This window comes from Budorcas taxicolor, chromosome 5, assembly GCF_023091745.1.
Source record: "Budorcas taxicolor isolate Tak-1 chromosome 5, Takin1.1, whole genome shotgun sequence".
Taxonomy (NCBI): Eukaryota; Metazoa; Chordata; class Mammalia; order Artiodactyla; family Bovidae; genus Budorcas; species Budorcas taxicolor.
In genome coordinates, this window is record NC_068914.1 from 71,699,820 (window position 1) to 71,839,137 (window position 139,318).

The 139,318-nt window shown below is 48.9% G+C and overlaps 7 protein-coding genes across 8 annotated transcripts; 3 read left to right on the top strand and 4 right to left on the bottom strand.

Moving 5' to 3' along the window:
* The first annotated feature begins 3,902 nt into the window (after nt 1-3,902).
* Nucleotides 3,903-13,445, top strand: CSAD (cysteine sulfinic acid decarboxylase). The gene is made up of 15 exons (XM_052640159.1): nt 3,903-3,921; nt 4,175-4,311; nt 4,598-4,724; nt 4,802-4,892; nt 5,220-5,326; nt 5,748-5,863; nt 6,532-6,611; nt 6,925-6,979; nt 10,216-10,332; nt 10,408-10,472; nt 10,760-10,841; nt 11,264-11,463; nt 11,595-11,646; nt 11,796-11,885; nt 12,956-13,445. Exons 2-15 carry the CDS (start codon nt 4,186-4,188, stop codon nt 13,127-13,129), a joined length of 1,482 nt encoding a protein of 493 aa, XP_052496119.1. The 5' UTR covers nt 3,903-3,921; nt 4,175-4,185; the 3' UTR covers nt 13,130-13,445.
* Nucleotides 13,446-32,033: 18,588 nt separating this feature from the next.
* SOAT2 (sterol O-acyltransferase 2) lies at nt 32,034-41,605 on the bottom strand. The gene is made up of 15 exons (XM_052640881.1): nt 41,485-41,605; nt 40,982-41,037; nt 40,328-40,464; nt 39,921-39,980; nt 39,464-39,571; nt 37,496-37,772; nt 37,012-37,081; nt 36,354-36,438; nt 35,820-35,865; nt 35,481-35,610; nt 34,786-34,883; nt 33,597-33,695; nt 32,947-33,082; nt 32,301-32,446; nt 32,034-32,084 (listed from the first exon to the last, which is right to left on the bottom strand). The coding sequence occupies exons 1-15, from the start codon at nt 41,603-41,605 to the stop codon at nt 32,034-32,036; spliced, it is 1,620 nt and encodes a 539-aa protein (XP_052496841.1).
* A 1,250-nt stretch (nt 41,606-42,855) lies between these two features.
* On the bottom strand, nt 42,856-46,656 carry IGFBP6 (insulin like growth factor binding protein 6). Its single transcript, XM_052640719.1, has 4 exons — nt 46,265-46,656; nt 44,172-44,311; nt 43,896-44,015; nt 42,856-43,166 (listed from the first exon to the last, which is right to left on the bottom strand). Exons 1-4 carry the CDS (start codon nt 46,587-46,589, stop codon nt 43,041-43,043), a joined length of 711 nt encoding a protein of 236 aa, XP_052496679.1. The 5' UTR covers nt 46,590-46,656; the 3' UTR covers nt 42,856-43,040.
* Nucleotides 46,657-52,981: 6,325 nt separating this feature from the next.
* Nucleotides 52,982-67,096, top strand: SPRYD3 (SPRY domain containing 3). The gene is made up of 11 exons (XM_052640259.1): nt 52,982-53,067; nt 54,513-54,659; nt 55,630-55,705; nt 56,151-56,275; nt 56,579-56,714; nt 57,568-57,753; nt 63,811-63,960; nt 64,396-64,453; nt 65,055-65,174; nt 65,269-65,441; nt 65,710-67,096. Exons 1-11 carry the CDS (start codon nt 53,045-53,047, stop codon nt 65,842-65,844), a joined length of 1,329 nt encoding a protein of 442 aa, XP_052496219.1. The 5' UTR covers nt 52,982-53,044; the 3' UTR covers nt 65,845-67,096.
* On the bottom strand, nt 67,028-81,387 carry TNS2 (tensin 2). The gene is given in 31 exon segments (XM_052640258.1): nt 67,028-67,870; nt 68,013-68,042; nt 68,149-68,217; nt 68,313-68,481; nt 68,890-68,967; nt 69,129-69,206; nt 69,332-69,424; nt 69,610-69,735; nt 70,029-70,118; nt 70,234-70,823; nt 70,951-71,101; nt 71,205-72,416; nt 72,628-72,741; nt 72,819-72,884; nt 72,990-73,119; nt 73,374-73,460; nt 73,463-73,502; nt 73,712-73,772; nt 73,866-73,978; nt 74,353-74,436; nt 75,476-75,540; nt 75,623-75,745; nt 76,010-76,060; nt 76,367-76,538; nt 76,768-76,817; nt 76,978-77,016; nt 77,338-77,376; nt 78,244-78,281; nt 78,744-78,852; nt 80,416-80,637; nt 81,367-81,387. Coding segments are annotated over 31 exon segments (4,434 nt in total). The 5' UTR covers nt 81,373-81,387; the 3' UTR covers nt 67,028-67,731.
* Nucleotides 81,388-87,193: 5,806 nt separating this feature from the next.
* On the bottom strand, nt 87,194-113,301 carry EIF4B (eukaryotic translation initiation factor 4B). Of its 2 annotated transcripts, none has more exons than XM_052639510.1 (15): nt 113,154-113,301; nt 105,616-105,753; nt 104,462-104,670; nt 103,031-103,147; nt 101,716-101,770; nt 100,924-101,058; nt 97,995-98,132; nt 97,741-97,914; nt 93,369-93,597; nt 92,270-92,367; nt 91,242-91,455; nt 90,655-90,710; nt 89,983-90,088; nt 89,654-89,726; nt 87,194-89,286 (listed from the first exon to the last, which is right to left on the bottom strand). In XM_052639510.1, exons 1-15 carry the CDS (start codon nt 113,164-113,166, stop codon nt 89,209-89,211), a joined length of 1,833 nt encoding a protein of 610 aa, XP_052495470.1. In that variant the 5' UTR covers nt 113,167-113,301; the 3' UTR covers nt 87,194-89,208. The 2 variants fall into 2 exon arrangements, with proteins under 2 accessions (XP_052495470.1, XP_052495469.1); XM_052639509.1 differs by having other exon boundaries at nt 92,255-92,367.
* Nucleotides 113,302-124,256: 10,955 nt separating this feature from the next.
* Nucleotides 124,257-124,695, top strand: LOC128048409 (40S ribosomal protein S15-like). The gene has a single exon (XM_052640790.1). The coding sequence runs from the start codon at nt 124,266-124,268 to the stop codon at nt 124,656-124,658; it is 393 nt and encodes a 130-aa protein (XP_052496750.1). The 5' UTR covers nt 124,257-124,265; the 3' UTR covers nt 124,659-124,695.
* The last annotated feature ends 14,623 nt before the right edge of the window (nt 124,696-139,318 follow it).

Consider the following 139,318-nt stretch of genomic DNA (forward strand, 5'->3'; position numbering starts at 1 on the left):
GATTCTGTATGGAGTGTGAGGGTACGGATGCCTCATCTCCCCATTACCCCTGGAGGAGACTGGGTGTTCAGAGCCCTCGCCTCAACCTTTCATTTCTTTTTTAAAACCTTTTTTTAATTTATTTTATTTTTGACTGTGCTGGGTCTTCATTGTGGTGCAGGCTTTTGTTTAGTTGCAGCCAGCGAGGGCTGGCCTCTAGTTGCAGCGCTCGGCTGCTTATTGCAGTGGCTTCTCTTGTTGCCACAGGCTCTAGCACATGGGGCTTCCTCAGTTGCAGTTCTGGGCTCTAAAGCGCAGGCTCAGTGGTTGCGGCACATGGGCTTAGTTGCTCCGAGGCACGTGGGATCTTCCTGGATCAGGGATCAAACCAGTGTCTCCTGCATTGGCAGGCAGATTCTTTACCACTGAATCACCAGGGAAGCGCCCACCTTTCATTTCTGAGCAGTGACTTTGGTCAGATGGATACAGAAGGGGCCGGGTGGACACAGCCACATCTTCCATGCAGACCTCTCTTCAGAGCTTTGGAAAGAGCCCCCGTCCAGGCTGGGGTCTCCCTTTCTTCACCAGTTGTTCCCTCCTGTTTTTTGCCCTACTGGCCTGCTTGTCGTATCCAATGACTCGAGCTGATCAACACCAGCAGATGTCTTGGCGGTTCTCTCTTTGAAGCCCTTATTTCATAGAAACAGGCCCTGAGGTGTCCTCACTCCTGGCCCAGAGGTGTTTGCACGACAGCAAGCTCTGGCCGAGGGAGCCCTGTGTGAGGCTGTGGAACGTGGTAAATTAGGATGGGGGCTTCAAAGTCCAGACCCAACTCAAGACACATGCTGGCTGTGTGACCTGGACAGGTTATATCCATACTGTCTCTGAAATCTGTTACCTCATTTTTTAATAAAAATTTTTTTATTGGAGTGTAGTTTGTTTATAATGTTGTGTTAATTTCAGGTGTTCAGTTCATTTGCTCAGTCGTGTCTGACTCTTTGCGACCCCGTGGACTACAGCACACCAGGCTTCTGTGTCCATCACCAGCTCCCAGAGCTTGCTCAAACTCATGTCCCTCGGTGATGCCATCCAATCATCTCATCCTCTGTCATCCCCTTCTCCTCCTGCCTTCAATCTTTCCCAGAATCAGGGTCTTTTTCAATAAGTCAGTTCTTCACATCAGGTGGCCAAAGTACTAGAGCTTCAGCTTCAGCATCAGTCCTTCCAATGAATATTCAGGACTGATTTCCTTTAGGATGGACTGGTTGGATCTCCTGGCTATCCAAGGGACTCTCAAGAGTCTTCTCCAACACCACAGTTCAAAAGCATCAATTTTTCAGCACTCAGCTTTCTGTATGGTCCAGTTCTCACATCCATACATGACTCTTGGAAAAATCTTAGCTTTAACTAGATGGACCTTTATTGATAAAGTAATGTCTTTGCTTTTTAATATGCTCTCTAGGTTTGTCATAGCTTTTCTTCCAGTTCTTCAAGCAAGAATACTGGAGTAGGTTGCCATTCCCTTCTCCAAGGTATATTCCCCACCCAGGGATTGAACCTGGGACTCCTGCGTTGCAGGCAGATTCTTCAGCATCTGAGCCACCGGGAAGCCCTAGCTTCAGGTGTACGGTGAAGTGAATCTTATACATATACATATATTCACTCTTTTTTTTTAAAAATTGGATTCTTTTTCCCATGTAGGCCGTTAGTGTATGAATAGAGTTCTCTGTGCTATAGAGAAGGTACTTGTTAGTTATCTATTTTGTATATAGTAGTGTGTATATGTCAGTCCCAACCTCACAATTAATCCCTCCCCTGCCTCATTTCCTCATCTTTAAATGTGGGTCATAAACTTACCCTCGATGATTGTGAAGATTAGACTAATGCATGTTATGTTCAGAGTGAGGCATGTGGTGAATACTTCTATGGTGCCGATTTTTACTAGCCTCTGCACCTAAAACGCCCCATCAGGGGAACCAGAGTGAGCGCTGATGAAGGATCGAGTGTCTCGTTCTCAAGGCTGGCCAGCTCCTCTGGTTTCCCCAAACCCAATCTACTGGGGAGAAGTCTAAGCGTAGGACCACTGGTTCCTTGGGGTCCAGTGGCTTCTGACAGTGGATTATGTCAGATCAGTCCACTTTGAGGTTGATTCCTTCTTTCCATGTTTTCTGGATCCTCTTGCCTCCTCATTTGGGGGTTCCCTAGGCCTTGGTTTTGCCCTTCTCTCCTTGGCCATGTCTCTGAGCATTCTCTCCCCAGGCGGAATGGAGCCCATCACCAGGCTTCGGTTATACCCCAGCTCCCAAGGGTGCTTTTCTCTCACATCTCATCAGAGCACTGAACCGGACTTCCTCCCAAATGAGTGTTTGTAGCCCCTGTCCCCTCCACTTGGATGAGTATTTCCAAGAAATAACAATTTTGCTTTCTATCTAGCTTCCGCTTTGTGCATCCCTGTTTTTTTTAGGGGCACTGTTCTTTTTCCTGGGGCTTGAAGCCCCAGGGTCATTTTTGACCCTTCCCTCCCCTCCAATGTAGATTCCATAAGTGTTGAATTGAGCGTAAACCGGCAAGTGGTTAAGCCTGCATGCTCCTCTACCTGTCTTTTCCTACGCACACCTCCCTTGTTCACACGTGGGTCACCTCTTTCCTGGCTTGCACCAATGGCCTTTTCATTCTTCCGCATCCGGCTGCTATACGCTGGTCTTCTGCGCGCATCATTTTCATCGTGAAATCTTTCAATGGCTTTCCATTTTCTGCAGATAAAATCTAGATTCCTGGCCTGGCTGGCACTCAAGGCTGTCCATAATGCGTACAGCCCTGCCCTCCTCGCCTTTCTCCCCATGATGTCCCTGCAAATCTTTCCAGTGGCCAGGTGCCTTCACGGACCCAAGAATCAGCACACTCACCCCCAGTGTCAGCTCGTGGCCTTCCTTCCCTGGCCCTGCATGCCTCCTGTCCTCCTTCAAGACACAGCCCCAGTTCCCCTGCAGATCTTCCCCTGTCTTCAGCCTTCATCCATCTCCTCTTCTCCTTTGTGGCGCTGGGGATCAGCATCTAGACGGTGCCCCCTCCCCCCGCACCCTGGTGTGAACACAGTTGGTGCTCACTTTAGACAGCCACTCCCTGTTTCTTGCGCGGCTCAGCCTGCAAGGTACAGGACTCTACTTGTTTATCGAACTGCTACCCTCAGTGTGACCTTCTTTCTTCCTTCTCTTCAAAGGAGCGGGCTTTAGAAATCAGGACAGTTCTGAGAAGACTCCAGGGGTTGGGATGCAAAGAGATTGGCCTCTGAAAGTGAAAATCGCTCAGTCGTGTCTGACTCTTGGTGACCCCATGGACTCTACAGTCCATGGAATTCTCCAGGCCAAAATACTGGAGTGGGTAGGCGTTCCCTTCTCCATGGGATCTTCCCAACCCAGGGATTAGAACCCAGGTCTTCAGCACTACAGGCGGATTCTTTACCGGTTGAGCCACCTCTGAGGCCTGCCTAAACCATTTTACCTCCCTAGTCTTGCTCCAGGTCGCTCCCCACCTCAGCCTCTAGGGTCAGCAGCTGCAGTTTCCTGCCTCTGCCCCACTCCCTGCTCTGATCTCTTAGCTGAGCAGCCCTCTCTCTTATCCCCTCTCTAGGCCCTTTGGTTCTCGGTGGGAAGTCCGACGTCCTGCTGGTTCTCCTCTCTGCTCCCCTCCAGCCTGAAGTGGAGGTGTTTCTGCCTTATATCTTCTCTCCTCCCTTCATCGTGTCAGCTAACGATTATTCAGGAAACATCTCAACCTGCTGGCCCTGTCCCAAATCTTTAGGGCAAGGGTCATGAGAGTGATGTCACGGTCATGTGACTGCTGCCTATACCTTGCCCCCTCTGCTGCCCTGGTCCTAACACTATAAAAAGCCAACTGTGTCCCCTGCCTCCAGTTTATCTGGACAGAGACCTGAGCAGAAAGGTAAGCTTCCCACCTTTGCCTTCGGTGAACAGGGGCCACTGGATTCTACCTGCTTAGCACTAACTTCCTTTTTCTTTCCCGCCCATCTCTGCTGACTTTCTCCCTGGACGCTCTCACTTGCCCTTATCTGTACAGTGAAGGCTGGGCCTTAGGCCCATTCTGGAGTTGAGGAATGGGTTAGGTTAGGTCTCACTGGTTAGGTCTGGGTGGGGTCCACAGGCTGAGTAGGGAATAACTCCTGCTCTGCTCACAGATTTTCTCCTGATGGCTGACTCTCAACCGCTCCTCTCCCTTGATGGGGACCCTGTGGCTGCAGAAGCCTTGCTCCAGGATGTGTTTGGGATTGTGGTGGATGAGGTTATTCGAAAAGGGACCAGTGCCTCCGAGAAGGTGGGTCTTTTCTCCCTCCTCATGCTGTCCATCAAACCTGACTCAGAACTTTCCTCCTCTGTCCAGGCTTCTCCCCAGAACCCATCACCGCCTCACTGTGTACCTCAGAGATTGCATACTGGATCAGATTCTGTTTATTTACCTTTGTTCATGTGCTGCTTGAAAAACATTCCAAACTGGTGTTGAGTGCCAGTTTGTGGTGTCTGTTGTCTGTTGAGATGTGGTTTAGGCAGCCAGTCAGTTGGGTGCCTCGGTGGCCCCGGAGTCTCCTGTGGTGCTCTCCTAGGTCTGTGAGTGGAAGGAGCCCGAGGAGCTGAAGCAGCTGCTGGACTTGGAGCTGCGGCACGAGGGCGAGTCACAGGAGCAGATCCTGGAGCACTGCCGGGCCGTGATCCGATACAGCGTGAAGACCTGTGCGTCTGGGGCTTGGGGGAGGCGTGTCTGGAATTTGTGCCCAGCTCCACTCTGAGCCTGCGTCCCCCTTCTCCAGGTCACCCTCGTTTCTTCAACCAGCTCTTCTCAGGGTTGGATCCCCATGCCCTGGCCGGGCGCATTGTCACAGAGAGCCTCAACACCAGCCAGTGAGCCATCCCAGGACCCCCGCCCTCTACCCCACAAAGGATTTGGGTTTGCGGGAGACCGACGCCGGGAACAGGATAGGAGAATGGTGTCTGCCCCCTCTTTTCGGGGAATCTCTGCTGGCAGAGTCTTTCCCCTCCTACGCTTCGGGTTTCCTTTCCCAAACTTTCTCTTGTATCCCGGCTCCAGTGTTTTCTCATTCTTTCTTTCCTGGTTCTTTGTCACCAAGCCAGTTGTCTCTTCAGCCCCTCCTTTCACTCACACTCCCCACCTCCTCTGAGGGTCCCTCCCAGTCTCTTTCCCATTCTCATCGTTCCCTCCCCGGGCAGGTACACATATGAAATCGCCCCTGTGTTTGTCCTCATGGAGGAGGAGGTGCTGAAGAAACTCCGGGCCCTGGTGGGCTGGAGCTCTGGGGACGGGATCTTCTGCCCTGGTATGTGAAGAGGAGGGGGCCTTTTCGAGAGTTCCTCCTCCCCCGCCATCCTCTTTCTCTGGGCTGGCCAGGAGGGGTGATTCTCCTTTGTTCTCCAACTGGGCTTGGGCCAAACTAGAGAGAAGCTGCCCAGTCTCCTGTATCCTTGTGTTTGCCAAACAGTCCACGGGATTGGTTCCTGCCATCCTGGCGGGGGGTGGAGGGAGGCTCCTGGATCGGCCCAGGGTGAGGAGCGGGGTGATCAGGAGATCTGCAGATGCTGCCATCCTGGGTCACTAGCATGCCATTTGTCAAATCCTCAGAACCCATGGCCAGGTAGCAAGTCACTTGTGCTTCTGGGTGGAGAGTTCAGGAGAGCCAAGCTCCAGTTTTGACCCACTGCCACTCCCTCTTGCCACCACCCCTTCCTTCCCTGTGACAGGTGGCTCCATCTCCAACATGTATGCTGTGAACCTGGCCCGCTATCAGCGATACCCAGACTGCAAACAGAGGGGCCTCCGGGCACTGCCGCCCCTGGCCCTCTTCACATCGAAAGAGGTGGGAAGAGGCACAGGCCTACCCTGGGCTCCCGGTTCTAATCTCCAGCCAGCTGAGTCCGGGACCCGCAACTCAGCCTGCCCAGACCCTTCTCCTCTGAGGCTGGCCTCCCCTGTAGGTGGATGTGCTTCCTTCCAACCAAAGGGGCTGTGTGAGGGCCCTGTTCACCTTGCCTGCTGTCTGGGGTAGTGGAGCGGCGTCCAGTGCCGTGCACACAGTCTGAGAGTGTGGTCCATGGACCAGTGGCATCACTGTCACTTCTGGTTGTTTAGTCACTAAGTCGTGTCTGACTCTTTGCAGCCCTGCGGACTGTAGCCCTCCAGGCTCCTCTGTCCGTGGGATTTTTCAGGCAAGAATACTGGACTGGGTTGCCATTTCCTTCTCCAGGGGAGCTTTCCCACGCAGGGGTCGAACCCGTGTCTCCTGCACTGCAGGCATATTCTTTGCCACTGAGCCACCAGGGAAATCAGTATCACTTGGGAGCTTGTTAGAAATGCCGAGCCTTTGGCCCCTGTGCAGACCTGCTGAATGTGAATCTGCCTCTTCACCAGACACACTGGTGATTTGCAGGCACGTGAGTGTTTGAGAAGCCCTGGTCTACAGGGTCCCCAGCCATTTAACCAGTCCCTTTCTTCCCCACCCTCCCTGCCCTCTTTCCTCCCCGACAGTGTCATTACTCCATCAAGAAAGGAGCTGCTTTTCTGGGACTTGGCACCGACAGTGTCCGAGTGGTCGAGGCAGATGAGAGGTGAAGGTCCTTCTGTCTGCGCGGCTCAGGCCCAGCCTGGCACAACATGTCTTCCCCTTGCCAGAGGCTGTGGCCTTGGGCCCACGCCTCGGCGGACTTCTCTCCCTGCTCTCTTCCCTCCGAGTTGCCTCTTCTGTCTGCCAGTGCCTGCTAGAGTCTCCGCCCTGTCCCCTGAGATCTGTTTACCCCTCTTAGGGAAAAATCAACATTGTGGCCTCCCCATTGCTAACCACATGTTACCCTGCTCTTGAAAGTTCTGCCGCCTAGCCTAGAGAATCTATTACTTCTCTACCCACTCAGTTTTCTCTTCCAGAGGGAAAATGATCCCTGAGGATCTGGAGAGGCAGATCAGCTTGGCCAAGGCCGAGGTGAGTGAGTGAGAGGCGCTGGGCCAGTGGAGCGGGGCCCCTCTGCTCCTTTCTCGGAGGGTCTTTGACTGGCCCTACTCAAGGCACCCCTCCCCCCTCCCCCTGCACTCTATGCCTGTCTTCCCGGGCGGGCTGAAGTGACCCCTCCCCTGCCGAGACCCACGAGCAGGATCAGACCCTGGGACAAGGGCAGAACTGAGTCCCTGAGTAGAGTCGCAGGGAGCACTGCAGGGGGGATGCTGGGGACCTGGAGGGTAGCACAGAAGGTTTCTGTGAGCTGGGAGGGTCTGTGCAGGGCGAGCAGCGTGGACTTGGAGTGATGGGAGATGTGGAGGCCCCTTCACCTGGGGGACACAGAGATACTGCAGCCATCTTAGAGGGCATTTCAGCACTGTCTGTACCATTTTTAAATGTATCTATCCACTGACTCAGAGGCCTACTACTAGGATTAGCCCATAAATTTTCATTACAAAGTGCTTAGAATTGTGTGCACTGGGGCGAAGTGTAAAACTTTAAGAAACATTTTCGTATTCATCAGTAGATAAATTATGGTGTATCTGTGTCAGTTTCTTCCTTTGCAAAATGAGCATGATATAGAACTGATCACGGAGTTGTTATAAGGCTGAAATTAATGGTATGTAAAGCACATGAAAGTGCCTCAACTATGTACTTAAGTATAAATTTTAAAAATATGTTTATATCACCACATGCAAATAGTTGCAGCACCATTTGTGTTGGGGTATAGCCAGTTAACAATGCTGTGACAGTTTCAGGTGAATAGCAAAGGGATTTAGCCTTACAGATACATGTATCCATTCTCCCCCAAACTCCTCCCGTGTCCATGCTGCCACTTAGCATTAAGCAGAGTTCAGTTGGTCCTTGTTGGTGATCCGTTTTAAATATAGCTGTGTGCACATGTCCATCCCAAACTCTCTCATCCTCCTCTCCCCATCCCCAGCAACCATAAGTGTGTTCTCCAAGTCTGTGAGTCTCTTTCTGTTCTGTAAGTTTATTTGTACCATCTCTTTTTAGACTCCTCATAGAAGGGATGTCATAGGGTATTTCTTCCTCTCTGTCTGACTGACTTCTTTCCGCATGACAATCTCTGGGTCCGTCCATGTTGTTGCCAGTGGCATTATTTCACTCTTTTTATGGCTGAGTAATATTCCGCTGTATGTGTGCACCACGTCTTCTTTGCCCACTCCCCTGTCGGTGGACGTTTAGGTTGCTTCCGTGTCTTGGCTGTTGTAAACAGTATGCGGCACCAGGCTTTGAAAATGTCTGTTTTTCCCCAGCGACTTGTCTCGGGACCCTTGTTAAAACCCAGAGAATGTTTAAGTGTGAGGATTTATTTCTAGACTCTCAGTCTGTTCCATTGATCTGCATGGCTATCCTATTGACCACACTGTCTTAATGTGGCTCTGTAGTAAATTTTGAAATCAGCGTTTGTGAGTCCTGCAACTTTGTTCTTTTCCAGGATGGTTTTGGCTTTCTAGGTCCCTTAAATTTCCACTTGAATTTTAGGCTCAGCTGTCAATTTCTGCAAAGAAACCAGTAGGGATTTTGATAGGGATGTGTTCAATTTGTGGATCCATGAACATGGAATGCCTCTGTTTATTTAGGTCTTCTTTGATTTCTTTTCAACAGTGCTTTGTGGTTTTCACAGTATCTGTTTTGCATTTCTTTTGTTGAATTTATTCCTAAGTATTTTATTATTTTCAGTGTTCTTATAAATGAAATTTTCTTGTTTCCAGTTTTGATTGTTCGTTTCTCATGTGTAAAAATACAACTGATTTTTGAATATTGATTTCGTACTCTGCAAATCTGTTAAACTCATTTATTAATTCTCAGTCTTTTTAATGGGTTCCTTAGGATTTTCTAGATATGTTATCTGTAAATACAGATAATTTGCTTTTTTCTTTTTTAATATGGATGCCTCTTATAAAAAAAAACTTAATTTTCTCTTTAATCACAAACTAGACAAGCTTGGCATTAACACTCATTTATTTTTTGGCTTTGTCAGGTCTTTGTTGCGGTTCGAGGGTTCCCCCTAGTTGTGGCACAGGAGCTGTAGAGCATGTGGGCTCAGTGGGTCAGAAGTTACAGTGCACTGACTTCGGTGCCTGTGGCATCTGGGATCTTAGTTCCTGGGCCAGGGATTGAACCCATGTCCCCTGCATTGGAAGGGGGATTCTTATCCACTGGAATACCAGGAAAGTCCCTGGATGCCTCTTATTTTAAAATTTTTTTAAACCTAATTGCCCTGCTAGAACCTCAGCACAGTGTTGAATAGAAATGAGGAGAGTGAACATCCTTATCTTGTTCCTGGTCTTAGGGGGAAGGCTTTCAGTCTTTCAACACTGAGTATGATGTTAGCTGTGGGTTTTTTGTAGTTGCCCTTTATCAGGTTAAGAACATTCCCTTCAGATCCTTTTTTATTTTTCTGAATGTTTTTATCGTGAGGATTTTGTCAAATGTGTTTGTATGTCTACTGAAATGATCACTATACCACATTGAGATATGGTTTTTTTTTCCTTTATTGTATTGATAGGATATATTATATTAATTGATTTTGGGATGTTAAACCAAACTTGCACTCTTGGGACAAATCCCACTTTGTCATGGTGCTTGATTCTTTTTCTGTGTTGCTGATTTGGGCTTGCTGGTGTTTTGTAGATTTTTATGTCTTTATTTAGAAGAGATATATTCTATATTTTTCTAGTGATATTTTGTTGGTTTTGGTATCAGGGTAAAACCCATTTCATAGGATGAATTCAGAAGTGTTCCCTCCTCTTCTGTTTTTTTGTAAGTTAATGAAGAGCTCGTATCAGTTCTTTCTTAAATGTTTTGTAGAACTCATCAGTGGAGCCATCCGGGCCTGCACTTTTCTTTGTAGCAGTTTTTTTAATACTAATTCAATTTCCACATAAATTTTATCCTATTAGAATATTTAAAATAGTATTTTGATCTTCCTGTAAGACATTCAACTTTTTTGAAAAAGTATAAGCTTTGGAGATAGACTATTAGACAGACCTCGGTTTGAATTCCATCTCTGGAGTTGCAGCTTGGGGGCGGGGGCAAGTTTCTTAACACCTCTGAACCCTAGCGTCCTCACTTGCAAATTAAAAGGGGGCAGTAACATATAGTAAGGTTGCCAGGGCCCAGTTCAGGCCTGTGAAGAGTTCCTAGAGCTTGGCGCCAGGCTCTGGGTGGCTCCCTCTTCATTTTTGCCACAGGGCGCCGTGCCATTCCTGGTCAGTGCCACCTCTGGTACCACAGTGCTGGGGGCCTTTGACCCCCTGGAGGCAATCGCGGATGTGTGCCAGCATCATGGGCTGTGGCTGCATGTGGATGTGAGTTGGGATGGGGCTGAGAATGGGGTGGGCTGAGCCAAGGCCAAGGCCCATATTGTTCCTTCCGCTCCACAGGCTGCCTGGGGTGGGAGCGTCCTGCTGTCACAGACACATAGACATCTCCTGGCTGGCATCCAGAGGTGCATATGGCCCCCTACACCCTGACTCTCACCCTTCAAATCCTTGGTCCAGTGAACACTCTTGGGCCGGGGAGCTCAGATGGGAATAGGGGAAGGAGGCTGGTGGGAGGGAAGTGGGAGAGATGATTGATTGGGGCTGGGATGTTAGACATCAGATTTGGGAATTCTCCTCTGGGCTGAGGTGAGACTAAAGTCCCTTTTACTGGAGATCTGGAAAGGGTGGGGAGGCTCTAGTTGGGCAGCTTAACTGGGAGCTGGCTGACCCCACTTTGCTCTGCCCACCCCAGGGCTGACTCCGTGGCCTGGAATCCCCACAAGCTCCTCTCCACAGGCCTGCAGTGCTCAGCTCTTCTTCTCCGGGACACCTCGGTGGGTCTGCCCCGCCCCTGCTCTGGCCCCGCCTCCCGCCCTGAACCTCTGTTTCCTCTTCTGTCTCACCTGAGGGGAGCTTCAGGCCTTCCATGTTCTCCTTACCATCCCATCTGAAGCTGATTATCTGTGACCACCCTCATCCCCGGTAGTGGGCTCTCTCACTCCCCCAGTCTTCAGGCAAAGGAAAAACTTCCCAACAGAAGTTTTAATCAGAGGGATTCCGGGTCATTTGGGAAGAACTCTTGAGTGTTGGAAGAAAACCGAGAGAAAGGGTTTCAGTAAGCCGGCAGCTGTCCCATCAGTGCTGCCTGGTTTCAGGGAAAGAAACACGTGGACTGAGCTAAGAAGTCACCCAGTGCAGCCCTGGAGGGAAGCTCGGTGGCGGGGGGAGTCTGACTGTCCCCCCCCACCCTCCACAGAACCTGCTCAAGCGCTGTCACGGGTCCCAGGCCAGCTACCTCTTCCAGCAGGACAAGTTCTACGACGTGGCTCTGGACACGGGAGACAAGGTGGTACAGTGTGGCCGGCGTGTGGACTGTCTGAAGCTGTGGCTCATGTGGAAGGCACAGGGCGGGCAGGGGCTGCAGCGCCGTGTGGACCAGGCCTTTGCCCTTGCCCGGTAGGAGTGGGCGCTACAGCCCTGCACCCCTTTGCTGGGCTGCACCCCTTTGGTTCACTCTCTGGGTCGCTTCTGTTTCTGTATCTCTGCCTCTCCTCCTCCCCCCATGATTTCTCACTCTCTGATCACAGGTACCTGGTAGAGGAGCTGCAGAAGCGGGAGGGATTTGAGTTGGTCATGGAGGTACGACCCACCTTGTGCTCTTCTGCATCCTCCGGCCCCCTGCCCCCAGCCGGTGTCTCACGCAAAACCCTGATGGGAGAAGAGGGGTGGTGAGAGGGGAACGGCCCCTCTTCCTCTGCTCACACCTTCCGCCTGTTTATTCCTCCCAGCCTGAATTTGTCAACGTGTGTTTCTGGTTTGTGCCCCCCAGCCTGCGGGGGAAGAAGGAGAGTCCAGATTACAGTGAAAGGCTGTCTAAGGTAGGCTTTCTCCCTGCTCCGGTTAACCAGTGCAGCTGGTGCGTTTCCGCCCCCTGCTGGCTGTGAGCGGCATGGCAGCTACCTTTGCTAGTCTCGCTCTGATGTGGGGACAGTGAACCAGAAGATGACACCCGCTTGTCCCCACTTCCGTGAGCCTGGGGGATGGAGGATAAGGTATGCTTCTATAAAGTAAGAAGAAGACAGAGAGGGACATTACAGAAGTCACCAGTGAGCAGTACATAGATTGGCTCTGTGGGGTGTTCTGGGAGCTGAGTGAGGCAGAAAGGTCTCAGAAGTTCTACTCACTGATGCTGGGTACAGAACAACCCTGTCAGGCCAGGAGATATGTCCTGGCCCCTAGGGTTAGACTGGTACTAGGGCTGGCAGATGGTCCAAAAGGACAAGAATATTCTCGCCCTTAAAGTGAAGTCGCTCAGTCGTGTCTGACTCTCTACCACCCTATGGACTGTAGCCCTGCAGGCTCCTCCATCCGTGGGATTTTCCAGGCAAGAATGCTGGAGTGGGTTGCCGTTCCAGGGGATCTTCCTGACACAGGGATTGAAGTCGGGCCTCCCGCATTGCGGGCAGACTCTTTACCATCTGAGCCACCAGGGAATCTCACCCTTAAGGAGTCATTTATTTAGAAAGCAAGCATTACCTATTTGAAACCGGTGTGTTCAAGGCAATCTTGGAAATTATATATTAGATCACAGGGTGCAGATAAAAAAATGTTACAGGAATTCAGAGAGGGGAGAAGAAGGTGTCAAGCATGACGGAGGCTTGAAGTTAGACTGAAAAAGCAGTTGTTGAGATTCAGCGAAAAGTCAGGATTTAGCAGAAAATGGCCTGTGTGACAACTTGGAGACTGGTGAGTTGGAGGAGAATGCAGGAGGTGGAGAAGGTGCAGTGGGCCAGGTGTGGTGGGAAAGGTAAACGGGCCACGGTCAGAATCCAAGCAGTGAGCTGCTCTCTCTGGAAGGCAGCTAGGTGGAGCGGGATGTGAGTCAGGGAACCCATCCCTTCCCCTGACCCCAGGCTGCAGCTAGAGGGTCCCTCCACTCCTCCCGCAGGTAGCCCCAATCCTCAAGGAGCGCATGGTGAGGAAGGGTTCCATGATGATTGGCTACCAGCCCCATGGTACCCGGAGCAACTTCTTCCGCATGGTCGTGGCCAACCCTGCGCTGACACGGGCTGATATGGACTTCCTGCTGAACGAGCTGGAACGGCTGGGCCAGGATCTCTGAGTCGCTCCATCTTGCTGCTGGCCTGGACCCCTCCCCCCACCCTTGCCATCTCCCTGTATCTCTTCCCTGCGTTCTCCAAGAAGAAACTCTAGGAAACAAAGCGTCTTCATTTTTCTGTGCTTACCCACTAGCTCGCCTGTAAATTCCGGGCTGGCCAAAAAGTTGGTTCTGGTTTTTCCTCGTAACATCTTACGGAAACACCCAAATGAACTTTTTGGCCAACCCAATATTTTATATCAAGAGGATGTTTAAATAAATGGTAGGAAATCTATATGGTAGAATATTGCTCTGCCATTTAAATTGTGTTTACAAAGAGGACTTTTATAGATAGGAGAAAAATAATTTTAATACAATGTTATGTTGAAAAAGCTGGATATGACTGTATATATGGTAATATCTGACCTGTATTCAAAAATACATAGGAAAAGACTGATGAGACGGAATATGCCAGAATATTAATAGTTTTACCTGGGATGGGATTGTAAGCAGTTTGAAAATGAACTTCTTTATGCTTTTTGTGCTCCCTGCTTTTATAATATAATGAATATCTATTGCATTTATTAAAAATTGGAAAATAATAAAAGTTAAAATTTCAGCCATATTATTTAGGTATATTGTAAAGTTTGTTACCTTTCAAGAAAATAGTGGGGAATGCAAATTCATTAAAAAGGTATAATAGAGGCTAAAAATAGGGGGAAAGTTTCCCAGAAATCTTGAGTGGGAGGAGAAAGACCAAAAGTGGCGTTGCTCTGAAGTTAATTGTACCTTAACGACACTGGAAACAAAATGGGCACTGATTGTATCTTGAGGCCAGAACCTTGTCCACTAATCACTCCTGAAAGAAATCTTCACATACACCAGAAAGGTAAGAATCTTCCTTTTCTAATTTAAACAACAGAAACCAGGCTGGAAAAAAAAAAAAAAAAGCCCAGCGACGAAACCAGCCACTGTTATGTCTTCTATCATTGCTATTTTCTTACATAAAAATGTCCATTTAACACGTAAAATCCTAGGCTGGTGTTGCTCCTCAGTCACTTTTTTGGAAAGCGGCATTTAGCTACACAAGTTATTCAGGACGAGTGGCAAGTCTTCCAGAACTTTCTGTTATTTCCAATTCCTAAAAATACTGTTTATGAAAACAATAACGTGGTCATGTAAAAGTCATCCAAAATTATTTGAAGAGGCAAATACAGACTGTACAAACCATTATAAAAGAACATCCAAATCTCAAACCCTTGACCATTTGGGGGAAAAAAGATTTTCTGTTCATAAATTACTAATAATTTCCCTATAAACTTGTTATTTTTATTATAAGTGATATCTAATTTCTTCCAAATGATAAATTTGTTTTAAGAGTGCTAGTAATCTGAGCTCCAAGCCCTAATCTTAAAGAGTTATTTATCTGAAAAATGTCTTAAAACACTGTAAAAGCAAACTAAAAAAAAATCCCTGTTTTTCAACTCAAAGCAAAACCAGAAAGCAAAAAAAAAAAAAAAAAAGAAATCTTAAAATTTCTTGAGTCACCTCCATCAGCAAAGTATCTTTTAAGGCTAGAAAAACAGGACATAAAATCAATCACATATTTTTCTCCAGCTTTATGAAACTGATTCTTATTTCCTCCATCCCCAAAATTCAACCTCAAAATCTCTGGATGCAATATGATAACCTCTTTCTTTCTTCTTCTCCCATCCACAGTTACTGAGCTCCTGCTGTGTTGTAGTTCCTTTCCCTGCCTTCCAAGAGCCTACCTAAGATTGAAGCAGTCATTCCCCAACTGAGGCCTGTCCCCGCTCCAGAGCCTTTCCGCTGCTATCCCCTTTGGCCTCAGTGTTCACCCGTCTACATGGTTCTCGCTCCCTCACTGCCTTTAGATTTTTGTTCAGATGTTCTATCCTTAGTGAAGCCTTCCTTGAATTCTTTATTTGAAATTACATTTTCACCCTCTATTCTTTTATCTGCCCTGTTTTTCTCTATAGCATGTATAAGCATCTGGCATACACTAACTAATTAATTAACTTATTTACTTACTTCCCCTGACCCGGCAACACCTCCGTCCCTGTGGGTCTCACCCAACTGCTCTGGGAGCAGAGATTTTGTATCACTGCCTCCCAAACTGGAGTCTGGTACTTCCTAGGTGGGAAATGTTGAGTGAGTGTTTAATGAACTCCAGGTACTAGTTGACTGGCTCTCAGTCACATAACTTTTTAAAAAAATTTATTTGACTGTGTGGGGTATTAGTTGTGGTGTGTGGGATCTAGTTTCCTGACCAGGGATTGAACCCAGGCCCCCTACATTGGGAGCTCGGACCTTACCTACTGGACCATGAGAGAAGTCCCCAGGCACGTCACTCTTAAGTGGTGGGTCAAAGCTGAATTCAGACCGTCTTCCTCTGGGTCTGAACCGTGCGTCTAGTCTGCTTCCGATGACAGGTTTATGTAATTCATAGGTGTGTGCATGTCAAGGCTGTTTTGTTAACCCTGTGCCATGGACCTACTGCTTCTGGGGAAGGATGAAGGCATGCGCAGGTTTGGTCCCTCACCTTGCCCTTGGCCTCAAGAAATCATGTTTCTATCAAACAGGAAATGAACTTTTTGGGAATACCTGGGTGAATTACAGTATTGCAATGGGTATTTTTTTGTTTTTGTTTAAAGGGGTCAAGTATTAAAGAGGCTAGCCTCCCCATGGCTCAAGAAGGAAGATGATGACTTTAGAGGGTGGCAGGCCAAGATCTGGGGAACTAAAAGCTGGGTGGGGCACATTGGATGTGGCAGCTCTTGAGACTGGGGTGAGAGTCTTTTTAGGAGAGTGGATGAAAGGGGGTAGACTACAGTAACTTAGTATTTGGATACTTGGAACTGTTCCAATGCATCCTAGGTCCTCAGTTGGCTATTTCTCTTCTGTTTATATACTTTAAAAAAACTTTTTATTTTGAAATAATTTGAAACTGCAAGTACTTCAGTATACTCTTTACCTGAATGTATAATTTTCACAAATTTTCTTTATCATTATATATGTACTAGAACCTATTTTTTTCAGAACCATTGGAGAGTCATAAACAATACAACTCTTTATCTCTTAATATTATAGTTCATATTTCCCAAGAACAGTGTCTTAACCATGATATAATGATCAAATTCAGGAAATTTAACATGACATTATACTTTCGTCTGAAGTCTATATTCTGAAGTTGTGGATTGTCCCAACAATGCATTTTTTCCCCTTCCAGTATGAGAGTCTAGTCCAAGATCATGTATTACAGTTTGTTGTCATGTCTTTTTGTCTCCTTTATTCTCAGATAACTCCAAGACTTCCCTGGTGGTCCAGTAGTTAAGACTCTGAGCTTCTAACGCAGGAGTTTGATTCCTGGCTGGAGAACTGAGATCCCACAGGCCGTGTGGCATGGTCGAAGACTAAATTAATTAATTAATTAAAATAGTTCCTCAGCCTTTCTTTGTCATTAGCTCTGACGTTTTAAAAAAATACAGGCCAGTTGCATTATAGAACGCTCATCGACTTGTTTTTTCCTGCTGCTTCCTCGCAGCTGGATTCAGGTTATGCGTTCTAAGCTGTAATATAATTTGCCATGTGTGTCCTTTTCAGAGAAGCACATCACAGGGTCTGTAATGTCCATCTGCTCCTTATTGGTGATGTAATTTTCAGCAAGGTCAAAAGTGGTCAAGGTGGTATCTGGTTTCTCCAGGGCATGGTTACTGTTATTCCCTTTGCATCTAATAATCTGAGGAGACATTCTGAGATTTTGCAAATAGCCTGGTCCTCTTCATATTTTCCCCACCTAGACTTAGCATCCTCTCATATATCTTGCCAAGCCACCTTTTAGTATAATGATTGCCAAATGGTACTTTTGTAACTCCAACACTCCCTCCACTTTTACAATTTGGGATTTGTATGGGACTATAAAGAAGAGCCCTCCCTTCTCCTTACTCATTTAGTCGTCTATATTTTTTCAACATGGACCCTTGTTTTATTCAGTAATTTCTAATCCATTTATATATTTACTTATTTTTTAATGCTCAAATTGTCCCAGTTTGACCACAGAGAGCTCCTTTTATCTGGCTCCCATGTCCTTTAGACATGTCTTAAAAACACACAGCTTTTGTTTCTGGCACAGCAAAAACCTTGTCCTTTCTCTGCCCAGTCTTGCAATCTGCAAGGAGCCCTGATTAGTGGAGCCTTTTAGTGGAGAGTGGCATTTAGAAACCACAACCTAGGCACAGGTGTGTCCATTGATACTGGATGTATTCATGTACCCTTAAAATGTATACTAACATCCTTGGGAGCTCCTAACCCATCTTAACTGTGCCAAGGGAAACAAAGGACCAGAGCTTTAAAGAAGGAAGTGATGTACCCCTGGGAGCTGGCACGGGAATAGCAGAGAGAATGGATTGATAACCTAGGATGGTAGTGGGGGAGGTGAGGTACAGAGTTGGGGTGCTTAGTTTATTCATCTCTTTTTTTCTTTTTGCATTAAAAAAAAATAAATTTATTTATTTATTTGGCTACGCCAGGTCTTATTTGCAGCATTCAGAATCTTTAGCTGTGGCATATGGGATCTAGTTCCCCAACCAGGGATTGAACCTAGGACCCCTGCATTGGGAGCATGGAGTCTTAGCCACCAGACCACCAGGGAAGACCCTTGCATTTTTTAAATCTTTAAAAAATTTTTTCAAAAATTAGAGTGTAATTGCTTTACAGTGTTTCTGTTAGTTTTTGCTGTACAACAACGTGAATCAGCTATATACATTTATCCCCTCTCTCTTGAGCCTCCCTCCCATTCCCCACATCTCACCATGATTCATCTCTTTTTTAGAGGTTTTCTTTTCTTTTTTTTTTTTAATGTTGAGTGAAGAACCTTGCTGATTGGGTTTTGTATAAGGTGGCAATTCTCTTACAGACCCTGGTTTAGCATTAGCATTCCAAGTGTCATAGAATTTTCCTTCTTAGAGTTGAGAGGCCAGCACAGGAACTTGTCTGGTACAACCTCGGTCTGTAGGTAGATTTTTAAAACCCTTATTTTACAAATAAGGCAGCTGAGACTGGGCAAAATTCAGATTCTTAACAAGGTCATGAAAGTGTCTCTTAAGCAGAGGATGTATTTAGTTCTAAAGAGAAATATAATTTGTTTGTATAAGCCACCATCTCTTTAATTTTATCCCCCCAATGCAATAGTTCTGAGCTTTCTTTTCTACACTGATAATCTTTTAGTTCTTGAGATCCAGTTTCCGCCTGTTAGAAGAATCTGGTAGTCTGATGGCCTAGTTTTGAAATTTTCCTGAAGTTCACCAGAGAATTTTTAGCAAATTCTCTGGTGCCAACATAATGAGCTTGCACATTCCTTAGTTTGTAGCCTGTTATTTTTAGCTCTTTCTTGTTACCATATACATTTTAAAGTTGGCTCAGAGGTTTAAGTGTTTTTACTGTCAACTCAGGTGTTGTGGTGCTGTTCCCTTTTGCTACATACTGTCATACATCAGTGCTGAGACAGGGCCATGTCCTGAACGGAACTTCAGTTACAATGGAAGCTTTGATGACTACAAAGCTCCAGTAATCAAGACAGTGCGGGCCACGGAATAGACATGCAGGTCAATGGAACAGACTGAGAATCTAGAAATAAACCCTCACATTTGCACTTAATTGGTTTTCAGCAACGATGCCAAGACAATTCATTAGCGGGAAGAATAGTCTTTTTCAATAAACGATGCTGGGACAACTGGATATCCACGTGCAGAGTTTAACCCCTTTGTCACATTATACACAAAAGTTAACTCAGATCATAGAACTAAATGTAAGAGCTGTGCTGTGCTTAGTCGTGTCCGACTTTTTGTGACCCCATAGACTGTAGCCCGCCAGGCTTCTCTGTCCCTGGGGACTCTCCAGGCAAGAATACGGGAGCCTTGCCCACCTCCAGGGGATCTTCCCAGTCCTGGGATCAAACCCACGTCTCCCACATTGCAGCCGGATTCTTTTACTCTCTGAGCCACCACAGAAGCCAAAGAATACTGGAGTGGGTAGCCTGTCCCTTCTCCAGGGGATCTTCCCAACCCTGGAAATCAAACCGAGGTTTCCTGCATGTAGGGCGGATTCCTTACCACCTGAGCTACGAAATGTAAGAGCTAAAACTGTGAAACTCTGGGAAGAAAGTAGAGGAGTAAATCTTCGTGAGCTTGGGGTAGGCAAAGACTTCTTATGTATGACACCAAAGCACAAGCAACCAAAGAAAAAACAGATAATTTTTCTTTTTCTTAGCAAAATTTTAAAACTTTATACTTCAAAGTTTGTGCATCAAGGAGGTGAAAAGACAGCCTAAAGAACAGAAGAAGACATTTACAGTCATATATCTGAGAGGGGCTTACGTCTAGAGTAGGCAAAAAATTCTTACAACTCAGTAATAAAAGACAAATAACTCACTTTAAAAATGGGCGAGAATTGGGACTTCCCTAGTGGTCCAGTGGCTAAGACTTCGCATTCCCAATGCAAAAGGCCTGGGTTAGATCCCTGGCCAGGGAACTAGATCCGACATGCTGCAACTAAAGATCCTGCGTGCCACAACCAAGAATGAAGATTCTGCTTGCTTCAACTAAGACATGGTGCAGCCAAAAAAAAGGACAAGGGATCTGAGCAAACATTTCTCCCAAGAAGATACATACATGGCTAGTAAGCCCATGACGAAATGCTCAACATCATCAGTTATCAGGGAGCAAGATAACACTTCATACGCACTAAGATGGCTATAATTAAAAAGAGAAATAGCAAGTGTTCCTGAGGATGTGGAGAAATTAGAGCCTCCTTCACTTCTGGTGGGATTATAACCTGGTGCAGCCACTTTAGAAAAAAATCTGCCCAAAAAGGGAATGGGTACAAGATTTTTTGAGACTGATGAAAATGTACTAAAATTAATGAATTCTGGTGATGAAAATCTGTGAATGTACTAAAACTATTAATTTCTACCCTTTTAAAGTAGATAAACTAAATGGTATGTGAATTATATTTGAATAAAACTGATGAAAAACTCATCTACGCATATCCTTCTCTCTAAATCAGGGGCAAGGCAAAGATGTCCACATTCACTCATTCTATTTAAAGTTGTGCTAGAGGTTCTACCCAGGCAATTAGGCGAGAAAAATAGAGGACATAGCAATTGGAAAGGAAAAAGAAAAATCGTCTTTATTTTCAGGTAATAGAATCATCTATGTAGAACATTCTGATGAAGCTGCAAAATGCTGCTGTTAATAGACCTAGTTTAGCAAGATTATGAGGCACAAGATACCAAATTCAGAAATTAATTTCATATATACTGCTGCTAGCAACAGACTATTGGAAGTTGGAGTGAAAAGACAGTATCATTTACAATATCACCCAAAATGAAATACTTAGGGACAACTCTGACAAAAGATGTGGGAATTCTATACACCAAAAACTACATTGCTAAGAGAAATGAAGCAAGATTAAATGGAGAGGTATACCATGTTTATGGATTGAAAGACACAGTATTGCTGAGGTATCAGTTCTCCTCAAACTGATCTAGAAAGTCAGTGTAATCTCAATCAAAATCCTAGCATAATTTTTGTAGAAATTAACAGTTGATTCAAAAATTCATGTGGGGGGACTTCCCTGGTGGCCCAGTGGTTAAGAATCTGCCTGACAATGCAGAGGACATGGGTTTGATCTAGGAAGATCCCACATGCTTCGGAGCAGCTAGGCCTGTGCAACGCAACTAGTGAGCCCATGCGCCACAACTACTGAAGCCTGCATGCCTGGAGCTCGTGTTCTGCAACAAGAGGAGCCACCGCAGCTAGAGAGTAACCCCTGCTGGCTGCAACTAGAGAAAGCCAGAAAGACAGTATGGTATTAGCATGATAATAGATCAATGGGACAGAAATCAGAGTCCAGAAATAGATCCATACGTATAGGATCAGTTGGTTTTTGACAAAGTTGCAAAGGCAATACAGTGGAGAAATTAGTCTTTTTCAACAAATGGAACAACTGGCTGTTTATATACAAAGTTAAGTTAAATATCTCCTGCTCTTAATATGTGAGAAAATCTCAGGCACTGATGGTAAACATGTAAATGACTCCAAGTCTAGCTATCCTGGAGAACTTCTGGCTGCTCTTAGTAAATTTAGTAAAATTAAATATGTCTTAAGAACTAGTTCCTAGGAAATCCCAAAGAGAACCCCAGGCTCCTCAGGCCCAAACTAAATGTCCCTGCAGGGACTTCCCTGGTGCTCCAGTGGCTGGCTTTGCCTTCCAGGGCAAGGGTTGTAGGTTTGATCCCTGCTCGGGGAGCTAAGATCCCACGTGCCTTGCAGCTGGAAAACCAAATCATAGAGCAGAAGCAATATTGTAACAAATTTAATAAAGGCTTTAAAATGGTCCACATTCCAAAATAAATGTCCAAGGAGGGCTTCTCTGGTGGCTCAGATGGTAAAGCGTCTTGTCTGCAGTGCGGGAGACCCGGGTTTGATCCTTGGATTGGGAAGATCCCCTGGAGAAGGAAATGGCAGCCCACTCCAGTACTCTTGTCTGGAAAATCCCATGGATGGAGGAGCCTGGTAGGCTACAGTCCATGGGGTCGTGAAGGGTAGGACACGACTGAGCGACTTCATTTCACTTCAAATGTCCAAGAGACATATAAAATGCAGTGCATAAATATGATGGAAGGAACTGTCAGCAGAAATTAACTAAATTTACTTGTAACCTTGGTGGAGGAGGTGGCCTGGATAGAGCCCAGCTGTGTACAAGTGTCAGTATTAAGAACAAATGGGAGAACCCAATATAAGATGAGGGGATGATACCTCCCTGGAACTGGATTACTTTCCGTGCCCCCCAAAACAGTATCATTTTGAAGAAGATGAAGGAGGAGGGCTTGGATTGGTATATTCTAACACAGTGGTTGTCACTTTGTGGTTCCTGGATCAGCAGTAATAGCGTTCTCTGGGAACTGGTTAGTAATGCAAATTCTTAAGCCCCACCCCAGACCACATGAATCAGAAATTCCTGGGATAAGATTCAACCATCCATATTTCAAGCCCTGGAGATGATTCTAATGCATGCTTGAATTTGAGAACCACCGTTCTAAGGGAATTTTTTACTCCCATCTCTGAACACTTTGCTCTCTTTAGCAATATTGCTGCTGGGGCTAGTGGGCAGGGTATGCAAGTGTAGGCTTGGACCTGGCATTAGTCTGAAGGCCTGGTGTGGAGACAGGTGGGGAGTTTCCCCATTCTCACCACGCAGGAGCCTGGAGAGCAGCTTTGGAGAGCCCTGGAGCAGAGGTCAGGTCGGTGGGCATACTGTAAGAGATGACTCAGAAGGCTTTGGCCCTGCAGGAATGAGATCATTACAGCCGGTCTTGCCCACCAGACAGCGCAGGAACCACTGAAGAGGTATGTGACAACTCAAGGAAATATTAGGAGCAGCTAAAAAGATTCAAGGAGTGTACTAAGAATGTACTTTCTGAAACTAAAACGATTATTTTCAACAACAACAACAAGAATCAGCATATTTATTGAAAGAAAGAAGTCTGTTCACCGCTGGGACTCAGATTAGTGGCTTGGCAGAACAAGTGGAAAAATATTTCAAAGCACAGAGCAAATAATACAAAGAAATGGAAATAATGAGGAAAATATGAGACTTGGAGAACAGACCCAGTAATCCTAACATTCAAGTATATTAGTTCCAAAGAAAAAAGGCATAAAAGAAGGAGAGGCAATAATTTAAAAATAGGATATTTTGCTGACCCGAAGAAAGTTGTGACTTACGGACTGAAAGGGCACCCAGGAAGATACAAAAAGAGAAGGGAGACATCTACGCTTGGAACTCCTGAATTCCAAGATTAAAGGAAGACATTTTCAAGTATCTAGACAGAAAGAACAAGTTACCTACAAAGCAAAAAGAATCAGATTGATACAGGACTTTTCATCTGCAGCACTGACATTTAACAGTGCATATATACTGAGAGAAAGGGATGGCTACCCTGGAATCTCATACCGCAGCTGAGGAAGCATCCAACTGTTAGTGCAAAAGAAAGATACATGGAGATGTAAAGGATTCAGAGGGCATATCAATTCCATTTCTCACCTGAGGAAAATAAGAAAATTTTGGTTAGAGAACAGAGAAGTCAAGATTGGGGAAGATGAAAAGGAGAAAGAATACAGAGTGAGCAACAATTCTGGTAAAATATTATACTGTTAAATGTTTATGGAGACTGATAGGCATCTAATTATATCTAGAACCATAAACATACTATTTCAGCAAAACCTAGGAATCAGAAGCAGAGTGAAAGAGGAAAGTAAAAGAATTCTAAAGGTCTCTTTTATTGAGGTGAAAGTGACAGGAAATAAAACGCATTAATGAAAGAAATAATTGGTATATTTTCAAATAATGGTAAAGAAATACATATTTGATTATCAGTGCTGGAAAGGAAGATTACTATCAAAGGAATGGAGAAGTATAGTATTAACAGAACTTTCAAAATAGCAAGGAAGGAGAGGAAATGGAATGAGTAACGACTTGCTCAAAACAGCAAAAACACAGAAAGATTGAAGAACAATAAAACATAATAAAATCTGGGACTTCCCTGGTGGTCCAGTGGCCAGAACTTCACGCTTGCACCGCAGGGGACGCAGGTTCGATTACTGGTGGGAGAATGAAGACCCTGAATGAGGCCTGCCTGCTGCTGCCGCTAAGTCGCTTCAGTCATGTCCGACTCTGTGGGACCCCACAGACGGCCGCCCACCAGGCTCCCTCGTCCCTGGGATTCTCCAGGCAAGAACACTGGTGTGGGTTGCCATTTCCTTCTCCAAAGCATGAAAGTGAAAAGTGAAAGTGAAAGTGAAGTCACTCGGTCGTGTCCGCCTCTTCGCGACCCCATGGACTGCAGCCCACCAGCCTCCTCCATCCATGGGATTTTCCAGGCAAGAGTACTGGAGTGGGGTGCCATCGCCTTCTCCAAAGAACAGATGGGACAGATAGAAAACAACAGAAAGATGGTAATCATATTAAGTGTAAATTGTTTAAGGACTTCCCTGATGGTACAGTGGGTAGGAATTAGACTGCCAATGAGGGAACATAGGTTCAGTGCCTAGTCTGGGAAGATTCCACCTGCCGTGAAGCAAGTAAAGCCCGTATGCCGCAACGACTAAGCTCATGCTCACTAAAGCCTGTGCTCCACAACAAGAGAAACCACGGCAGCGAGAGGCCTGTGCACTGCAACTGCAGAAAGCCCACAGGCAGCAGCGAAGACCCAGTGCAACCATAAATAAGTAGGTAATAATAAAATGAATGTAAATGGTTTAAGCATTGCAATTTAAAGGCAAATATTATTACATGTGATTAAAAAAGCAAGACTCAACTATATTCTACTTACAAGAAACCCGTTTTAAAGAAACAAATACATTAAAAATAGAATGATGAAAAAAATAGAACGATGGAAGAAGATATAGCATGCTAACACTAATTGGAAGAGAGGCAGTGTGATTAGAATAATATTAGATGAAATAGATTTCAAAGCCAAGTATTTTACAAGGGATAAAAAAGGCTATTTTATAATAATAAAGAGGTCAGTTCATTAAAAGGGCATAACCTAATGTTTATGCCCTTTCAAAAAGAGCTTCTCAGACTCACAGATACAACAGTTACCAGCAGTTACCAGTGAAGGTGGAGGGTCAGGGTAGGGGTGGGGGAATGGGAGGCACAGACTCTCGGGTGTAAGGTATGCTCAAGGGTGGATTGTACAACATGAGGAATACAGCCAATGTTTCGTAATAACTGTAAATGGAAAGTAACCTTTAAAAATTGTGTAACAATTTAAAAATTACTTTTTAAAGATCTTCAAAAATATGTGAAACTAAAGCCAAATATAAAAACCCACAATTGTTTTCTTGCCTGGAGAATCCCAGGGACAGGGGAGCCTGGTGGGCTGCCGTCTATGGGGTCGCACAGAGTCGGACACGACTGAAGAGACTTAGCAAGCACAATTGTTTTATCATCTCTCTTTTAGTAATTGATAGAACATTTAAAAAGTCAGTAAGGACATAGAAAACTGAACAATACCAATGAATAATTTGACCTCATTGATATTTATAGATACTCCACCCAACAACATATTGTTTCCAAGTGCCCACTAGACATTTACAAGGTAGACCACATTCTGGACAGTAGAACAAGTCTCAGTAAGTTTAAAACAATGCCAATCAAACAAAGCATGTTCTCTGATCAAAATGATTTAACTTAGAAATATAAAACAGAGGGACTCCCCTGGTGGTACAGTGGTTAAGAATCTGCCTTGCAATGTGGGGGAAATTGATTTGATCCCTGGTCTGGGAAGATCCCACATGCCACGGAATGACTAAGCCCGTACACCAGGGCTGCTGAGCCCATGAGCCACAACTACTGAGGCCTGCACACCCTGGAGCCTGTGCTCCGCAGCAAGAGAAGCCAGTGCAAAGAGAAGGCCCTGCGCCGCAGATAGACATAGCCTGCAAGCAGCAACAAAGACCCAGCACAGCCAGAATAAACAAACATTAAGATACACTAAAAAAAATAAAGCAGATATCTGGAAAGTCCCCTAAATATTAGGAAACGAAGGCACATACTTCAAAACCACCCACAGACCAAAGATGAAAAGGGAAAATATGAAGTATCAATAATTTTAAACTGAATGAAACATGTCCAGATTTGTGAGAGGCATTTAAAGCACTGCTTGGAGAGAAATTTACACACCAAACACCTTTATTATAAAGAAAAAAAGATTTCGAAGACCTCAGCTTTTGCCTTAAGATAATTGGAAAGAAGAAGAGAAAATTAACCCCAAAGTAAGAAACAAGGGAGTTAAAAAGATCATAGCAGAAATCAGTGAAGCTGGAAACAGAAAAACAATGGAGAAACTCAATGCACCCAGAAAGTGGTTTTTTTGTGTGAAGATGAATAAAATTGATAAACTGAAGTCATACATTATCAAGGAAAAAAAAAGAGAGGACACCCAATTACCAATATCAGAAATGAAAGAACTTCCCTGGTGGTCCACTGGTCAAGGCTCCATGCTCCTAATGCAGGGGGCATGGGTTTGATCCCTGGTGTGGAGATCCTGCATGCCTGCATGCCCCTTGGCTTGGCCAAAAAAAAAAAAAAAGATAATAAGTGCGAGAACGGACGTAACCACAAATGTTACAGACGTGGAAAAGGATGAAGGAATATTATGAATAAAATTTTGCTCATAAATTTAGTTGCAGCACTTGGGACCTTCCTTGTGGCCCACAGGCTCTCTAGTTGTAGTGTGTGGGCTTGGAGCACGCAGGCTCAGTAGTTTCGGCCTGCTGGCGTAGTTGCCCTGCAGCACCTGAGATCTTTGTTTCCTGACCGGGGATCGGACCGGTGTCCTCTGAATTGCATGGCAGATTCTTAACCACTGGACCACCAGGAAAGTCCTGAATCTTGCCCATAAATTTGACAATACAGATGAAATGGACAATTTCCTTGGAAGTCACAAACTACTAGAGCTCAGGTAAGAGGAAATAGGTAGCCTGAAAAACCCTAAATATATTTAAGAACTTGAATTTTGAAAACCTTTTTCCAAAGAATACTCTGGTCTCAGGTGGCTTTACTGCTGAATTCTACCATACATTTAATTTTTTTAAATGGCACTTCTACACAAACTCAGAAAATCAGTGAAGGGAGTATTTCCCAACTAATTCTGAGGCCAGAATTGCACTCATATCAAAATAAAGGAGTTACAAGAAAATTACAGATCAATAGCTACAAAAAAGCTAGTGGAGGTGATGGAATTTCAGTTGAACTATTTCAAATCCTGAAAGATGATGCTGTGAAAGTGCTGCACTCAATATGCCAGCAAATTTGGAAAACTCACCAGTGGCCACAGGACTGGAAAAGGTCAGTTTTCATTCCAATCCCAAAGAAAGGCAGTGCCAAAGAATGCTCAAAATACCGCACAATTGCATTCATCTCACAAAGTAATGCTTAAAATTCTCCAAGCCAGGCTTCAGCAATACATGAACCGTGAACTTCCAGATGTTTAAGCTGGTTTTAGAAAAGGCAGAGGAACCAGAGATCAAATTGCCAACATCTGCTGGATCATCGAAAAAGAAAGAGAGTTCCAGAAAAACGTCCATTTCTGCTTTATTGACTATGCCAAAGCCTTTGACTGTGTGGATCACAATAAACTGTGGAAAATTCTGAAAGAGATGGGAATACCAGACCAGCTGATCTGCCTCTTGAGAAACCTGTATGCAGGTCAGGAAGCAACAGTTAGAACTGGACATGGAACACCAGCCTGGTTCCAAATAGGAAAAGGAGTACGTCAAGGCTGTATATTGTCACCCTGCTTATTTAACTTCTATGCAGAGTACATCATGAGAAACACTGGGCTGGAAGAAGCACAAGCTGGAATCAAGATTGCCGGGAGAAATATCAGTAACCTCAGATATGCAGATGACACCACCCTTATGGCAGAAAGTGAAGAAGAACTAAAGAGCCTCTTGATGAAAATGAAAAAGGAGAGTGAAAAAGTTGGCTTAAAGCTCAAGGTTCAGAAAACGAAGATCATGGCATCCGGTCCCATCACTTCTTGGGAAATAGATGGGGAAACAGTGGAAACAATGGCTGACTTTTTTTTCTGGGCTCCAAAATCACTGCAGATGGTGATTCAGTTCAGTTCAGTTCAGTTCAGTCGCTCAGTCGTGTCTGACTCTGTGACCCCATGAATCACAGCATGCCAGGCCTCCCTGTCCATCACCAACTCCCAGAGTTCACCCAAACTCATGTCCATCGAGTTGGCGATGCCATCCAGCCATCTCATCCTCTGTCATCCCCTTCTCCTCCTGCCCCCAATCCCTCCCAGCATCAGGGTCTTTTCCAATGAGTCAACTCTTTGCATGAGGTGGCCAAAGTATTGGAGTTTCAGCTTTAGCATCAGTCCTTCCAACGAACACCCAGGGCTGATCTCCTTCAGAATGGACTGGTTGGATCTCCTTGCAGTCCAAGGGACTCTCAAGAGTCTTCTGAAACACCACAGTTCAAAAGCATCAATTCTTGCAGCCATGAAATTAAAAGACGCTTACTCCTTGGAAGGAAAGTTATGACCAACCTAGACAGCCTATTAAAAAGCAGAGACATTACTTTGCCAACAAAGGTCTGTCTAGTCAAGGCTATGGTTTTTCCAGTGGTCATGTATGGATATGAGAGTTGGACTGTGAAGAAAGCTGAGCACCAAAGAATTGATGCTCTTGAACTGTGGTGTTGGAGAAGACTCTTGAGAGTCCCTTGGACTGCAAGGAGATCCAACCAGTCCATCCTAAAGGAGATCAGTCCTGGGTGTTCATTGGAAGGACTGATATTGAAGCTGAAACTCCAATACTTTAGCCACCTGATGTGAAGAACTGACTCACTGGAAAAGACCCTGATGCTGGGAGGGATTGGAGGCAGGAGGAGAAGGGAATGACAGAGGATGAGATGGTTGGATGGTATCACCGACTCGATGGACATGGGTTTGGGTGGACTCCGGGAGTTGGTTATGGACAGGGAGGCCTGGCATGCTGTGATTCATGGGGTTGCAAAGAGTCGAACACGACTGAGTGACTGAACTGAACTGAACTGAGCCCCTGAGAACAGAGATGCAAAAATTATTTTTAAAATTTAGTAAATAGAAACAAATGACACATTTTAAAATGTAACATCACCAAGTAGGATTTATTCCAGAATGTTAACTCAATGTAATTTACATACTGAAAGTTTTAAAAAGGAAAAAATATAATCATCTCAGTAGATGCAGAAAAAGCATTTGACAAAATTAAACATCCATTTATTTTTATTTATATTTTGGCCATGACACATGGCTTGCAGAATCCTGGTTCCCTGACCAGGGATTGAACCCGAACTCACAGTAGTGAAAGCACTGACTCCTAACTACTGGACTGCCGAGGAATTTCCTAAACATCCATTTCTGGTAAGAAAAAAAGGAAAAAGAAAAACTCTTAGCAAACTAGAAACAGAAAGGAACTTTCTAAACTTCATAAAGGGCATCCATGAAAAACCTACAGCTAACATTAATGTGAAACTCTGAGTGCTTCTCCCTGAGATCAAGGCAAAGATGTCTACTATCATTACTTCTTTCCAACACTGGAGGGTGTAGGTAGTGCAATAAGGCAAGAAAGAGAAATAAAAGGCATTAACATTGGAAAGGAAGAAATAAAATTATCTTTATTTGCTGATGACATGACCATCTCTATTGAAAATCCTTTGGAGTCTTCAAAAGTAAGCAACTCCTAGAAATAATTAGTACATTTAACAAGGTTTAAAGATACAAGAACAATACACAAAAACCAGTTGATTGGGACTTCCCTGGTGGTCCACTGGTTAAGAATCCACCTGCCAAGACAGGGGACACAGATTTGACCTCTAGTTGGGGAGTTTAGATTCCCACACCTGGGGGGCAACTAAGCCCCTGTGCCACAGCTACTGAGCCTGCACACCCTAAAGCCTGTGCTCCACAAGAGAAGCCACCGCAACGAGAAGTGCGTGCACCACAATTGGAGAGTAGCCCCTGCTCACTGGAACTAGAGAAAGCCCATGCTCAACAGTGAAGACCCAGGGCAGCCAAAAAAGAGGGCTGACTTCACTATACTAGCAATTAACAATCAGAAATTGTAATTAAAAATATCATTAAAACATATGAAATACTTAGGGGAGATTCTGACAAAATGTGCAAATCCTGTGCACCAAAAGCTACAAAATGTTACTGCCATAAACTAGAGAAGACCTCAATAAATGGAGAGCTATAGTATATCAATGGATGGGAAGACTTAATTTTGTTACGATGTCAATTTTATCCAAACTGGTCTCAGCTATAATGTGTAATTCCAATCAAAATCCCAGCAGACTTTTCTTTCTTTTTTTAAAAGAAACTTATAAGCCAATTCTAAAGTTTATAATGATAATTCAAAGGACTTCAAATAGGCAAAATGACTGAAAAAGAAGAAGGTTGAATGACTTACACTACCTGTTTTCAAGACATTATAAAGCTACAGTAATCGTGAAAGTGTGGTGCTGGTGTAAAGAAAGACCAAATAAATAAATGGAACACAATAGAAAGTTAAGAAATTGAATTACAATTGCAAAGTCAAATGCAATGAAAATCACAGCAGTGAAAGCATCAAACCCTAACCATTAGACTACCAAGGAACTCCCTAAATGTCCATTTTATAGGTGTGGAAGCTGAAGCTCATGAACTTAAAAGATCTGGCTAAGGTCTGTATAGGAGGGTCTTCTCCTGGGTCCACTGAAGGAAAGGAGGCCCCCTATGTGCTCTCTGAAAACGTGCTGGAGATTGCCAGGATTAGCAGGATTAAAGGGTTGTGGAAATGTGATCTGAAGGAGTAGAGGTAGAAGGAGGAGTGACTTGAGTTTTGGGCAGATTGGGGTGGCATAGAAAAGATAAGGGAGGATGTCACTCAGCCCCTCGGCCCCTCCCATCACAAAAGTCCACACTCTTCAGTCATGCCTGTCAAAAGTGGGTCGTCAACATGCTGTTCCGTTGCTAAGTCGTGTGTGACTCTTTCTGACCCCACGGACTGCAGCGCTCCAGGCTTCCCTGTCCTTCACTATCTCCTGGAGTTTGCTCAGACTCATGTCCATTGAGTTGATGATGCCATCCAACCATCTCATCCTCTGTTACCTCTTTCTTCTGCCCTCAATTTTTCCCAGCATCAGGGTCTTTTCCAGTGAGTTGGCTCTTCACATCAGGTAACCAAAGTATTGGAGCTTCAGCTTTAGCATCAGTCCATCCAATGCATATTCAGGGTTGATTTCCTTTAGAATTGACTGGTTTGGTCACCATGTACACAATGCTATATTTAAGATGGATAACCAACAAGAACCTATTACAGAGAACTCTGCTCAATGCTATACAGCAACCTTAGATGGGAGGGGAGTTGGATACATGTACATGGATAGCTGAGTTGCTTTGTTGTCCAACTGAAACTATCACAATAGGCTATACTCCAGTATAAAAGAAAAGTTTTTTTTTAAAAAAATGGGTCTTCACATAGAGAACAGACTTGTGATTGCCAAGGAGGTGGGTGGGTTGGGGAGGGATGGACTGGGAGTTTGGGATTAGGGGATGTGAACTATGATATTTAGAATGAATAAGCAACAAGTCACTGCTATATAACACAGGGAACTATACTCAAAGTCCTGGGATAAACCCCAATGGAAAAGAATATAATTTGAGTTTGGGGCACACACACACACATATAAAAAGAAGTCACTTTGTTGTACAGCAAACACAATATTGTAAATCAACTTATACTTCAATTGTAGTTTTTAAAAGTGGGTCTTCAAGGGACTTCCTCGGTGGTCCAGTGGTTAAGACTCTGTGCTTCCAACGCAAGGAGGATGGGTTGGATCCCCGGTCGGGGAACTAAGAACCCACATGCTATGTGGCATGGCCAAACAAGTGGGTCTTCAACAAATGAATGAATGAATAAAAAGTGATACATACAGTTTATTATTGTATTGGAAAGAGCACAAAGAAACGAATCCTTCTCAGACCTACTTCAGCTTGCTTTAAGTCAAGCCACATTCACCAAATCTGTAAGGTCCTCTGTGTCTCTGCCAGTCTGAACAGCCATGGAGTGAGAGGGGGCCCTCTGCCCAGTCCACAGGGAGGGGGGCTCAAGAGTCATCACCATTCTGAGTCTATGCTCACAGGTCCACAGATCTCAGTCCCTGGAGTTCCTTGGTGGGGTCAGGCATGGCAGGCCCCCTTGACTCAGAGCTCGGTCTGAGAATGCAGAGAGGAGCCCTGGTCCCAGACTTTGCAGGCAGAGAAGAACTTGGTGGTGTCATCTGCGCAGTGATAGTATCCTGGCATTTAGGTATGGCAGGACCAAGATCGAGGTGTCACCAGCCCCCAGAAGGTTGTCTGTGCCAGAGAAAAGTGAGTTGTGAATAAGATCTCTCCCAGGGCTTACCCTGTGCATCTAAGACACAGGAACCCATCATCCCCAACCCAGGCCCTGGCCCCTGACCATGGCTCTTGAACGGGGCAGCAATAGGGGGCTGGCTATTGGGGAGAGGAGGCGTGTCCTCCTGGGTGAGGAGCTGAGCGGGCGGGGAGGGGGGTGTCATGGCCGCTTACCTGGGGCAGGGGGCAGTGGCGCCGTGCATACCACTCCTGGCAGTACAGGCTGACTTGGATGCCCTGGCCCAGGAAGAGCAAGGTCCACATGAGCACGTTCCACGCTGGGCCCGTGCGCCGGTCGTGCATCGTGAAGTTCAGTGGCCCTGATGCAGGAGGAGAGGTGGTCACCTCAGCTCCAGACACCTGTAATTTGTCTTCCTGGCTGCCTTCTTATCTCAGGGCACAGGGGAGAGTTGGAACAGGAAGACTGAGGAAGATCTTGAGCCCAACTCCAGGCACCCACGGAGGTCTCAGGCATTCCTCAGGGTTCCTCAGTTTGCACTTCACTATCCTGGCTCCCTTGCTGAGCCTGCCAGCCCACACCAGTTTTCTCCCCTTTGCCTCCCTCTATGTGTGCCCTGCCAGAAGTGTTTTCCCACTGTACCCCCCTCCAGTATACCCCTGTGCTGTCTCCCGATGATGCCCCCTTCCCAGCTTCCAAGTCCCCTGCCCCCCCAGTGCTCACAGACAGCACTATGCCTTCCCCCAGGAGGCACGCACACCCCCCTTCTGTCTTGGGTACGTGGCCTCTCCCATCAGTCTGGAATCTCCAGGACTCTTCCCTTGGGATGTCTCTACAGGAGCATACAGAGGCCAAGCTCACCTCCAAAGACAAGAAAGAGCAACAGCATGACGGGGTAGAAGAATCCCAGGACGAAGCAGAAGATGTACTCATGGACCACTGCTGAGACCAGGAACACGCCCAGCATGGCCGCGCCTCGGGCCCGGCCACCAAGGAGCTGGCAGGGTTCGGGGGAGGGGGGTAGAGTGAGTCTCCCTAAGCACCCCCTGCAAAGAACCCCCTCTTTAAGGAAGCCAGAGGGTATCTAGTACGGTGGAAAGAATATGGGCTTTGGGATCAGAAAGGCTGACATGTCTTGCTTAAAAGCATTATATTAGTCTATTGGGCCTTAGAGGCCACTTTCAAAAGGGGGATATGATAATACTTACTTCTCAGGCTTCCAGTGCAGATTATATAGTGTGGGAAAATTCTTGGTAACTGAAAATTGCTATATGCATGTTCCTTAGAAGGCTAAGGAGGGGAGACATGCCCTGTGGAGGATGTAGTTGAGGACAAGGAAGGAAGGAAGTCAGATCATAAGAAGGACTTTCTTTCTGCCCACTGGGTTAGGTAGAATGAGGAAGGTGAAAGTCAAAGGGGCCCTTAGGTCTAGAAAAAATGGAATGTGCAGAGAAAGGGAAAGAGAGGCTGTCCCAGAGAGGTTCTATTAATCGTGGGAGCTGAGCCCGTACCCAAAGCCCATCTTGATACACGTAGCTGTACAGCCAGTCATGGACCACCACGTTCCATGTGCGGTAGTAGTTGGAGAAGGATGTTGAGTTCCACCAGTCCTGGGGGCGGGGTGGGATGGGGTCAGGGCTGGGGAGGAGGTGAGCGTCAGGGCCCCGGCTCTGCCCAGTTCCCAGCTGCCCCTCCCTGCTCCCCACTCCCTGTCCTTCGTCCACGCTCTCTGCAAGGGCTGGCTCCCAGCAGGAGAGAGACAGCAAGCATCCGCCTAACTCCCTCCTCAGGCCCTGGGGCCCCTGCCCTCCCTCTCTACTCTCAGGAGAAGAAGATTCCAAAGTACCATCCCCACAAAAGCAATGAGCCCTGGCTGGTCAGGAGGTGGACGGGTGACATTATAAGCATACCCAGAGGAGCACATTTCTCACTGTGGGAGACTGCCAGCACAGCTGAGATGGAATCGTGCCCCTTGGGATTAACAGAAACTGGTGACTAACAGAAATTCTTGAGCTTGTCTTACAGAATAGCAGGTAAGGGAACAGTTTGTTAAAAATTCTTCTGCTGTAACCTGGCTTCACTGACAAAGCCTTTTTTTTTAATTTGACTCCTTAACCATCCCTGTACAGATAACACCTCTGATGTATGGGTCACTATGGCAACAGGAGGCATACATTTTCCAGGAGCTTGAAGTTGGCTCCTGTCTAGTTCAAGTGGGCTAAGACTGGCTAGGACTACCGATCCTAAAACGGGGCCTGTAAAGCTGTTGGATGAATGACTTTTTGACTGCACTCTCCGATCTTGCCAAGTGCCTCCATTCTTTAACATGCATCCCATGAAGAAGCATGTAACTCAGATACGCCTGTGCAGAACACTGATTACCTCACCTTTTCTCTACCTCCAATCACTTTTCCCAAGCCTAGGATCTCCTTGATTCTTTATCCTGTAAATATCTCAAGCCCTTGGCCTTTGGGGAAGCAAATCTGAGCTTGTTCTCACTTCTCCTTACTTGGCTGCCTTGTTGAAGAAACCGTTTCTCTGCTGTAAATCTCGGTATCTCAGTGGTTGACTTAGTGAGAATTGGGCAAATGCACCTGGTTTGGTAACAAGGTGAGAACCAACATAGCCACCATCCTCCCCTACATCCTTCCCTAGTTCTCCTTGCATCCAGCTCCCAGGTAGCCCAGGTCCAGGCCCCACCCGATAGAACATTCTGTCTCCAAATCGTAGCATCTCCGCAAAGGCGTTGAGCCAACAGTGAAGGAAGGCAAAGAAGATGAGCAGCAGCATAAAAATGCCTGGGAAGTGAAGACAAGGGGCTGCAAGTCAGACTGGTCTCCCTGGTCCCCCATGAACCTCTAGGGTCCTCCCAGGAAGCCCTCACCCAGCAACCTACCAATCACTTATTAACCATTCACTAATTTATGCATTCATTCATTCAATCCATTTGCTTATGAAGCCCATGCCTGATGTTGGAACATCAAGATGAATGTTAAACCCTCTGCCTGTTGGGAGAGGTTGGGGAGAGGACGGCAATTTGAAGTGCCACTGCTTTTAGTCGCTAAGTTGTGTTCAACTCTTTGCGACCACATGGACTGTAGCCCACCAGGCTCCTCTATCCATGGAATTCTCCAGGCAAGAATACTGGAGTAGGTTGCTATGTCCTTCTCCAGGGGATCTTTTCGACCCAGGGATCAAACCTGTGTCTGCTGCACTGGCAGGCAGCCACCGGGGAAGCCCGAATCTGCAGTGAGACTCTGACAATGAGCAACCATGGGAGCGGGCAGATATCAGAGGGAGAAGGTGTTGAAACTAAGAGTGAGGGGAGAGGGGAGCTCCCTGCTAAGCCTCCTCCAGGGTGCAGCCTTCCGCAGCTCTGCCTCCAGTGGGGATACCTGGCAAGGTGGCATGCATGATGGAGAGCACCAGGGCACGGGTGCTGAAAGGCTTCTGGCTCATGTTGGCAAAGACAGGAACACAGAGGCGGCCCAGGATGAAACAGGCGTAGAGCACACAGCCCAGGGCCTGGAGAGGGGCAGAGGACACATAACTTTGAGAGGAGTCACTGGCAACTGCCCTCTTCCTCTGGAATTGGACTCTGGCCCAGCATCTGCTTCCCTTCTCTTTGCACAACCCTTTGACCTCTTCCCGGGCCTCCCCTACTTTGTGCCCAGAAATGCCGCCTCAGCCACCATGAGTCACAGGTAGTCCACGCTTCGACTCTGTCTGCTGACCTGGGCAAAGTTCTTGGCCACATAACTCCACCTGACGTTGGGTGTCCTGTTGCAGCAATGGAATGGAGACGGTGTGTTTCCCATCGTTTTGTCTTGTTCCTCCCCTACAGGCATAGCATCCGGGGCCCACTATCCACAGCTCCCTCAATTGCTCAGGCCGGGGAGGATTACCTGGGGAGGTGGGGATCTAGAACACTTTGGATCTTCCTTAACAAAGATGACAAGTGGAATTTTATCTTAAGCGTCCACTAAGTTTGCTCCAGACAGAGGGGTTTCCCAGGACATAGGAATTTCAGTGCTAAAACTGGGGCAGTCCTGGGCAAACCAGGACAGTCAGTCACCCTGGCATCACCATGCGCTGGGGCAAGAAGAAGGGGTAGTGTATCTGTCCCTTATTCCCATCTTTATTGTGAGGTGCTTCCTGAGAAAGTGGCCAATGTCTGGATTGAGATTAAACACCTCAGGGAGAGGAGAGTAGAAGGGTTGGGTCCCCGGTGGGCCTGGGCATGTGGGGAAGGGGGTGCAGGCTCTTACCTGGGGTAAGTTTCCCTATAGATGAGTGTGGGGCAGAAGAGGAAATAGAGGTAGCTGGAGAAACTGGGGGCCCGGATCCCCTCACCTGAGGAGGAGTAAGAGGGGGCTGTCAGTGAAGAGGGAAGGGAGAGAGGACACAGGTGGGTGGGGTGCCAGGGAAGGGCAGCGGAACTGGTGAATAGTATAGAAGTGCGGGGTGGGTCAGCACCTGGATATGGGATCCGAAGGTGGGGGGAGAAGGTGAAGCTGGGCAGGAGTTAACCTGCTTTTTAACAGCCCCCTTTTGCTTCTGTTCCAGGTACCTCCCCCCTTTTCTGGCACAAGACCGACGGGGGCCAGAGCTTCGTTTGGCAACCACAGGTCCCACCATCCGATTCTCTCGCTTTCTGGTTTGACTTTCTCATATAAGGCTCTCATACCCTGGGTCTAAATAAGGATGAGCCAGAAGTCCTGGGCAGTAGAGCAGCCTTCTCAGAAGGGGGACCTAAGAGAACGCCGATTGGCTAAGGCCCAGAGAGCCCAGTTGGCGGCTGGAGGTGTGCCCTGTGGGCAAGATGGGCTTAGAAAGTTGGAGCTTTTATGAGGCTCTTGCACCTGCTGGCTTCATTCAACCAACCAAGAGGACTGAGTTCACAGCAGCGCCCGCTGAAGGCCTCACCTCCTCTGGCCCTAAGTGTCCCAGGTACTGTCTCTCTCAGGAAGGAGTAGCTTTTCATCAGGAGCCTGACCTGAGGTGGAATAGGAAAGAGGCTAAGATGCTGTGGGACTTTGCACAGATCACTTAACCTCTCTGTGCTCATGTTTACACAGGGAGAAGGGCAGGCAGACTGTGAACTTTGTATAGTCAAAGCCACACTTTTATCTTTTTGTTGGACACTCTTATAGCCTAACACAGACGGCTGCTGTGATGAATCTAGGGTAAAGGATTACCAGAAAGGGCAGAGCCTCTAGCCAGCCAACTCCCTGCGATTATATGATTATATTTGCATAGCAGTGTCCATTTGTTTACATTTCTTTGGAGACTGCTGGTTGGCTCACAAAGGACTCTGCCCCTGATAATTAGCTCCACCCCCACCAATACAGTATGCAAAGCCCTCTCTCCCAGGGGCTCCACCCCACCTTTGGTCCCACCCATCACCTACCTGCTCAAAGACTAGGACACAGCGGGAGGCTGGCGGGAGCTGATACTCCACTGCCACGTGGACCGGGAGGATGCTGAGCACCACGGTGTGGGCAGCCAGCAGCAAGCAGCCCAGGCCCACCCCCAGGGTCCAGGCCCCTCCAGACTGGGGCCTCTCCCACAGCCGCAGGGCCTGGTAGGGCACCAGCAGAGTGGACAGGAACATGGGGACCCACGTCACCAGAGCCAAGGGCAGCTGTCCGAAGCTGAAGGTCAGTAGATCAAACTCCATCATCAGCCTGGGAGTGGGGAAGGCGACAAAGTAGACAAGCGTGAGGCCCATCCCTGTTCCCTTCCTCTGCAGTCAGAGCTCTTGGAAGATAAACTCCTGAGCCCACCTGCCACAACTACTGAAGCTCTCGGGCCCCTGAGCCCATGCTCTGCAGCAAGAGAAGCCACCGCAATGAGAAGCCCTTGCACCACAACCAGAGTAGCCCCTGCCCTCCACAGCTAGAGGCAGCAAAGAAGACCCAGCACGGCCTAAAGTAAATAAATAAAATTATCAATATTATATATAGGTATAAAATTATATAACATATATATTATGTATATAGTTTGGGAAATCCCTGGAGATCCAGTGGTCAGAACTCTGCGCTTTCACTGCAGCGGCTCAGCTTCAATCCCTGGTTTGGGGAACTAAGGTCCAGTAAGCCACACAGTGTGGCCAAAAAAGAGCGCACGGCTTGTAATGGCAAATTAGAAGCGATTTATAGGTCCATTAGTAAAGAACTAAAAGATCAAAAGCTGGCACTTTCAGACTTTGCAGCCATTAAAATCAATGGAGCAACATGGAAAGATCTCTAAGGTGGGTCTTTAGGGAGTGTAAAGGAAACAAAAGGTACCGTAAGTATCTTAGTAATGTAAGCACCGCCCGCCCCCCCCCCCCGCCCCCGCTCCGCCACCCTGCAATACATCCCCTTGGTTCTTACATCTGGAAGTGGAGGCGTGGAAAATGCCCTGGAGAGAAACTCTTACAACTGTTAAATATGTTACCTCTGGGGAGCAGTCTGGGATAGAGGGGATGGTGGAGGAGTCGCTCTGCATATATTTGAAAATTTACTGAGATTTGATCCTTAATTTTAAGGACTGACAACAATTTTATCAAAAGGAAGTGCTGTTGCTGAACCTGCAAATCTTTGGTCCTTTTCCTTTTACTGCTTCCTAAGCTATCTAGCGAAGAGTCAGACACGACTGAGCGACTTCACTTTCACTTTTCCCTTTCATGCATTGGAGAAGGAAATGGCAACCCACCCCAGTGTTCTTGCCTGGAGAATCCCAGGGACGGCGGAGCCTGTTGGGCTGCCATCTCTGGGGTCGCACAGACTCGGAAGCCACTGAAACGACTTAGCAGCAGCAGCAAGCTATCTGGAGGGTGAGGCGGGATCATGCAAATCCAAACCCCCAAGGGTCCACAGTCCCCTGAGGCTCATCCCAGAGAGGGAAGGGGTTTTGTAGGGAAACCTGGGCTCTTGTGTGCGTACATCTGTCTTCCCCACAAGACTGGGAATGCCTCACAGACGGGCATGGCCTGTCCTCTGGGCCCTGGGGCTGGTACTTAGGGGACTCACTGGAGGTTGCTTGAGCTGAACAGCACTGTCTTGGAATGGAGTGCGTGAGAGCAGTGAGGTGGAAACCACACTTACGAGTGCATATACATGCATGTCTGCCTCAGCACAAGGGTTCCAGAAGGGGTGAGTGGGGGCCTAGTGTCCCCAGGGGACTGATCCTGGGTAAACAGGCCAAAGGCCATCCAAGGCTGTGCAGGGAAATCTAAGAGGGCTTTGGGGGTAGGAAGGTGGTTGGAAGCAATGTTGATGTGTGTCTAATAATAGAATGGACCTGCTGTATGGGGCCCCAGTGGCGGGTGGAGTTCTAGGAGCCCATGTGGTCTGATCTGGTCTGTGGGCCTGTGAGAGGGAGGGGTGCCTACCTGCCCTCATCAATGAGGTCGATGGCCAGGGTGCTGATGATGAAGACACACAGGCCGGCGACAAACATATGGTAGATGGTGCGGAAGTGTGGCACCTCCATCAGCTCGCTGGAAGGACAGGGCCCTGAATGTCAGTGGGAGAATCCTTGAGGTGGTGCAGACCAGCACAGGCACTGTACACAGTGGGGATGGGGCCTAGTGACTGGGAACTTGAAGTGACAGGCTGTGGTACAGCTGGCACTTCTGTCCAAAGCCCTTTCCAGCCCAGACAACTCTCATCCTGGTGGCCTTTCTTCCATGATTATGCCCAGGGCAAATAGAGAAACAGAACCTTAGAAACCATCTCCACGTCCTCTCCCAAACCACCTAGAGCCTGAGGATGACAAATGAGGTGTCCTGGACCCCCAGACAAAGCTCTTTCTTTTTTTCCCATCCCCTGTCCTCACCCCTGACTTACTCAAGCAGGGACTTGCGGATGATGAAAACTTTTCGTTTCCCCAGGGATGGCTCCCGGGTCCTGAATTGAGACAGTTGTTCTGGGTTAGGAACCAAAGGAAGAAGGCTATAAGCAGAGCGCAGGGCTTTGCAGGAGGTCACTACTTGGGAGCCAAGGGCAGTAGTAGGGGAAAGTCAGGGTTAGGGCCAGCAGGCAGGAAGAGGTGAAAATGTCATGGCCAATGGAGAGCAAAGCCCAGTAGTCAATGTCAGGAAGACAGAGGCGATAGGGGAAGAAGAGAGAAGACTGAAGTCAAAGTTACATCCATGCTGGAAGAGGGCATGGGAGATACCGTCTGTGGCTCATAGTCCTTATGATGGAGGAGGCTACACAGCCGCTCCCCAGCCCCCGGCTCCTGAGACTCTTACTTGTGCAAGCAGTCTGGAGGGACGGAGGGCACTGGTCTGTCTTGCAGTGGGTAAGCTTGAACGGCCTCCCACATGGCCTGATCCAGCAGCTCCATCAGCTGGCCCTGCGCTTGCTCCAGCAACTGTGTCTTGACAGCCTGCAGGACAAAGCAGGGCAGAGTGCACGGTCCCTCCATCCAGTCAGCCTTCCTCCCATTCACCAAACACTTCCCGAGCCTCCCTCCATGCCAGGCACACTGCTAAGGGCCCAGGATGGACAGAAGAACAAGCATGGCTCCTGCCCAGAGGTCCCCCCTACCCGCAATTTAACTCCCTTTGGTTTCCCAGGGCAGCCGTGAGGATCCGGGAAAGACGCTTTCAGTCTCTGGATCTGACCCCCAACCACCTCGTCCTCTCTGATCCTACTCTTTTCTCCCTGACCCCCAGCCTTTCCTCTCCTGACCTCCAGTCCCGCTAACAGAAGACTGTTTACTGACTGACTTTGGGCCCCTCCCCTGATGGCCTGTGCTTCAAACTCCTCCGTCTTAACCCTTAGCTCTACCCCGATCTGAGAGGTTTGAACCCAAGAACAAATTGTCTTTATCAGTAAACAAGTCGTCACCCTTTCCTCCCTCTACTCCCGGACCTGTCCATTCGACCTCCGACATCCCTCACCTGCATATGCTGGGTCCATTGCACCAAATCTGGGCCTCTGTGCATCTCCACGTTTCCTAGGAAAAGTAGTTAGGGTTCGGCTGTCTAGTGCAGACCCAGAGGCTTTCTCTGTCCAGCAAGTTTGCTTTCTGTGTGCTCAACAGCCTCCCCCACCACAACCAGTCAATATCTAGTATCATGGCCGGGGTAGGGAGGGTGAGAGGGGTGGGGGTAGTCAGAAGGAGGGCATTTTTGCAAGGGGTGAGCAGACCACTGGCAAGCAGGGAGCCTGATGACATTACTGGAAACAGGGTACCCAGGGAACAAGAAGCTACTCTAACCATCGACTGGGGTGAAAAAGAGTCAGAAAGACAAGGCAAGGCACTGAATAGCCCGTTTCTCCTTACTTCCCCAGCTGGGGAGTTAGGAGGCAGAGGCTGGGGTCTGCCTTTACTGGCCTCCCAGGACAGCAGGAAGGATTGAAGGCAGATAGCAGGAGCCCCCTCTCGCCAGTGCATCCCCACCTCCAATGCCACCTGGGCGTTCTGCACCCCCAGAACAGGGTTCTCCTTCTCTGGACGGCTGGTCCTTCTGCTGTCTTCCTGGCCTTTCTCTCCTCCGCACTTGGGCCGCCCTTGGCTCCATGATGTGAGTCTTGACCGGGCAGTGGCGGCTGATCAGTGTTTTCTCCCTTCCTGCAAGCTTGCCTGGCTGAGCGCTTATCTCGGTACCTCTGACAGCACCAAAGACTAAAGTCCTTTCAGGAGGAGGGGTTATAGGTTGTTCGATCCCCTATCCCCATCCAGAAGGCAGCACCATCTCAGCTACCGGCTCTGCTTTGCTGGCTGTCACAGGACATTTCCCTCCCACCCCACCCCCACCAACAAACACCCCCGGCCACCATCCAGATGCCCAGCTCTCTCCCACAGGAATGGGGGCTCTGCACCCATACACGTCATGGGGAGGGGGACTTTGCCCCTCTGAGGCTTATCACCTGGAATGGCTGCTTCACTTGCTCAGTAGGCTGAAGGCTGGGGAGGAGTCAGCAACATCTTCAGGTATCAGGGCACTCAGCTCCCTGAGACCATAAGGTGTGTGAAAGAACCTTGTCAACACAGCTTTGTGTGCACTACTATTCTGAGGTGGGTACCTATGACAACTGTGGGGCTGTGGCCCCTCGGGGGATCTTGGGGCTGGGGGCTGGACACCAGCTCTTCTTTACACCTGCCTGGGTGAGCAGGTAAGCAGAAAGGAGACAAAGCAAAAACTTATTCAGCACCTGGCGATGCCCAGCATTATCATGTATGGAAGAACCAGATTTTAATCCTCCCGCAATCATTTGCTGGCTGTGGAATTTCAGGCAAAGGACCCAAATAATTTAAGCTAAAGTGTCCTCCTCTGAAAAACAGGTTCAAAAGTCCCTATCTCACAAGGTAAGCACAAAATAAGGTAGTCCAGGTAAAAGCACATGGTCCAGGGCATGGTCCATGGAAGAGCACAATAAATACTAATTCCCTTCCCTTTTTAATATGAAGTAACAGAAGGGTAAGTGCCTTGAGTTTCTCTTCATTGAACTCCTGGTGGGGATTAACTATTAATCCTTCCTCTCGCTTTGTGTCAAAAGATCAATGGTAGAAACAAGGTCACAACTTCAGACCAAGGCCTGCCAAGGCCTCAATGTCTCCCCACCCCCATCTCCTGCTTCCCACTCCCTGGTGGGCAGTTGAGTGAGATTTGAGGCTGTGTGGCTGTCTTTGTCATTCCAAGTGTGGCAGGAAGGACTGAAGGCAGTCCACAAGAGAAGAGAGCTTCTATGCGGGGGCCGGACGGAGGTAGAAAGAAGGGCCAGTGACTCCATAAATGTGAGAAGTGAACACAGAGACATAAACCAGAGATCCCCCCCAACACAGCTTTATTAATACCCCAGGCCAACACCAACAATCTTTCCACATGTGAGGTCCCAGGGGTGAGGGGGACCGTGGGGCAGGGCCTGAACGTGTAGTTGCCCATCACTCAACAAATAACCCAAAAGGACGGCCCCATGCTCCTGCCAGTGGCCCTGCAGCCCCCCAGCCCAGGCCTAGCCGCTGCCGCCGGTGGGGCAGAGGGAACTTCCATCGCCGCCTTCTGAGGACCCGGGCAGGGGCTGGCCCATGCGATCCACACACCAGCAGGGACCTCGGCGCTGCCCCTGGGAGGAGCGGCACTAGGGAGAGAGGCGCATGGATCAGAGGTGCTGCGAGGCTCCAGCGGGAGAGATGGGAGGGGCCCCGGGGTGGGGAATGGGCTGCGGACTCTTGAGTCTGAGTCTGTGGAAACATCTGAGTGTTCTCAGGATAGTGAGGCCCACTGGCTTCCCTTCTCCACCCACCAGAGCGTGCCCGTTCTTCCAGGGTAGAGCTGTGGTTCTCAAAGTGTGGTTTCTGAACCAACAGCATCACTAGGGGCCACATTAGAATGCAAATTTTCAGGCTCCGCGGGTGGGGCTCTGCCACTGGTGTTTATGGCAGGGTGATTCTGATGCTTATGTGAACCTCCCTCAGAGTGAGATGTTTCTTAGATAATCTGAGAGCTTCCCTGGCGGCTCAGATGGTAAAGAATCCGCGTGCAGCGCAGAAGACCTGGGTTTGATCCCTGGGTTGGGAAGATCCCCTGGAGAAGGCTACCCACTCCAGTATTCTGGCATGGAGAATCCCATGGACAGAGGAGCCTGGCAGGCTACACAGTCCATGGGGGTCACAAAGGGTGGGACATGACTGAGTGACTTTCAGTTTCACTTAGATAATCTAACCCCTCCCCACAGCTGCGTGGCCCTAAAGCTGGGAGAGCCCTAAAGGAAGGGCAGCGTCTTATTTATACAACTCTGTAAATCCCCAACTCTGTAAAACCCAATCGTCTTGTACGATGGGCCAAGGGAGGGGAGGAATGGCCTCACCTGCCGCTTCCGATAGAAGCCCCTATGGTCACAATTAGGCACGTAGAGGGTGTGAGCCCCGCGGAAGACCTCGGTCTGGAGTTGCTGCAGCACGGAGTCCAGATGTTTGCGACAGGGACCCTGGGGGGAAGGATAGCTCCGCTGCAGAGCCTGCTGGGCCCACCAGCCAGGCTCCCAGGACTGGGATGGGAGACTTTGCCAAGCCCAAGGGAGTGGTCTTAGAGGAGATCTCCAGGGCTCCCCACCCCTTCTGCACCCTGCCAGCCCCAAACTCACCATCTCAGTGTCTTGTACGCCCCCAGAATTGGGCCGGACAGGAGTGGTAGAGGTCCCCGAGTTCCTCTGTTGGTCTCTGCGGTTCACGTCCTGCGAGCGAGCAGTCCCTGCTTGGGGCTTACTCTCCTTAGGATTCTCTCCTACAGCCGCAAGAGGAACGGGGGAAGAAGAGCCCGGAAATCAACCAGATGTCAAACAGAGTCAAGTGGAAAGGAGCAGGGTTTTCAGAGCAGTGATGGGGTTTAGAGTCTGGCTCCACTGTTACCTTCTCAAGGCCTCGGTTTCCTTCTCTGAACAATGGTGATATTACCTTTCATGATAATATCCCCAGGCTAGTTTTAAGGCTTATAAAAGACAAGTACTTTGGAAAGCGAAAATCGATACCGTACATGCGTTGATAGAGAGCCTTGGGGCTTTGGGTGAAAAGGCCTGGTTGTTCCACCGGAGGCCAGCAGGGGGCGCACCAAGCCAGGGAGATGGGGCAGCAGGGAAACGGCGATGCGAGGGGGTCAGCAGGGACCCAAGTGGAATGTGTGTCCCCGCTGTGAACCTAATGTGACTCAGCCTAGCCCTCCCAGGCCGGAGACACAGTTAATTTAGGGGCACTGCAATGGGGGCCTTTTGGTCCCCTGAGGCTCAGCCAAGCTCAACTCCCGCGGTCCCAGGAACCTGTGCGATTCAGCCCTTCACCAGGAGGTAGAAGGCAGGCAGGCTGTAAAGGTACAGAAATGAAAGGTTCCAACCTGCAGGCTGCTCCTTTGTCTGAAAAAAAGTTTCACGTACTGGGGGGTTTGGGGAGAGCTCAGGATGAGAAGGGAAAGTCAGAGTGTCGGGGCGAAAAAAAGACACGGAGGAGAGTTGGCGCTGCTTGGAAACTGCCCCAGCTAGAAATGAAATATTGAGCCCTGAAGTGATGTCTCTCCCTCTCCATGCACAAAGACAAGCTCTGCTCAGCTCCCAGACCTCAAGCCTAGACAGTTGCTCCCATCTCAAAACCCAAGAACCATTTCTTCTGCAATCCCAAGTCTGATCCTTCTTCCTCCACACTTCTCAGATCTTGCCTCTCATTCTCTCTATTCAGTGTCCTACCATGACCATGCTCCCAGCTGCCCCCTCCGACCCACCCAGACCACTACTTTCCAGGAGAACCCCAAGCAGCTTGGGCCCAGGCATTTGGGACTGAAAGAAACTGAAAGTTGATTTCCCATCCCTTCCCATGGAAGCGCTCAGATGCCCTTGGGGTGGGGGCCGTTTACATTTCCTGCTCTCCCTGCTGCCCCCCATCTTTCTGGTTCTGACTCACTTCTGTCCCACCCACTCAATGACTCAGCCTTCTATTCTCCTCTCTGGCTTAGGGTGCGGTGAGGTGGGTGGAGGGTTCTGAAAAGCTTTAAACCATAACCCTGATTTGGCAGATTCCTTCTTTTCCCACCTCTAACCCTCCCCCTGGGGGCGGGGGAGAGGGCCAGCGCCAACCCTCTGACCCTAGTCTAGTCTAAAACAGCTCTGGACTTGAGCCATCTTCTATTTTTCACTCTATGTTCAGGTGCTTTGGACACCCTGATATTAAAAGGAGATATTTCTCAGTGTGTTCAGGGTTTGGGAGTCTGGAGTTCTCTTCCCTCTTTTTCTAACTGGAAGCTGGGAACAATGTCTGGGTGCTTTCTCCAGCTTGGGCGTCTAGGGCTGAAGGAGCTGGGCTTCTGTGGCATACAGCAAGCCCCTAAACCCTTCCAACCCTCCCTTTCCCCTCAAGAGAAAATAGGCTGAGGGGGCAAAAAAGGTTGCCGGGTCAGACATCTCCCTGCTTCATCCCTAGGGCCGGCAGCCTCACTCCAGCCCTGTAGGAGCTCCCCGCACTTGCCCTTTCACCCCCCAAAATATACCCCCCCACCCCCGGAGCTCAGGATGGGAAGGGAAAGTCAGGGTGTCAGGGCAAAGAAAAGACAGGGAGGGGAGCAGGCACTGCTTGGAATCTGCCAGAGATGGGGAGAAGGAAGCGTCCATCTGCCCCGAGCTCATCCCTCGGGACCCAGTCTGCAGAATTGCGGGGCTCACGTGGGCGGGGCAGGGGCGGGGCGCGGCGGACTCACCCGAGGGCGTGCGCGCCCGGCCGCAGCGGCCCCGGCCCTGCAGTAGCGCCCGCAAAGGCAAATCCTCTTTCTCCGGCGGCTGGCACTGCAGTCCTGGGGCGCAGTTGGGAGTGTAGACCCCGCACTGCTGGCCCTCCCTCCTGAGACAGCCCCCAGCTTCCGCACAGCTTTCCGCCGCCGGCCCCCCATCCTCCTCCGCGCAGCCCCCTGGACAACCCGCCGACACCCCCTGCCCGCAGCCTGGGCACCTTGCCAAGGCGCCTCCTGGGCGGGCAGCGAGCAGCAAAGTTAGCAGCAGTGGCGGCAGCAGCCTGTGGGGGGTCATGGTCAGGAGTTTCGGCCCGTCCACTCCTCCCAGAGCAGTCGCAGCAAAGCTGCTGCCCGCCGCCGCCCCTCTGCCTTAAGTAGCCGCCGGCAGGGGCCGGGCCCTTTAAGAGCCAGGTGAAGGGGGGGCGTGTGGAGAAGGCAGGGGCATTCCCTAAACTGGGTGGGACTGGAGAGGCCCCCCCTCCACCTGGGTCCTCCCCACTCTTCTCTACCTCCTCCCTTCCCAGTGTCTGTTTTCTTCCCAAATTACTCTGATTTTTCTTGCTTTGTTCCCGGGAATCTCGCCCGGAATTTGGGAGCTGGACAGCTGGCTGGAGGCCCTGGAGGGTGGGAAGGGGTGGAAGCAGGAGAGGACCGGAGTTGGGATGAGGGGGAAACCTGAAAGCCAGTTCGGGTGTGTGTGTGGCGGGTGAAGGAGACCCAGGGACTCCGGTGGGGAGGGAGAAGATGGCGGACTTAAGTGGACGGAGAAGGGGTGGTGTGGAGGTCGGGAGGGGATGCGGGCGAAGAAGAGAGAAAAGGCGGGGACGACGGAGAAGTGGGGTCTTGGGAGAACCGACTGCTGATGGGAGAGAGTAAACCGAGGGCCAGGAGAGGAAGAGCAAAGCTGAGGGAGGAGCAGGAGAAAGTTTCCCTGAGACGCGACTGAGGGGAAGGCAGGTGATGGGGCCAGACTTGGGTAGGATGCTGGAATGCTGGAAAAGGGGGGGAGCACACCTGGAATGAACTGTCAGAAATCCTAGGACTATACTGGGGCCATAAGAGTCTGGAAGGATTGTGGGGCGTGGAGGGGGAGGCAGCGAGGCGGCAGTGTGGCAACAGGAGAGCTGGCTGAACACCTGGGAGGTAGGGATGGGTGACTGACCAGCTGAAATTATGGGGGGTTGGGGTGGGGAGGCAGAGGAACCCACACTCTGGCTGCTCTAAGGGACGGGTGGCCAAAGAGCAGACCTCAGCCAACCTCTGTCCTTCATCCAAGTCAGCCCACCCCTCCATTCCTCTCATTTCCCAGAATCTGGCCCCCACTCCATCCCCACCCAGTATCATCCACTGGGTTTTCTGGATTATTCAAGCTGTTCTATGCCAAGGGGGGTTGGGCGGTGATGGGGCTGAGTGTTTCGGGTCAGCCTGCTCTCTAGGGCTTTCACTCCATTGGTCTGTCCACCCCACCTCCCCCACCCGTGGCCTCCCTTCCCCAGGCAGTGCCCTGCCCATCCCCAGAACTAGCTGAGCCTTTCTTCCTAGAGGGAGGAAGAAGGACCATTTCCTTCTGCAACCCCCACCCACACAGCTCTGGGTTATGCAACACTGGCCATCTCATTCTTTCCTAAAACAAGGGCTCTGGGCAGTGACTAAGTTTCAATTCTGGGCCCCCAAGCAAGAATGTCAGCAAGAGCTTCCTGAACTTTTGGGTAAATGGAAAAAAAAAAAAAAAAAAAGCTACTCCCAGCCCCCTCCCCGCAGGGCTACCCCAGGACCCTAGGACATTTAGGAAGCAGTATCTTCCAATAGCCCAGAGACAGTGACGCAGATTGGGCAGGCAAGGAGGAGGGTGCTGGGGCAGTGGGGAGGGGCAGCTCTCCTCTACTCTAGCAGGCTCTGGGGCCTCCTGCTTCAAGCTCTGACCCCGGGGTAGTGTGCTCCATCCTGTCCCTTCGTCCTTATCACTATTTATTTTGCCCAGCACATGTCTCTGGCTAGGGCTTTTCTCCTGACTCCACCTTGTTGCTCTTGAATAAGATGGAAAGTTCTACGGAAAGTTGGGATGGGAAAGAGATGGCCACGCTCCCTGCAGGATCTCAGTGTGGCTTTTAAATAAAGTTTGGATAAAGTGATTTTGCAGGTTATATTGCACAGAAGCCCAATACTCTGCTAGCCTCTCACATCCACCGCTCCCTTCCCAAATTCCCCCATGCACCCTCCTACATCACCTCTACAGATTTCCCCTGGTTATATTCCACTGCCCAGCTTGGTGCTGCCACGTAGTCTCAGCACAGCCCTGAACAGCCCATTCCCACCTGCCTCCCCAGCACTGCTCTTCCCTCTTCCCCATGCCTTCAGCCTAGATGTGCAGAACTGTGTGCTTCCAGTGCTGAGATCTAACTAGGCTCTTTCTTGCAGACTGAGACTCTCAAACTCTGCTTTCCTCCCTTTGGGATGCCTTTCACCTCAGCACCCAGAGAAGAAGTCTGAAGGTCACAGTAAGTGCTCAGGATGGAACGTGGGTCAAAACAGACCCTTGGGACCCTGTCTGGCCTCTGTGGAGAGAAAGCTTCTGTCGGGGCTGTGAAAAGGCTAGACAGCTTGGGCTGTTACTTAGGTTTTTTATAAATAAACCTTGACAGGACTTCCTCCTCTTGCAGGTTACACTGTCCTCCTACTCCTCTCACCCAAACCCATCCCTCCAAACCCACAGCCCCATCAGGTGCTGACTTCCTTTTGAGAACCAGGGGTAAAGGAGGGTGTCTGCCTGGATCCTTTCGAGTGCTGTCTACAGATGGAAAGCCCCAGAGAGATGGCTAAATGATCACATCATGACGTGGCCTGAGTCTGGTATGGGTCTGATGGGAACTGTTGTGATAACCTCAGCTGGTCTCCAGCTTTGATTTCTGCCATCTGTCCCACATGCAGCCTCCCAATTGGTCTTGCTCCTGTGGCTCTCTCCTCCTCAAGCGCCTTTGGTGGTACTCTGTGCCCCTCTTCCCTGCCCAAGGACCTGTGCTCCCATATGGCAGTCATGGCCTGGTGGACAGTTGGCTCTGGAAGCACACTCTGGTTCAACGAGTTGGTGGGATCACCCTCCCCAGAACCCCTTGGCAGTTTCTCATCTCTGAGTCTGAACTGAGATTAGGGGAAGTGAAGGTGTGATGCTCAGAGGTAATCTGGACTACAAGTCTTCAGCTCATAAGGACGAAACTCCCCCCTGCGATTCCTCTTACTACAGACCAGATTCTGCCACCTCTTCCCCACCTGCTTGGCCAGCGGTCTGCCTTTCTCTGAATTCATCCATATTATTGTGTTGCTGTCTTGAATGTCTGCTTATCTTTTCTCGTGTCTTATTTTTCCAATTAGATTATGAGTGTTTTGAGAACAAGAGCCCCTTCCCTTCTTCACCCCTGGACCCCCAGCTCCTAGCTTATGTTTGGAATTGATACAAGTAGAGGTTGTTGTTTTGGGTGAGAACAAAGGCAGTCCTGGGGGAGGGCCTTGAGAGGTGAAGGGGGCGCACTGTAACTCCCTGGAGGCTCCACTGGTGCTTCTGTACTTCTGAGCTAGTCCAGGCCGCCCAGGGCTTTCTCAGTCCTCCAGCCCCTCTCGCTTTCCCTGTCCCTCCTGTTGTTCTCAGAGTAAAGGCCAAAGAGACTGAGAGGCCCAGTGTGGTCAGGGTTCAATAAGAGAGGGAAACCTGGCCCCAGGATAAATCAAAGTGGGTTTCCTGGAGAACAGGTCTTTAAAATAGAATTTAGGAGAAAGATAGGTTAAGATAGGTTGAAGAGAGGGAAGGGTAGAGGCTGTCTCAGGAACGCACATCTTTGTGTAACAGGTATGAGAGTATAGGGTCATGTAGCGGGTGTGTGTGCATGACTTGTTCTGCCTAGATTCCCAGTGTCCCAGTTATGCCAGAGAAAGGTAAGCCAGAAAGGGAGCAGAGAAGTTTCTAGACGGGGCTGGAGTTAGCCAGATGGTTAGGAGCTGGGAATCATTAGTGAAGAAGGAGTAATAACTGCAGATCTGAAGTTTGCTTTTTTTGATAATTACATGAATAAAAGTCAATAGATTGATAGAGCATTTATTTATGTGGATGTAACTATACAACATGGACATACTTAAGGAGGAATTGTATTCACAGGGAGCTTAGAATTAATATCTGTCCATCCAACACATGCTTAACACCTAAAAACATCAAACAGGATGGGCGGGTATTCCAGGATAGAATGCAGACTGTAACAGGTAAATCTAACTGTATTATACATGTACGACATAAGGTGACACACTAAGGTGGTGAGGGGAAAAAAGGTGCTGACCTAAGTAACTGTGAAAAACAGTGTTTTGACTGAACACTGTAAGGTTAATGATAAACGGAATGGCATGCTCTATATGCTACATAAAAACTGTACTCTAGTTGATAAATTTGTTTCTCATGGGCTTATGGATTAAAAATTTTGAAACTGCTTAATGTACACTGGGGTTGAGCAAATAAGAAATGGATATTGGGTTTCTCTTTGTCTGAGAGAGAAGTTATAGAGAAGTAGGGAGGAAGGCTAAAATGAGCTCTGTGGTACTGGATGAGAGTGGAAGACATCAGTACAATCCTTGTGGATTGGACTCCATATTGTTAAAATGTCAGTTCTCCCAAAGTTGACCAATAGATTCAGTGTAATGCCAATTAAATTCCCAGATTGCTTTTTTGGTAGAAATTGGCAAACTGATAGTCTCATATGGAAATGCAAAGGACCTGGAGTAACTCAAACCAACTTTTAAAAAGAACAAAATCAAAAGACTTATCCTACCTGATTTCAAGATTTAATATAAAATTATAGTAATCAAAACATAAAAAACAGATCAGTGGAACAGAGAGTCTAGAAATAGACCCACAAGAATATGGCTAATTGATTCCTTTTTTTAAAACACTTTAAAAAATTTTATTTATTTTTGGCCACACCCTGTAGCATATAGGATCTTAATTCCCCAACCAGGGATTGAATCCACACCCCCTCTATTGGAAGCATGGCGTCCCAAACACTAGACCACCAAGCAAGTCCCCTAAAGACTTTTTAATAACGGTTGTTCAATACATGTTTTACAAAGGTGCAAAGGAATTCAGTAGAGAAAGGACAATCTTTCCAACAAATTCTGCGGGAACAACTGGATCTCCATGTGTGAAAAAAGAAAAAAAAGAACTTTCATCTATACCTTCTAACATATACAAAAATTACTTATAGATCTGAATAAGTTGTTAATGTATAACCTCAATCTAATAATGAGTAAAATGATAGTCGGATAAAATGAAACCGAGGGACATTATACAAAATCACTGGCATCTACTTCTCAGGAAAGACTGAATAACTGTCCCAGATTAAGGAGCCTAAGGAAACATGACAAGTAAATGTTAGTCAGAGATCCGGGGTTCTAATTCAGATTCCCTAATTTCCAGTCTACCTCTATTTCTGACACCTATTTCCATTATGCCAAGTGGCCACTGTTTATGTTATAAGAGAGCATGGCTCCCATTTCATCCAACATCTGTAGAGCACCTCTTTATGATAAGAATAGGATAGCTCCCACGGGTCAGAAGGACCTCACACTCCAGCAGAGAGAGATCTACACACATAGATCACTTTAATAGTAAAAGTGAGACTGTAATAAAGTGCTCTAAATGAGGTGCAAAGAAAATGGTATAAGAATATAGAGGAGAGGGGATGTCCCCCGGTGGTCCAGTGGTCAAGACTTCACCTTCCAGTGCAGAACCTGTGGGTTCCATCCCGGGAAGAGGAGATAAGATCCCAAATGCCTCATGGCCAAACACGGAAACACAGAAGCAGTACTGTAACAGATTCAATAAAGACTTTAAAAAGAAAAAAAAAAAAAAAAAGAAATACAGAGGAGGGGAAAAACACCTTCCTACCCGGAGAAGAGAAATTGGTAATGGGAGGAAATGGGGAACGTCCTCCCCAGAAGGGCAATAATCACCCTCCAGTAGGTGTGCGATACAGGTCAGTACCATATCTTTCTTCCCTACTCATTATGGCCCCAGCGTAACTTTTCTTAAGTCACACCAATCCCTCTGCTTTTTACATTCGAAGTTCTCTCCTGGTAGGAATGCCTTGCCCAGAATGAAGGCAAGGTGACATGAAATGGAGCCCGGGAGAATATAAAGCACACGGGAATGGTATAACTCTGGAGAATACAAAACATATGGTTAACAGGTACACACGTTATGGAGACCAGTCTCAGGGGCTGCACACGCAGACAGGATTTAATGATAAGACTCATTTCATAAGGTTGTTGAGAGGATTAAAAGGAGATTCCTACAGAGCTCTTAGCATCACGTCTGACACGGAACTGGGGCTGAGGGAATAGTCACAGTATTTGTGGGTACGCAGCGACCTTACCCGCCCGCCCCACACGGGGTGGGAGCCGCCTCTTGACCGGCCAGTCAGCGCCCGGGGCGCCAGTGCGGCGTCCGGGCCGCCACGTCGCCGCCTACCACCCTCTCGACACCCGGGTTTACCAGCCCCTACCCGGCGCTAGGTACCCGGTTCACCGGACCGCGCCCGGTCCGGCCTGCGTCCTTCGATTGGCTCCTGCAGGTGCCTGTCGTCCTCGGCCGCTTCAGATTGGCCAGAGTGGGTGCAAAGGGGCGGGGCTCGGGGAGCGTAGGAAGGGCGGGGACCCGGATGTGTGTGGTGGCGGCGGCCGAAGAGCTAGTGTGCGGAGCTGAGAGGCCTATGGATGAGGAGGACGCGGCGGCCCCGGTAGGCGGGGATCGGGGGCGGGGTCCCGGAGGCCTCGGGTCGGTCTCCACCGAGCCTGAGGCGGGAGGCGGGAGGCGGGGGTCCTGGGCGGAGGCTTCGGAGTCAGGGGCGGGGCCTTGCGCTCTGGTCGCTGGGCTTCCTCTCTGGGGACCCTTCTCGGCCCAGTGCAGGGCCTGGGGAGTCTGGGCGTAGTCACACTGACGGGCCAGTGCTCCTTTCCCCCGGGTCTCCTCTGAGTGATCCGGGTGGAGGCGGGGCCCGGTGCGGCCTCCTCTCGCTGGTGCCAAGGCTATGGGATTCTAGGCAAGCAGATGCCCCTAGGTCTGGGGCGCCAGCATCAACCTGGGGTCGAGCCCTGGCCGAGTGCCGAGGAGGCCAGTCCGAGGAGGCCAGTCCGAGGAGGCCAGTCCTAGGGCTACCATGCAGATGCCTACCCTCCTGAGCCACGCAGTGGCTTGTAGCTACTGCAGAAGCTTGTAATATGCGCATGGGGAGTGAATTTAGCCTAGCCAGCTTCCTAACCCCCTACTGTGTGCAGGACTCTGTCAGGCCGTGATGGAACCCTTGTCCCAGGGTTTGGAATATGGGAAGAGAAAGTAACCCCTCTTTTTGTCACTGTGGGGAAAATTCATTCACCTATGCGTTAGCACTGTTGGTGGTTTAAATACCTGGGTCATCCTACTCCTCTCCATCTTCACTACTACCATCTTTGTGGATGCCATCTCTCATTAGAACAGCAGCTGCAGCCTCCTGATTAATTGTTTGCCACTCTGTTTTGCTCATCTTGTGATGAATTTAGTCTCCAGCCAACTGCCTGAATGATGTTTACAATCAGATAAGCCTTAGAAACATATCATTTCCAAGCTTAAAACCCTCCAGAGCTTTCCCATCATACTTGGAATAAAATTCAAACTCCTTAACATGGTCTGTAGAGCATTGATCTGGCCCCTACCTTCCTTCCATCCTTTTCTGGTACATTTTTTCTGCCTCACATTCCCTGCACACCAGCCACCTGTCCTTTCTATTTTCCTATCATGCCAGCTGCCTTGCACCTCAGGACCTGTGTTCCGGCTGTCCCCTCTGCCTGGGATGCTCTTTCTTGGGCTTGTCACATGCCAGTCACCTTTTCATCTCATAGAGTTCAACTTGTTATTCTTTCATCACGTCACTCTGCTTATTCCTGCGCTGTCTAGGTAGAATGGAAGCGCTATGAGAGTAGGCAGCCCATCCTTGTTCACAGCTGTATCCATAGCACCTTGGACAGCAGGAGCACAGAGTGGGAGCTCAGTAAATGTTTGCTGAATCAATGGACGAGGGTGGGGATTGTTAAGGTCAATCTAGGCAACTGGCTTCAAGTCTAGAGTCCTTTCCGCATTCTGGGTAGAACCGGCTAAGGTGCTCAGGGCCCTGCTTCCTCTTTCTCAAGTCCCTTCTTCCCCTGGCAGGTTTGTTCTCATGAACAAGATGGATGACCTCAACCTGCACTACCGGTTTCTGAATTGGCGCCGGCGGATCCGGGAGATTCGAGAGGTCCGGGCTTTCCGATATCAGGAGAGGTTCAAGCATATTCTTGTAGATGGAGACACTTTGAGGTGAGTTTCAGGGAGGGCTTTCACATTTTCCTTTCTATGTCAGGTCTCAGAGATGAAAAGGGGCTTTTGCAGAAGCAGAGACCTGTCTCCACTGCATGGGGATGCAGTGGACTCTGGAGGCCTTTCTGATGGAGCAGTGTGCTTCTTCACCTTGCACCCCTCTGTGCCTGTGTCTCTGGGTCTCTCTGTCCTGGACTGCATTGGAAGTAGTCATGTCAGAGATGGAGGCTGCTGGGGTGTCAGGAGTTGCCCAACTGTCTTGTTGAGAGGACTCCAGTGAGTCTGTGGGATGCCTGGGTCTCCTGCCTGCATCTCTTGAGTTGGGTTTGGTGAAAGAATGACCATTTCAAAGGCAGTGGACTTCCTGTTTTGGGAAGAATGGCCTGGTAGTGAGTCCTGCTCACTGCCTTCCAACCCTTTGGTTTGTGTGTTTGTTTTCTCTCTGTTTCTGGCTTGAAACTCTTCCCTGACTCCGTTGGAACCGAATTCTCTCACAGAGTTGTCACTGGAAGAGGGACAGAAGTAGTGCTATCTAGCCTGGAAACAAGAAAGTTGAGGAGTGGGGAGTGAATAACTCTTTCAATCTATGAAAGGCTTTGGTCCAGAGGATAGAGACTAACCATTCTCAAACCACTGAGGACAGAGCCAGAGGAAAAGGGCTGAAGCTGCAGCATGAAGGATTGAGGTTAGACAGGGTGTGAGACCGCCTAATAGGCAACTGCGGGAGGCTCTGCCTTCTTTTCCCCACTGGCAGTGCGTAAGCCAGGCTTACAGTGGTCTAGTATGGGTTGGACCCTTGCTGGAGGCAGCGGGTGACCTCAAGTATCTTGTTATGCTGTTTGTGCAGATGTGACCAGATGGATTCTTCTCTCTGCTGGCCCTCACAGGGTGGGGGTTGGGGACACTAAGGTGCTCCCCCAAACTCCTGGGCTAGGATGCTAATGGACCTCTCTCTTCATTTCTCCTTCAGTTACCATGGAAACTCTGGTGAAGTTGGCTGCTATGTGGCTTCTCGACCCCTGACAAAGGACAGCAATTATTTTGAGGTGATCAAGGCTATGGGTGGGTAGAGCAGGGGGTGAAATGGTTTAGCTCCAGGAAGCTCTTTTACTGGATTCTTGACGTAGTTCTTTAAACTTTCCATCAGGATTATCCTGTTGGCTGGGAAGAGGGCCCAGGATATCATGATGCCTAATCTGAGAGGCACCGTAGAGTCCTGTCACCCTGTCCCTTTGGCTCTCCTGCCCTTCACCTAGGTAGAATTTGACCCATGTCTTTTCTCATACCCTAACCCAAGCCCGGCATCTACTCCATCTCCTATCTTTTTCCATAGCTTGGAAATTACTAAGTAATTGTGGTAAAGTGGGTCCCCACTTTCCCCAGTTCGTCCTCTGGGCGTCCTTTCTCTTTGATCCCCCGCCTCCTGGCTCTTTGAGCCTTAGCCCTTTGCATGTCTGCTCCACTAACTGTGCCCTGCTCTCCTCCCTCCAGGTGTCGATTGTGGACAGTGGGGTCCGGGGCACCATTGCTGTGGGACTGGTCCCTCAGTACTATAGCCTGGATCACCAGCCTGGCTGGTTGCCTGACTCTGTGGCCTACCATGCTGATGATGGCAAGTGAGTTGCCTCCTGTGGCACCCAACCCCTTTTCTGTAGATTTGGGAATCTTAGATACAGTGGACTGCCTCAGGGTGGCTTTGGCCATTCCTTTGCTGGCCTTGGGGTATTTTCCTAGATTTTTCTGATCAGGTCAGGAAGGTGGCCTGTTGACTCTCTTTGGAGGCTTGCAGACTTAAAGGGGAGGGTGGAGCTCATACGAGGACGTAGGTAGATGGCATTGCAGAGTGATGGCAAGCAGGAGCACTGGGGAGAAGTTGGGAGGCCAGGCTCAGATCGTGTGTCGTTCCTCCCTGTCCACAGGCTTTACAATGGCCGAGCCAAGGGTCGCCAGTTTGGGTCAAAGTGCAACTCTGGGGACCGGATTGGTTGCGGCATTGAGCCAGTGTCCTTTGATGTGCAGACTGCCCAGATCTTCTTCACTAAAAATGGGAAGCGGGTAAGTGGGGCATCCTGAGTGGGATTTAAATGCTTGAAGCAGTCCAGGGACTTGTGTAAGTGCTGTGAAAGAGTTTGCTGGCTGGGACTGGCCCAGGGCCCCCTGGGCTCATTTCCCATCTTCTTCAGTTCAGTCTTAAATTCTCCTGGGCTCTCCTGCATGTAGAAGACCCTCCCCTCACGCAGGGGAAGCTGGGACTGTCCCCAGGTGATAGACACAGAGGGGCAAGTTTATGCAGTGGAGGAGGGGCAGCGTTTGGAGGCGGGCACAGAATGGGGTGATGTGGGGAAGGTTTTGAGCAGGAAGGAAGAGGGAGAGTTTATGGCCTGGCTCCGTAAGCTGGAGGTCGTCTTGGGACGTTTGACTTGAATGCTTTTGAGGATATGTCTTCTCCTTGTTTCACTTCTCCTTTCTTTCCCTCTTCAAAGGCTAGTGACGGTGGAGGGCTGGGATAAGAACACATAGGAGAGACCCAGGCTGTCTTCCTTCTCCTCCCCAGCCCCACCTCCTGCCCAGGGAAATCGCTTTCTCAGTTCTCCACTGAGGGGTTTTCCTCCCTGAGCATCTATCCTGAGCTCTCTTCCTGCTGCAGTCCACACTCAACATGTACCAAAAGTATTAGGCACGTCGAGAGACTTGGCGTTTGCCTTCCAGCTCTGTGGATTGCTTGCTCAGCCAGGAGTGCTCAGCAGCTTTCTTCACACTTCTCTGTGCCTCTGTGTTGCTCTCCTGTCAGCGTGTGTGGTGATGACTGGTTGCATCATTCTCAAAAGTCCCCTTGTGAGAATTAGATGAGCCTGGGGAAAGTGAGCCAGGCGGCAGCTCCCTCCTTCCTTCCCTCCCGACAACTCAGGTGGGCTCTACCATCATGCCCATGTCCCCGGATGGGCTGTTTCCGGCAGTGGGCATGCACTCGCTGGGTGAGGAGGTGCGGCTGCACCTCAACGCCGAGCTGGGCCGCGAGGATGACAGCGTCATGATGGTGGACAGTTACGAGGATGAGTGGGGCCGGCTGCACGACGTCCGAGTCTGTGGAACCGTAAGTAAGGGGCAGTGGGCGGAGGGCGCTGGGCAGAACTCCGGGGGCCCCAGCAGCTCTTAGGATTGCTTGGAATAGGCAGTGAAGACAGTGTCTTCTGTAGGGTTTTGGAAAGTGAGAGTTTGAGCAGCAGTGCCTGGCACCCTGACATGGTCCTTGCGTCCAGGTCTGTGTTCCCTTAGCCTTGGTCCTCCTTTCCCACCTTCCCTTTTGTTTGAGAGCTCAGGCTCATCGCTCAACCCTGGGGAAAGCAGTGGCTCTCCTTTGCCTCTTTGGTTCCTTCAGTCCCCAGGGTGGTGCGCACTGCTGCCCTGAACGTCTGTCTGCCTTTGAGAGGCAGGGCTGACTTTGGAGAGGCTGGATGCCTGGACCTCCCTTTTGGCTTGAACCCAGCCCAGCTGGCCCAGCTTTTCATTCTCTGCCATGTGGGACAGGTGTCATCATAAATCCTACTCGTGTTGGGAGAGGTTCTTTGAGAAGTGTTTTGAATAAGCATCCATGTCAGTCTCTTTGGCCTTCCCGCATTTTATAGAGGATGAGAAGAGAGGCAGATGATGATTCAGTGAGAGTCCTTGACCCTCCAGAGCTAGCCTTTTCATACATCTCATCATACCTGCGTTAGTCCCCTGACTAGATTTTAAACTTGGTTGGGAAGTCTATAGACCTCAAGGGAAGGAAACTCTTCATACCTACCCTCTGTGCCTCATGCTAGCTTGGAAGTGGATGGCTGCTGAGTCAGGGGTCTGGCCCTGATCTCTAGTGGGCTGCTCAGGCCTCCCACGTGGAATTGTCCCTCTGCTGCCCTCCCGCTCCAGGCTCAACCTTTTCCTCCACCCTCTGGCCTTCTCACCCCAAGCCAGGCTGTTTTTAACTCAGTCTCTGATAGCAAAACAGAAGCAGTGGGGGGTGGGGGTGGGTTAAGAGCAAGGCTCTCCAATTCTGGAGCTCAAGGCGCGTCCAACGCAGGGAAAATGGTAGGAAGCGTGCACCCCTGCAGCTTCTCACACTCTGCACCCCCTTCTGGCACTGGGGTCCAGGGACTGCAATGGCCACCAGCCCAGAGACCTCATATGCCCACTGCCTGATCTTCATCTCTCCTTTCTTTTCCCCTTCCACCATCATTCTGACAACATCTACAGAGTTGAAGTTGGGGCTGAGCCAGGGCGATGTTCCAGCTCTTATCCTTGACCTCTCCTCAAGAGTTTTCCTGGCACCCTTTCCCTGCCTGGACATGTCCGCACTCTGCTCCTTGCTCCTCCCAGGCAATCTTTGCTAATTGATGTGGAATCCTGTAGATGTTTATAAATAGCCTTCCTTCCTCTCTGCCCTTCCCCCAGTGCCCTCAGGCCACGCATTTAAGAATCTTTTTTCTTTCTTAGAGGTAAGCTATTGAGTTTAACTCTTCTCTTGAGCCCCAGCCCCAGCCGGGCACAGCTGGCAGGATAGACATGCCGTTCCCTGTCTACTTGCTCCTCTGGGGCTGCCTTGGACATGAGCCTCTTGAGGGGCGCCTCTCTTCTAGTCTTGCCAACCACCCCATCTTTCAAGTGAGGGTGACTTACCCAGTTTCTTCCAGCCCTTTGACCCACCATCCCCACTGTTGCCTCCTGGCCTCCTCCATGTCCCTTCTGACCATCCACTGTATTTCCGATCTGGTGATCTGAGTGGTGTCAGCCTGCAGGAGCCTGGGAGAGGTCACTGGGCTGTGCCTGTGCCTCCTGTTTCTAAAGATGTCTAGTGCAGCTGCTTCTCCCCTCTGCCCTTCCTGTTTTTACGTCCCGCTCTGTGTGGAGCCCTTCCCAGGGACCTCGACCTCTGCTGTGGTTGCAGCCTATTTCTCCTGCCCTGATGATGTTCCCAGGAGAGCACCCTGTGGAACCATAAAAGTCTGGGGCGAGCTTTGATGCCATCCCGCCCAGGTTTCTCAGTGTGGAGACTGTGGGCATCCTAAGTGAAACAGTTTCTTGATGGGCAGGACATTTAGCATCCCTGGCTCCAAGACCCAAGATGCTGGTAGCTCCTCAAACCATGCCCCTCGCCCCAGCTGTGTGACTGCCCACACGTTCCCACATATCTTCTTGTACTGCTGAGAAAACAGTCCCAGAGAAAATTAGAGACTTGATCAAATGTCACAGTGAATTAGTAGCAGAACTAAGCCTAGATATTCCTTGTGACCCCTCCCCCATCTTTCCCACTGTCTGATATATGCTGCCTTCTACCCAGGCCCACTCTACTGCAACTGGTCCCTCCTGCCCTCTTCTCACAGGATGAGTCCAGAGTTCTGGGCTTAAGCCCACTTTCCCAGAGATTTCCTTGTCTAGTGTCATTAGCCGGAGAAGGCAATGGCGCCCCACTCCAGTGCTCTTGCCTGGAAAATCCCATGGATGGAGGAGCCTGGTGGCCTGCAGTCCATGGGGTCGCTAAGAGTTGGACACGACTGAGCGACTTCACTTTTCCTTTTCACTTTCATGCATTGGAGAAGGAAATGGCAACCCACTCCAGTGTTCTTGCCTGGAGAATCCTGGGGACGGGGGAGCCTGGTGGGCTGCCATCTGTGGGGTCGCACAGAGTCGGACACGACGGAAGCGCCTTAGCAGCAGCAGCACAGCAGTGTCATTAGCCAGTTGAGTCTTCTTGGCCACTGTGGAAGTCTTTTACCCCTGTTTCTTTCAGTTTTGTAGTGTCAGTTATCCTCTCTACTCCTTTCTCACTGGTTCTCCCCAGACAGAAGAGAGACTTCAACTCCAGATGTTTTTTTTTAAGCCTAACAATTCATTCTGAGAAGTTTCCAACATACAGAAAAGCTGAAAAAGTAGCATAGTAAATGCCCCCTGGGTCTCCACTGCCTAGATTAACAATTGTTAATATTTAGTTGTGTTTGTTTGATCCGAGGATCTGTGTATGGACAGACCTGGCTCTTTCCAGAGGGCAGTCTGTCCCTGCTTCCTTCTGCCTTACTTTCTCCTCCTAGAGAGCGCCCCCTTCCCAGAGCTCTGGGATGCTGAAGAGTTGCTGTTGCAGTGTTCGCTCAGAGATGGGGGTTGCTGCCCCTCATCCCCGTCCCCAGGCCTTGCGCAGTGTGCTTAAGTGACATGCTGAGGGCGAGGGGCAGTAGGTAGGGCTGGGGGGTTAGACTCATTCTCTGTTCCTCATTTCTGTTCATAGCTCCTCTGACAATTCCTTAGTGACAGGGCAACAGCTTTCGTACACAAAGGGGGTGAATGAGGCCCCACCCTCTCAGGGGTCCTCCCCAGACCCAACCCAGGAGGAGACCGTGTTGGGGCCTGAGCTTGCCGGTGGGAAGCCTGTTCCTGGTTCGTGTTTCAGCTGCTTCTAGGCCCTCGGGGCACTGAGCCCTCCCTTGCTCCTGTCAGGAGGGATTAGGGTCTCTGTTGGCAAGACGAGGGCGGGTCGCAGCAGGAGAGGAGGCAGGGAGTAGGTGCTGCCGGTGTGAGGGAGGGGTGGGGTGCAGGGGGCTCTCTGCACTCTGGTCTGCAGCCTCTGCTCTGTGGGGGTGTACTGTTGGGCCTCTCAAGGCTTCTGTTGTGTGTAGAGGGAGGTGTAGGGGTCTTGAGAGCCTTAAGGAAAGAGTTCCCCTATCCCCACCAAAGATGTTGATAGAGGCATTGTTTGAGGAGAAAGCCTTGGGAGGAAGGCAGTTGGTCATCTGGGTGGAGTCATCTGGGGAGTATCCTAGGGAAATGGTGGTGATCAGGGGCCATTCCGGTGTGGGGGAGGGGGGTAAGGGCTGAGATGAAAGATCCTTTCCTTCTTTGTGATTAGCAGTTCCAATCTGTGGTAGCTTTGGGGCGATTGTTGATGTTTAGGGAGCGCTGGAACACTGGGGTATTCTAGTATAACCCCCATTTCCTGAGCTCAGGAAAGGCCAGTGTGTGCATTTATCACCTGCGGGTGGGGGGGGGGGGCAGACTAAGCCCTTGGCACTCAGTCACTTTGTCACCGGTTTTTGGAGATGCAGGTGGTGGTTCCTCTCCTGACTGCAAGGAACCTAGGCTTCTGGGCGATGAGGTGCTTTGCTTTCTGAGCTGCTCTGCAGGGTGGGGAGTAGGTTTTAGAGCCCTGAATTAGTGTGTTGCATTAGTGTGTTTCATCCTCCTGGCCTTGTAGCTTAAGGAAGCCTCCCTACCCTATCCGCAGACAAAAAGGCAGCCTGCCGTCCTCAGGGCTGAGGCAGAGGGAATGGTTGGGCGGGTTTTTCCCAAGGTTCAGGATCTGGATCCGCTGTCTTTTGGCTCTGAGAATGGAGAACACTGTGTTTCCTACACTGAGGCCAGTTGGATGCTCTGGGTCAAGGGCAGCTGTGGGGTCCCCCACCCAGTTCGGCAATGCAGAGGAGAGGGTGGGCTGGGGGCTGCTCAGACTGGGTGGAGTCCATGCTAGTTAATGTGCATCAGACCCATAACCCTGCAAGCCCACCCCCAGCCTTGTGGGAGAGAGACAGTGGAGGAATTCAGGCCGAGCTGAGCCCACCCAGAGGACCAGAAGTAGAATTTAGACGGGGTGGGCCTTCACAGTACCCGGTAAATCAGAAGACCACCTGCAGGGGGCCTCTTTCTGATGGAAGAATGCAGTGTGAGATAATGGAGACTTGGCTAGGAGTGTGACATTGCGGAGCCAGGGTGCCCTGAAGTGTGTACAGTCCTGGCTGGAGGAAGGAGGGGAGAAAGGTCCAGTGATCTGCCACAAACCTCCAGCTTTCCTCCTGGTGCCCCTGATCCCCGCCTGCCTGAGGTTCTCTGGGGCGGAGGGGAGGATGGACTTGCTGTGCTAGGGTTTCGGGGCTACAGGGTGAGGGTGGGCCAGTGCCTCCCTGAAGGGGTGGCGAGGATGTGGCCTCTCCCTCTGCTGAAGACACACGGAGGCTTGGGTGCTGGTGCTGGCGAGCATGATGCCTTTCCTGTTCAGGCAGGAGTTCTTTGTGGGGTGAGAGGCCAGTGTCCCACCCAAGGCTTGCCAGGGAGAAGTGGAGGAGGTCCCCAGGGAGTGAGTTTTCTTCAGGGCCAGAAGGGTGGGAGGGTAGAAGAAAGTCTTGAGGGGCAGTTTGGCTAATTAAAAAGGGATTAAGGAATCCCAGGTGATGCTGAGGGTGGGGGACAGACGGGACAGGGTTGAGTCACGGCCCCACTATTACCATGACAACTGATAAATAAATCCTCCCAGATTGGGGGTTGCCGCCCCGTCTTGCCCAGGCAGGATCACTGGGGCTGAGGAGCCCCAGGAGCCCATCAGTCAGCTCCCCTCCACACCCCTGCTCCAGCTTGAAAGAGCCAGAGCTGCGAGGGGCTGGGAGCAGGAATGCCTGCCTTTCTAGCCCTGCTCCGCCTGCCCCCCTCCCTCACACTGAATGCAGGAGCAGAGCTGGTCGGTCTCTGGCTCCCCAGCACCTCCCTGACGGCTACAAACAGCTCTTTTCAAAGCCCGACGGCTACAAACAGCTCTTTTCAAAGCCAAGTACAACAAAGACCTTGAGAAACGGTATCAGTCCTATCCCAGGCAGAACTGGCTTCTGAGCTGTCTCCCCTCCCCAAGACGCCTGGACTTGGCCCCTAACCTCTGCATTCTCCTCGGCCTCCCGAGGCACCCTGAGAAAGCCGGCAGACTGCTTCTTAGCCTAGCCGTCGCTTCTTTCTTCTCTGTGTTCAGGGCCCCTGGGTGGCCCTTTCCGGGCAGGCACGGTGACCGAGGGAAGAGATGGCCGAGAGAGCCCTGTGTGGCCCTGGCGCCCAGCCACTGGGATCTTGGGGCTGCTCTCCTGTCTCCCCACAGCAAGGAGAGGGTCCTTGGCTCAGTAGGCAGGTGGGTGCAGTCTTGAGCAGGGGCTCAGCCCTCATGCTCCTGCTGCCGCCTCCACTCCCCCGCCCCATCCCTGTTATCCCCTGCCTGCTGGGAGCACGGCGTCCTGCCTTGTGCCTCCAGCACCACTTCCCTTTCAGTGGGCTTTCTGTGAGAGACAGGAAACTGGTCCCCAGACAGCCTTGGAACCAGGTTTCTAGGGGGGTGTCAGCCTGGCCCCCACCCCTGGCTCTCTCCCCACAGCTGCTGGAGTACTTGGGCAAGGGCAAGAGCATCGTGGACGTGGGGCTGGCCCAGGCCCGGCGCCCACTCAGCACCCGTAGTCACTACTTTGAGGTGGAGATCGTGGACCCTGGAGAGAAATGCTACATCGCCTTGGGGCTGGCCCGGAAGGTGGGCACTAATGCTGGCTTTCTGCCCGGGGGGATGCTCAGCTCTGGGGCTTCTGGTCTAGAGCTGGGAGCTCCTAGGGAGGTGAAGGGGCCTGGCTGCAGAGAGGGGTCTTAACCTGAGACAGAAAGGTCATATGTGTTTGCTATGTAAGGGTACAGACTCCCAGTCACCTCGGGGCTGACAGAGGGTTGTGAGCCTACCACACACACACACCAGGGCCTAGATGGGGGGTGAGGGCACCCCATAACTCAGGCACCCCAGTACCTTCTCACTCTGCCCCCACCCCCTGCAGCCTCCAGTGCCTGAAGGTGTGAGCCTGTCGGGGTGGGAGCAACCATCTGGGTTGTAGCTTGTTCCCGAAGGTGAGGGTTCAGATGCCACTCTCCCATCTTTTCTGCGTGGTACCACAGCCTTCCTTTTTTCACGTTGGCATAGGATTATCCCAAGAACAGGCACCCTGGATGGAGCAGAGGGTCTGTGGCTTATCATGCAGGTGCGTGAGGGGCTGCCCTGGGGGAGCAGGGGCTGTGGGGGTAGGGGGTGCAGGGACACCCATTTTCCAGACCCCGCACGAGGGGCCTCTCCTCCAGCATCTGACCCGAGAGACTCTCCCCTGCTGCCCCCTGCTGTCCCCTTCCCAAGCTGTTCCCGCTTGCTCCTCTGTTTTCCCTCCCAGCCTGACAAGCCAGGGGAGCAGAACAGGGGCGGGGAAGCTGGGCCCAAACTGGACATTCCAGGCCTCTGAGTTGGCTCCCTCTGCTCCCTTCCTGCAGATTCTGCATTTTCTTCCTTTGACTGGTTCGATTTCCTTGCGGGCTTTCTTTAGAAAGGACGAGCCTTGAGTTCCTGGTCCCGCCTCTCCCTCCCCTCCGAGGCCCCTCTCCGCTCTCTGATCGGCTCCCAAGGGAGCCCCCCCCCAGCCCTTTGCGGGGACAGACGTGTGTCTCTCTTCTGGTGCCCGCATTGTCTCTCCTCCCTTCCTTGGGGCCAGAGAGGGAAGGAGGGGCACTTGGGCTTCCGGCGGGCGCGTGCTCTGGGGGTGTAGGGTATCAGCCCCTCCTGCAGGTGCGTGTAGTCTCCCCTCCTCCCAACAGACGACGGGAAGATCTTTCATGGCAGCGGCGTGGGGGACCCCTTTGGGCCACGCTGTTACAAAGGGGACATAATGGGCTGTGGAATCATGTTCCCCCGGGACTACATTCTGGACAGTGAGGGTGAGTGGGGGTATCCGTGGCCAACCTGGCTGGCCGGGCAGAGGGTGGGTTCTGCGGGCAGAACCGCAGGAGCTCAGGTTTCCTGGCCTCTTAGGTGACAGCGACGACAGCTGTGACACAGTGATCCTGTCCCCGACTGCCCGAGCTGTGCGGAATGTCCGGAATGTCATGTATCTGCACCAGGAAGGGGAGGAGGAAGAGGAAGAGGAGGAAGAGGAAGACGACGGGGAGGAGATAGAGCAAGAACACGAGGGCAAGAAGGTGGTGGTGAGCGCGGGGGTCTGGGGCTGGGCCAGGGCTGGCGTCCCTGCGGAAGAGGGGGCGGGACCTGGGGAGGGGGCGCAGGCTGGCCGAGTCGGGAGGCTGGCTGAGGCTGGTTTCCGGCCTCTGGACGCCCTCTCATGGTCACCTCCTGCATCGCCCTCCGTCTCTCTCCTGCGGTGGCGGGGAGTTGGGAAGGATGGGATTCAGGCCTGTGTAGCCCCAGCATCAGGCAGAGCCTGCTGCCCATCCCACTCTCCTCCTCCACCCCTAGGTTTTCTTCACTCGGAATGGCAAGATCATTGGGAAGAAGGATGCTGTTGTACCTTCTGGGGGCTTCTTCCCCACCATTGGGATGCTGAGCTGTGGGGAAAAAGTCAAAGTGGATCTGCACCCCCTGAGTGGCTAGGCCTTCTCCCGGACCTGCCCCTCCCCTCTGTCCCCTCCCTTTGCAGAACCAGGTACCCAGTTCCTGACTCCCCATGGATCTGCCTACCCAGCAGGCCCCAGGGGGCATGTCGGCCCTACCAGATCAGGCCCCTGCCAAGCTCCTCCATGCCCACGTTTCTGCCCCAGGGCTGCCCCAGTTGTCAGTCCGTGGGCGAGAGACCCTGGTTGGACAGGAACAGGCCCGAAGCGTGGTGCGCTGTGGCCAGGTCCCCTTGGTTTTGGGCGTGGGCGCGCCCCCTTCCGCACTGGCCCGTGTGAGGGGAGAGGAGTGAGTGCTTCTGTCTCAGCTGCTGTTGGGCCTAAGGCTTGAGAGGGTGGAGCCGGACAGCCCCTCCCCGTTTACCGGGGTTCCTGGGGCAGCTGTCTTCTGTTCCCTGTCCTCGTCATTGTGTGAACCAGTTGCTGCTCTCACCCCCCTGGCTGGGCTAGGGGGGCTCTCTAGGGCCCTCGCTCTCCTTCACTGAATGCTGTCCCTAGAAGACTACTTGAGGGCCTCTCTTGTCTCCCCCCCGAGCCAGCTTCCTCCCTCACGACCTGCTGGGGCACCATGGTCCCCCGAGAACCCCCATCTCTGGCTCCCCCAGCTGTACACACGTAGATGTGCCCATGGCACGTAGAGAGAGGGGCTGTCAGGTCCCAGAATGGAGCCTTTGCTCCTGTCTCCCTCTGGGCCTCCTCAGCTCACCTGTGGCACCTTTGTCTCTAGTTCCTGAGGATGCAGGTTGAGACCCCAAAGCCTCTCCCACATGGTGAGGGCAGGGCCCCAGAGCCCAGTGAGAGCCCGTGCTCCGCTGCCCCACCCGCACCCTGCTTGCTGCCTGTGCCAGTTGCCTGTTTTGCTTCAGTGTTTGATCTAGCACTTACACGTGTCCTCCCCCACCAAGCCCTCCAGTCTCCTAGCCTCTTGACCCCGACTCCTCCCCACACTAGCTTCCGGGAGGGGAGGGAGAGGGAGCAGGAGCCGTTGGCCTTGGTTTGGGGAGAGTGGGCAGGGCTTTAGGGGAAGCAGTGAGCTGTACTGCAGGGGCCTCCACTTTGGCCCTCCCTTCAGGCCCTGTACTATGATGTATGAAATGTATGTACAGACCAGAGATGTTTATACAGCCAATAAAGATGGAGTTTCCATATTTATCAGTACAGCCGGGACAGGGGAATCCTTCCCAGTACATGAGCCGGGGACAGGGCTGGAGGAGGGAGCGGCGAAGGGCTGTGGGGCCAGGGAGAGGGATCGTGTGTGTCCCACAGACATGGCTTGGGCCTGGGATCCCCTAAGAAACACAGGTGTGGTCCTGGGAGACCCGAGGCTTTGTCCTTCCTGGAAACAGGCATGAGTCCAACTCTAACTAAACATTATAGAAACTCTTTATTATTAGACAAAAATAGACTCATTTTTTTTTTCTTTCCCCTTTTCATGTGATCCTACTCTGATCTCTCTGCTCAGAGGGGAGGCAAAGGAGGGAGTGCCTTGCTCCCCACACCTCTCCCCTCTCCCTGCCGTGCTGGGACCTGCAGCTGGTGGAGCAGGCAAGGCCTGTCTCCCCCTCCAGCGCAGATGCTCTCCTGCAGGTGGGGCTGTCCAGATAACCCCTTCCAGGCTCCACCACCTCACCCTCACACCGTCTCTGCCCTCTGCTCACATGCAAGGTCATCTCATGGGCCCATCCACTTCGCTTAGCAGGCTGGGGGCGGGGAAGGAGAGCAGCGTCCCAGGCCGATGTGTCCGCTCCCCATTCCTAGGGGAGAGGCCGGCTCCTGGGTCTCCTGGGTCCAGGCCAGGGGAAGTGAGGGCTGTGTGGTGCTGAGAGGGGCACAGTGTCGACGTGGGCTTGGAGCTTGTGGCCTTCCTTCATTTCCTCTGGCCCAGTAAAACTTTGGTGATGAAGGTGACAATGGCGCCTGCAGGCTGATCCGGGTCAAGCTCTGCGAAGAGGTGGCACACATTCTCCCAAGGGCTTCCCGGCTTCTTGGCCACGAAACCAAAGATCCTGGGGGCACAAAGGCAGGGTGGGGAGCGCTGAGCACCCCTTCCTCAGGGATGGCCATGCCAGGGATGGGGAGCAAGCAGGCGCCTGGACACCACGCTGATGCCGCGCTGGGAGGGGAGATGGCACCCTGGCGGAGACTTACTTGGAGGTGGTCCCGTCGGAGTTGGTCCATCTGCGGAAGGAGAAGAACTGTGAAGGGATGCACCCAGGGAAGAGCTACCAGTGGAGAAGCTGGGCTGTGGGGACTGTGGGATGAAAGGGCTGGGAGGGAGGGTCACCTCCGGTCCTGAGGGTCAGTGCTGGAGAAGGTGATGCTGTTCACTGGATAATGGCGGCGAAAGAAGAGCCTGGAAGGACGAGGGTGGGGAAAGTCACCCAGAAATCGGGGCCCCCGGGGTCTGTGCCTGGGGTCCCCCAGGGGCTTACCGGCACACATACTCACTTCCTTTGGTTGTCTGTGAGTGTGATGCCCTGGGCTGAGACCTTGAAGTGGACGACGGCTGGCGCGGGGCGGGGGCTGCAGCTCAGAGCTGCGGAGCTGGCCCGTGCCACTGCTTGGGGGCCCGTCAGCGACTCCGTCTCCACTGAGGTCAGGTAGAGCACGCTGCAGGCTGCACGGTGAGGAGTGGGTTGAAGGGAGCAGGGAGCGGTGGCTCTGCCAACCCCAGCTCCATCTCCCCTCCGTGTTCCACCCGCCCAGCTCTTGCACTTTCCCCAGCTAGTGCTGCTCAAAATGCATCCGTCACACAGGTAGCCTGTTAAAAAGGCAGGTGACTGTGCGAGGTCTTTAGTCAGAGATGCTGGAAAGAGGCCGGAGAATCTGCATTCTAGCAAGACCGCACCCCTGCAGCCCAGACAGGTCTCCCCGTCCCATCATGTCTATGGGGACAGGCCTCCCCTGCCTTCCTGGGTAAGGTGCATCTGCCAGGGCTGGCCCACACACAAGGCCTTTCTGTTCTCCATGTGTCAGGGGTGTCCTATCTGGTGCCCGGGGAAGGGAAGGAGGGAGAGGCCCGTACCGGCGCCTTGACGCAGGAGGTCTGCTGCTGTGCTCATGTTGCTGGGCACTGGGGCCTCTGGGACCTCCTCCAGAGGATCTGAGGGAAACGGGGGTCAGCAGGGAGTGGCAGTCCCCGGAGCTGGGGGCACCCTCTGCCGCCCCGAGGGAAGGCAGGCAGGCAGGGAGCCAGGACCGGAGATCGTGCCTTGGGCCACAGTGGGAGGGGAGGAGGGGGAGGACAGGTGCCCAGACACCCACCTTTGCTGGGAATGCGCAGGCAGCAGGGCAGGGACAGTGGGGAGATGGAGTGCTGGGAGACCAGGGCTGACAGGCTGCCTGCAGGGGAGAGGCGAGTGGGCTCCCGAGCTGCCCAGAGACACCTCCAGTCCTCCACCTCCCTCCTGACACCTCTTGGCCTCCCTGCAATGCCAAATGCAGCCTTCCCCACCCCTGCTTCTCACCAAAGTAGGGCTCGCTGGGACAGCCCTTGATCTTCACCCCTTTGGGCCCAGTCTCAATGAGAAAATGGCGGACCAGCTGTTCCGAGGGGTCCCCTGACAGGAGTGGAGAGGAGGGGAGAAGATTCCAGGTTCTACTTCTCTGCTGGAATTCTCTACCAAGCAGGAGAGCTCATCTCCTCCTCCTCCCTACTATGAAGTGACACGGGCCACCCTGCCTGGTCTTGCCTCTGTGCCTCCCTCACACCATCCCCTCCCCCTCAGGCTGGGCCACTCTGTACCTTTCCAGGACTGGGCGCTGGGAGGGGGCGTGGCCACCTTGAGAGCCAGCCCATAGGCTCCTTGGAATGAATGACTGTCCCTGATCAGGAAGGCCCCAGGGTCTTTGTCCTTCAGCAGGGTGATGGCTGGGGGAGGTGGGAGAAGCTTTCACAGGGGCAGACCAAGCCCCAGGGAGCCCCTCCGCTCTGCTGCCCGAGCCCCCCAGAACCTCTGGCCCTGACAGCTGTGGTGTCAGTACCCAGGATGCCACTGGGGAGTCAGTGCACTGGGCACTGAGCGGGTAAGACCTCCTCGGGCCTAAAACCCAGAATCACCTGCTAGAAAGAGGCTCGGCCCAGAGGAGGCCCACTGATGAAGTGGCACAAACCAGAAGCTGAGCCAGAGGCCCGGAGGGAGTAGGGGCAGGCTGGCTTCTCACCTTGGTCACGGGACAGGTGTGGCTTGTACCAGAACTTGGATGTGTCCTGGACAAACTTGACATTGCTCTGGCTCTCTTGCATCGGGGGCTCTAGAACAGGGAGGGACTAAGCTTTACCCCAGGGCTCCCCAGTCCCCATGCCATGCCCCTCCCTGGAAACCAGGGTTCTCCTAAGGTGGCCCCAGCCTTCTGAAGGCCTTTATACCTGGGGGTTGGGGGGCATTATCCGGGAGCAGAGGTGCAAAAGTGACATGGTGACTAGTGCCTCTGGCTGGTGGTGATGCCTGCTCCGGGCCCCAGGGTCCCGGCTGCTGCCCAGGCCCCAGCAGATGACGTTTCTCAGGAAGGGGGGGCTGGGGGGGGCCGTTGATGTCGTAAGATGCAGCCAGAGGAAAGGCAGGTGTGGGCGAGCTCTGAGGGGGTTCTGGGCTGGCCACAAGCCAGGGCATCTGAGTAGGCACAGGGGTGAGGGGGGACCCGTCCGGGCTGTCCGGGGGGTCTCGCAGGCCCTGCCAGGGGGCGTGACGGAGGCCGGGCAGGGTGTTGGGTACAGGCCCCCTTGGACTGGCGCTGTCCAAGCGGCCCCCCGGGCTCCTCTCCTGAGGCCAGTCGTTGGGAGAGCTGGGTGGGGAGGCTGGGGAGAAGGCGCCAGGGGCTGGAGGCTCAGGCCCACTTCCCGCAGGCAGCTCTGGAGCCTTATCAGCGCCTCCCTGGGAAACAGGCGGCAAGGCCTCCGCGGGACTCAGTCTCTGAGTGGGCGCCAAGGTGGGGGACCGGGTGTCCTGCCGTCGGGTGCTGCAGGGAGGGAGGGCGGGCAGGAGTTTAGTTGGGTTGCAGAGCCCTGTGTGAGGTGCCTGCCAACACAGGCTTCAGTGTCTACCCAGATAAGGAGGCCCCTGAGCTGCCCAGCCCCACGAAGCACCTCTCCTTGCCCTGGACGGGACTGCTGGTGTGCAGCGGTGTGGAAGGACCGGACAGCTCGGAAGTGGTGCTGCACTGGGCATCTCGCGGGGACCGGGGCAGGGTGCTGTGCCCGCTGGGACCCTCCCTCCAGGACACAGGCTCCGGCGACTCTGCAGGGAGAGAAGGGGCTGTAGCTCTTCCTCAGTCTGTGCTTTCCCCACCATTCCCGAGAACCCTCTTCTGCCCTGGGCATCCCCCTTCCCAGGGCCTCACCTGGAGATGCCAAGGGTCCTGCTGGGGCCAGGTGCCCAGGCAGCGGATACCGGTCCCCTCCTTCCTCTGCAGGGATCTCGTAGCTCAGCTTCCTGGACTGGGGGTAGGGCGGGCTGCCAGGGGAGATGGAGCCAGCCCGGGGGGAGTGGGGACGAGGGCTGGGATACCCTCTGCCCTCACCTGGAGACCCACAGCTGTGCGGCACCCGGCCGTATGCTGGGCAGCAACTGGGAACCGCGCCTCCATAGCCGTACGTTACCAGGGCAGGGTACCCTGGGTGCCCATACCTGCCCTCGGGGCACAAGGCATAGGAGCAGCCCTCATGCCCTTCCTCGCCTGCCTTCGGTGGCTTCAAGCAGCTGTAGTCAGGCAGCGGGGTATGGTGGTGCCCGCAGGCAGGCACCAGCAGGGGCAGCGGATGCCCGGGTCGCACCGGGTGCAGGAGGGGCTTACCAGCCTCACTCGCCCAGCCCTCTCCAGCCTCCCTCTCCAGCCGCAGCCCATAGAGGGCTGCCGTGGGCAGTGCTAGCTTCTCCTCACAGGCGGGGCACGAGCACAGCGCAGGCAGCCCTGGGTCTTCCAGGATCACCACCTCCCGGTAGCCTGGGGAGCGGTAGCCAAAGTCTCCATTGGTGGGTTTCCCCAGCTCAGGTGGGTAGGGGTACGGCCCCTCGGACAGTGAGCGGCAGAGGCGCCTCTTCTCCACGGAGGGCTCAGCATAGCCCTGGGGGGCCCCCTCATAGGCTCCGAAAGCCAGCCGCCGCCTCTCCAGGGTCCCCTCTGGCCGGTAGTAGCCTCCATTGGGGACCCCGCAGGGTTCCCGATAGCCCTGGCGGCAGGAGCAGTGGCGGCTGAGGCCAGGCCTGTGTCCCGAATATATTCCGAGGTGGGGGCCTCCGCCCGCAGCGGGCTGGTCTTCATCATCAAGGATGGCCGTCTCGCGCCCAGCTCCCCTGCCCCCACTGGCCACTCCACAGCCTCCCAGCAGGCGCTCGAGCTCCTGCCGCTCGGCAGCCGTCGGAGGTGGCCGGCCAGGGGACTCGGCGGCCGGCTCCGTGGTCAGCGTGGAGGAATGGCCAGAGTCGCTGCTGACAGAAAGCAGCGGGGGTGGGGGTGGCTCCGGAGACGGGGCCGGTGGGGTCTGGCGGGGGGCTCGCTGCACCTGGGCATAAGGACTGCCATCCAGGGGCCCCCGGGTGTGGGTGACAGAGTCTGAGTGGGGAGAGGATCCGGGCGGGATAGCAACCAGGCCACAGTCGGGGAGAGAGAGAGAGAGAAACAGACAAAGCGCGTGTTAATAGGGGACGGTGCCGGAGACTCCAGCTCGGGGGGTGTCTCTTGGGAGGGTGTCTGTCTAGGGAGGGAAGCATGTCCCCCCACCGGAAGCTCCACCTCCCTCCCCCTCTGGGGGCACCCCACACACCGTCCGCACTGTCCTCATGGTGCAGGTTGAAGTTCTCGTAGGAGTCCCAGCGCACTGCGGGCTCTGCAGTGTTGTAGTCGACAGAGACGGAGGGCTCATTCCGTGGGGTGCTACCTATAGAAGGGCGCCCCGGGGGTGAGGAGCAGGGAGACAACCCCTGCCCCTTGCCCCCTGCCAGGCTTGGCTCTTACCTTTGATCTTCTCTGGGCTGGAGGAGAAGACGAACTCCACCGAGGCTTGGAAGGGGAACCTCTCGTCTGTGGGGAGTGGACAGTGAGGAGCAGGTGCCCCCCTCCCTGCCCTTACCCATCTGCCTGCCTTCACCCGGGCTCCAGCCCCCAGGTCACTTGTCTCCAACTCACCGGCCCAGGCCTCATCCAACTGGTCCTTGGAGAAAATGAGCCGTGCTCCATGGATGGTGCATGTGTGGAACTGGACTCGGAATACGAGGGTCCGGTCAGTCCCCCGGCTACCCTTGTGATAGCATGTTACCTGTGTGAGGGGAGGGAGACCAGCATTCAGGCTCTGTGTCCACACACAACTCCTCTGTGCTTCTACCCTGGGGACTATCTGGGTGCAGCTCTGCTCTGCCTCAACTCCAAGGTGACCTCCCCATCAGGAAGACAACCTCCTTGCCCTCCAACCTGCCTCGAATTGATGGTTCTCCAGAGACGGTGCAGCTGGCAGCGTTCACCACCACCCCAACCCCACCCCCAGGACTCTCCCTGTGGCTAAGGCCCCCTCACCATGACATCGCCTTTGAGGAGGAGGGCTGGCTCCAGGCTGATACAAAGCTGCTGGGGACCAGGGCCTGCAACATGACTGGGGAAGAGAGAGGGCAGAGCTGAATCAGGGGCACTTGGATGCACCGGAGGCTGTGAAGAGTCAGGAGGGAGTTGGGCGATCAGAGACTGAGCCCTCCCTGAGCGCGAGCCCTTTAAGCATCAGCTTCCCCATCTGTAAAACGGATTCTACGATGCTATTAGTTTTGGGGTGCAGTGGCTAGAGCTAGAGGCCCAGCTGTCCGGGAAAGGCTGGAAAAACAGGGATTCAGGGAGAAGGGGTCTGGTAACAGAGCACTCACTAGACTCCTGATGTGTAGACAAGCTGCATGGATTGGTAGATCTTGAGGAAGGGCTGGAAACCTAGAGGGCAAAAAAGAGAAGGTCCATGAAGGGTGGTGAGTGGAGGGGGTGGGGGACAGTGACCCCCACAGAGCACATTCCAGGCAGACTCACCTGCACCAGGTTCAAAGGCTGGCAGCACGGGCACCAGCACATAGTGCAGGAAGAGAGGGCTGCTGTTCATGCGGATGGCCCCGGACAGCAGACCGCTGAAGTAGGTGATGTACCTGGTGGCGGGATTTAAGGGGGATGGAAGCCCCTTCCAGGTCTCGGCCTCACGTGATACAGCAATGGGCCCTGACTATCCCGTGAGTCCCTCTTTATCGCAAGACTCAGCTTTATTTTCTGTATAGCTCTGGCTAACATCACAAACGATCTTGTCTATTTATTCATAGGTCTGTTGCCTTCTACCCCACCAGCATGTAAATAAGCCCCGTGAGAGCAGAGACCTTGGATTTGTTCTGCATTCTCAGCACCTGACACAAGCCCCGAGCACACAGGAGGTGCTCCCGGAAGGTGTGCTGTATGAATGAGATAAGCTTGGCCTGGGCAGCCACGGAGGGACCTGCTCGCCTGGCCCATCCCCACCCAGGCTGCTCACCGGCGCTGGGAGGGCTGCAATTCTGCGGCAACCTTGTCTTCACAAAACTTCCGCATGGTAAGGGTCGCCAGCGCCTGGTCTGCCCTGGGGAGACAGGGGCCAGTGTGGGGGCTAAGGGGGTGGTTACATCCTGGTCTCCCTTTCCTAAGCTCCAGGGGAGGGAAGAGTGGTGTGATTCCCCGCAAGTTTAGAGGAAGTTCAGAGTGGTGGTGAAGAGAACTAGAAACCCCACAAGCAGTCACTTTACTAGTTGTTGGGCTGCAGGCAACCGTTTCCTGAGTTTTAGTTTCTTCTTCGGTAAAATGGGACAATAAGACCATGCTATGGGTTGAACTGGGGCTTCCCCGGTGGCTCAGTGGTAAAGAACCCACTTGCCAATGCAGGAGACATGGGTTTGATCCCTGGGTCGGGAAGATCCCCTGGAGAAGGAAATGGTCACCCACTCCAGTATTCTTGCCTGGGAAATCCCATGGCAGAGGAGCCTGGCGGGCTACAGTCCGTGGGGTGGCAGAAGAGTTGGACATGACTTAGCGACTAAACAACAAAAACAGGTTGAATTGTGTCCCCCCAGAAGATATGTACCTCAGAATGTGACCTTATTTGGACATAGGGTCGTTGCAGATGTAATTAATTAAGATGTTATACTGGAGTAGGGTGAGCCCTTAATCCAATGTGACTGGTGTCCTTAGAAGAAGAGAAGAAGAGACACAGACACACAGACACACAGGAAGAAGGCCATGTGACGATGAAGGCAGAGACTGGAGCGGTCCACCTATAAGCCAAGGGACACCAAGGACTGCTGGCCACCACCGGCAGCTGGGAAGAGGCCACTCCCAGAGTCTCAGCGGGAGTGTGGCCTCGCTGACACCTTGATTTTAGACTTCTAGCTTCCAGAACTGAGACAACAAAATTCTGTTGTCTTAAGCTACTTAGTCTGTGGCACTTTGTTATAGCAGCCCTAGGAAAGTGGTGAAGTACAAGTGAGAAAAAGGAGGTGGAAAGCTCAAGTTTATAGCAAATGGCTCTGGACCCTGAGGTGGGCTTTAGAGGAGGGGGGCTCATCAAGGGCCAGCTGGAGGGAGGGTCCCTGGGGAAGTGGGAACTTGGGGCTGGGGCACCTTACCCTGCAGAGATCTTGCTGTAGTGCATGTAGGCAGAGACGATGACACCGAGCTTGCCCTTGCTCCCCTGAGGACAAAGAGGGATAGAGGGCTTGCTGGGGCCCTTTGCTGAGGGCCCCCAGTCCTGTGAACCTGAAGTTCCAGCTCACCTTGCAGTACAATACGACCACGTGCTGCGGGTCAGCGCTGAGCCAGGTCTCCATGGCTTTGCAAATGGAGCACAGCTTGTCTAGGGGGGGTGCGTGCAGCTCAGGCCAGCCAAAGTCCTGGACCTGAGGGGTACAGGGGTGGAATTGGGGCTGGTGGCCACCAAAGAAGAGGTGAGTGGGGTGGAAGAGGGATAGGGTTTAGGTGCCTGGAGACAAGGTCAGGGGCCTGTTCTTGTATCGATGACAGCCTCAACTCTTTCCTCACCGAGATGATGGGTGGATACCTGCTGCACCATGCTTTGGGCTGTCCCAAGTGACAAATCATATGGGCAAGTGCTACTATTAATACTGAGAAGGCTGGGGGTGATGGTTTTAATTCCCTCCTACCTTCGGGTTTAGGCGGGTCAGGTCATGTCTTTTCTCTGAAAGGTTGAAGAGCTGCAAGAAAAGTGGGTTAGGGCGTTAGGTGAAGTGACCCCAGGCAGCGAGGCGTGGTGATTCTTGGAGGTGTCACCTGCTGTGACCCTAAGTAAGGGTCTTTCTCCAAAAGGAGGAAGTGACTAAGGCCCAGCCTAACTTTGACAGCCTCGTCAGTTGTCTGCCTTCTAGGTCTGCTCCGTGGAGCGTCCGGGGCCCCGCCCACTCGGGGCCCCGCCTCCACAGGTTTGACGTCAGGGAGCCGCCGGGCCCTGCTGGCCCTCCCAGCCCTCTCATTGGCTGACTGAAACAGGTCCCGCCTCTCACCAGGTACTTGTCACGGTGCTTGGATTGCAGCACGTGAGCCAGCTCGCGCAGGTGGCCCCGGTGTCGCTGCTCGTCGGGCCGCGCGGGGAAAGAAGCGGCCAGGATCCGCTCCGTCACGTAGGTGAGGTCCAAGTCCCAGCGGCGCTCCATGAGCGGGTCCAGGCTGAAGCTCCTGGGGAGGAGGGGGCGAAGCTGTGTTAAGAGCGGGGCGGGGAGAGGGTGTGGGGCGGGAGGCTGGTGTGATGGAAAGGTGTCTGGCCAACTACAGGTGAGGCCCCCTGGGTCCTGACCTTTTGGGGGTGGGCTGTCCTAGAGAGCTTTGCTGGGGGGAACTGCCCTGGGCTGAGGTGTGGGGTATGAGGAAAGGGCTCATATGGGACCACAACCGGCACCCTACTTACCTGGGCAGAGTGCTGCGCTGCTTTGAGTGGTTCAGAGACTTGGTGGATCCCTGGTGGATGAGATGAGATTTTGCACACATATTTTGTGCCCCTCACTCTAGGCTTCCCCACTCCAGAGTTCCATGAATTTTGCTCCAGGAGAGACCTAGGTCCTTAGTCCCACAGCTATCTGCTTCCGCCCCCCCAAGCCCCCCTGCAGCTTCACCTTACCAAGTGCTCTATGCGCCTCACAGGGGCGGTGTTTCTCCGCTAGAGGGAGAGGGGGGAGGAAAAGGGAGTGGTTAGGCAAGGGGCAAGGACCAGTCTGGGCCTGGGGGCAGTGGGGAGGGCTTGTGTGTGTCCCTGTGAGGGATGTATTAGGTGGGGCAGGGAGAGAGGGAGGAGTTCTAAGCCAGAGCAGGCCCAAGACGCGAGAGCAGAGGGCTCAAAAATTTTCCACTGTCTCAGGATGGCCACTATGCACAGCAGTCCATTCAAGGGAACTTCTTGGGGCCCGTCTGTGGCCACCAGACCTCTGGACACTGCAACCTGGTTCTCTGGATCCCCCACCCCATCCCAGAGCACACTCACCAGCTCCACGGGAGGCAAAGCCTGACAGGACGAAGTCACCTGGAAGGAGACTGGAGTGAGGAGCTGAGCTGCTGGTGAAATGGGCTCTCCTGGGCTTAAGGATGGGGCCACCCCTCAGCTTCAGCAAGAAAGTGGAGGGGCTGTCAGCAGATGGGCACAGGCTGCAACTGAGGTCCCTCTATTTAAGGGAGCCTCCCCTCTGGCCTCTCGGCCTCCCACCCCTGGGCCCCCAACATGTTACTCTTGGCTCCCAGCCCCCTGCCCACACAGACCCCCATTCATCCAGCTGCAGGGTAGGAGTTATATATAGAGCCAGGCAGGCAGGCCACAGCCAGGGACAGACACTGGCCTCTTTCACTGGGAGACCCCGCCCCTGGGCACACAGCTCCCCAAAGCAAGCTCCAAGGGCCTAGGACCCCTCACACTGCAGGAGGACTAGGGCACCTCAGAGACGGGGCTGCCAATGGATAGTGGGTGCTGCCTACATCTTGCATCTTCTGCCCAGCCTTTCCAGGGCCCAGGACAAGACCCACTCACACATCCTGAGGACCCTTCCCCAGAGGGAAGGCACAGCCCATCCGGCCACCAGTCTCTGCTTTGACCCCCACCCATCCCACCCTTCCTCCTCCTCGTTCTCCTCCTCTTCCCTACACCCACCCCCTCACCCCCCGTCCTCGCGCCAGCTGCAGCCTGGGCACAGCACCAAGACAAACGTGCTGTCTTGCTGTCCACCCGCCTGGGCCAGTCCTCCAGGGGGTGGAATAGGGTGGTTCTTAAAGGGCCCAGTACAGTACCCTCTGTTACCCAGCAGGGGTTCCCCAATGATGAGAGGGGTAGAGGGGAGGAGAAGCCCATTTCAGAGGAGGAAGGGACCTCAAGCCCCCCTCCCCACATCAGATTACCCACCTTTGCTTCACATTTTCTGTGTGTTGCCACCTTGCAGACTAGAGGGGATGGAGGGGAGGAGAGTGTTAGCACGGGCCTACTGGGGCAGTGGAAGGGGTGGCTCTCTTGTCTCCCCAGGTCCTGAAACTTCCCGGACTCCAGCTGTACTGAGCTGGCTGGAGTCCGGGAGCAGGGGCAGAGTTCAAGGGAAGCACATGGCAGGGGTGTGCTACTGCCTAGGCCAGGGAGTGGGGGACCCAGGGGCAATGTTCTAGGGTGGGTGCAGGTGAGGAGGAAGGCACGGAGGGAAGCCCCAGTTCCAGGTCAGGTGAGAGGGTAATTTAGAGTACTAGGCTTCCTGGGTGCTGGGGGCGCAAGGGCTGTTTGGAGGGGAGGCAGTTCCTCTTCACCCTTACGGTGCCCAGCCCATGCTCTGTTCTGGGGTCTGCCTGCTGGGGCTGTGCAGCCCAGGGGCGCTGGGTGATGCTCTCAGAGCCACAGCCTAGGGTGGGACACCTCACCTCTGCATGAGACGCCCGTCCCATCGATGGCCGCCTTACACACGGCACACACTGGTGGTTTCTTCCGGAAGACCTTTTCCCGGAAGCTATGTGGCTCAGCTTTCCTAGGCTGACGGGTGGAGGGACAGACAGACAAGGGTGTCAGTTCCCACGGGTCCATCTCCAGAACGGGGCCGGGCCTGAGTACAGCACTTTTTCTGTCTTCTTTTTCTATAGCCCCCAAACTTGTCAAACGAACTTGGCCACAGCTGTTTCCAACCAGTTATAGTGCTTGTCCTCAACAGTGCATAGAACCCGGCCCCTTGCGTCACCCTAGCTGGGTCAGCTCCTCCCCAAGGGATCAGTTAGGCCCCTCACGTGGCCCTGGTGTGTGATACCCTTGTGGTCACTGTTACCCAAACCCTAGAGCTTCCGTTCTGGTGTAGGGGGTGGTGTTCCCGACTCCTCTATGAAGGCAACCTGTTTCTCCTCCCATCTTGCCCTCCCTTGCAGGAGGCGCCTGTAGGAAGTAAGAAGGGAGGGGGTCAGACATGAATGCAGGGTGTCAGTCACGAGCACCCAGATGACCCAGCAGGAGTGTCCTCAGCCAGGCCTGCTTCCCTGGCGCCCACTGTCCCCGTCCTCCTAGCAGCTGACACGCCCTCCTCCCCCCACTGTCAGAACAACATGTTTACTCATTGTGCATCAAGGCAGCAGGCAGCAATTGTGTAAGGAGGGGGCGGTCATGCTGGAGGGAGAGGCAGATGGAGGCACGACATGGAAATATTTAGCTGCCTTACTGCTCCAGGATGTAGTAAGCACTCAGTCACTTGAGAAGGTTCAAGAGGGATTCCAGCACTGAAAGGGGAGAGGGTGTACCCGCTGCTCTCCGGCCTTCCAGAGTGCAGTGAGCAAGGCGGCTGGGATGTCCCCCGCGGCCCAGGACTACTGTTCCCATCCGTCCATCCTCTGGGGACCGTTTACCTCCTCGTCTCCTCTCCTATTTTTCTTCTCCTCTGGCATTCAAGTTTCGGCCTCCCTCCCCCATACATAGTACTGTCTTATGTTGCCCTGAGATGCCTTTTTGAGGGGTAAGGCTGAAAAAAATGTGGGGAAAGGCAGTGATGGGGCCTCTAGGCCCCCCAGCCTGGGGATGCAGGCAGCACCTCTGGTGCCTTGGCTGTCCTTGAAGCTGCTGGATTAAACTCAACTTGAACTCTTCTGGGCTGGACCAACTCTGCCAGACCCACTAGGAAACTTGGGTGCATTTTGGTATTAATGGCACAGGCAGATGATGTCAGTGGAAAGCAAGTCAAGCCCCCTTGTCTAAGGCACTTCTAAGACCTGGCCGCCTCCCTTCCTTCCTTTGCCACCCCTGCCCCATTTCCCCTATCTTCCTGGGCTCCAAAATAGTACCCAGGAAGGTCCTACCATAATGTATACCTGCCCGTGCAGGGCTGGCCTGGGCTAGGGCAGGGAAGGTGACAGGGGAGCTGATGAGGATTTGCTATCACCCAGGCTTCTGCTGCTCAGGTCACAGCCCTGGCCGCTCCAAAGAGACAGAGTAACGAGGGGACACGGGACTAGGGAAGAAGGCTGAAACTGGGACGAAGCTCTGGCCGGAGTTCTGGCCCCCTCCCCCACTGCCCACTCCTCCACCCCGACCCCTCTGCCCAGTCAAGGGCACTCCTACCCTGCTGGTGGCCCGGCTGCTGTCCCTCCTCCCCAGGGCTCTGAGCAGCCTCTCCACAGGGCCGCTGGACTTCATGGTTGTCTGGCTGCCTGGGGTGCTGGCCTTGGGGCCCGAACAATGCTGGGGCCTGGCCCGGGGCTTCCTGGAAGCGGCCTGGCGGAGGCAGCCGCTTCCCTTGGGTGGAGAGTAGGCTGTCTGGCTGGTGTGAGGAGAAGCCCAGCCCTGGAAGTGGAGGGGAGTGCAGGCGGGAAGGGGGCAGGTCGCTGCTCCAGGAAGTGGGGGGCGGGGAGGATGTGGGGGAGGCCAGGAGATCAGATTCCCAGGATCTACCCTGCTGGGAGTGTCAGCCCAGGATCTTTGCCCCCACCCCATCCTGCTCTGGAGCTGCCCCCTGGCCTGGGATCTACCCTATCCGGGGATCTGTGGGATCCTGAGGTCCAGCCCCCAGTGGGGCGGGGCAGGGGCAGGGTGGGAATTTAGGTCTCAGGGCCCTGGCTCAAGGGCCAGAGGGGAACGCCGTGTCCCTGCCAGGCCAGCCTCCCTGCCTGAACTCTCAGGCTCTCTAGGGACCTTCTAGTGGGAGGGAGGGGGAGCTGGGAATCGTTGTCCCAGCCAGTTCAGGACCTGGACTGCATCCTGAGGGTCAGCGTTCTGCCTCAGTTTCACTAGTTGGAAGCAACAGGAAGAGGAAAACATGCACTGGCCCCTTCCCCCACCGTCTACATCGAAAGCCAAATTCCAGCTGAGACTGCTCTGCCCACAGGAGTCAGTTATTCTGCCCTAGCCCAAGGCATTTGAGGCCCTTCTCCTGAAAGCTCCCCAGCTGCCCTGCTCCGGACACAGTCCTTCACTCACCTGCTCCCTGGGTCCCTAGCTCCTCTTTGGAGCCTTGCCACTTGGGTCCTCCTCCTCCCTGTCCAGCCCTCCCCCCACCCCAAGCGTTAGTACTACCTTCATGGCTCCCCCAGCTCCGCTCTTCTTCCTCAGCAGCTGTCCCAGGGCTGGAGGACTGGACAGGAGGCCCCCCTCCCAACACATACTCCACCCCCCTCCGCGGGCCTCCTGCCTCCCTCCTGGGAACACAGCCAGCTTCCTGTCCCAGGAGTTAAGGGAAGGAGGTGGACTGGGGCATTGGAAGGTGGGGGGGGGACAGTAATCTTCCAAAAAATGTTAGGGGTTAACAGCCTGGGGGTTCTCAGCCCTAAGTCTTGGATCACAGCCCCCCAGAGCAGTCCAGTGGAACAGTCCAGCTGCTTGAAAGAATGCGCAAATGTGTGTGTCCTGTCCCCCCCAACATTTGCACAGTAGTTACTGAATGTCCCAGGGCTCTGGCAACTCCCCTAGCTCTGGCTTCTCCCACCAGGCCCTCAGCCTCCCCTCTCCCTCCCCCGTGCCCATCAAGGTTGGTCTAACCCTGCCTCCTCTGTGATGAGCCCACTCAGGACACTTCCTTGGGCTGGGCCTAGCCTGAGATGTCTCCCTTGAAGCTCTAATTCCCCTTCCAGGTCAGGAAATCTGTCCCCAGGGTACCTTGGCCAGAGGGAAGCCTAACCAGTAACTGGAGAGGGGCACTGGCTCCGCAACCCACTCCCACCTCCAGCTCTGGCTGGTTCCCAGGACATTCCGGGCCCCTGGCCAGTGTGGGCAATCGGGCCCGGCCTGGTCCAGGCCCCAGCTCTGCTGGGAGCAGGTGAAGGTATTGTGGTGGTGCCGGTGTGGGTGGTCTTTCTCCCCTCCTACTGCAGTTACCCCGACCAGGACTCCTCCAGCAGGCTTGTCTCCACTTCTGCTGCCTCCACAGGGGCTGAAAAGTCCCCTAGCTTGGCAACAGGTCCCCAACCTCCTCGGACCCTGGTTCTTGACCTCGTGGGTGGCTCACTAGCCCCTGTGTTGGGTGGCCAGGGAAGATGGCTTTGAGTCCCTCCCCACCCTGTGCAGCGCCTCTCAAGTGAGATAGAAGTGGGAGAGCGCTGAGCCCGCTGCTAGTGCTGACAGGAAAAGCAGCTCCCTGGGGCAAGCTTGGGAAGGCCAGGCCAGAGCTCTGGGACCCTGACCCTCTTCCAGCCCGCAACTTTCCTGAGCCTGTGTCAGTCTCTCCCCCAGCCTGGGCCCCTCTCATTCCAAAGCCCTGGGTTTGTTTGGAGAAACCCCTCCACCCGCGCTCCCCCTTCCTGGAAATAGCTGTGGTTGGATGAGCAGCTGGGAGCCCAGCCGCGGAGGAGGGGTGAGGCCCAGGGAAGGAGACAGGGAGGAAAGGAGAGTGCCCAGGGTCATCTGGAAAACTGACGATGGAGGCCGCATTTGCCTCGGTTTCCCCAGATGTGAGGTGGAAAAGGAAAACCCTGATACACACTCTCCCCGGCCAGTTCCCGCCCAAGTCCCGGGCCTGCGGGGGCGGTGCGCGTGCGTGGCGGGACCGAGCGGCGGCGAGCGCTGTCCCGACGCGCGAAGGCAAGACGGCCGGCCGGGGAGTGGCCGTGGGCTGGCCCCGCCCCCTGGTCACCTTTCCGGCCTCTGTCGGCCGCGGCCCTCGGGCCCCGGGCTCCAGACCCCCGACCTGGCGCGCCCGCTCCGCTCCGCTCCCCACGCCCATTCGCCCCGCGCAGCGGCCCCGCGCCCCCTGGCGACCACCAACGGCACTGCCCGCCGCGTCGTGACGTACAGGCCGCCGCCCTCCCGCCCGCCGCCTCGCGGCCACTCACCTGCGGGGGGCGCCCGGCGGGGCGGGGGCGCGGCGGGGCGGGGCAGCAGCAGGGGGAGCCCCCGGGCCAGCCCATCCCGCCCCGGGCCCGCGCCGAGCGGACGCTGAGGCGGAGGAGGCGGGACGGGCGCGCCGCGCTCGCCCCCGCCGCTCCCCGCGCCGCCCTCTGCTCCCTCCCGCGCGCTCTCCTCCCTCCCTCTCTCCCTCCTTCCCGGGCTCCAATCCCCACGTGCTGCCCGCTCCCCGCCCCTCCTCCTCCGTCTCTCTCTTCTCCCCACCTTCTCCGGCGAGTCCACGCGCCCAGGAGCTGGGAAGGAGGCATGCGGGGACTGGCAGAGACCCTCGGAGACAGAAATTCGGGGAGAGAGGTGGACACGGAGAACAGAGGGACAGGAAACAGAGCCCCGCAGAGACTGATCCAAAGAGAGACGGGAAAAGAAGCTTACGAGCCAGCAGAAGAAAAGGTGGACAGAAGGCACCAGAAGCAAGGGCGCAGAGGACTGCCTCAGCCTCTTTCAATCTGGCCCCTTCTCAGGAGTGTATTTGAGAGTGGGCTTGACCCCCAAATTAGGGGCCACCCGCGGCCTGGCCTAGTGAAGCTAGCACCACCGTCCCATCGGGGCTTCAGACGAAGGCACCGGGTGTCACTTGTGTCCCAAGTCGCTGGGGACGCTTCCTTGGTCCTCTGCCCCACGGGAGACCTCTCTCGGATGCCACTTATGCTCCCCCAAAGGACTCAGAGCTGAGGACCTCCAGGTCAAGTTCAACTCCTCATCCCTAACCCTAAGCCCCTCCAGTGAGCCCAAACACCCCCGTGCTTTGAACCTGGCCTGTCCTGTTCCCTAGGAGAATTCTGTTTAAAAAGTCTTCACTTTTAACTCAAGTTTCTGGCTTCCCAGTGGACACGGAAATTCATTCTAATCTCATTCACTATTTTTGCAGTGTCTGGATCTGGTACTAGATCGGCACTTCTTGGAACTGAGGCTCTGGGGTTGGTTTGAGTCTTGCTGCCCTGGAGGGGAAGGTAGAAGGAAGGAAGGGATGTCTTTCTAGAAGCTCAATCTATTCCCATTCCCAGATTCCCCACTGTTCTTTAGCAGTGAGTGGTTCCTGAAAGTTTCTCCCTCTTTCCCCCTCCCCTTTGGATTTTCCATGATGAAAACTGGCGGGGGGGAAGGGGGTCAGGCGGATTCTGAGGAGCCAGTGCCCTGGCCTCAATGCCCAACGCCAAGCACTAAGGCCCTCTGTTCCTCACTGGCTCGTCTCTCATCTGGGTCTTTTCTGTGCTCATCTAGCCTTTGGCAAAGGCTGAGAAGTCTGGTTCTGATTACCAGAGTGGAGCACCTGATTCTAATCTGGCAGCAGGGAAGAGGTTGGGAAGTGGTGGATGGTGACAGTGCAGGGCCCCCAGAGACTGGCATTTGGGAGGGGTAGGTGTGGCTGGGACTCTTGAACTTACTGCTCTTGACTGAGTTGGTGTCCAATAGCCAGTCTCGGATTAGAGCGGCAGGGGTCACTGGGCCTTGGAGAAAGGGGTGAAGGATTGGAGTGGAGCAGGGGAGGGACGAGATCAGGAGGCACTAGGAGAAGGGGAGGGGCTCGAATTCGGAGGACAGGAATCCGAACCTACTGGGGAGGGGTAGGGCTGAAGACCATTTAGTGTATTTTGGCCAGATCTGATTTTGTAATCGAGATACTGAGATACGAAAATTCACTCACTTCTTCCGAACCTCAGGCCAGCTCTTACAAAATCTTTCCTCTTCCAGAATTTGTTAGGGTCTTTGGCTGGGTCCTGGGATGCACACCAAAGGGGGTAGGTTGTAGAGGTACCAGAGGAGAGACTGGGACTCAGAGAACACATCCTTGATTGGATCCCAGAACGGTGGGCAGGGCTAGAGCCTCACACTCATGCTGGTATTGCTACCCCTAAGAAACTTTTTTGGCAGGTGTGGTGGGGGTGGGGGGGCATGCTGCCTGGCTAGCAGGATCTTAATTTCCCAACCACAGATCAAACCTGGCCCCTGGCAGTGAAAGTGCCAGGTCCTAACCACTGGACAACCAGGGAATTCCCACTAAAAGGAAATTTTGAGGTGCCAAAGAATTGGGGGAGGGTCATAAGATGGGTAGCTGAACTTACAGCTCAGGGGAAGGGGGCTGCAGGAGGGACGTTGAGGAAGGTGGAGAGTGAAAAAATAAAGGTGGCAGCTTGGAGAGGGTGAAATTATAATGGATGGCATGGGGGGGCCAGCCAGGCATCCTGACTACCATACCAGCTGAGAGCAGAGGGAACTTTAGAAAGGAAGGGGAAAGGGAGGAAAAAAAAACCAGGATGGTTTCAGTGAAGGTGAATCAAGTTGAAGAACACCTTCTGACCCTTCTTGCAGGTTTTCCTTAACTATGCAGAGGGCAGCCCATCTTGGCACGGAAGGCTGAACCCCCTCTTCCGTGGTCTGGGGTGATCCCATGCTTGTGACCCAGTGTGCTCAGATCCTTGGGGTGTGGGATTACAGGAGGAGGGCATCGAAAGAGTAGGCTGTTCTGGCACAAAGAGGTCAGGGGGACTTGAGGGAAGGGTTTGGGCTCTGGGAACCAGGAAGGGCGGGGGAGGGGCAGAGCTATCTCCAGAGGCGGATCTCCTGGCTGAGGACAGAGGGTATATTGTCCAACTGGGAGGTTGCTGCTGCTCGGCGGGGAGCAGTGCAGCTTGCCTCTTCCAAATTTTTCTTTTTGGTGAGACTAGGGGTGAGAGAAGGCAAAGCCTGTCATCCACACTTGTGGCCCTGGGGGTTATGACGGTTACTGAGAAGGTTTTATTTGAGCAACAGCTTTCCAGAAGATGTGTAGGTCTCCCACTTCCTGAGAAACCAAATGCTGGGCACTTACTGGGACCCTGCCTTGGGATCCGGAGCCTAATGCTTAATTCTGTTTATACACGTGGGACCTGGCCAGACTCAAGTTGATGCCAAACCTGCAGCCTCCAGTTGCTCAAGACAACAGGTTGACAGGGCTGACCCATCTTGAAACCCAGTTCAACGGTTGGACTTTTGAGAGTACATACATTCTGACTGAGGATGGGGGGCAGACCAGTGAACTTAACCCTGTTGGGACATGGAACGGGGACTTCCTTTCTCCCTGCCTTTTCTGTGCACAACCAATGTGAACCTCTTTCCAGTCAGCCCTTTTCCCATCTTCATCCTTCTATCAGTTTATTCAGACCTCAGTATTACAGTGAAGAGGGTGGCTTGAAATGAAGGCTTTGGAAGATGTGAGGCAGGCTATACAGGCAGCCTGGGCGGGAGCTTTTCCTCCCTGCCCACAGGGATCACAGCACAGCACACGCCCCCTTAACCAACTTCGAAGTCATTATCCCTCAACTTGGAAGTCAACCCACCAGCCCTAAACTACAAGAGCTGCTGCTGGAACTGGCCCAGGAAAGCCACCTGTTTAACTGTGCTCCCATCTCCCACATCTCCCACCCCACACTTCCTCTTGGCTCCAAGTCCCCAAAATTGTCCACTGTGGTTTCTGTGCCTTTTATGCTCCACCCCCTTGTGACCTTAAGGATTCTCTGCCACTGTTCTAACCTCTTTCCTGCCTTGAAACAATGAACAGTCTGTCTCTAGCTGTTCGGAAAATTCCCACCGTTCGTGCTTTAAAAGTGGCCTCAGTTGTAACCTGGACCACCCTGTCAACTCCCCTCTGCCTGCACAGTGCAGCTAGGAGAGCAGACACAGCACCCGTCCAGACTGGAGTGCAGGTTTGCAGTGACAACACCTCAAAGACCTGCAGATGTAGCCCTAGAGTTCCTGCTTCATCTTACGATTAAAATAAACAATACAGGAAATGGGATGCAGATACTCAGGTAAAGTTAACACCAGGCACAAATGATGGAGGGGGAGTTGATACTATCATTTCCAGTTCTGAGGCCTTAGTCAGCAGATTCTGCTTGTAGTCCCACACTTCAGCTGCATAAAGTGGTATCGAGTACTGAGAGAACTTCAGCAAGGTGTGTGTGTGGAGAGCACACTGTCAGTGGACAGAATGTGGTATGCGTATCAAGAAATTTAAGCATTAAAGTGAACTTTAAAGATCAGATTTATTTGGAGAAAACAAAAAAACCCCAAAACCCAAAGGATGGGATTTTACATTTCAAGACATCTCCCAGGTATTAAGTCTACAGATTACAAATCATTTTCATAGAAGATATTTTTGTACAAATTTTACATGTAATGAGGAGCGGGTCATAAATCCCTGTTTGTTCTAACAGGGTGACAGAGTAGAGGAATGGGGGAAAAAACCAGCTTTTTTGTATACATCTATTTGGAAGGAGTAGACATTTAGAGGGCAAACCCTACCTTTTCAACATCTATAGCAAATGGTTTAAAAAAATACCCTTTCAACCTCGGGTATCTCTAAAAGCCACTTCCTAGCTACTAGCCACTCCAAGCCAATTATTTAAAGTTACCTCACTTCGTATGTCCTTTATGTCCACTGGGTAAATGATTCATTACGCTCACTGCTGCAGCACTCATAAACCAACACCCTGCAAGGGTGGACAGGGTCTAACCTAGGACTGATGGGAAAAAAGTTTGCAAATAAGAGACCAAGGTGTCTTTTCTCTGTAGGTACCAGTACTGCCCATAAGGACACCATCTATTGAGCTGACAGTACCAAGGTGCACATAAAAGTGGGCAAGTAAAGCTATTGTGTTGCAAGAGAAGCAAGAACCTTGTTACATTGTTCTCCATTATCATTCATTCTCGCAAGGAATGCTAAAAAATAAAAAGAACCCCCCCCCAACACTGGTCTAGGCCACATTATAAACCCAAACATTTGTGTGGGATTTCAGTGCAGAGATGGAAACTTTTTGAAAAAGCACACCCCCCAACACCAATCAAGGTTGTAAGAAAGGTTTCCAACTTAACCACACACACCACTCAAGACTGGTAATTCTAAAGTTTTCTGAGGTGCAAAAGGGGTCAAAGCAGCAGGAGCAGGAATGGCTGGAGGGAAGGAGTGAGACTCGAGACAAGAAGCAGCCAAGAATCGCTTAAGAAAAGCAGTAGTGATTCCTCACGGGACAGCTCCCGGGGGCTCTAGCGGATGCCTAGGAGACCAAGAGTGTGACCGAAGTCCAAGCCGTCTGTGGGAAGGCAACAGGAAAGACTAGCACGAGGAACCTAAGATGATGACAAGAGTCTGAATTTTTAAAACTTCAAGATTTCAACAGAATGTGGATTTATCTGAACTTTCAGAAGGGATAGTATTTAAGAAAGGGTGAAACCAGGACACATAAAAGATCTGGGAATTCCCACGAACCCTAAGTGCTTCCTGCTCCAGGAAGTAAACCATTCATGTGTTTACTGGAGGTCATATACCATTTTCTCTATTACTGGTGCAAAATAATTCACCAAACCCCGAAGCTTCTTTTCAAACCACGATTTCCCCATTTATTTTGGTCACCAAACAGTCCTATTCTTCAGTGGCCTGTAGACTCACTTCCACCTACCCCCCTGGGGGGTACAAATGAAGGAACTCCCCGTAGGCTGGCCCCAGTAACTCAGAACTAAATGAGAGGAGGGGCTGGCAGCCTCCTGGAGACTAAAACATCAGAGACTAAACCTACCTTGCCGAGGATGGAGAATTTATTCAGGTAATATTTGAGAATTCATGTATGCCACAACAGGAAAAGAAGAAGTAAAGGCAGGAACCTCACTCTTCCTTATACCTGTCTACTGCCCAACTAGATTCCAGACACGGCATCACCGTCACTGCATTCTGCTAAACGGAGGCCCCTAGGCACTAATCACACAGGCAACTGCACGTGTCATAAACACACACCACAACTTTCCCATTAGAAGCTGTGCGCCTCTTTCTCTGGCTACACTGGTGATTCTCCTGTTAGTTCAATACTTTAAAGGCTGCAGCAGCATGCAAGAGAATTTCATTTCATTTTGTTTTTTAAAAAAAAAGTTAAGAAAGGTCTCCAGGAGATGGTGAGTTTTATTTTGTCTTGTCTGGATAGAGGTTTGATTTGCTCTCGAATGTTCCAGGGTGGAGAGAGACTAGGAGAAAGCACAGAATGCAGAGGTCTATTCGGTGTAATCTCCCTCATTTTCATCTTCACCGTCAATGGCAAGAGCAGCGTATTTGCTTGCCGAACTGAACTTCTGTAACAGACAAGATAGATAAGGCCTTGAATTCTCACAGCAAAAACCAAGGTCCAGGATACTGCGGCAGATGGGAGCTGGATGTCCAGACCACACCCACTCATTTGCTTATTGGGCTTCTCTGATGGAGCTGTAGCTGGGGAGAGTTGACTGGAGGCAGGTGTATTCTTATGGAAGGCACACACCTTTTATCTTGAAGAGGGGATCAGAGTAGTGAAAGGCAGAATGAAGGAAAAGCTAGCCTAAGCTTCTTTCACTATTTCAAACAAGCAGCAACACCCACTTTCAACCACTCCATTTGCAGCATGTACAGAATTTCAATGGTGAAAGTGGGCCACAGGAAGTTGAGGAAGTCTTTGACACTCACCGAGGCTGGATTTTCTTCAGCTTTCTTTGGCTCAGGTGCAGATCTGGAGTCGTGATCCTTTTTGCCATCTTTCCTGCAAAGGGAGAAATACCTTTAGGAGAGAACTCTCCCAACACCAATAAGCAGTTTTCAGATACTGAATAGGCACACCCAGTCAACAATTTTGGCTATCTGGACCTTTTGTAATTTCTAGATTCTCAGAACTGTAACTAACTATATTGGCTGACTTTAACAGGTTCACAGTGGGAACTGGCAATGCTTGAAGAACATAATTACAAAGTGGCAGCTATCAAGCACAGGGCAGAGACTAGAAAGAAGGACATGCATACCTGTCTGCCTCCTTCCAGTGGTCTCTGTTCCCTCCGTCTCCCGGACCACGGCTGGAGTTCCCACTTTGGCCTTTTGGGGCACTCACCCCATCTACTTTATTTTCATCTGTTAGAGGGACACAAAAATAAATGGAAGTCAAGTAAAATAAACACTCCCACTCTCTCAGGTTTCCCTTAAGCTGAAGAGAAGTGTGCCCAAAGGTACTGAGGGAAATGAAAACTACCCCCGATCCAGACTTCCTTCCTAGGCTCTTCTTCCGCATCCTTTGTATCAGTCACACACCCTAAATAAGATCCACTAAAAAATTCTGCCATGCGGTTAACGCCATCATGAAAAGCAAAGTGGAAATAAGGACTATGACGCTGTGTAATGACCTTGGCCTTGCAGATGGCAACATTGCTAATCTGGACCAAACATGTCAGTTTCCTCCCCACCCACTTTTCTTTCCCTTTTCAAAGAAATGTACTACCAGGAAAGGGCAGGGCTCAATGTTTTCTCCAAACAAGCCACTCCTGCCCTCTACTGGCAAGAAAAAGCAGACAATCAACTTTTAGCAACAAAAAAGGTGCAAAATACAATGAAGTTCAGTATTTTTCAATTCCTCTATAGAATCTTTTTTTTAAATTTAGGTCTCTATCTTGGCAAATGACCTACTTCCCTCTTGGCCTTACCTTTCCTTGCTGATCCTTCCTCAGATGGTTGAGCTGGAACTACTTTCCCTCCACCACTAGAAAGAAGACATATAATCACATTCATCAACTTATCTTAGGAAAGGAACAGAAATGTCTATGTCAAGTGCAGTAAGTCTTACAGAAAACCAAAAACACATGCTTAATGCTTTTAAACATTAAAATATGGGAAAAGACACCAATCAGAGCAATCATGTGAACCTGACCAAGTGTCACATCCTTAGAATCGTCACAGTCATGTTAGGTTAATCTTATCCCTCTACTTTACAGATGAGAACCCTAAGACTAAGGGAAGTGCGTGACCCCCAAGGCCATACTGCCAAAATGCGGCACTTGCAGGTTCCAACTTATAGTGTGTGCAGACTGAGTCACCAAAGTGGTGCCAACCAGCTGGCAAAGCTCCAGAAAACTGAACCGCCGGCACACCACAGAATCTGCACTATGAAGCCAAGACGGCAGAGCTTAGCAGATGCCATCAGGCCAGCGCCCCAGAGGGCACCTTCCACCATGAGAAAACAGCACTGAAGAGTCTATAGCCAACCAACTGCTATGTTTCCAAGCTGACTCACCTTGTAGGGGACTGCTGCTCTGTGTCTGAGCTCTGAGATCGAGCAGGAGGGTTAGAACTTCGCTTCACCCAAGCATTCTCCTTTGGTGGAGGGGCTGGCATTACCTTTAGAGGCTGCTCAGGTTTGGGAGGCTTAGAAGTTGGAGACTGACAGTCTTCCTCTTTATTGGGGGTTTCATTTTCTAGAGACTTCTCACTCTCTCTTCTTCGTGCATCTGTGAGGTCAAAATGGGAAGGTCAAAGCATCAAAAAAAAAAAAGGGCTTATTGATAACAATCTATTAGAATCTCAAGAGTGGAAAATGGTCCACATCCAAGTATACTGCTTTCCATCATTATTCTTAAATACAGAGCTGACTTTGGCTCCCAGCAGATAAAATAGTATTATTTTTTCTAAGATTATAAACTTTATTGTTCCCAGTGTTAAAATGTTGGTATTTGATACACATGTAGAAACACTCGCAACAGAAAGTGATCCAAGAGTCTGGACCTCACTCGTAGCACACTGGATAAGGATGTCTGTTATTGTAGGGGACACGGATTTGATTTCTGGTCTTGGAAGATTTCACATTCTGTGGAGAAACTAAGCCCGTGCGCCACAACTATGGAGCCTGTGTGCTGCAACTACCAGAGTCCATTGTCTAAGCGTGGGCTCCACCACGAGAAGTCTTTATGCATCCTGACTGCAGAGTAGCCCCCGCTCTCTACAGCTGGAGAAAGCCCACCTGCAGCAGTGAAGACCCAGCACAACAACAACAGCAAAGTGACACAGGAACCCAAGAGGAGGACACAAGCCAACAGCCAACGGTACTCTTCAGTGGGAGATTATTAAACTGATAACTAGGTCTCTTCTGGTGCCCATTACCCAGGTTTTATCAGAGCAGATATTAAAGTCAGACCGATCCATGATAACCCAAATAGAGAGTCCATGACTAAATTTCATATTCCAAAGTCTATGCATAATTTGGCTATGGATCCGTTAGGTTATGGAAAAGGGCAATAATGAGATACCCACCCTGGTCTGACTTACTTCTGCCAGATGTGGCTGAGGTCCCAGTCTGTGATGACTCACTTCCTGTCCTTGATCGTTCCCGTTCCTGAGTTTCTTCACTTCGCCAGCTTGGGTGTCTGGATAAAAGAGATTTAACAAAATACATCAGGTCCAGCTCAGGGATGGCCACCTTGGACCCATGCTGACCCCTCAAGAACTATCACTTTTTAAGTTTTATCGCGTTGGCTTTATCTGTGGGTGTATAACCTGTCTCTCTTGCTCAAACCATTTGAAAGTGGCAGACATTTAACACACTTGGGTTCCAAATATAAGTATCACTTGCTTCAAAGTTACCTTTATGCCACTTTACTTTTACAAAAAGACCCATATATGCTGCTGCTACCGGAAAGAAATCCTAAGAGGATTCTGCTTTTACAAAAAAGATGAAAAGTGAAAACAGCTTTCAGTGTTGATTTTGCAGCAAGCTTTTTATCTGTTAGCAAAATGTGTCCTAAAATAATTGTTTCTTTGATTTACACCATTTTGGCTTATAAACTTTTGTAGGAATGCTCTACTTCTGGACATTGGGGAAACCTGTACTTCACCAAGTGTTGGCTAGGGTTAAGAACATTCTCCTATAGAATCTGTAACTCTGTGCTCTGTTATTGACAACACAATTCTGCCAATCAATCAAAAAATCAGGCCTAGTTTTATTAGATTATTATAACTGGAAAACAATTTACAGCCTATACTTAGTACTAGTGAAAACATTCTTTCTATTCCATCTCCAATAACTCGAAGAGGTAAATCCAGTCATCTCACTTTGGTTGGATTTTACTCTATACACCAAGGCAGGGTTTGGCAAATTTTTTTCTTAAAGGTCAGCCAAAATTTGCAGATGCTTGTGAGGGCCCAGGAAGCCTTTTGAAAATCATGAGGGACAGGTCACAACTCTTCCCTGACTAAAGAAACTGTCTCACTCACTGCCACTTGGCAGCTTTGGCCCATGAGCACTAAATGCTAGTAAGTGACAACCAGTAACACTCACACAAATTTCCCAAGAGTCCTAGAGATACAATGCCCCGTTAAGAATCATGGGCTTCGAGGATGGGAAATCTGCCACTGAAGGTCATCTCACCTCTCCCGAGGCCGTCGTTCTAGTTTTGGCTCGTCCAGCTGACGCTGCAGTTTCTCCTGTTCCTTCTGTAGCCGCTCTTCTACTTCTCGTTCTCTAGCAGCTGTGTCAACAGGCTTTGCCCCTCCAAAGATAGAGGCTGCGCGACTGGACTGGGAGGTGCTAGCGGAGGAATCATCTTCCTTAGGAGTACTCCGAGGCTTTAGGTTCAGTTTGGGTCTTTGGGGGGGACCTAAGTTAAAAAAAAAAAAAAAAAAGTAATAGTTTTTGGAAATCACCAGAAGCTGATGGCTAAAAGTCAGATTGCCAGATGTATCTCTTATGAAATGCTATTTAGTATTCAGATTAAAGAGTGGCCTAGCCAATCCAACAAAGGTAAGGAGGCAGATCATTAAACTGATCATTTACCATGATTACTATTATCTGGGGGGATTTTTAATTACGATAAGATATTGGATGAAAGTATCTTGTTAAAATATGTGGTCTGGAAAATGAATCATTTTAGTAGGTAGGTTAAGAAGAACTTGTAACACTATGCTGGGGAAGACTCCAGCTCTTATATTCTTTATCTCTGTGTATAATATATAAATTTGATAGGGATTCACAGGGCAAAGCATGCAACAGTGAACACCACAATGTCAACTTTTCTAAAGGGGTCTAATTTCTTCCTGGATCCAAGTTGTCAGAATTTCAGAATATTTCAAGGAGATTGTATTTCTCAAAAATCAGTGTTTATCCTAAACATTTCAAACATACAAAAGCTATAGGTTTTACATTAGTAGTTTCCGTTAACTTTTACAGTAACATTTTTCATCTGTATAACTGTCAAGGGGCCACAACCAATGTGGACAGGATACAACTGGAGTCAGAAACAAGAACTCACTGAAGTCACACGCCTAATATAGGGTGGACCAGAAAATGAAATCCACATTATTGAAGCAACTCCACCACTCGTCCCACTGTAGTACACAGTGTCCCCTTCTTCCTCCTTTGATAATTGCATTACCTACTCAACAAATAATCTGAACACTTATACTTCAGATACCATATCAACGCCAGGAACATGAAGAGGCAGAGCAGTGAAGGCCCTTGTCTATGTCAGAGGTACAAAGGGGTATGTTTTAGGCCATGAAGAGACAAAAGAAGGGTTTTAGAAGAAGAATAACCTAATTAGATATGGTTCCATAGACAATCCAAGCCAATGTGAAAACAGAGGGAAATGTAAGTAACATGGGCATAGCAACGACGTCTGAACAGTGACAGTGGCAGTGACCCTGGAGGAAAGGGGGCAGATCTTAGGAGTTGGGGGTGGTGGGGGTGGAAATCAACTATTGGGGGAGGAAAAGGCATGAAAGGCAAAGGTCAGTAGCTGACGAAGATTGCATCTGAGCCTCTACTTTTCAAAGTGGAGACAATACTAGTATAGTCTACCACATTGAACACTTAATCATTAACTCTAGGTGTGCTGTCTAAATAGAATTACAGAGAAGAATTCTGGACCAGATACCTTGGGGACTGAATCCAAGCCAGGACAATGAAAGCCCAGAATCCCAACCACCAGGCCAACTAGGAAGCTCCCAGATGTATTTTTTTAAAATGACATCGCTGAAGTCAGAACAATAAATGGTGGCCATTTACAATATTTTTTGAGAGGCAGAGTTATAATACAACGCATGTTTTATGTAAGTGATCGTAACGTTAGGGGCATTAATTTTACAATAGGTACACTGACATCTTACCATTAATGAATGAATAGCAACCATTTGGTATAATGGCATTGAAATAAGCAACACTTGGTTTTTAACCCATTCAGTTCAGTTCAGTCGCTCAGTCATGTCCGACTCTTTGTGACCCCATGAATCACAGCACGCCAGGCCTCCCTGTCCATCACCAACTCCCAGAGTTCACTCAAACTCATGTCCATCGAGTTGGCGATGCCATCCAGCCATCTCATCCTCTGTCGTCCCCTTCTCCTCCTGCCCCCCATCCCTCCCAGCATCAGTCTTTTCCAATGAGTCAACTCTTTGCATGAGGTGGCCAAAGGACTGGAGTTTCAGCTTTAGCATCAGTCCTTCCAATGAACACCCAGGACTGATTTCCTTTAGGATGGACTGGCTGGATCTCCTTGCAGTCCAAGGGACTCTCAAGAGTCTTCTCCAACACCACAGTTCAAGAGCATCAATTCTTTGGCGCTCAGCTTTCTTCATAGTCCAAGTCTCACATCCGTACATGACCACTGGAAAAACCATGGCCTTGACTAGATAGACCTTTGTTGGCAAAGTAATGTCTCTGCTTTTCAATATGCTATCTAGGTTGGTCATAACTTTTCTTCCAAGGAGTAAGTGTCTTTTAATTTCATGGCTGCAATCATCATCTGCAGTGATTCTGGAGCCCCCCAAAATAAAGTCAGTCACTGTTTCCACCATCTCCCCATCTATTTCCCAGGAAGCGATGAGACGAGATGCCATGATCTTAGTTTTCTGAACGCTGAGCTTTAAGCCAACTTTTTCACTCTCCTCTTTCACTTTCATCAAGAGGCTTTTTTAGTTCCTCTTCACTTTCTGCCATAAGGGTGGTGTCATCTGCATATCTGAGGTTACTGATATTTCTCCCGGCAATCTTGATTCCAGCTTGTGCTTCTTCCAGCCCAGCGTTTCTCATGATGCACTCTGCATAGAAGTTAAATAAGCAGGGTGACAATATACAGCCTTGACGTACTCCTTTTCCTATTTGGAACCAGTCTGTTGTTCCATGTCCAGTTCTAACTGTTGCTTCCTGACCAGCATATAGGTTTCTCAAGAGGCAGGTCAGGTGGTATGGTATTCCCATCTCTTTCAGAATTTTCCAGTTTATTATGATCCACACAGTCAAAGGCTTTGGCATAGTCAATAAAGCAGAAGTAGATGTTTTTCTGGAACTCTCTTGCTTTTTCCATGATCCAGTGGATGTTGGCAATTTGATCTCTGGTTCCTCTGCCTTTTCTAAAACCAGCTTGAACATCTGGAAGTTCACGGTTCACGTATTGCTGAAGCCTGGCTTGGAGAATTTGAGCGTTACTTTACTAGCGTGTGGGATGAGTGCAATTGTGTGGTAGTTTGAACATTCTTTGGCACTGCCTTTCTTAGGGATTGGAATGAAAACTGACCTTTTCCAGTCCTGTGACCACTGCTGAGTTTTCCAAATTGGCTGGCATATTGAGTGCAGCACTTTCACAGGATCATCTTCCAGGATTTAAAATAGCTCAGCTGGAATTCCATCACCTCCACTAGCTTTGTTCGTAGTGATGCTTTCTAAGGCCCACTTGACTTCACATTCCAGGATGTCTGGCTCTAGGTGAGTGATCACACCATCATGATTATCTGGGTCATGAAGATCTTTTTTGTACAGTTCTTCTGTGTATGCTTGCCATCTCTTCTTAATATCTTCTGCTTCTGTTAGGTCCATACCATTTATGTCCTTTATCGAGCCCATCTTTGCATGAAATGTTCCCTTGGTATCTCTAATTTTCTTGAAGAGATCTCTAGTCTTTCCCATTCTGTTGTTTCCCTCTATTTCTTTGAATTGATCACTGAGGAAGGCTTTCTTATCTCTTCTTGATATCCTTTGGAACTCTGCATTCAGATGCTTGTATCTTTCCTTTTCTCCTTCTTCACAGCTATTTGTAAGGCCTCCCCAGACAGCCATTTTGCTTTTTTGCATTTCTTTTCCATGGGGATGGTCTTGATCACTGTCTCCTGTACAATGTCACGAACCTCTGTCCATAGTTCATCAGGCACTCTGTCTATCATGTCTAGTCCCTTAAATCTATTTCTCACTTCTACTGTATAATCATAAGGGATTTGATTTAGGTTATATCTGAATGGTCTAGTGGTTTTCCCTACTTTCTTCAATTTAAGTCTGAATTTGCCAATAAGGAGTTCATGATCTGAGCCACAGTCAGCTCCTGGTCTTGTTTTTGCTGACTGTATAGAGCTTCTCCTTCTTTGGCTGCAAAGAATATAATCAATCTGATTTTGGTGTTGACCCATACCGCCTACCAATTACTGGCTATGAGACTGTGACTGAGTTTCATTTCTTCACTTGAAAAGTGGGGCTAAAACAGCCCATTTTAAGTGAGACCTTACTGTAAGAGTCTGGCAAATGGTTTTTTCCTTTTTTGTCTATTCAATTAAATTTTAATCTATATCCTAAGGCAGATTAGAACTAGGCTTTATGTTCATCATGTTCATTTTAATCTAATGCTCTTTCTATCCTGTTCTGATGCATTTTTCTCTTTAACTATGTCCAGATTCTATTTGTGCCCATAACTGGAAATTTTCAACCAGTTACTACTCTAGTTGTAACGCTCCATCAAGCAAGCAGACAAGATGATTACCTCTGTCATCCCGCCTATAATCATCCCGAGAGTAATCATCTCTGGAACTCCACGACCGGTCATCTCGTCTGTCGTATCTGTCTTCATAGCGGTCCCCGCCTCCTCTGTAGTCGTCATCCCTACGGTACCCGCTACCGAACGCTCTTCTGCCACTGCCTATCCTGGAATCGTAGCCTGTGAACAGATCCCAAATTGTAATCATCACACTGGAGGGAAGAAGGAAGCTCTTAAAATAATTTGTGTTTTATAATGACCTCTGTCATAGTCTCTGCCACCTCGGTCATCATAGCGATCTCGGCCCCCGTATCGATCCATGTCCCGGCGTGGGCCATCACGGTAACTGTCCCGATACCCATCACGATATCGGTCTGAATCGTAACGATCTCGATACTCTAGAGGAGAAGAGAGACAGGTAACGTCATTCCTTTTTCTTTGACGATACTAATAAAAACAGCCCAAAAAGTCAGTTTGGTTTCGAGTTCATATTCACTGAGTTGTCTGTTTTTAATAACAACAAAAATACTATATCCAAGGCAGAATGATTTGTATTGAATTAAGTTTTCTCAGTAGTTATTTTTAAAAAGTTCCCTAGTGATTCAATTAATGTTCCTGGGGCGGGGGGGAACAATTCAGGAGGAAGTTAGGGGGAGATAAATATACAGCGGTTCCGCCTTATTTGTGGTTTAGCTTTTTGAAGTTTCAGTTACCTGTGGTCAACTACAGCCAAAAATTTTTACTGGAAAATTCCAGGAATACACAATTCTTAAGTTTTAAAATGTAACAACAGTTTGTGCTGTTCTGAATAGCATGGATGAAATCTTATGCTCTCTCCCTCCAACCTGTCCAGGATACAAATCATCCCTTTGGTCCAGCGTACCCACACAATATAGTATAGTAAGATATACTTTGAGAGAGACAACACATTCATTTAACTTTTATTACAGTATACTATCACAATTGTTCTATTTTATTAGTAATCATTATTGTTAATCTCCAGTATACTTAATTTACAAATTAAACTTCATTATAGCTATGTATGTATAGGGACAACACAGTGTAACACATAGGGTTCAGTAATATCCAAGGCTTCAGGCATCCATGTGGGGGTGGTGGTGTCTTGAAATGTATCCCCACAGATACGTGGTGGGGTGGGGGGGGATATGGACTACTATGTTTTCTGTAATAAACTTCCAGGATTAATGATTGAAACATTAAATAATATAAGCACAAAACACTAGAAGAAAATATAGCTGGAATCTTTCACACTTGATATCAAAGAATCAAAGACTACTTAAAAGTTTAGCATGGAGGGAACTCCCAGGTGGTCCAGTGGTTAGGACCCCAAGCTTTCATAGCAAGAGGCATGGGTTCGATCCCTGGTTAGGGAAAACAGGGTGTGGTGTGGTGGTGGGGAAAACAAAAATTTGGCATGGAAAAAAAATTACATATACCACAAATCAAAATGAGAAAAATACATGCAACATATGACAACTGGTTAATTCAAACACCTCAATGTCTCAATATGAACCAATTAATTAAAAAATGAAACAGCCAACTTAAAAGATGTTTTGAGTTTACACAAGTAGGTCAAATAAAGATATTATTTTTGTGACAGCTTCATTTTAAACAATGGTTTCATTTTGCAAAGATCATCATTTTGTCTACATGAACATTCATCCACAGGTAGTTTAGATTTTATAAATTAAGGGGCTTCCCTGGCGGTCCAGTGGCTAAGACTGTGCTTCCAACGCAGGGGGGCACATGTTCAATCCCTGGTTGGGGAACTAAGATTCCAAATATCTCGTGGCATGGGCAAAATAAAAAATCAAATAAACAAACTTAATAAATTATAAACTTGCACTAAGAGAGCAGGGATCCACAGTGAAGAAAAGAAGCACAGGAGTTATGCTATTATAAGATAGCATATTCTGGAAATATACAAAACATTTAGCATGCTACTTTGTCCCACTCCCAAGGTGTCTTTTATGGGCTACTGGCTTGGGACAGGGGTCTCTACCCTTTGTGGCACAGTGTGGGGCCTACCTCTACCATGTTGGCAGGGCTAACTTTGGGGCCCTGGCCTAGTCTTTGTTATTATCCATCTTGCTTGCTCTAAATTTAATATCTGAGGTGACAAAACTGTCATGTTCCTGGGACCCCTTGGGTTGACTGTCTGCTTTTCCTTTCAAGAGCCATTTCTCCTCGTTAATAATAAAACCTCTTGCATAGATACTGAAGTAAAAAGTACCTAAATAGTTGTCCCAAGGCTCTGTTGAGTCATAAAGACTTCATCTAAAAATCAGATACAAACGTGACTTCGTCCTTCTACATCTTAACTATGTCAAGGACGCTCTTAAAATAGGACTGTATCTCTGCTTCCTCAATTGTACTTGGCACAGGGTTCACTAGTGTCTCACAAGAATCAAAATGTTTGTGGATTTAAGTTGCTCTTTCCATTTTTTAACTTAAAAAATATTCCAAACATACAAGAAACTATAGAAATGATAACTGACTTTGAATCTATTACTTAGGTTGAGTGGATATTTTGGCAATATTTTGCCACGTTTATTTCAGTTTTAAAATTTAAAAGTAGCATGTTACAAACGTAGTGAAAAAATTCCCTCCATCCTCTATCCATAATCATGAAGGTGGCTACATTACCATGCACATATCTTTACAAACTTACATGTTGACACTACATGATACTGCTCTAAAATTCCTCCACATTTTTGCTTTTCTTCCTCACCATAACAGGTTTTGGAAATTTCCTGGCGGTCTAGTGGTGAGGACTCAGCACTTTCACTGCCGGGACCCTGGGTTCAATTTCTAGTCAGGAGGATTAGGATCCCATAAGCCATGAAGCTTGGCCACACCAAACAGGTTTTGAATTTTATCCCTGTCATCACATGTACGTTATCAAGTATTCAATTATATCAACAAACCACTACTTAGTCATCTCTAAATAACACATTTTATTTGCATACTATTTCTCTCCCCTGTTAAAATAATGTCCAGAGAGCAGTATTTCATGTTTTGTTCACTGCTATATCCTGAGCTCACAAAAGTACCTAGTGTATGGGTAGACGTTTAGGATTATTTGAAGGTAATGAATTTTCTTTTATTGTCTAATTACAAAACACCCCCAGAACACAGAAGAAACCAACTGGATGAAAATGAACTTACTGTCTCCAAAGCTATCATCACCCCTTCTAGGCGGGTAGTCATCAAAGCTGTCTGCAGCAGGACGGGCCCTCCAGTCTGTATCTGTTTTGTCAGAATCACGATTTCTATCTCGGCCAAAAGAACGATCATCCCTGTCTACAGATACATCAAATAAAAAAACCACAGGTTAGCTCACAAAAACTGTTGCCAAATATTTCTCACATGCGTAGACAACCCCTGCTGCCTCACATATGGAACCTACTTATACCACAGCATTGTCATGAAGTCACCCAACCCTGTAAGTGCACTCTTCAGCTCAACCAAGTGACTCCCTTCCTCACATTTATTCCTACTGGTTTAATGCTTACCTGTCTCATTTTCTATATAGGCCAGGAGCCTCTAAAACATACGTGAATCGGACTCCTTTGGTGTCCAGAGTGCTAGGTATGTAATTTATTTAGCATATATTTAACGTTCATCTAAGTCAATCAGGGTTTCTCAGTCTCAACACAACCAACATTTTGTTGGACAATTCTTTGTTGTGGGGGGCTATCATACACACTATAGCACAGCCCCTGGATTCTTTTAGATGTCAGCCCTCCCCACACTTATGACAACCCAAATGCCTCCCAATACTCCCAAATACTCCCAATACGAATGTCCCCTGCGAAGCAAAACCACCCTCAGGCAACAATTACTGACTGAGATTACGGTAGGCCTCCACTAAAAATTTCTGGGGAAGAGCACCTCTGGTTTGTCATCCTAGGACCAGATGAAACAGAACACTCGAACACATTCAGTCAGCTTTCTCACCTTTATCCTGTGCTTGATCAGCAACGTCCACTCGAATTCTCCTGTTACCTAGAGACTGAGAGCATAGGACCATATTAACCAACCTTTTGCCCCATTATGCACAAATCCCATGAGTGACCTTGAACGTCTGGGCATAGCAGAAGCACTGGGGGAAGGAAGATAAAGGAAAAACACTGTAATCTAGCCAACACTACAATCTGTTGGCTAAAGAATCCTCTATAAAGACTTGAATATAAAATAACCTTGTAGAATTAACATTTAAGTTGGGCTTAAATAAATGTCAGTTCAATTATCTTACTATTTTTATAAAGTCAAATCTCACAGAATAGATTTAACTTTTTAACTATCACAGGCAATTTATTAAGTGTAATCCGTTTACATTATAGTCAATTCAGCAAACTTCAGACAATAACAGTTATATGGTATCCTTTTCTTATCCAGACCGAGGAATTAAAAATTAGGAATGCTAATGAAACCTAAAAATGACATGAAAAGAAAAAACTTCCAACTTTTGTTTTTCATATATTAATATTTAACTAAACACACAAATTTTATTCCTGTTTGACATTTGCTTCAGATTATCATGGTGGTACTCAAGCCTGAAACAGGAAAAATATTTTAGGAGCTGGTTTCAATCATGTCCAATGTCAGATTTGGACCACAGAATTATGCCACAAATGTCATTGGAAACTGTTTTCTCAACAATGAGAGGTTTCTGGAATTTAAAAAAGAGCCTTTCTTTTCCTTTTCAGATATAATCAGCTTGATTTCTAAAGTCACTAGAGATAAAAAAGCAGTTCCTGGATTATAAACTTTTTATTACTAATAAGCAACTAACTGTTTTAATATTCCTGCTTGGGCAAGCCTAACAATCCATACATGGCCTTAAATAACTGATTACATTTAATCTCCATTCCCCTTCATGTATTGAGAGCTGCATTTCTTCCCCCTGCTGAACCTCTGGTGTGTCTAGACAGGAAAACATTTACAGGCAATAGTAGGAACGCAGGTAGGAACGCAGGACTGGATGTTCACTATCGTTCCCAGGACCAAGCATTACTGCTACAAATGACATTTTAGAAATGTTTCTGAGCCCTCTCAAAATTATTACTAGGCCCTGCTGAACTTGCTGAAGGGAAGTGTGACTTGCTAGATGTTGAAAGTTAACTGCAATACTGATAAATAATCCAGGCTTTTCTCTGTATATATTGTGGGAATCTTTGAAACAGCTACAGACCCAGATTAAAAAATAATCAGTTTGCTAAACATAAAGAGTTGTTAGCTCCCAGCCCTCAACCCCACCCTTTTTATTTACCTCTTCGTTGAGGCTCAAGGCACTGAGCAAGGAATCCAGGTCCTCAAACTCAGCGTAACCAAAACCTTTTAACCTCTCAGGATTGCTGGGCTCACGCGGTAAACGCACCGCACTGATCTAAAGAAGAAATAAGAAATAGTTCCCAAATTCAATGTTCTTGTTCACTTGCCTTCTTTTTTGACACTGTGTATGCAATGGATTTATCTGAAGAATACACAAGAACCTAGATGTCTCCAGGAGGAAAACTGGTACAGAGGGATACAAGAGAGACTTCACTATAAACCTTGTTAAAATCTTTTCAACTTGAATAGTATGAATTTAACCCTTAGAAAACTTGGACAAGTTCAGTATATTCCTTGCACCCCTCACTTCTGCCTCATTTTGTATTTCTATTTTTCAGTTGTTTCTCAATTAAGAGGAATCGCCTATCCCACAATTAATTGATTTTCAATTTTTCTCTCTCAGAAATTAGACTCAGTTTTTGCCAAAAGGTTTTCTGGGCAGTATATTTTATGACAAGCTGACTTATCTGAGAAACCTTACTTACTGTTTTCACCTATTTATAGCTTGGCTGAATCAAACACTGGATTGTAAACTCTCACCATCCTTACCCTCTGCCAAATTCTGAGATGATAAAGCACTGAATCATACTTCTAACTACTTTCTTGTCACCTTTTGTGTCTGTTTTCTAATCCTTATTATTTATTTCTTCACTTCTCTAACATTGTGCATATATTCAAGTTATCTTTTGCATCACTGACTTGATACTTTATTCTGGCCTTCTGAGATATGGATTTTGTTAGTTGCTTTCAAATTCTATTTTAACTCCACTCATGAGTAGAGCAGGAAAAGGAATAAAATAAAAGGGAATAACGATGTCCTCTCATCAAAGTTTGGAAAAAGGACTTTTTACACACCTCATACTTTGTCTTTCTGGAAACTTTCAGATCAGTGTTTTTAAACATCTTGCCTTAAGCTTTTTAAGCAAGCCTGTGAATTCCATTATATGTGAACAGATTCTGTTAACATAAACTACATATCTGTTCAGTTAAATGTATTCATATAAAATATTTAAATGTAGTTTTGCTATAAGCCTGAATGTAATTAACAAAATAGCTGAGTTTAGAGAAACTTTCTTCCCACTTTTCAACATTCAACTGGGTACGTTACCTTTAAATTTCTTAATGAGAATGGTATATGTTCTTGATAGACTCTCCCTGTATCAATAAGGTATTAAATCTGTTGATAAGACTGTCCGACTGCTGCTGGATGAGAACATTCTCAGCCAGAGGGCCTAAATGCCACTTAATTATATGATTTTCTTTTCTAAGTCCATATATAACCTCAGAACTTTTCTCAACACAGGAATTCAAGAGACAATCACTACGCTACCTCCCTATGTAGTTAATTACCTAAACCTTTTACACTTACATTTAATCCTCTAAAGAATTCCTTAATGGAGTCTTCTGTCACATCATAGGGCAGGTTCCCTAGGAAAGCAGTGTAGGGTGGAGATTTGGGAAGACGGCTCCGGTCAATATTGGGTTCCCGAGCAGCCCGTGGAGCAGTGGGCAGGATGGAACGGTCAATTGGAGGTGCCCGATACACATCATCATCATTACTATGCCAAGTGGTTGAAACTAGGGTAGAAAAGTAAACATTGAACAGCTGAGGAAACTTCCCTTAGTGCCACTGCAGAATGAGAGGACCTACACAAGTGCCAAGTGCTAGACCATTTTATTCCACCTTACCTTTGTAGGAATCTTGTGTTTTACAGAAAAGGAAACCAAGATTTTGGGAAGGTTTTGTAACTTGCCTACCAAGGTCTCACAGGTGGTAGCCCAGCAGGATGGTGATCCTAGTGGAGCTAGGAGATACTGTCCCTACGGTACTGCCCATGAGTTTGTACTTCAGGTATCAACACTTACAGAAGGTACCATCCAGATGAAATTTCTTAATATAAAAATAGCTCACAAAAGTATTTTTCAGTTTGCAATGAAAGTTTTAGAAAAAAATGATGGGTGATCAGATATGTCAGGCCCAATGACTTTATAGCTCCTGCCTGTTGCCAGCTATTCCGCGAAGGCACGGAACTTCTTCAAATATTTCCCCACCATAATTACTATTCCCATTCCTTTCCCTCAGACCATTTTTGTTTACCCAGGAACACCATACCTTCATACTAATAGCTCCTAGAACAAATTATTCCTTGACTGTTAAGTATAAACAGCTTACAGATTATACTGCTATCTTATTTTATGAGGACACTGCAGAATTTTAGACCTAAAATGAAATCATCTAGTCCTTACTTTCCAAATGAAAACAAGGCTTAAAAGGACAGTACCCTGACAAAACTCTATTACTGTAATAGTCATACTTGGCATTAAGCCCTCTTGAATCACCACTTCAGTCCCTATTTCAAACTCACAGCGTTAACCTATTTTGTTATGTACAAATACATAAACATAAGATTTCAGGTTCTACAAAATTAGTAAGCTTCTTCCAAACTGCAAGTGTGAAGCATTATTATGGGATATATTTCGTCCAGAAACTCCAGGCATGATGGAAAACAGAAGGAAACGCACCATCCCCTTCCAGATCGTCTGTTTCATCAGCCCAGCTGACTGGTTTGGGGACATAGGTGCTGCCTCCACCAGTCCCTCCATCCTCAGCCAGAAAGTCTGTTAGGGAGATAGTCTTCCCCTTCTTATTCTTCTTTTTCGCTGTTTCAAAAAGACAAGAGAAAGATTACTCATCAATACTTGGGTCTTTACAGAATTGTACACAGCACTATTGTTAAATGTACTCATAAGAAAGTAACAAAAAAGTCCCACCAAACGTTTAAATTGTGGTACATTTATATGAAAGAATTCCATCCAGATATAAAGGAGAAAGCACAATGTACTGGGACAGAAAGCCCAATGAGAACTGAAAAATAAAATGCTGCTAAGTCACTTCAGTCGTGTCCAACTCTGTGCGACCCCAGAGACGGCAGCCCACCAGACTCCCCCGACCCTGAGATTCTCCAGGCAAGAATACTGGAGTGGGTTGCCATTTCCTTCTCCAATGCATGAAAGTGAAGTCACTCAGTCGTGTCCGATTCTTAGCGACCTCATGGACTACAGCCTACCAGGCTCCTCCATCCGTGGGATTTTCCAGGCAAGAGTACTGGAGTGGGGTGCCATTGCCAATGAGGTAGGGGCAAACTTTTATTTCCTACTACATTCTCTTGTGTATCATTTGAGATTTTTAACTATTTGTGTTTAAGAAAGGTTACTACATTCATTGCTCCCAGGACACAAAGAAACAAAACAAAATCCTTACTCTTAATATTCTGACACTCCTTCCCTACCTTAACACCACATATGAAAACGAAATGTTATACTAAGGGAAAAACGTTAAGAAAGCCCTGAGAACCAGCAATTTAAATGTTTTCCCTGGTTATGAAGTCTTTAGGAATCCTGACCATGGCTCTTTAACTCTCCAGTCCTTAGAACTTCTTCTGAGATGGCACCAGTCAGCAGCTAATGCAGAAGAACTGAAAGGACTAACAAGTTCTAGAATTGGCCCTTCAGAGCAGCTGTGACGCGGTTAAGGGAAACAAACAAACCCCAAAAACCATAACAAGCAGCTCTGTTGTAACAAAGATCAGTTTCATGCCTTTTATAATGATGAGTTCCTTCTCCATGTTCTAATTTTCAACAAACTTGCAATTTTCAATCCAAAATGATGAAGAGTCTGTAACTTGATGCACCATTTACTTAACTGAACGAAGGCTATTCTCTCACCTGGTACTTACCTGTCCTTTAAAATACAATTTTCAAGAACTAAAGACCTGTTTGCTGTGAATGTTATGAACCTTCTGGACACAAAATGAACCTCAAGAATTATGGTCTCGATGTGCAAAACAGACAAACTTGGCTACAATTATACAGGGAAAATATGGTCTTGAATGTGAAGTTTTCATGCTTCTCTCAAGTAACTTAATAGTAACCCTGTTCCAAAACTCATTTATGATCACCAGATTATATTGTGGATCTATCCTATGCTTTGGAAGAAAGTAGCTATGCAAAGTTTGATAATACCGATACTGCTCCTAGTTCATACACCAAGGCCAGGGGAAATTTTAATTTGAATACATAAAACATACCTTTGTGGTAGAATGATAATGTATAGGCTTATTTTAGTTGTTTAATTAAAAAATAAGTGGGACTAGTATGATGCTAGCTAGAGAGCTTTACCTTCATGGGGCTTCATGATCTGTCTGGTCATTGAGAAAATAAAAATAGAACTGGTGGTCAGCCCATACAATAAGGTAAAGCCCAACGTGAGAATAATAGTTTGATTGAGGTATCGCTTTTCCCCCTTTGTTTTACATACAAGTGAAAGTGAAAGTGAAGTCACTCAGTCGTGTCCCCATGGACTGTAGTCTACCAGGCTCCTCAGTCTGTGGAATTTTCCAGGCAAGAGTACTGGAGTGGGTTGCCATCTCCTTCTCCATGGGATCTTCCCAACCCAGGGATTGAACCCGGGTCTCCCGCATTGCAGGCAGATGCTTTACCATCTGAGTACAAATCTAATGCCAACACAGCACAAGCTGGAAAACCAATCTGCCCTTTGTTTGATTTTGGCGTAAATCAATTTCCTAAATCAGGTTTTCTCAGTTTTTACCTCTTGACAAACTAATCTCACATTCTCCTTTAACGTCATTTGAAATTTCAAAATAGTGTGTCCAAAAAAGAAAATTAAAACACTGTTTTAGAATGTTTTTTCAAACGATACATATCCCTTTCCCCTCTGATTCTGTGACTGGACCCTCCAAAAACTTCTGGCTGAGAAATCACTGTTGGATGATGGATAGCCTTCATATACAGACAAACTAAAACTCTTCCTCAAGACCTCCAACTTCTTTAAAACTAGCAGCAGCACTGGCTCAATCATAATATAAGCAGCAGATTTAACAGAACAAGCCTTTAAAAAAGTAAAATTAACAAACCTAAATGCTCTCTCCACTCTTTTATTCTAATAATTGAGAATGTTATCTAAATCCTTCATGCACCTTTTGCTCCAACAATATCTATGTCCATTCCATGTTTAGGACTTCACTGATGTTCTCTTCTTTACTAAGTAAAGTATCCTTTAATGCTCCAGCAATATCAAACCCTTGACACAATGACTGAGCTGATCCAACTCTTAAATGTCTTTAAATTTTTCGTGAATTGGTGAAAGTTCAACCACGTAATAAAACACGTCCCAATTACTTAAGACCAAATCCACTTGGACAAGAAGAAATTTTATTAAACCCTCTAACTGCCTGCTTGTCTCATTACAATTGTAATTTACTGACTAAATACTAGATACTTGTGAAGCTCTTTATATACTCATCTAGTTAAGCTTTGTTATGACAGGTATAAAAATAAATACTACAACTGATCAGCTTAACTCTTTCTCAATTTCTGCACTGTTGGCTGACATTTTAAGTTGGGTAATCCTTTGTGGGGGAAGGCGGGGAGACAATGTACCACGTATTACATGCTGCTGCTGCTAAGTCACTTCAGTCGTGTCTGGCTCTGTGCGACCCCATAGACGGCAGCCCACCAGGCTCCCCCGTCCCTGGGATTCTCCAGGCAAGAACACTGGAGTGGGTTGCCATTTCCCTCTCCAATGCATGAAAGTGAAAAGTGAAAGTCACTCAGTCGTGTACAGTCAGACTCTTAGCGACTTCATGGACTGCAGCCTACCAGGCTCCTCCATCCATGGGATTTTCCAGGCAAGAGTACTGGAGTGGGATGCCATTGTCTTCTCCACCATGTACTGTATACTTAACAGCAATCTCCAAGCCTAGACTTAGTGTCCTGGGTGGGTGAGACAAAACTGCCCATGGTTGAGAACCAGCATTCTAAGTGGTATTTTCACAGCAATAAATAAGTAGACAAACAAAAGGAAATGTTAGCCCTATTACAAAGCACCATTAGCAGAAAAGTGACTACAATAAACCAAATCTTCAGGATTATCAGGCTAATCAAAAGTAAAAACGCTTTAGTTTTCTTGAAATGTTTTCCTGTCCTAATTCCATTGTATTCGTAATGAAAGCTCCAACTGACATATACTGGAGTGATAAAATCTATGGACAAGCTGTTAGTTCTTTAAATAAAACAGTAGACACCTTAGACACCTTAAAGTACTTTAAGCAATAAACGCTTATTTGTTGTACAACGCAGCCCTACTTCTCCCTCTTTCTCAAACTAGTATCTCTTATTCAGGAAGGAGAATTCACATAGTTCTTAATAATTAAATGAGGCATTGTTAAAAAAAATAAGTTTCTTGGACTTCCTTGGTGGTACATTGGATAAGTATCTGCCTGCCAATGCAGGGGACATGGGTTCAACCCCTGGTCAGGAAGATCCCACACTGCCACCGAGCAACTGAGCCTGTGTGTCACAACTACTGAGCCTGCGCTCCAGAGCCAGTGAGTTGCAACTACTTAAGCCCATACACCTAGAGCCTGTGCTCTGCAACTAGAGAAAGCCCTCTCAGGGCAACGAAGACACAATGCAGCCAATAACAATGATAATAAAAAAATGCAACCCGCCCAAAGACCAGACTGCCTAGAATTAGACTTATGTACTGCTGTTTAGAGCACAGCATGAAAAGATGTTTCATACAGTGTGGCACCGTATCATAACATTAAGAGTCCTCGACCTTTATCGTGCTACTGTTTTGCAGACCAGAGAATAAAGACCGAGTCAGGATCAACAAGCTTCAGCATCTTGCTCGTGCTAAGTCATATCCAACTCTTTGCGACGTCATGGGCTGTAGCCTGCCAGGTTCCTCTCTCCACGGGATTTTCCAGGCAAGCATACTAAAGTGTCATTACTAGGGTTGTCATTTCCCTCTCCAGGGGATCTTCCTGAACCAGGGATTGAACCTGCATCTCCAGCACTGGCAGGTTGATTTTTTTTTTTTTTAACCACTGAGCCTTGACCCCTATGTTTAATTGTTATGAGATCTCTTTGTCCAACTTCATCTTGACACAATCTGAGGAAAATGCCACAATGTTTTTTCCTTACCTCTCCACACATACTCAATTTTGATCACATATGGACCACAGCAATATCCGATACAAATCTAAGAAACTGACTTTGGTTGAGTGAACATATAAATGTACACACATATATTTAACTACAACCAACCAGTTAAAACAAGAACACCCAAAACTCCAAAGTTAATCCCTTTCCCCACGATCAGGAAAACAAATTCTAGCACATTTTGGCAAACAACCAGTTAAAAAACCCCAAAACTCTAAATTTAATCCCTTTCCCCATCATCAGGAAAACAAATTCTAGGATGTTTTGCAATGAATGCAATGTAGTAGGTTATTCTATCTCAAGTGATACATAATGGTATGTGACTTTTACATTCTTTAAAAGTGACATTACTTAGAAATACAATGTTTTACCTTGATACTTCTCTTTGTATTTGTACTTAAATTTTCATAAGACATTTTAACTTTCACCTTCTGAATTTGGGTATCTTACTCCCGGAATAACAAACATATGGTACAGGAAGGGGTATGAAGATAGGTAATACATGAACTGCATATAATAGCAACCAGTGAAACCGTTTTTAACTATAGGAGTCAGCACTGTATGAAAACCACCATTGGACACTATCTTACCATAAAAAATAATCAAACAAGATGCCACATATAATGGCATTCTGAAGTGTTATGCAAATGAAAGGCCTTGTGCGCACACAGGTACACTGTTAACAATCCCAAGGCAATCTAGTCTCACAAACTGCTAACCCATGTCAAATATATTTGATCCCCTATAGGTAAGGACACAGATGCAATAGTTAGCTTTGGGACACCTCCAGTTCTTGAAGTTCAGTAATTAGTCACACCGGATACTGTATTATTGCAAAGAATTTTTTGGTTTCGTTTAAAAGTAGAAGGGAGTGGATATATGTACAGTTATAGCTGTTTCACCTGTGTACAGCAGAAACCAACACAACATTGTAAAGCAATTTTCCTCTAATTAAAAAAAAAAAGTAAAAGGCCTGTTAAGTTTTATCATATTTCTTCACAAAGAAAATATGTTTTTTCAGGGGCCATCAAGAAGTATATTGAAAATAGATTAATTTTATAGACCCATTAACACAGTGGGCCTGTATTAATATAATGGGTGTATACCCATTATACACCAAATCAATACGATGGGAAAAGATCCAAAGTGGGGAAAGAAATTTGATAATTTCTCAAGGGCTGTCAGATGTATTGTACCCGGATACCAGCATAAGTGTCCCTTATATGTATTACACAAGCTAAAAGATTCATGTAACTGTATTAAGGGAGATGCGGGCTTCCAATTGGGTAGAGTGGAAGAAGAGACCTCACTAAGCACATCTGTTTTACTAGTCTGGACTTTATTTACACAATTCTATCGGCGTCTTTCACCTCTAAAAAAATTCCACACAAGTTATACAGAAAAGGAAAACAGGCTTTTCACTAATTATGACACTAAGACATCAAGACGGCAAATTCAGGCCAAAGTACTTCAGATGAAGCTCCTGGGCAGCATCCCAAACTTATGATGATAAACCAACCTTGTTAGTCCCAAGTTGATAATGGGAGAAGAACGAGAAGTTTCAAAGATTGCAACCTTACTCTGCCATCTGCAGATAGTGACCTTGAAAGAGTAATTTTCATATTCCTCACACAGGAGATAACCAACATCTGCATTATCTCACAGAACATCAAATTAGACCACACACAGAAAAGTGCCAGGTCAATTGTCAAGTGCTACACTAGTGAAAGATATTATGCTCAACTGCACCTCAATTTCCTCAATATTTTCCAAAGGCATACATCTCTATGTAAGAGAGAAGAGAAATTCTTGGTGAGAAGTCAGTGTTCAGAGATAAGTCGTTCAATAAATGTTTTGTACAATGTAGGCTCATGCCAGGGAAAAGAGATCATATCCCCCGTTCTAAAATCACTGTTAACAAAATGTTGGCACAACTCTCTACCAAGTCCATCAGAAGTGCAGGCAGACTTACATGAAAGTGATATTTCCTCTCAAATTCTAAACAAGAAGTCAACTCCAGCCACTAGTATTCTTCTAAAAGCAACTCCTAGCAGTTGTGCAGTTACCCTAAAAAAAAAGGCCCTACCCTACTGCTGCGGCTATCAAAACTCAACCAAAACGGAAGCTGTCAAGGGCTCTGATCTTGGTCACCACTGGATCTCCAATATCCAGAAGCATGCCTGACAAATATACAGTTCACACTCAAGTAAAACTGTGTTGACTGAGTAAGAAAAAGTCCAGAAGAAACCTAGGTCTCCACCCTGTTTCCTCTCCTCCAACACGTGGGCGCATCACACCGGATTCCCTACCCCCGTCTTAACTCTAGTAGCGCCAACCTCCAAACCTAATACATTTACCCTTGGAAGAACATAGGGGCCGGATCACACTCTAGAAGGGAAGAGCAAAAAGTGGAAGGACCTAAAGAGAAAGCAACACAGGCGCGTAAAACCTTCCCATCTGGACTCTCGCGCGTGCTTTTCAGGCGCGCCAGTCTCCAGTACCCTAGGCTCTCCGACCGCGCACGCGCACCGCCACCTTCCTCCGCCCCTCCAGCGACTCGCGCTCGGGTTCTAACTGCCCCCCCTTTATTCCCTGCCCCCACTCCCGTCCGCAACGGCCTCGCGCCTTGGAGACCTAGTTCAGAGTGCACCCGTCCGCGCGCCAACCGCCTCCTTCCTTCCTCCACGCTTTCACGCGGGCACAGTGCTTCACGTCTATGAGAAGGCCTACATCTCCCGCTGATCTTTCTGCGCCTCCTCCTCACTCCAACTCAAGCCAGAGTCTACCATTACTCCCCAGTTCCACCTCGCGCAGATGGGGTGAAAAGGGTGTGAGGGGGGAGGGGAAGGTGTCCTTCCCCTCCCCCCAAACATCCCGAGGCAATAACCTAACATGGCCCAGCCGCCAGCCTGCCGCAGCCCCAAAATCCGAAGGGAAGAGGTGCCGCCCACCCCCCGACTCCGAAGAATCAGTGGATCAGGCTCGGAGAGTCGCTTCGGAGCCTGGTCCTTGGCCGCACTCGGCCGCTCACTCACCTGAGGCCGCCATGTTGGGAGAGGGAGAGAGAACGCAAAGGACCCGGATGAGGCAGTCACGTGATTAGAGCGAGCGCGTCGGGCTAGGAGACGCGAAACTGGGAGGGGTCGGGGAATTAAGGAGGGACACAGGAGGCGGGGCGGCGCTCCTCTAGGTTCGTAAAGCAGCGCGAGGAGGTGACGCGGCATCCGACGGGAAGACCTGCGCGACATGTGGCCAAAGGGGTGGGGCCTGCGCTGTCGCGAAACCCCTCACGCTTTACGTAGGGCGACGCGCGGACAAGGGGCAGGTCTCACCCTGGGGCGGGGTCTCCTGATCCGCAGACTTCCTGCCTGTGCGGTAAACGGAAGGGGTGGCGCGGCGTTGTCAAGTTCCACCTCTCTGGCACCTATTGGAGGCGGGCTGGAATCCAGAATGGGCGTGCCACAATTGGTTTCCTGGGAAGATTCTGAGTTTCTTTGTAAATCGCTTTTTGTTAAAGCAAAATAAACCACCATTCTGCTTAAGGATGGTTTTAATTGGGGATGTTTAGAAGGAAAAGAAGGTAACATTCATCACTTACTTGCCATGATCTTTTACTAAAAGTCTTTTAATCCTTCGTTTTGCAAACTAAATTCAGTCAAACTCAGGCCCTTAGGATTTCACCGTCTAATGCTATCTGCGTTTCCTCTTGTTGCCAGGTTGTCCTTGAGACCGGGTGGACTGTAGCCCGCCAGTCTCCTCTGTCCATGGAATTTCCCAGGCAAGAATATTGGAGTAGGTTGACATTTCCTTCTCCAAGGGATCTTCCCCATCCAGGGATGGAATCCACGTCTCCTGCATGGGAAGAACGATCTTTTACCAATAAGCCACCAGGGAAACCCCATAGGTAGTAGTTCATTCAATGAAAATTTGCTTTGCACTCCTACCACGTGTCAGGCGCTTTTATTGGCATTTTGGGTATAACTGGAGAATAAAACTCCAAAGCATGTTATATAATTCAGTGAGGGAAAGACAGACAATAAGCAGTAATTAAATGAAATATTAGAAATGTTAAGCATTCTAGAGGTAATTAAGGTAATTTGATAAAACTGATTTTGTGCAACTTAAATTGCATGGTCAGGGAAGGCCTCTGAGGAAGCGACATGTGAACTGAGATCTCAGTTACAGAGAGCCAACCCCCTGAGGAACTAGATCAAATGCTCCAGGACAGGAACATGTTGGCAAGTTTGAGTCTCAGTTTGGTGACGGGAAGAGGGGGGCCGGTAAAAGATGAGGTTTGAGAAATATGTTGGGGTTCAATCATGTGAGGCTCTGTGAATCAGGTTTAGGAGTTTGGATTTTATTCCAAGTGGACTGGGAAAGCGTGGAAAGATTTTATGCAGGGGAGTGTGAGGACTTGAAATAGTTTTGTAAACGGTTACTTACTATCTTGATATGGGTGATGGTTACATAAGTGTATATTTAAGTACCTCAGATTGTACACTCAAGAATTGTGCACGTAGTGTATAGAGGTCATACTTTAAACAACAGTGATGACAACAACAGGATTACTCAGTTTACTGAATGGAGAGTGGGTTATACACCTGCACTGATGGTAAAGAAAGATCAGTTAAAAGGTTCTTGGTGCCAGGACCTCATAATGTCTTCATGGACCCTAAGCACTTTCGTCTTCATAGGCCCTTTTCTCCTTTAAAACAGTGTTAACATTATTCGCTGCACTGGGTCTTCCTTGCAGCCTGTAGGCTTCCTCTAGTTGCAGCACATGGTAGCTTCTCTTGTTGCAGAGCATGGGCTGAATTGCCCCATGGCATGTGGGATCTTAGTTCCCCAACCAGGGATTGAACCTGTGCCCCCTACATTGGAAGGAGGATTCTTAGCCACCGGACCACCAGGGAAGTCCTAATATTAAAATTTGTATTTTATGATTGTCCTGGTATAAAAACCAACATATTGATAAAATACATTTTCTTTGACCTAAATTTTTTTTTTCTTATAATTTAAAAATAAGCTAAAATGTTTTTGTGGGGCCCTTAAAGTATGGTGGTGTCTAGGCACTGTGTCTGTTATGCCTGCTGAATAAGCCAACCCTGGCTACTGTCATCCTAGTGAGAGAAGCTGGTGCTTTAGACATGATTGTAGAGATGGAAAGAGATGGATGCAGATTTTGGAAGTGGACTAAATGTAAAAGGGCACAGGAGAAGGAACTCTCCCAAGCTTTTGGCATGAACACTTAGGTGATGCCATGCATTTATAGTCTCTTTTCTCAGAATGTTGTTAGGGAATCCTGTAAAGAAGAGAGCCTGAATTCTGTTGTTGACTTTATCCAAACCGCTGACTGGTCATTGAAGCATGAATGCATGAACAGTTCAGCTGAGGAAAGCAAAAAGAGAGTTGAACTGAGATCTGAGCTGATATCTGCCTCATGTGAGAAAGAGAGTTGGTAATTTGGGTCCAACCAGTCTAATTGCTTGCTAAAATGAAAACATAAACATTTTTGGAGGATACATTTGTTCCCTGCTCCTTCTGTAGGAAATTTTCACAAATTTAGTGGCTTAAAAAACATTTATTCTTTTATGACTCTGGGTCAGAAGCCTGAAATAGGTTTCACTGAGCTAAAATGAAAGTGTTGGCAAGACTGCATTCATTCTGGAGGTTCTGTGAGAGATTCTGTTTCCTTGCCTTATCCACCTTCTGTATAACTGGCTATGTTCCTTGGCTCATGGTCCGCTTCCTCTGTTTTCAAAGCCAGAAATGTTGGGTTGAATACTTCTTGTATTGATCAGTTTGATTCTGACTTTTCTTTCTGCCACCTTCTTTCACTTTTAAGGACCCCTGTGATACAATTGGGCCCACCTGGACAATCCAGTATAGTCTTCTTATTGTTAAGGTCTTCCGGTGTGCCACCGTTAATTCCATCTGCAGCCATAATTCCCTTTTGCTAGATAATATAACATATTCACAGGTTCCAGAGGTTTGGATGTAGACATCTATTTGTTTGACTGCACTGGGTTTTAGTTGCAGCTGGAGGAATCTTTGAGTTTTGGGAACCCTTAGCTGTGGCATGCCTCAGAAGGATATAACAGAATCTAGAGTCTTTAAAACATAATATACATGATGTACTGAATCAAAGTTGTTCAACATGTGAGGAAAATGGAAAATGTGACGACAAGACAACAGAGACCAACCCTGAGATGAGCCAGATGTTGAAATGATCAGACAAGGACTTTAATGCAGCTATTATAACAGTGCTCAATGAGTTAAAGTAAAATATCCTTGTAATGAGTGAAAAGGTAGGAAATTTCAGCAGAGACATAGAAAATATGAAAAGAACCAAGAGGACATTTTAGAATAAAAAATAGTGTCTGAAATAAGTTTCATGGATGACATTACAAGCAGAATAGAGATGATAGGAAAGAGTCTCTATACTTGAAGGTAGATCAATAGAAATGATCAAATCGGAAGAGAGGGAAAAGAGATTGGAGAAAAAAGTGAACAGACTCTCTGGGACCTGTGGAGATTATTAAAAAAACAGCATGTTATTGAAGTCTCAAAAGGAGAGGAGAGAGTTGGGACAGAAAATATTTGAAGAAATAGTACCCCTAAGCTTTCCACATTTGGTTAAAATTCAGGAAGCTCAGCAAACCCTAAATAATATAAAGAAAACTGCATTGGCGTATCATAGTCAAAATGCTGAACACACACCAATGATAACAGAAAAATCTTGGAAGCATTCAGAAAAAAAGTGACATTGTGTACAGGGGATTTGAATGGCCATGGGCTTTCCATGAACTGTAGAGGTGTAAAAACAGAGAAACAAGATTCTTAGCATGCCAGAAGAAAGCTGAGAAGAAATGACACCAGAGGAAATTCAGATCTTCAGGAAAGAATGGAGAGTTTCAGAAATAGTAGACTGATGCATAAAGAAGACTTTTTTCCCTTTTAATGTCTTTAAAATTCATCTCATTGTTAAGAGCAAAAGCAAATTTTAGAATATTGTCTTGTGGGATTTGTAATGTATTCAGGTGTAATGTGTGTATTATTTACAACTATAGTGTAAAGGATGATGGTTCTTCTGTCTGAGGAAATACGGTATTAACTCTAAGTAGGCTATGAAAGGTTAAGGATAGATATTCTAAGCCTTAGAACAGGAACTTTAACAATAATGCAAAGAAATATAGTTAAAATTAATTAATATGGGATTTAAAGACATTTAATCAAAAAGAAGGCAGAAGAGGAATTGATGATAATTTTAAAAACTAGCTGGGGGAAAAATAAGATATGTAAAGCAAGCACTTGAAAGGAATGGCACATGAATTGTCTTCCTGAATAACAGTTTACATGGGGATTTGTACTTTCAAGAGCCTAGGAGTGCAGATTTTTGTTGCAACTCTGTTGCTACTCATCTGTGCAGAACAAAGGTAAACAAAAAAACACAATGCAAGGGGGAGTCAAATGGATAGAGTATAGTAGAGTATTCTTGACTATGAGGAATTTGAAGTATGCAGTGGCTCAGGCACATTTTGAATCATCTCTGGAGAAGAAGCAGGCATCCCTCAGTGGTGTACCCAGAAGAGTGGGAAAGAGATGGCTACGTGTGGGTGTGGGTTCTCTTGGCAGCCAGCTACCTTGAGGAGGAGAGGAAAGGCTGGAAGACATCTGCCACTTTGAGGAGGCTCTCTCCCAGCCCTTCTTTCTTTTTTTGCCTAAAGGCTAAGGATGCAGATGCCTCCAGGAGCTAGGCAGCTAATGGGAATGATTTAAGCAGCCTCGTAGGCATTGTGGCAAACTTCATGCAGAGTACTTGCTCCATGCGGCAGAGATGTTTACTGCTCACCCCAATCCATAAACTCCCCATTTCTCAGCTCCCTGCTGAGGAGTGGGGAGAGAGGGAGACTGGCAGTGGAGGAGCTGTGTCCCATCAAGTAGGAAGCATATTAAAAGCTATGGAGCAGCTTGATCTGAACAGCTGCTGCTCCTTGCTGATCACGGAGAATATAAGTTGAAGTAGACGGAAAAGGTGTAAGCAATCTGGATCCCTGCGATATTGCCAGGAGAGCTGCTCCAGAGAGTTGTCCGACTGACCCTGGACTTCGAGTGAACAAGAAACAAATCTTCATTCTAAGCCCCTTCCTCTATTTTTTAGCCTAGCCTACCCAACACACTTTCTTTAAAGGCAGCAGTCACAGCTCAGTTCAGCCTCTTACTATCACGCCTAGTGTCGCCAGATCTTCCAGTTTCTGCAAGATAAACCAGAAATATGAGATTTTTTGGTGAAAATGAATCAACATTTGAAAATAGATGTTAATTAGAAAAGTAAAACCTTGTATACCCCAAATAAGACTTTCCTGGGGGTCAGCTTAACCCACTCAGTTGGAACTTGAGCTCTGCATTTGGTGACTCATCAGTTCTCATCAGTGACTCAAAGCTTCTGTTGTCACTCCTGTTCAAATGGGGCAGAGATCAGTTCTTTAATTCACAGCACCTGATGAGCTCAATGATGCCTCCAACTCTGGGTTTCTTGCCTTGGTCTAAACTGTAGGGGGCAGCTGCTGATTGCTAAGTCACGAGTCTGACCTGGCTCCCTATAGCCAGCACCGATAAATGCAGCCTGTAAGAGTCCTAAATGGTTCTTTCTCATGGCCCTGACCTCGGTCACCTTTGCCTGACATATTTCATGCTCAACCTGAATGTTTCTTTATGCTTTCTGACCTAGTGATTTGCTTTCCCATATATGGCCTTGCCGTTTATGGTTGTGCCCTTTGTACCTAACTCAGTCCAGCTCCTTTCAACCTTTTTCCTCTGTTTTTTTTTTTTTTTTTTTAACTATTTAGAGATTTGGATTCTGCCTTCTAGTTCCCTGTGGGTTTGCTCTGGAATAGTTCTGGATTTTTTAATTAATTTCATATGTGCGTGCCTGGTAAGTCACTTCAGTTGTGTCTGACTCTTTGCGACCCTATGAACTGTATAGCCCGCCAGGCTCTTCTGTCCATGAAATTCTCCAGGCAAGAATACTGTAGTGAGTTGCCATGCCCTCCTCAAGGGGATCTTCCCAACCCAGGGATCGAGCCCACATCTCCTGTGGCTCCTGCACTGCAGACGGATTCTTTACTGCTGAACCGCCATGGAAGCCCAGTTAATCTCATAGATATCTCATGTTGAACAAATATTTTTCTATCCCAACTCTCCTATCTCCATTAAAGATACTGCTGTCTTCCATGTCACAATCTCAAACTGTTGGTGTCAAGTTAACCTCCCCATCTAAAACCAACGCAGGTGTTAAGTATTCATACAGTGTGTCCTGATCTAGGCACTGAGGCTATGTGGGTGAACTAAAAAAGTCCATGTCTTCATGGAGCTTGCATCCATTTGGAAGTAGGTAGAAAATGAATATATATTAGGTCAGAGGGTGATATGTGCCTTGAAGAAAATTGAAGAAAGTAAGAGATAAGGAGTGCCATGATGGGGGAAGGGGGTCAAGGGGACTTGAGTAAAAGTCAAGAAAAGAGGGAATGAGACTTAACGTACTTCAGGGCAAGAGTGTTGCAAAGGCAGAGACCCTGGGTGGAGGCATGCGTGGCATGTTTTGAGGTCCATGGAGGGAGTCGCCCAACAGGGAGACTATTGTGGCTAGAACTTGGTGGGCAGGGGAGAGGGTGATGGGGTGGTTACCCACCTCTCTCGTTTTTGCCTTCTGCTCCATTCCCACCACCTCTGTTCCAGCTGTGACTGTCCTTTCCCCTCTGGACTGGTTCAGGAATTGTCCCCAGTTTGCCCAGTCTACCCAGTACAAGCTGCCCGGTTGAATCTTCTTAAACCTGGGTTCTATGATGGGGTTTTTTTTTTTCCTTAGATTTTTGGCTGTGGTGGGTCTTTGTTGCTGCTTGGTCTTTTTTCAGATTTACTCTAGCTGTGGAGAGCAGAGGCTGCTCTCTAGTTGCAGTGCAAGGGCTTTACATTGCTGTGGCTTCTCTTGTGGTGGAGTGCAGACTCTTCTAGAGCATGCAGGCTTCAGTAGTTACAGCACGTGGGCTCAGCAGTTGTGGCTCCTGGGCTCTGGAGCACAGGCTCAGTAATTGTGGCACTTGGGCTTAGTTACTCCGAGACGTGTGGGATTTTCTTGAACTAAGGATCGAAGCTGTGTCTCCTGCATTGGCAAGTGGACTCCTTAACACTGAGCCACCAGGGAAGCCTCTATGATGATTAATTTCATATGTCAACATGATTGAACTAAGGGATGCCCAGACAGCTGGTAAAACATCATTTCTTAGTATTTCTGTGAGGGTATCTCTGGAAGCCATGAGAGTTTGCCTCGCTAGACTGAGTAGAGATAACCTCCACCAATGATTCTGGTGGCTGTCATTCAATTCACTGAGGGCCTGAGTGGAACAAAAAGGCAGAGGAAGGACAAATTTGCTCTCTGCTTGTGCTGAGACATCCATCTTCTCCCCATCTCAGACATCTGTGCTTCTGGTACTCAGGCTTTTGAACTGAGTAAATGACACCACCAGCTTTCCTGGCTCTCCAGCTTGCACAGAGCAAATCGTGGGACTTCTCAACCTCCATAATAATGTGAGCCAATTCCTATAATAAGCCTCCTCTTATATTTACCTCTGTGTGTGCTGTTGTTTCCATTTTCTCTGAACTCTGACTAATACACAGTCCATTTCTTTCCAAGGCACTCTTCCCTAGCACTGAAAGCACCTCATAATCTGTCTTCAACTGGTTTCTCCAACTTTATGTTGCCCCCAACTTCTGTCTTGCTCAGAGCAGATGCTGGGCTTTCCTGCTGTTGCTCGCAATTCTCTTCACCTAGAATAGCCTGTACCTTCTCAGTCTTGCAGGAGAAGCCCTACTCACTCCAAGACATTGTCCCAAGACTTCTTGGCCTGGCTCCTATTTAACTGTGTACTTGTTTGATTTTGTACTTCCTGGTGGCTCAGATGGTAAAAAATCTGCCTGCAATACAGAAGACCTGGGTTCAATCCCTGGGTTGGGAAGATCCCCTGGAGAAGAGGATGGCAACCCACTCCAGGATTCTTGCTGGAGAATTCCAGGGACAGAGGAGCCTGGCATGCTGTAGTCCATGGAGTTGCAAAGCATCAGACATGACTGAGCTACTAACACTTGGTTGATTTTATCCTCCTCATTAGATGATAAACTCCAGGAGCTATTTTACAGTCTCATTTTCCTTTCCTCCAAGGCCTTGCCCAAATCCAACCTCTGACACCAAAGATACCATAGTTTCACTTCCTGGGTTAGAAGTTATTAGTCAGTGGAGGAGCAGGTCAGGGCTTTGGCTAGAGATTTGCCATGAAGTGTTTCAAACCTGAAACTCACTGTGGCTTTTGGCAGGAAAGCAGTCAGGTTGCTCATTAGGACAGGCTTGTTTGACAGCAGCAGGCTCAAATTCCCCTTCTTTTCCTTCTCACTTATCAGTGCAAGCTTTTTAATGCTGAAGAATGTTTGAGAAACAGCTAAAGGCCCAACCCTTGCTCCTGAGAAGTTTACAAAGCTGTAGTTAATTGTGTGCTCCTGACAGGTATTGGTAAGAATATAATTCGGCTGACTAATGTTTTTTATTGTATTTCTGTGGAGAAATGAATAGTGAAATGCTCTCTACTAGAGAAATCAAAGGTAAACACAACAGAATGAGGAGCTGAGGATGAGCTTGTCACAGATCCTGGCCATATTATACTTTTTCCCTCCTTGACCTTGCCTGGCCCGGGGCCATTTCCTCCACCTCTCTTTCCTTCTCTAAATCTTGCCCATCCTTCAGGAAGCCTCCTGGATGACTCCAGAATCCATTAAGCTGTTTTGAATACCAGGGTTAATAACCTTTGCCACAGAAGTTTAGAGCTTGAAGGTATCCTTAAACTCTTTGCTGCTGTTTTGTGTGAGTTCCCAACTAAATGGTTACTCCTCTGAATAATGGTAAGAATAACAACAATAAAGCAGTTAGTATTTATAAAGCATTTAGTATGAGCTTGGTACTTTGCTAATATATCTATGTATTTAAGGTAATTTCATCTGCCCAACAACCCTATGAGGAAGTTCTATTATTATTGCTATTTTACAATTGAGGAAGCTGTGTTATAGTATAAATTTTCAAAAAGGTAACATAATGACTCTCAAACATGAAGTGAATACACATCAAAGATATTTAACTCCCCTAATTAAGGAGAAAACCTGCAATTTGTTAAAAACCAACTGAAAGGAGATTCAAGAGCAGATAAATTTATGGGCAATCAAGAATACTGAAATGAAGTTGCCGTGTCCTATATATACTAAAATTTGGAATTATCTTTTCTGCTGGCCAGAAACCAATTTGATTATTTTTTTAATTTAAAAAAGTTTTGCTGCTGTGCTGGGTCTTCGTTGATGCGAGAACTTTTCTCTATTTGAGGCGAGCGGGGGTGAATCTATAGTTGTGGTGGGGTCTTCTCATTGTGGTGGCTTCTTCTGTGGAGCGGGCTCTAGAACGCAGGCTCAGTAGTTGTGGTACATGGGCTTAGTTGGTCTGCATCACGTGGGATCTTTACCATTAAGCCACCAGGGAAGCCCAGAAACCAATTTTATTTTAAAATATATTTTATTATTATTATTTTTTTAATGAATAGTCTATTTATTTAGCAGAGGGAGGAGATGGCAACACTGGAAAGAATCGGTCTTCTGGCATGCAAGGCAGTAGAAGAGTCTGGCTATTAAAGGACTTGAGTAGCAAAACTGCCATCATTCAGCCTGGAGCTCCGTTAATGCTGAATAGAAGCAGCGATGGTGTTTTCTCTACAGCTGCCCCAGCTGGGACCAGGTAGCACAGTGGTAAAGAATCCACCTGCCAGTGCAGGAGACATCAGAGACCCAAGTTTGATCCTGGGTTGAAAAGATCCCGAGGCTTCCCTTGTGGCTCAGCTGGTAAAGAATCTGCCTGCAATGCAGGAGACCTGGGTTCAATCCCTGGGTTGGGAAGATGCCCTGGAGAAGGGAAAGGCTACCCATTCCAGTATTCTGGCCTGGAGAATTCCATGGACTGTATAGTCGATGGGGTAGCAAAGAGTTGGACACGGCTGAGTGACTTGAACTTCACTGCAATGGAAGGATCTCCAGGAGGAGGAAACCCACTCCAGTTTTCTTGCCTGGAAAAGGCCATGGACAGAGGAGCCTAGCAGGCTACAGCCCATCGGGTGGCAAAGAGTCAGGTATAGCTGAGCACACACCAGCAGCATGTTGTGTGCCCCGGTGTGTGCTAACTCGCTTCAGTCATGTTGGACTCTTTGTGACCTTATGGACTATAGCCCATCAGGCTCCTCTGTCCATGGGATTCTCCAGGCAAGAATACTGGAATAGATTGTTATTTCCTATTCCAGGAGAGCAGTGTATTCAGTTCAGTTCAGTTCAGTTCAGTCGCTCAGTCGTGTCCAACTCTTTGCGACCCATGAATCGCAGCACGCCAGGCCTCCCTGTCCATCACCATCTCCTGGAGTTCACTCAAACTCACGTCCATCGAGTTGCTGATGCCATCCAGCCATCTCATCCTCTGTCATCCCCTTCTCCTCCTGCCCCCAATCCCTCCCAGCATCAGTCTTTTCCAATGAGTCAACTCTTCACATGAGGTGGCCAAAGTATTGGAGTTTCAGCTTTAGCATCATTCCTTCCAAAGAACAACCAGGACTGGTTGGATCTCCTTGCAGTCCAAGGGACTCTCAAGAGTCTTCTCTGACACCACAGTTCAAAAGCATCAGTTCTTTGGCGCTCAGCCTTCTTCACAGTCCAACTCTCACATCCATACATGACTACTGGAAAAACCATAGCCTTGACTAGATGGACCTTTGTTGGCAAAGTAATGTCTCTGCTTTTCAATATGCTATCTAGGTTGGTCATAACTTTTCTTCCAAGGAGTAAGAGTCTTTTAATTTCATGGCTGCAATCACCATCTGCAGTGATTTTGGAGCCCCCCCAAAATAAAGTCTGATACTGTTTCCCCATCTATTTGCCATGAAATCAGCAAAGTCATGTATAAGCTACAGTCATGTATGACTCTTTGGCGACCTTACCCCTGGATATTTAGCCATAGAGTCTATCTCACTGTCCTTCTTAGAAATCTGTGAGCGTTTTTCTCAAGAACCGGCAAGATGGCGGAAGTAGAACAAAAGAAGAAGCGGACCTTCGGCAAGTTCACCTACCGTGGCGTAGACCTCGACCAGCTGCTGGACATGTCCTATGAGCAACTGATGCGGAGGAAGCAGCACTTGTTGCTGAAGCGGCTGCGCAAGGCCAAGAAAGATGCGCCGCCCATGGAGAAGCCCGAGGTGGTGAAGACGCACCTGCGCGACATGATCATTCTGCCCGAGATGGTGGGCAGCATGGTTGGCGTCTACAACGGCAAGACCTTCAACCAGGTGGAAATCAAGCCTGAGATGATTGGCCACTACCTAGGCGAGTTCTCCATCACCTACATGCCCGTGAAGCACGGCCGGCCCGGTATCGGGGCCACCCATTCCTCCCGCTTCATCCCCCTCAAGTAACCTGCTGGCCAATAAAAGCAGAGATTTCTCTAAAAAAAAAAAAAAAAAGAAAAGAAATCTGTGAGCTACTTAAAAGCCTTTAACAAATGTGTCTTCTTCTTTAATTCAGAAAGCAATTTTATCTCACTGTTTATCTCAATGTTCATTTGCATTTCTACGGCCCCACATTATCTGCGTTACTGTCAGTTTTTCCAACTTGCAGAGCTATAAATGAATTTAATAAAAATAATCAAATGAACTCCCCTGGTGGCACAATGGATGGGAAGCTGCTTGCCAATGCAGCAGACACGGGTTCAATTCCTGGTCTGGGAAGATTCCACATGCCTCGGAGCAACTAAGCCTGCTAGCCACAACTACTGAAACCTGCAGGCCCTACAGCCTCTGCTCTGCAATAAGAGAATCCACCCAGAAGCCCGTGCACCACAGCGAAGAGCAGCCCCCACTCACCACATCTAGAGAAAGCCCGAGCCTAGCAACGGAGATTTAGTAGAGACAAAAATAAAATAAGTTAAAAAATTATAAAACAAAAGCAATCAAAGACTGTACTGAACACATTATCTTCTTGGCATATCATAGTTTTACAAACGTAAAAAACCAAAGGCGTAGTCATGAACAGAATCAAGTGACACTGAAAGGTCCCTAGACAAAGCCCAGCAGTCCTCTGAAAGGCACCCGGTAATCTCTTGCTCATTTTGGTCTACGATTTTTTCTACATTGACTGGGTCTTAGAGTTTTTTCATACTTAGGTATTGAGCACAACACCTAGTGCATGTTAGATTTTCCATGAGTGCCGATTGGTTGATAGATGAGAACTACTTTTTAAATTATTTGTTGATTGTTTTTGGTGGGGTTGGGGCTCTGTTGCTGCATGTGGCTTGCTCTAGTCATGGAGGGCGGGGGCTGCTCCTCCTTGCAGTGCCGGGCTTCTCATTGCAGTGGCAGAAGTCGTGTTGCAGAGCCCAGGCTCTAGGTGTCCGGGCTTCAGTAGTTGTGCAAATGGGCTTAGTTGCTCCATGGCATGTGGCATCTTCCTGGACCAGGGATGGAACTTGTGTCCTCTGCATTGGCAGGTGGATTCTTATCCACTGTGCCACCAGGGAAGTCCTGATGAGAATTATTAAATGATTGTAGAGCTTGTAGTAGATTGAACTTCATGACCAAAATATTTTGCATCTCTTTCATCAAGATGTAGAGTCTAATGTCCTGCTCCTTGAATCTGGAATTGTCTTGTGACTTGCTTTGGCCAGCAAAAAGTTAAAACTTCCAGAGAGCCCACAGCTTCCACTTTCAGTGTCTTGGGACCTGCTGTTACCCAGTAAGAAACCCAGGCTCTTCTTCTGGAGAGCCACATGGAGGAGAGCCAAGGAGCCTTGACTGAGAGTCCCAGCCAACCCTAGTGTATGTGAGTGAGGCCAGCTTGGACCATCCTGGTCCTGGTGACTGTAGCCACTTGAGCAACTTCAGGCGAGGCCAGCAGAACTGCCAAGCTGAACCCAGCGAAAATTGTGACCTAATAAATGATTGCTGTTTCAAGCCTCTGGTCTTGGGTGTTTTGTTTTGTGTTGTTATTCAGTCGCTCAGTCATGTCCGACTCTCTGCGACCCCATGGACTGCAGCACGTGAGGCTTCCTTGTCCTTCACCCTCTTTTGCTGTGTAGGGATGGCTACACTGATGGAGAGGTGTCTCTGCAGTCACAGAATGTCAGCAGGGGGCAGGGGACAAGTAGCAGATATAGGCTACTCCCCGTGCTTGAATTTTCCTGGCTCAACTATCTTGCGCCCCAGCTGACTGGCACCCCTGTGCTGCTCCTTGACAGAAATATCACTACCTGAGTATGCTCTTTGGCTCCAAACCTTCTAGGTGTGCACAGGGCTGTTTAACAGGAGCACTGTCTGCACTGGGCGGGGGTGGGGGGAGGCGGCGCTGGTGACTCATTAGAGCAGCAGGAGTCCACCCTCTTCAAAAGAAGAGCAGCAGTGAGCAAGCCACTTTCTTCTAGGAACTTTACATCTAGTGAGGACATGTGTGTCCAAATTCAGGTGTAAAGTTAAACCTGTTGTCAGTATCGGCCTCCTCCCTTCCTCAGGTGTGTCATGAGACACTTTTACTTTCCAAACATCTTTCTGCTTAGCATGTGTCAGTCCCAGCATAGCCCAGTGAGTGAGAACAGGTGAGGAAATCCAGAGAAACCTCCAGAGCAGCTTAGTTGCGGACCAGATCGCAGGCCTGCTGCAGTTGCACTGACCCAGTGCTGGAGACTCCCTAGAGACGGCTCCCTGGGCAGCCCGGTATCTCTGACGGCCCTCAGTCCAGGCTGTACATCCAGGACATGCGTGTGAACTCCTGAGATGATGTCGGTGGCAGTATGGTGTCCAGGAAGACCTCTATTCCTTTCTACTAGCCCATTTAGCTGTGTGATCTCAGGCAGTCACTCAACCATGCTCAGTCTCAGTTTGCTTACTTGTAAAATGAGGTTTAAGTTATACTATGAAATTACAGAAACTTAAAAAAAACCTGTAAACAGTGGTTACATCTGGAATAAGGTAAGAGGCTGGGCATCTGGGATAGGATGAAGACTTACTCTCTTTTGCTGTTTTATTCTCTGGTTTGTTTTATCTTATTTTTAAAATTTATTTATTTTTTGGCTATGTCTTGTGGCATGTGGGATCTTAATTCTCTGACCAGGGATCGAACCTGTGCCCCCTACAGTGGAAGCTTGGAGTCTTAACCATTGGACCGTCAGGGAAGCCGCTTTATTTTTCAGATTCCACATAAAAGTGGTGGCTCAGACAGTAAAGAATCTGACTGTAATGCAGAAGACTGGGGTTTGATCCCTGGGTTGGGAAGATCCCCCTGGGGAAGGGAATAGTTACCCACTCCAGTATTCTTGTCTGGAGAATTCCACAGACAGAGGAGCCTGGTGGGCTATAGTCCATGGGGTTGCAAAGAGTCAGAAACAACTGAGCAGCTAACGCATACGTAAATGGTAACATACAGTATTTGTGCTTCTCTCTCTGACTTGTTTCACTTAGCATAACGCCCTCCAAGTCCATCCATGTTGCGGCAAATGGCAATATTTCATTCTTTTTTTATGACTGAGTAGTATTCCGTGTGTATGTGTGTGTGTGTACACCAAATTTTCTTTATCCATTTTTCTGTTTTATTGATTTTCAGCCATACCACATAGCTTGCGGGATCTTAGTTCCCTGACCGGGATGGAACCTGCGCCCTTGATAGTGAAAGCACTGAGACCTAACCACTGGGCCACCAGGGAGTTCCCTATCCATTCTTCTGTTGATGGATATCTTGGCTATTAAAAATAATGCTGCTATGAACATTGGGGTGCATGTATCTTTTGAATTAGTATTTTTGTTTTCTTTGGATATATACCCAGGGGTGGAATTCCTGCATCATATATTAAGACATCGCTGGAGGAGGAAATGGCAACCTACTTCTTGATGGCAACCCCAGTATTCTTGACTGGAGAATCCCATGGACAGAGGAGCCTGGGAGGCTACAGTCCACAGGGTTGCAAAGAGTCAGACATGACTGAAGGGACTTAGTATGTACCCTTGTTAAGACATACTTTTCATTGTATATCTTTTTTACCATTCAAATTTGTGGTTGTGATGATTGAGTTTATGTGAACTTGACTAGGCTAAGACATGCCCAGATTGGTAATAAAGTTATTTCTTAGTGTGTCTGTGAGGGTATCTTTGGAAGGTATTAGTATTTGAATCAGTAGATTGAGTGAAGAAGATCCTCCTCACCAATTTGTATGAGAATCGTCCAGTCTGCTGAGGGCCTGAATAGAACAAAAAGGTGTAGGAAGGGTGAATTTGCTCTCTCTACTTCAGCTGAGATGTCCACCTTCTGCCCTCAGACATTGGTGCTTCAATGGGTCCTTGCATCAGACCAGGACTTATGGGCCCCATCAGACCATTGGGCCCCAATTCTCAGGCCTTTGGACTCAGATTGAATAACACCACTGACTTTCCTGGGTCTCCAACTTGCAGACAGTAGCCTGTGAGACTTCTTGGCCTCCATAACCATGTGAGCCAATTTCCATTATTCTTGTCTTGGGAATTCCCTGGTGGTCCAGTGGTTGAGACTCCATGCTTTCACTGCGTAGGGCCCAGGTTTAATCCCTAGTTAAGGAACTAAGATTCCACAGGCTGTGAGGAATGGCCAGATATAAATAAATAAATCTTGTCCTTCATATCTCTCTATATTTCCTATTGGCTCTGTTTCTCTGGAGAACTGACAAGGTAATTGAAGGGCAGATGTTATTAATTCAATAACAATGCTAATTAACCAAGAAATAATTATTAGCTCATAATAATTCTAATTAGCCAATAAATGTGCATGAGTTCTAAGTAACTTCAGTCATGTCCAACTTTTGGCGACTCTGTGGACTGTAGCCTGCCAGGCTCCTCTGTCTATGGGATTCTCCAGGCAAGAATACTGGAGTGGGTTGCCATGCCCTCCTCCAGGGGATCCTCCTGACCTGGGGATAGAATCCAAGTCCCTTCTGTCTCCTGCATTGGCCGGCGGGCTCTTTACCACTAGTGCCACCTGGGAAGCCTCAGGCCAGTAAATAAATATATCTAAAAAATAAAAATAAAACTGTCTTTCTCCAGTGCCATACTTGAACACTCCTTCCTCTACAGGACAAAATTATTTTTAGAAAGAATCTTTTTTTTTCTTGATTCATTTTTTGCTTCAGAACAATTAGAAATTTAAAAACATTTTTTAAGGGATTTCCCTGGCAGTCTAATGGTTAAGACTCATGACCCCCAGTATAGGGGTCATAGGTTAGATCCTTGGTCGGGGAAGTAAGATCCCACAAGCCATGAGGTACAGCCAATTTTACATATATATATATATATATTATATACATATAATATATATATACACACAAGATATTCAAATTCAGTATAACATTTTATGTATGAACTAAAGTTTACAACTTACCAAGCAAAATATTCTACCTTGCAGTTTGTAGTCATTATTTTTAATTTTAGACACAAATAAAATTTTGAAATGTCCACACAGAATGATGAATTGGAGTAAGCCAAAGGTTGTTTCTTAATAATCACTGTGTGTGGTCATTGTCTATTTCTTATCTACAGTCTAAATAAACCCAGAAGATGTAGTATCACAAAGGCTGGCTGGGGGTTAGTTCAATTGCTCAGTTGAGTCCAACTCTTTGTGACCCCATGCACTGCAGCATGCCAGGCCTCCCTGTCCATCACCAACTCCCGGAGCTTGCTCAAACTCATGTTCTTCGAGTTGGTGATGCCATCCAACCATCTCATCCTTTGTCGTCCCCTTCTCCTCCTGCCTTCAGTCTTTCCCAGCATCAGGGTCTTTTCCAGTGAGTCAACTCTTAGCATGAGGTGGCCAAAGTATTGGAGTTTCTGCCTCAGCATCAGTCCTTCCAATGAATATTCAGGACTGATTTCCTTTAAGATGGACTGGTTGGATCTCCTTGCAGTCCAAGGGATTCTCAAGAGTCTTCTCCAACACCACAGTTCAAAAGCATCAGTTCTTTGGGCTCAGCTTTCTTTATAGTCCAACTCTCACATCCATGCATGACTATAGGAAAAACCATAGCCTTGACTAGATGGACCTTTGTTGGCAAAGTAATGTCTCTGCTTTTTAATATGCTGTCTAGGTTGGTTATAACTTTTCTTCCAAGGAGTAAGTGTCTTTTAATTTCATGGCTACAGTCACCATCTGCAGTGATTTTAGAGCCCCCCAAAATAAAGTCTGACACTGTTTCCACTGTTTCCCCATCTATTTCCCATGAAGTGATGGGACTGGATGCCATGATCTTCGTTTACTGAATGTTGAGTTTTAAGCCTATTTTTTCACTCTCCTCTTTCACTTTCATCCAGAGGCTCTTCGTTTTCTGCCATAAGTTTGGTGTCACCTGCATATTTGAGGTTATCGATATTTCTCCCGGCAATCTTGATTCCAGCTTATGCTTCATCCAAAGGCTTGGAGAATTCTGAACTGTTACAAACTTCTCTCAAAATGAACAGGGTATTTTTCTGGGTAAAGAATATTATGTTTATTGATAGATAAATAATGAAAATGTTCATTTGAAGTTTACACATTTATTATCAAAACTCAACAGTCATCATGGCAATCATTTAGCACTTGGACCAACAAAAGATTTCCTTATGAAATATTTGATCATTGACCTTATTTTTTACTTTTTGGCCAGGTGGCATGACTTGCAGATTCTTGCTAATAGTTTCCTGACCAGGGATGAAACCAGGGGCCCCTGGCAGTAAGGGCAAGGAATCCTAACCACTGTGCTGCTAAGTCATTTCAGTCGTATCCGACTCTGTGCGACCCCATAGACGGCTGCCCACCAGGCTCCCCTGTCCCTGGGATTCTCCAGGGAAGAACACCGGAGTGGGTTGCCATTTCCTTCTCCAATGCATGAAAGTGAAAAGTGAAAGTGAAGTCGCTCAGTCGTATCTGACTCTTAGCGACCCCATGGACTGCAGCCCACCAGGCTCCTCTGTCCATAGGATTTTCCAGGCAAGAGCGCTGGAGTGAGGTGCCATTGCCTTCTCCGCCTAACCACTGTATCACCTGGGAATTCCCTTACTGACCTTGTTTAGAATTGTCTACACATGAAGATAAGAAAAAACAGGCTTTTAGTCAGTTTTATTTTTTTTAATTTCTCTACTGACAACGAGCCCCCTTGATGCCTAATTCAGGGTGGACGGTTCCCACAGTTCTGCTCTCCTCGCAAGGTCCTTGTTAAAGACCAAATGGGATAATATCCTCTTGGGTCTCAAATTCAACTGCTGCAGAGTTCAGAGAGGCACGTCTGTAAAGGGGTGTAAGTCACAGAGCGCTGTGCAGTCCGTGGACGACCAGGAGGGCGTGCCCTGACTAGAGATGTTCACTATCAGTCTTCTTTCTTTCATTCTTTTTTTTTAAGTCATGTCAGTCCTGTGAGCTAGGCAGGAAGCACCTTTTAAAATTTTTTATTTCTTCTGGCTGTGCTGGGTCTTTGCTGCTGGGCGGGCTTTTCTCTAGCTGCGGTGCCCAGGCTTCTCATTGCAGAGGCTTGTCTTGTGGTTCCTGGGCTCTAGAGTGCAGGCTCAACAGGTGTAGTGCACAGATTTAGTGGCTCCCCGGCAGGTGGGATCTTCCCGGACTAGAGATCGAACCTGTGTCTCCTGCACTGGCAGGCAAGTTCTCTACCACTGGACCACCAGGGAAGCCCTGTTTCCCTTTCTGAGACAGGTCCGTCTGTCCATGGGGTGGGCTGACAGCCTATGACACCCACCACTAATAAACAATTCAGACTAGGTCTGGGCTGACTTCAAAGGTCTTTCCACTATACCATAGGGGAAATATCTCCTTACTTTTAATTCATAGGTAGGTACTGACGTATGTCCCAAGTCAGAAAAATAAACAAGGGAGCCCTGGAGAAGCGGAGAGCTGAAGCAGGTGGGAGTTATATGAGAAGTGCCTACTGGCCCCTATGATACAGAAGGAGAGAAGGGGATGGACCACAGGGACGGCAAGTGTGGCTCTGTATGAGGGGAAAGGTGCAGGGTTGTTCTATCTGTGGGGTCCTCACTGTGGAACAGAGAAAGCAGCCCACCTATGGGAACATTTACAATGCGAAGTTATTTTTTAAATGATCAGAGAGATGTTTGTTGCAATTCAGTTTATGATGGCAGAAAACCAAAGTCAATGTAAATATCCCAAACTAGGGGAATGGTTAAATAAATTGCTCTGTATCCATTAAATAAGGGGATACTCTTCAATCCTTAAAAATATTATTAGAGGAAGAATGTTTGACAGGGAAAGAAATTTCCATTATATATGTGATATGTGAAGAGATTATAAAACAGTGGGTACAATCTAATCTCACTTTTGTGAAATTAAAACAAGTATGTGAAAGTCGCTCAGTTGTGTCTGACTTTTTGCGACCCATAGACTGTACACAGAGTCCATGGAATTCTCCAGCCCAGAGTACTGGAGTGGGTAGCCTTTCCCTTCTCCAGGGGATCTTCCCAACCCAGGGATTGAACCCAGGTCTCCCCTACTGCAGGTGGATTCTTTACCAGCTGAGCCACAAGGCTCAAGCCCTAATAGCCACAAGCCCTATAAAAGACCTTGAAAGCTACGCATCAAGGTGTTAACAATAGTTATCTCTAGGTGGCGGTATTCTGAAGGTTTAAACTTTTTCATATTTCTGCTCATCTGTGTTTTCTAATTTTCTACAGTGAACACATCTTACTTAGGTACAATAAGGAAAAACCACATTTATTTTTTAAAGCATGGTGAGAGTCACTGGATAGGAATCAAAGATTGTGTTAATAGGTTAATGAAAGTGAAAGTGAAAGTCACTCAGTCGAGTCTGAGTCTTTGCTACCCCATGGACTATTGCCCCCCAGGCTCTTCTGTCCATGGGAATTCTCCAGGCAGGAATACTGGAGTGGGTTGCCATTTCTTCCTGCAGGAGATCTTCCCAGCCCAGGGATCGAACCCAGGTTTCCCTCCTTGCAGGCGGATTCTTTACGGTCTGAGCCACCAGGGAAGCAACTGAGCTAATCTGGAACAGAACCCAGTAAAAGGCCAATGACTTTCCACCCAGGATGAAGGAGAGTGATAGGTGTTTGTGTGTGAGGAGGGGCCGAGGTGGGGTGGGGAGGAGATGGAGGGCACGACCAGGAAAGCTGGGATAGCTTGGGTACAAAGAAGCTGTCAGGGATTGGGGCTCTGCACCTGCCATTACCAGTCCCTTGACTGCTGGACCATGGTCTTTGCCTCTCTGTCCTTATCTCTGGCAAGGCCCTGCAGGAATGAACTTCAAGCATAGATGAACTCTGGATGTGACTTTGTCCACTGAGGTCATTTGCATTCCAAGAAGCTGTGATTCTATGAACTCTGCCCAGTGAGAAGGTCGAAAAGAAATTGGAGGTGAATATGGGTGATGGTTGTTCAGTCGCTCAGTTGTGTTGGACTCTTTGTGACCCCATGGACTGCAGCACATCTGGCTTCCCTGTCCTTCACTATTTCCTGGAATTTGCTCAAACTCATGTCCATTGAGTTGGTGATGCCATCCAAGCATCTCATTCCCTGTTGCCCCCTTCTCCTATGCTTGATCCTTCCCAGCATCAGGGTCTTTTCCAGTGAGTTGGCTCTTCACATCAGGTGGCCAAAGTATTGGAGCTTCAGGTTTAGCATCAGTCCTTCCAATGAATATTCAGGATTGATTTCCTTTAGGACTGACTGGTTTGATCTCCTTGCAGTCCAAGGGACTCTCAAGAGTCTTCTCCGGCACCACAGTTTGAAAGCATCAATTCTTCACTGCTCAGCCTTCTTGGCAACCCACTCCAGTATTCTTGCCTGGATAATCCCATGGACAGAGGAGCCCGGTGGGGTACCGTCCATAGGATTGCAGAGTTGAACATGACTGAAGGGACAGCATACACGTGCAGCCTTTTTTATGGTCCAACTCGCAAATCCGTACATGACTACTGGAAAAGCCATAGCTTTGACTAGATGGACTTTGTTGATAAAGTGATGTCTCTGCTTTTTAACATGCTGTCTGGGTTTGTCATAGCTTTTCTTTCAAGGAGTAAGCGTCTTTTAATTTCTTTGAAATTAAAATTAAAGGAATGTGGGTGGAGCAGCCGACTGTTAATAGCTTTGGCCAGATGGTGGTGCTATAAGGCAGAGAATCAGAGCACAGCGCAGTAGTCCCGGGTTAGGCTGGAACAGCCATCTACTTCTGAAAAGCCACCAGGGGGCAGTCGAAGGTTAAGAGGATGCGGCTTCCCAAGGGCCTGCTGGAGCCAGCGGTGTACAATACCATTCAATAAAATGGATCATTATAACAATGAAGTGCCAGGGACAAAACAGAATAATTCAAACAGGTGCAGATCTTGAAGCTAAATGCTCAGAGGGGGCTCAGAGGACCTGTCCAGCCACTGCCCTCGCCCACCCCCTCTCCCCTACACACTCCTGGCTGTGAGCCTCCTCCCTCACCAGACCTCTTCCTTTCCCCTCTCTGTTCTCCCTCCCTACCCCACGTTCTCTGAGCACCTTCTGGGCACCAGAGCACTTGACAAGAGCCTGGAGTGGAAGCCAGAGCCTGACAGATCCCTTGAGGATGAGGTAGGAGGGAGCTAAGTGGGGGCAACGCGTATGAGTAGCATGGGTGTGTGAAGTGTGACGGTCACTCTCAGGTCCTTGGGCTGGAAAGGGTGCCTGGTTACAAGAACTGGGGGAAGCTCAGTGTCCCTGAAGGCTGGAGAAACTGTGTCAGTCGCTCAGTAGTTGCCCAACTCTTTGCAACTCCATGGACTGCAGCCTGCCAGGCTCCTTTGTCCATGGGATTTTCCAGGCAAGGATACTGGAGTGGGTTGTCATTTCCTTCTCCAGGGGATCTTCCCGACCTAGGAATCAAACCCAGGTCTCCCGCATTGCAGGTGGATTCTTTACCATCTGAGCCACCAGGGAAGCCCCTGGAGAGACCATGTAGTTTGCACATTTCTAAAACCACTGAAGGATTCCAGGTAGCTGACAGACATGATGAGATTTATTTATTTTTCATTTCTTTGGCTGCACAGAACAGCATGTGGGATCTTAGTTCCCTGACCAGAGATCGAACCCTCGCCCCTGCAGTGGAAGCCTGGAATCTTAACCACTGTACTGCTGGGGAAGTTCCATAAGATTTATTTTCAAAGAAGACAGTGCTGGCTGGCATGTCAAAGAAGGTTAATGGGTCATAGGCGGCCCCAAGAAGGCCTTTACTTAGGGAGACCGTGTAATACAGAGACGAGATGGCTGCAGCCTGTATACCAAGTGTAGAAGAAGAGAAGGGAATAGGTTTGGATTTATTTTGGAAGTAGACTTAGTAATTCATTAGGTGCAGAGGGATGGGGTAAGAGAGAAGAGGTCAAATATGATCCCCGGGTTTTGGGAGTGAGCAGTTGGATTGGTGTCACTTATTAAGCTGAGCAATAATTAACAAGGAGCTGGTGAGGAGTTAAGATCAATAGTTCAGCTTTCGGTTTTGAATAGGTTAAATCCAAGATGTCTAAGAGAAATTCAAAAGGATGCATCAAGTAGAAAGTTCCATTGACTAGTCAGGAGCTCAGAAGGAAGATGTGGATTGGACATCTAAGACTGGAAGCCTTTGGTCTATAGCGGACGGAGTTAAACTCATGGCAACGGGTGAGATTACTCAAGGGAATAATACGCAGGGATAAATGCAGAGGCATACCAATGTATATAGAGCAGATTAAAGGGATGAGCTGAGAAAAGAGGCTGAGGAGCTTCATCTGGAGGAGAACCTGGAGTGAGGTTCAAGGAAATGAGGGAAAGAGAGCGTTCCGAAAAGGAGTGTTTATGTTCGGCAGCTGAAAGCTAAGAGGTCAAGGAATAGAAGGAGTGTCAAGCATCCACTGATTTTGACAATGTGGAATTTCTTGGAACCTTGACTGGTGCAGCCCTCATGGGAGCCCTGGCCAGCCTGGAGTGGGACGAGGAGTGGGTGGGGGCAAGGGAGGGGAGAGCCTGTGGAAAGGAGCGGAAGTGGTCCGGGGGCCTGTCTTAAGATGCGTACCACTAGGACACGTTTGAGAGTGAGAAAGAAATCTGATGGAGGAGGGAGAGGAAGGCCAGTTGATGCTGTTTAAGAAGGGATGGAGTCCAGACCTGGGCTCATGCTCTTCCCTAAACATGCAGTGCCCTATCTTAGCACTGCCTTGCCATCTTGGACGGATCCTTCAAGGACCAGCTCAAATGTCAGCGCTTTTGGAACATCTGCAAGACAAAGTTTTGTCTCCATGCACTCATAGTATATATATAGCTGGATTATAGCTTTTGTCATATATTATTGAAAACAGAGCGTCTGTGCCCCGGCACTGTGCCTGGCACATATATAACAGGCCTTAATAAATTACTTTGAATGGACAGCCAGATGGATGAATGGGTGAAGTGTCAGCACCCTATACCATGTGGTGAAGGAAGGGCGATGAGGGGGTTGGCACTGGTTTTTCTTTTTTTTTTCCTGCAGGAGTGGAGTCCTGACAGTTCCCAGACCCCCTCATATTATCTCTCAAGGAGCTTAAAGGATCCACCCAATGTGGACGAAGAAACAGAAATGCAGGCAATGCCGGCTCCCACCAGTCTATCCACACAGCAAGCCTGGAGGTCAGAGGTGAGGGGGGCCAGGCTGGGGTGGGGGTCAGGAGAGGTGCCTGAATTCCTTTCTCAGAGCACTTAGCAGGGATCCTCAGGTATTTTCTAATTAAGATGAAAAGCAGCAGCAAGGGGCCTCTGGAATGTAAATGTCAGATAAGATCAGTACCCCCTCCCCTCCAGGAAGCTCCCATTTTCTTTCTTCTAGGATGAATAACACATTCTTTCCCAGGAAATAGTTTCTGCCCCCTTTAGTCCCTGCAGTTTATCCTCTTTCCTGGGGAGAGTGAATCTTTGTTTCCCAAGTGCTTTCCTTGCCCCCAACTTCAGGCCTTGCCTCCAACTTTGGGTCTGTTTGCATCTCTATGGCTTCCTCGCCTTATGTGGGGCCTGTGCCTCTGAGCCTGGAGGGGAACATCTCAAGTTCAGCATCATATGAACATCTCCTGGGTTTGGCCTGGGGATAACCGACCCCTGCTGTGGGTTCTTCTACCCTCTCTCTTCTTGGGGAGTAGAGCAGATGGCATCACAGAGCCAAAACACATTCATTCAAAGAAGCAATTCCAGCCAACACACGGGAGCAGGCACCCCAGAACTAAACGAACATCTCAGCGAGAGGTCTTAATGAGAGGGCACCAGTTATCCGGTGCCAGAGCTGTGGGGAAGGCTTCAGGGAGGAGGTGTCCTTAGTGCTGAGCCTTGATGGACGTGTGGACCAGGAAAGAGAAGAGTAGTGGGGACAGAGAAGCCTCAGGAGGCAGCTGAGGAAGCATTGCGAGGGAGCAAAGAGTTTGAAGAGGAGACAGGCAGGCTAAGTAGGGAGACAAACACAGGGTCGTCGTAGGAGAGATGGAATGCAAGGATAAGGAGGTCGGATTGTATGCTTTCAACAATGGGACTTCACTGAAGGTATCTGTTAGGGGAGGGAGTGATGATAGGGGACAGGTGTGGATTTACAGATTAGAGAAGTAAGGGTCCCAGAGTAGAGAGGTAAGGGTCCCATGCACTCTTATCTCCCCCACTCCTCAGCCTCTGCTGTTGCTATTGTCCCAGCAGGCCCAGGAGTGTTTGGAGTAAAGGTCCAGGAGGCGTGGGGCTGAGACACGTGCCCCCATCTCTCAACCCAGGGATTCTCCAGACCTTGGGTCTACACTGTGCGAATGCTTCTGTCCACAGTGGAGCTTCCCTGCCTCCCGGGTGGCACAGGACAGGGTGAACAATTCTGGACCACAGGGCCTGGCATCTTACAGGGAAGGGTTTAGTTCCTTGGTACCATCTGACTTCTGCATAGCACGCTGCGACCTCAGTCCACTGGGAGGGAGGCGGAAAAGTGGGGATGAGGAATGGAGAAATGGAGGGCAGAAATTCAAGAGCAAGGTGGTGGATGGTTTGGGGCTAGCTTACTGGGTTCAGGGGTATATCCCAGAGGCTCAGTCTAATCACAGAGGCTCCCCAGAATATCTCCTTTCTCTCTTGTGACCCCAGACCCATGCCTTGTTGACTTCTGGGGGTCAACTGCAATACACATGCTTTGCTTCTCTGGGAGTTACAAGTGAAGTGAAAGTAGCTCAGTCGTGTCCAATTCCTCTTTGCGAGGCCATGGACTATACAGTCCATGGAATTCTCTAGGCCAGAATACTGCAGTGAGTAGCCCTTCTCTTCTCCATGGGATCTTCCCAACCCAGGGATCGAACCCAGGCCTCCAGCATTGCAGGCGGATTCTTTACCGGCTGTGAAGACCATTCACAGCGAGTTACAAAGACCAGGTCTAATTTCTCTTCTCCTGAGTGACAGGCCCTCAGATCATAGAAAGCAGAAGGGAACTCAGAGGACACTGAAGACTAACCTACATTTTGTCAGTGAGGAAAATGACCCAGAGGGGAAGAGCCACATTAGAGTTGCCTGGTGAGTCAGCCTGGCCCAACCCACGTCTCCTGACACCGCCCAGGGCGCTTTTCTTACCTCCCAAGCTTTCTTTTCTCCACCCCAAACTCTCCTCTCCCTGGAGATCTTACTTTGATCTTCACTTTTAATTGTGTGTGTGCACATCCTATCTGTCCTAGAGTTCACCCTGTAACTTACACAGTTTTGCCCGCAGGGGCCTAGCAGTACAGGATGGTCCAGGAAGACTTCACTGGGTGAAGGAACACTTGGAGTAGTCCTTACCCTCTGAGTTCCTTCAGTTTCAGTTCGTTTCATCCCCAGCCGGAGCTCCTCCAAGGTGGGTTCACTTAAAGGATGAAGAAACCCAGGTGAGGAGATTGCATTGCTCAAGGTCGGACTGCTGAAAGGGTGAGGCCATGGCTGCTGGGCAGCAGGTATGCCCCCGGGCCGCCTCATAGTTGTTGAAGTATGAAAACATTGCACTTGTGTCTCAGTTGGGAAATAGTCACCGCCTGAGCGGTCCCTGTCACCCCCCACTCTGTCTTGTCCTCCTGGGGTCCCTGCCCATCATCAACTCTAAGGT

Coding starts and splice junctions, on each gene's coding strand:
- SPRYD3 (XM_052640259.1), top strand. CDS start 53,045: ATGAGGAGGACGCGGCGGCCCCG. Junction 55,706..56,150: donor AGGACAGCAATTATTTTGAG/GTGATCAAGGCT, acceptor TCCTCCCTCCAG/GTGTCGATTGTGGACAGTGG. Junction 63,961..64,395: donor CCTTGGGGCTGGCCCGGAAG/GTGGGCACTAAT, acceptor ACGTTGGCATAG/GATTATCCCAAGAACAGGCA.
- EIF4B (XM_052639509.1), bottom strand. Junction 101,059..101,715: donor TGATCAAGCACAGGATAAAG/GTGAGAAAGCTG, acceptor ATGTATCTGTAG/ACAGGGATGATCGTTCTTTT. Junction 92,368..93,368: donor GAACGACGGCCTCGGGAGAG/GTGAGATGACCT, acceptor TCTTTTATCCAG/ACACCCAAGCTGGCGAAGTG.
- LOC128048409 (XM_052640790.1), top strand. CDS start 124,266: ATGGCGGAAGTAGAACAAAAGAAGAAGCGGACCTTCGGCAAGTTCACC.
- SOAT2 (XM_052640881.1), bottom strand. CDS start 41,605: ATGGAGCCAAGGGCGGCCCAAGTGCGGAGGAGAGAAAGGCCAGGAAGA. Junction 34,884..35,480: donor CATGCATGCCACCTTGCCAG/GTATCCCCACTG, acceptor TTCACTTCCCAG/GCATTTTTATGCTGCTGCTC. Junction 33,083..33,596: donor TGTATCAAGATGGGCTTTGG/GTACGGGCTCAG, acceptor GAACCCTGCCAG/CTCCTTGGTGGCCGGGCCCG.
- CSAD (XM_052640159.1), top strand. CDS start 4,186: ATGGCTGACTCTCAACCGCTCCTCTCCCTTGATGGGGACCCTGTGGCT. Junction 5,327..5,747: donor GGACGGGATCTTCTGCCCTG/GTATGTGAAGAG, acceptor TCCCTGTGACAG/GTGGCTCCATCTCCAACATG. Junction 11,886..12,955: donor ACAGTGAAAGGCTGTCTAAG/GTAGGCTTTCTC, acceptor CTCCTCCCGCAG/GTAGCCCCAATCCTCAAGGA.
- IGFBP6 (XM_052640719.1), bottom strand. CDS start 46,589: ATGACCCCCCACAGGCTGCTGCCGCCACTGCTGCTAACTTTGCTGCTC. Junction 44,312..46,264: donor CCGGGCGCGCACGCCCTCGG/GTGAGTCCGCCG, acceptor TTGCGGCTGTAG/GAGAGAATCCTAAGGAGAGT. Junction 43,167..43,895: donor GCTTCTATCGGAAGCGGCAG/GTGAGGCCATTC, acceptor CTCTCTCCCTAG/TGCCGCTCCTCCCAGGGGCA.